The sequence below is a fragment of the Emys orbicularis genome, chromosome 8, assembly GCF_028017835.1.
Source record: "Emys orbicularis isolate rEmyOrb1 chromosome 8, rEmyOrb1.hap1, whole genome shotgun sequence".
In the NCBI taxonomy this organism is placed as follows: Eukaryota; Metazoa; Chordata; order Testudines; family Emydidae; genus Emys; species Emys orbicularis.
The window spans coordinates 113,603,504-113,747,682 of NC_088690.1; the positions used below are offsets into that span (position 1 = coordinate 113,603,504).

General features: G+C 45.4%; 3 protein-coding genes across 3 annotated transcripts; 1 reads left to right on the top strand and 2 right to left on the bottom strand.

The window, feature by feature from the left end:
• Positions 1–5,159: 5,159 nt before the first annotated feature.
• On the bottom strand, positions 5,160–33,692 carry BRD8 (bromodomain containing 8). Its single transcript, XM_065409307.1, has 22 exons — positions 33,595–33,692; positions 33,317–33,413; positions 29,815–29,884; positions 29,183–29,232; positions 27,645–27,767; positions 27,408–27,488; positions 26,637–26,701; positions 25,739–25,875; positions 25,171–25,386; positions 23,221–23,365; positions 21,824–22,033; positions 21,061–21,341; positions 19,228–19,680; positions 18,765–18,858; positions 18,523–18,560; positions 17,936–18,150; positions 17,451–17,543; positions 17,088–17,156; positions 9,441–9,618; positions 8,951–9,055; positions 8,009–8,053; positions 5,160–5,580 (listed from the first exon to the last, which is right to left on the bottom strand). Exons 1-22 carry the CDS (start codon positions 33,611–33,613, stop codon positions 5,521–5,523), a joined length of 2,844 nt encoding a protein of 947 aa, XP_065265379.1. The 5' UTR covers positions 33,614–33,692; the 3' UTR covers positions 5,160–5,520.
• Positions 33,693–34,772: 1,080 nt separating this feature from the next.
• Positions 34,773–46,068, top strand: KIF20A (kinesin family member 20A). The gene is made up of 18 exons (XM_065409826.1): positions 34,773–34,934; positions 36,980–37,069; positions 37,269–37,388; positions 37,676–37,814; positions 37,899–38,086; positions 38,167–38,311; positions 39,098–39,298; positions 39,677–39,788; positions 39,925–39,996; positions 40,639–40,782; positions 40,870–41,035; positions 41,338–41,502; positions 42,337–42,476; positions 42,604–42,706; positions 43,746–43,947; positions 44,471–44,562; positions 44,895–45,032; positions 45,748–46,068. The coding sequence occupies exons 1-18, from the start codon at positions 34,773–34,775 to the stop codon at positions 46,066–46,068; spliced, it is 2,700 nt and encodes an 899-aa protein (XP_065265898.1).
• A 5,438-nt stretch (positions 46,069–51,506) lies between these two features.
• Positions 51,507–72,646, bottom strand: CDC23 (cell division cycle 23). The gene is made up of 16 exons (XM_065409310.1): positions 72,499–72,646; positions 72,140–72,212; positions 68,325–68,462; positions 68,015–68,057; positions 66,926–67,031; positions 62,577–62,709; positions 56,836–57,013; positions 56,647–56,744; positions 56,287–56,368; positions 55,557–55,710; positions 54,885–55,004; positions 54,511–54,586; positions 53,983–54,044; positions 53,452–53,530; positions 53,235–53,354; positions 51,507–52,309 (listed from the first exon to the last, which is right to left on the bottom strand). Exons 1-16 carry the CDS (start codon positions 72,633–72,635, stop codon positions 52,139–52,141), a joined length of 1,770 nt encoding a protein of 589 aa, XP_065265382.1. The 5' UTR covers positions 72,636–72,646; the 3' UTR covers positions 51,507–52,138.
• Positions 72,647–144,179: the final 71,533 nt, after the last annotated feature.

Below are 144,179 nucleotides of genomic sequence, written 5' to 3' on the forward strand. Positions count from 1 at the left end.
AGTGTACTTTTCCCATTTCATACACAGAGCAGGCTACATGTAGAAAAAGCAGAAGTGTCAATAAATATTTCTGTTCTTTATTTGGAAAGAAGCCAGATTATACTAATATTAGACAAGGATATTGAAATAAGTTCCAGTCCACTAGTAATTAAGGAGGATGTTAAACAATTATCTACAAGAAATAAACAGTGTTAAAACAGGTCTGGGTGACTTGCACCCTCAAGGAGTTGGCTTAGATCTCTGGTCTATTACTGTTAATTTTCAATAAATATTGGCATAGAGGGAAGTTCGAGGAGACTGGAAGATAGCTACTGTTGTACCACTATTCAAAAAGGACAAGTAGGATGATGCAGGTACCTATAGGACAGTTTGCCCAATATCAATCGCAGCTAAAATAATTGGGAAAAAATATATTCATAACGAATACCAGTAGTTCTATAGAAAAAAGGTCCTGTCACACCAAATTCCATTCTTTGAGGAGATTACAATTTCCACTGATAAAGGAGCTAACTGTGTCAATGTAATAACCTTAGACTTTTGTAAGGCATTTAAATTAGGTCTTTGACTTAGGCAGAGTAATTATTCTTTTCTGGCGTCACTCTTATTCTGGAATACCTCATCCACACAAGGAGTTATAACAGTATAATTATTTCACTACACGTACGCCAGTCAATTTCCCCCATGTAGACAAGTCCTTAGTACTGTACAAAACTGATTAAAAATTAGCTCTATTGCATATCAATAGAACCCATGGTAAAAGGAGTAAGAACTGGCTAATAAAAAATAAAAAAACCTCATTAATAATGGGGGATTTCAATTGTACCCACATTGACTAGGTACATGTCATCTCAAGACAGGATGCAGAGATAAAGTTTCTTGACAACTTAAATGACTGTTTCTTGGAGCAGCCAGCCCTGGAACCCACAAGAGGAGAGGCAATTCTTGATTTAGTCCTAGGTGGAGTACAGGTTCTGGTCCAAGAGGTGAATATAGCTGGACTGCTTGATAATAGTGAGCATAATATAATGAAATTTAACATCCCTGTGTCGGGGAAAACACCACATCAGCCCAACATGGTAGCATTTAATTTCAGAAAGGGGAGCTACACAAAAATGAGGAAGTTAGTTAAACAGAAATTAAAAGGTACAGCACCAAAAGTGAAACAACAGCAAGCTGCATGGAAACTTTTTAAAGACACCATAATAGAAGCTCAATTTAAATGTATACCCCAAATTAAAAAAACATAGTAAGAGGACCAAAAAATTGCCACTGTGGCTAAACAAAGTAAAAGAAGCAGTGAGAGGCAAAAAGGTATCCTTTAGAAAGTGGAAGTTAAAGTCTAGTGAGGAAAATAGAAAAGAGCATAAACTCTGGCAAAATGCAGTGTAAAAAATAGAAGTAGGAAGGTCAAAAAAGAATTTGAAGAACAACTAACGAAAAAAAAAATTGCTACTACTTTTTGAATCTAAGTACCTCAAAAGCAGAAAGCCTGCTAAACAACCAGTGGGGCCACTGGATGATTGAGATGCTAAAGGAGCTCTCAAGGATAAGGCAGTTGCGGAGAAACGAAATTAATTATTTGCATCAGACTTCATGGCTGAGGATGTGATGGAGATTCCCAAAACAGCCATTCTTTTTAGGTGACAAATCTGAGGAACTGTCCCAGATTGAGGAGTCATTAGAGAAGGTTTTGGAACAAACTGATAAACTAAACAGTAATAAGTCACCAGGACCAGATGGTATCACCCAAGAGTTCTGAAGGAACTCAAATGTGAAATTGCAAACTAATTGTAGTTTGTAACCTACCATTTAAATCAGCTTCTGTACCAAATGACTGGAGAAGAGCTAATGCGACGCCAATTTTTAAAAAGGGCTCCAGAGGTGATCCCGGCAATTACAGGACAGTAAGCCTGACTTCAGTACCGGGCAAACTGGTTGAAACTCTAGTAAAGAACAAAATTGTCAGACACATAGATGAACATAATTTGTTGGGGAAGAGTCAACATGTTTTTTTAAAGGGAAATCATGCCTCACCAATCTACTAGAATTCTTTTAGTGGGTCAACAAGCATGTGGACAAGGGGGATCCAGTGGATATAGTACACTTAGATTTTCAGAAAGCCTTTCACAAGGTCCCTCACCAAATGTTCTTACGCAAAGTAAGCTGTCATGGTAACTGGTTAAAAGATAGGAAACAAAGGGTAGGTATAAATGGTCAGTTTTCAGAATGGAGAGGGGTAAATAATGATGCCCCCCAGGGGTCTGTTCTGGGACCAGTCCTAGTCAACATATTCATAAATGATCTGGAAAAGGGGTAAACAGTGAGGTGGCAAAATTTGCAGATGATACAAAACTACTCAAGATAGTTACGTCCCAGGCAGACTGTGAAGAGCTACAGAAGGATCTCACAAAACTGGGTGACGGGGAAACAAAATGGCAGATGAAATTCACTGTTGATAAAAGCAAAGTAATGCACATTGGAACGCATAATCCCAACTCTACATATAAAATGATGGGGTTTAAATTGGCTGTAACCACTCAAGACAGAGATCGTGGAGTCACTGTGGGTAGTTCTCTGAAAACATCCACTTAATGTGCAGTGGCAGTCAAAAAAGCAAACAATGTTGGGAATCATTAAGAAAGGCATAGATAATAATACAGAAAATATCATACTGCCTCTATATAAATCCATGGTATGCCCACATCTTGAATACTGCATACAGATGTGGTCGCCCCAGCTCAAAAAAAAGATATTGGAAAAGCTTCAGACAAGGGCAACAAAAATTATTAGGGGTATAGAATGGCTGCCATATGAGGAGAGATTAATAAGACTGGGACTTTTCACCTTGGAAAAGAGATGATTAAGGGTGGATATGATAGAGGTCTATAAAATGATTGGTGTGGAGAAAGTAAATAAGTGTTATTTACTCCATCTCATAACACAAGAACTAGGGGTCACCAAATGAAATAGGCAGCAGGTTTAAAACAAAAGGAAGTATTTCTTCACACAATGCACAGTCAACCTGTGGAACTCCTTGCCAGAGGATATTGTGAAGGCCAAGACTATAACAGAGTGCAAAAAAGAACTAGATAAGTTCATGAAGGATAGGTCCATCAATGGCTATTAGCCAGGATGGGCAGGGATGGTGTCGCTCACCTGTTTGCCAGAAGCTGGGAATGGGCAACAGGGGATGGATCACTTGATGATTACCTGTTCTGTTAATTCCCTCTGGGGCACGTGGCACTGCCACTGTCAGGAGACAGGATACTGGGCTAGAGGGACCTTTGGTTTGACCCAGTATGGCCATTCTTATGTTCTAATAGAGCTCAAGAAGTAGTCGTCAATAGGGAATCATCGACTGGAGGTGTTTCTAGTGGGGTTCCACAGGGATTGGTACTAAGTCTGATGCTATTCAACATTTCATCAGTGATCTGGAAGCAAATATAAAAATCACAATTTTGTAGATGACGACAAAGATTGGCAGAGCAATAAACAATAATGACAGGGTAGTGAAACAGAGCTATCCAGATACCTCAGTAAGCTGGACCTATTCAAACAAAATGCATTTTAATACAGTCAAGTACAATGTCATACATCTGTGAACAGGGAATACAGGCCATACCTATAAAATTGGGAACCACGCTGGAAGGTAGTCACTCTGCAAAGGACAAGCAACTGAACATGAGCTTCCACTGCACTGCTGTGGCAAAAAGGGCTAATGTGATCCCTGATGTATCAACAGGGGAGTAGTAGTTGAGAGATCTTGCCTCCGTGTATGGCTTTGGCACCCATACTGGAACACTGTGCCAATTCTGGTGCCCATCGCTGCAAAAAGGATGTTGAAAAAATGTAGAGGATGCACAGGAGAGCTACGAAAGTTATTTCAGGACTGGAAAAATGCCTGAGCTCTTTGCGTCTCACTGTAAATCTGTCTAGTTTATCAAAAAGATTGAGAGGTGACAATTACAGTCTATAAAGTACCTTCAAAGGGAGAAAATAAATTAGAGAGTCTTTTAGAATCATGTAACAGAGATGGGCATAAAAAGAACCAGTAGTTGGAAACCGAAGCAAGACAAATTCAGATGAGACAAATTTTAACAGTGAGGTTGATTAATGATTAGAACAAACTACCAACAGCAGTTGTAGATCTGCCCTCTCTTCATGCCTTCAAATTAAGCTTGGATGCCTTTCTGGAAGTTATGCTTTAGTGAAACAAATTATTTGATTCAATATAGGGGTAACCAGTGAAATATAGGTGGCCAGACTAGATGATCTAGTGGCCTCTTCTGGCTTTAAATTCTTGACACTCTGGGCTGGTCTACACTACCAGGGCCGGGGGAGAGGAGGAGGAGGAGGGAGGGGAAAATCAATCTAAGTTATGCAACTTCAGCTATGTGAATAACGTAGCTGAAGTCGACATACTTAGATCTACTTACCATGGGGTGTGTTCACAGGAGACGCTCTCCCGTTGAGTCCCCTTGCGCTTCTCGTTCAGGTGGATTACCAGAGTTGATACTAGAATGATCGGCGGTCGATTTATCGTGTCTACCTATACTAGACATAATAATCAACCCCTACTGGATTGATCGCTGCCCATCGATCCAGCCAGTAGTGTAGACAAGCCCTCTGGCTCCTGCATCCCTGGGTGAGGACTAATTACAGTGCAGGCTACAGGGTGGGTAAGTGTGTAAAGTAGCCCATTCCCCTGCCTACTGCAAACTGAGGAAAGAGCAAGTACAGTCAAAAGAAAACCTGCAGAAGTTACGGCCTATGGGGGTCACATGAGGAATGTACATTTACAATGCCTAAGTCTCAAATTAGACTTTAAATGCTGAGGTTCTGACAATTTCTTGCAGATTAAAGAGCCTCTGGTCCTCTTCATAAGAGCAAGGTCATATCCTGATGCACTTGTCCAAATTTCCTCTCCTCCCTTCCCCACTATGGTGCAACATTTCACGCATTAGATGCTGTTCTCCAATCCAGAGATGGCCACATTTCAGCCGCTGGTGCTATATGCAAATAACTGGAAAGTACTTCAGGGTCCATGAATACGAGAAGTGCTGTGCACGTGATTCTAAATCAGTTTGATTTCCTTCAGCAGAGGTCAGTGATGCACACAGACATGAGTCAATACAAATACATTACACACACACAAACCCTGGATTCTCATCCATACTTTATTATACACATTTACACTTCACTAATAAAAATCTGTACACTTCACATTACAGTATGTCCTAGCCACCAGCTAGCTAGCTAACACTGGGACACAGACGTGGCCGGAGACTGCTGCCCTAGAACAGGCAGTGGGGGCTGCTCTTCCTTTCCAGAGAAGTTTCTTCAGCTTACACTTATCAGAGAGGACATTGTTTTCCATGTAGATGAGCCAGGACAGTGGAACAGGCCTCAGCAAGAATCCTGCCTGCATTCAGCTCTTCCCCTGTTCTGTGAGATGGGCAAGCATGGTGCTCCCGCCTTGGCTCAGGATGCCAGGTAGTGTCTTGCCTCCTGCCTACATCCTCATTTCTTCATCTTCATGTCGGCCTCAATGGCACAGCGACGCCCTCTGGTTCCCCCATCCTAATCAAGATGCAAACAAAAGGAAAAAGGTCCAGTATTAGCAAGGATGGAAAAAGCTTCCTTCCCTACTCAAGGAACTGGGAAACTTCACAGATGGAAGACACAGCTCTCTCTGCTTACTGAAAGCTAGGGGAGGGAAAGTCCACTGCTGTCTGCTGTAAGATAGGCAGGGGAGACTTCCCTGAAGACCTTCCTACAAGAGTCAATGTGGGTCTAAATATATGAAGTCCCACTGGGGATTCAGAATCCCTATGCCTCTATGGTCTACTGACAGCAGGAAGAGACAAGTTCGGCTGCTTCTCACCTGGAGAGGGGCTTTTGGGGGCCAATACACAGTGCTGCTTTTTATTATGTGAAACATTCCAGATCTGTTCAAGTGGGAAGAGGGGACTGTGGGCTAACATACCTGACCAGCTGCTCATCCCTACAGGAAGTGTTCCTCCAGCTGGGTGACCCTGGCTCTAGCTCCCTAGCTTCTCCGCACAGCTACTCTCCATGAATGCAGGGCAACTGTAGGGCTTCTTCTCATCGGATCCCTCTCTCTCTGGCTGACATGCTGCCTCTGCTGAAATGCTTCTCTATCTAACAGATGTGTGAGAAAACAAACCCTCAAAACTTTTGTACCCAGCTCAAGGGCTTGAGCTCCCAAGAAAGGAAGTGCTTTTCCAGGCTCTCCCAGATAACCAGAGTGGCACAGCAGAGGTGCCTACAGAGGACTGTGGTTGCTTCCTGATCCATGCAACAAACAGAAATATCAGACCAGATCCCCCCCGTCCTGTAGGCTGCTCACAGTGCACACTGTCCTGGACGGGAGGAGGGGGGCTCCTATATGTGCATGAACAGGTGTGAAGTGTATAAGAATCTGCAATGCTGCATTTGACCCATTGTAATAATTGGGGTCTAGCAGGCCCATCCCAATGGGGAGCTCAACTGGGGAAGAGTGCATAAACTTTATTAAATGTTCCAGTCACCCATAAAAAATGTGTATAGGAAAAGATACGAAAGTCTAAACAAAAAGGCCTACTGTATTAACATCATGTTTGGTAAACAAGAGTTTGGGACTAGAAATCAATGGACCAAAACCGATGTGTGGGAAATTAGGCCTAAGTGGTGTAAAAGACCACCGGGGACCAGCTATTCCGCCCATCACTCCCTCTTGGGTCCTTAAAAAAAGACCAACAATGGGGAGAATCAAGCTGGCTGGCTGCCACCACCACCGTCTCCTGGAACCCTGGGATCCACTGTTACACCTGTGTCATCTTGATCCTGAGGGGTGTTCTGTCAGACCTGGCCAGGGAGAACAACCCAGATGACACTGACCTCCACCAGCTCCAGCTAAATCCTAAACCCCACCTGCTATGGGTGACTTTGGTTCCTTTTGTCAATTCTCCTCAGGTGTCCTTATCCTTCCCCACCTCATTTCTTCTCTTTCCTGTCCATTTCCTTTGGTCTTCTGTTTAACAGACTGGCTTCGCTGGCCGAGAGTGCATGTTTTGTAACACTGCGATCAAAGATAGCTAAAAGCAATGCCCTAAACAGCCCAGAGGTACAAGTTTGCCAGGTTTTGGAATGGGTGATAAGACCACGTGCAGGGCCTGTGTTTCTCTAGCACTAAGGCTGCAAGTCAGTCAGCACCAGAAGCTGCATTTCCAGAGAGGTTGGTTCACATAACGATCTCAGAGCTATTCTAACCAGTGTCTCCTCCATGCACCCCAGCATCTCAGAGTATTTGACCCTCTTCTGAGTCTGTGTCTGTGGTTCTAAAGGAAGCAGGATCAGACTTTAACAATAACTCCAGCCCATCTCAACTAATTTTCTCTTCCCCCCCCCAAAAGGACAGTTATTACCATTCTTTAATACCATATAAAAGACTGGCAGTTTTCCTTAAACTCTCTACTGCTAAAGGGAAAGGGAATTGGGGATATTGTTAAACTGACATCCCTACCTAATACTTTACATGTTTTTCCTTCTTTATTGCATCTTTAATAAAATGTTAAAAAGATTTTTAATGAACTAAGGTGGCCACGGTCTCTGTTACACCCCAAGCCTTGTTTAACTGTTTAATGTCATATTATTACAGGGTCTCTAACACCTTTGACTCTCTAGGCCCATGTATTCCACAGAAATCAGCACAACAGATCTGTCTTCCCATTTATGTGGGGAGAAACTAGGACAAAAATTATGGGAGAAAAGGGAAGGAGATGACAGTGCTGCAACCCCACAAACCAGAAGGAAAGGCAAAAGCACCTCCCAACCCTGAGGACAATGGGATTGAGAAGTCTCTTATTTGATGACCCTAGATGTACATCCACTAGTTTAACACATTGCTACAATGCCACAGATTCTGTGACAGTGCCACAATCCCCCAGACAAGGAGCAGCAGTACCTTCCAATTCACAGTTACCTACCGCAGTCACTCAATACTTACAAAGAGAGAGAGAAGGAAGGCAGGAGAGCCCATGGGGACGCTGTCCTGTCAAAAGGCCAAAGAGATTTACTGATCAGATTGTACAGATATGAACATGAACACACTCTTCAGAAACCATACAACCTGCATACTCATAAAGGCAGAGAAGCAGGCAACCCCAAGTTCCCCTCCCGCAAGGTATATCACACAAATAACTAGGGGAAAAGGAAGGACCAGCAAGTGAGGATTCTGTGACAGCAAGAACGCTAGGACAGGAGTTTCCCTTCACTCCACCATGTCGTTTCCAATCAAGGTCTGCTGTGTCCCAACACCACTTCGGTGCTCTGTGCACTCAGCCTCTGTTTCCCACAGCAGCTTTGTAGCTCCCAGATGACAGGATACATCAGTTGCTACCATTTGAGATGATTTAATCAAGACTGGATGCCTAGCTAAGATACACATTACTTCAGCCACAAGTTAAGCTTGATGCAAGAATCACTGGGTGAGGTTCTCTGGCCTGCATCACACACGAGATCAGACTAGATCACAGTCTCTTCTGGCCCTAAAATCTGCAAACCAGACCATCCAAGGGAGGGACACTGGAGCGATTCTCCACCCCAATCTCCCTGCCAGGCAGGGACTCCTCCAAACAACCCCCTGCTTCTTTAAGGTTCTGATTATTACTTTAATACATACAAAGGACAGAACTATCACAACTGCTGGGGTGATTCACAAAAGTTGTGTCTGTGGTAACCTACAGCTGCCATTTCTAAACTCTAACTGAAGGTCACATTTCCAGAGAGGTTTGTTCACATAAGGATCTCAGAGCTAGTCTAACCCCAAGTGCATTCATGCACCCAGTGTCTGTGATTAGGTGACCCTCTTCTGCAGCTCTGTAGGATCCTCCTGAAGGAATCACTCTCTCACACAAAAGCATGAGCCCCAGCCTCCTTTTCCCCTCACCTTCTCTGAAGCATCTTGTTTCCGAGTGGAATCTCGCCCACGCAGGCTCTTTGCACTGATCCCGGACTCTGATGTCTGCATGATCAGCTGTGTGGCCAGAAATTGCTGCATGAAACCACACATTCAGTTATTACGGCATCAAGTGAAACAAGCTCAGTTAGTGGCATTACTCCCACAAACCATAAGGTTGAGAATGACCAGTTTGGAGGTGGCTTGAATTTCTAGTTTGCTTCTCAGCATAAGCTCCCCCGCTTGCCCTAAAGAGCCACAAATAATTCTGAGGGAGAGTAAAAAAGCCACACAAACTCATCACATTAACTTTGATTCCTATCAGCTGGGACTTGCCAACCCAGTGGGAAATTCTAGATGGCACAAAAAAGCAGCAGGCACACAGAGCCGAGTAGCCTCTTCCTACAGATCTGCTCAGTACCTCCCATACCAACCAGTGCATGAGTTCTGTCCAACACTGCGCCTCAGCTCAAGCCTTTACCTGGATCTGCTCCAAGACATCTCGCTGCATCTCCACAGCCATGTGGTATACGTCATGGTCAGAGCTGTTGTACATGACTGCATTCTGGAACATCAGCATGATGTCACGCTGGAACTCAGCTGTGGTTCGGATCAGCCCATTCTCAATATTTTTCTTAATGGTAGATAAATCCATTGGCCTGTGAATGAAATGCAGTTAGAAGCAGCAGTAAGAGAAACTAACATTGTTTATCCTCTACAACTCTTCTCTTCCAGACAAGCTTGGTCTAGATAATTAGTCCTGCCACGAGTGCAGGGAACTGGAATAGGTGACCTCTCAAGGTCCCTTCCAGTTTTATGATTCTATGTCAGGAATCCAATCACTCCAGCTAACCTGTCTAGCACCATCATGGTCAAACAGGCCTTCTCTGATGTCAATGGTTCTAGACGCAAGACAGGAAATGAGATGAGATGCCATCTTCTGAATGGGTTTGAACAGAGCATTAATCCATAGCAACTCTGGAGCTGAACTGTGGGGTGTTCAACAGAGGTGTTTGCTTCTGGCATTAATGAAAGGGGAGGAGGGGAGCTAATGCAGAGCCCACATATGGTGTAGGAGACACTGCTTGAGCTGGCAGGTGGTTCTAGTAATATATTTGAAGAGACAGTTGCCTGGCAGTATGTGGATGACAGCAGATCAACTCTTTAAAGGAGCTAGGTTTCCTGCGAAGAGAGTTCAGTCTGCCCCTCCACTGACTATTGGGTTCATTCAGATTAAGTCATATCACTGGATAGGAAGTGGGAGTGTGCCAATAAAATCTGCAGATGACAGTGTTAGGAAATTTTGCCAATATGGAGGACTGGAATATCATATCATACAAGAAGATTCAGATGACCTTGAAAACTGGAGCACTACAAATGGAATGAAATTTAATAGTGCAAAGTCAGGCACTTAGGGACTAACAACAAGAATTTTTGCTATAAGCTGGTAATTTATCAGTTTGAAGCAACATAGGAGGAAAGAGTCCTGGGTGTGTGGGTTGATCATAGGATGACCACGAGCCACCAATGTGATGCGGCCGTGAAAAAGGTTAATGCAAATCCAGGCGGATGCTTCAGATGAATTATTTCTAATAGAGACTGGGAAGCATTACCACTGTACAAGGCACTGGTAAGACTACCCCGGAATACTGTGTGAAATTCTGGTGTCCCATTTTTAAGAAAGATGAACTCCCGACTGGAATAGGTGAAGAGAAGAGCTACTAGGATGATCAGAGGAATGGAGAACTTGCCTTACAAGAGGAAACTTAAGGAGCTTGGCTTGTTAAGTCTAACAAAACAAAGGCTGAGAGGAGATGTCATTGCCATCCATAAATATATCACAGGGATAAACATGGGAGGAGAAGGGCCAGTGTTGGCACGAGAACTAATGGATATAAACCGGCTATCAACAAGATTAGGCTTGAAATTGGAGGAAGGTTTCTAACCATCAGAGAAGTGAAATTCTGGAACAGCCTTTCAAGAAGAACAGTGGCCACAAAAAACCTAACTTGTTTCAAGACTGAGCTTGATAAGTTTATGGAGGGGATTGTGGCACTATGGTCCATATTCTTCAGAGAGATATGCTTATGATATGAATACGGCATAACTAAGATGTGTTTTATGCAAGATAGGTCATGTGCTGGAGGAACCAACTAGGGGCAGAGCTCTTCTTGACCTGCTGCTTACAAACCGGGAAGAATTAGTAGGGGAAGCAAAAGTGGATGGGAACCTGGGAGGCAGTGACCATGAGATGGTCGAGTTCAGGATCCTGACACAAGGAAGAAAGGAGAGCAGCAGAATACAGACCCTGGACTTCAGAAAAGCAGACTTTGACTCCCTCAGGGAACTGATGGGCAGGATCCCCTGGGAGAATAACATGAGGGGGAAAGGAGTCCAGGAGAGTTGGCTGCATTTTAAAAAACAACAAGGAGTGTGGTGGCACCTTAAAGACTAACAGATTTATTTGGGCATAAGCTTTCGTGGGTAAAAACCTCACTTCTTCGGATGCATAGAGTGAAAATTACAGATGCAGGCATTATATACTGACACATGGAGAGCAGGAAGTTACTTCGCAAGTGGAGAACCAGTGTTGACAGGGCCAATTCAATCAGGGTGGATGTAGTCCACTCCCAATAATAGATGAGGAGGTGTCAATTCCAGGAGAGGAAAAGCTGCTTCTGTAATGAGCCAGCCACTCCCAGTCCCTATTCAAGCCCAGATTAATGGTGTTAAATCTGCAAATGAATTTTAGTTCTGCTGTTTCTCTTTGAAGTCTGTTTCTGAAGTTTTTTTGTTCAATGATAGTGACTTTTAAATCTGTAATAGAATGACCAGGGAGACTGAAGTGTTCACTTACTGGCTTTTGTATGTTACCATTCCTGATGTCCGATTTGTGTCCATTTATTCTTTTGCGGAGGGACCGTCCGGTTTGGCCAATGTACATGGCAGAGGGGCATTGCTGGCACATGATGGCATATATAACATTAGTAGATGTGCAGGTGAATGAGCCCTTGATGGCGTGGCTGATGTGGTTGGGTCCTCTGATGGTGTCGCCAGAGTAGATATGGGGACAGAGTAGGCAACGAGGTTTGCTACAGGGATTGGTTCCTGGGTTGGTGTTTCTGTGGTGTGGTGTGTAGTTGCTGGTGAGTATTTGCTTCAGGTTGGGGGGTTGTCTGTAAGCGAGGACTGGCCTGCCTCCCAAGGTCTGTGAGAGTGAGGGATCATTTTCCAGGATAGGTTGTAGAATCCTAATTGAGGTTGCAGGAACAAACCATCCCGATGTGTAGAAAGAATAGTAAATATGGGAGGCGACCAGCTTGGCTTAACAGTGAAATCCTTGCCGATTTTAAACACAAACAAGAAGCTTACAAGAAGTGGAAGACTGGACAAATGACAGGGAGGAGTATAAAAATACTGCTCAGGCATGCAGGAGTGAAATCAGGAAGGCCAAATCACACTTGGGAGTTGCAGCTAGCAAGGGATGTTAAAGAGTAACAAGAAGGGTTTCTTCAGGTATGTTAGCAACAAGAAGGAAGTCAAGGAAAGTGTGGGCCCCTTACTGAATGAGGGAGGCAACCTAGTGACAGAGGATGTGGAAAAAGCTAATGTACTCAATGCTTTTTTTGCCTCTGTCTTCACGAACAAGGTCAGCTTCCAGACTGCTGCACTGGGCAGCACAGCATGGGGAGGAGGTGACCAGTCCTCTGTGGAGAAAGAAGTGGTTCAGGACTATTTAGAAAAGCTGGATGAGCACAAGTCCATGGGGCTGGATGCGCTGCATCCGAGGGTGCTAAAGGAGTTGGCGGATGTGACTGCAGAGCCATTGGCCATTATCTTTGAAAACTCATGGCGATCCGGGGAGGTCCAGGATGACTGGAAAAAGGCTAACGTAGTGCCCATCTTTAAAAAAGGGAAGGAGGAGGATCTGGGGAACTACAGGCCAGTCAGCCTCACTTCAGTCCCTGGAAAAATCATGGAGCAGGTCCTCAAGGAATCAATTCTGAAGCACTTAGAGGAGAGGAAAGTGAACAGGAACAGTCAGCATGGATTCACCAAGGGCAAGTCATGCCTGACTAACCTAATTGCCTTCTAGGACGAGATAATTGGCTCTGTGGATGAGGGGAAAGCAGTGAATGTGTTATTCCTTGACTTTAGCAAAGCTTTTGATACGGTCTCCTTTAACTTGCTGGCAAGAATACTGTGGAAGTATTGGCTGGATGAATGGACTATAAGGTGGATAGAAAGCTGGCTAGATCGTCGGGCTCAACGGGTAGTGATCAATGGCTCCATGTCTAGTTGGCAGATGGTATCAAGCGGAGTCCCCCAAGGGTCGGTCCTGGGGCCGGTTTTGTTCAATATCTTCATTAATGATCTGGAGGATGGCGTGGACTGCACCCTCAGCAAGTTTTCAGATGACACTAAACTGGGAGGAGTGGTAGATACGCTGGAGGGTAGGGATAGCATACAGAGGGACCTAGACAAATTAGAGGATTGGGCCAAAAGAAATCTGATGAGGTTCAACAAGGACAAGTGCAGAGTCCTGCACTTAGGACGGAAGAATCCCATGCACTGCTACAGACTAGGGACCGAATGGCTAGGCAGCAGCAGTTCTGCAGAAAAGGACCTAGGGGTTACAGTGGACGAGAAGCTGGATATGAGTCGACAGCATACCCTTGTTGCCAAGAATCATAGAATCATAGACTATCAGGGTTGGAAGGGACCTCAGGAGGTCATCTAGTCCAACCCCCTGCTCAAAGCAGGACCAATCCCCAACTAAATCATCCCAGCCAGGGCTTTGTCAAGCCTAACCTTAAAAACCTCTATGGAAGGAGATTCCACCACAGCCCTAGGTAACCCATTCCAGTGCTTCACCACCCTCCTAGTGAAAAAGTTTTTCCTAATATCCAACCTAAACCTCCCCCACTGCAACTTGAGACCATTACTCCTTGTTCTGTCATCTGGTACCACTGAGAACAGTCTAGATCCATCCTCTTTGGAACCCCCTTTCAGGTAGTTGAAAGCAGCTATCAAATCCCCCCTCGTTCTTCTCTTCAGCAGACTAAACAATCCCAGTTCCCTCAGCCTCTCCTCATAAGTCATGTGCTCCAGATCCCTAATCATTTTTGTTGCCCTCCGCTGGAGTCTTTCCAATTTTTCCACATTCTTCTTGCAGTGTGGGGCCCAAAACTGGACACAGTACTCCAGATGAGGCCTCACCAATGTTGAATAGAGGGGAATGATCACGTCCCTCGATCTGCTGGGTAGTATTGCTATTGATTACCACTGGGTGCAAACATTCAAATTTTGAAACTGTCTGATGAAAAATAGGGCTACTTTTTTTTCTAAACATTACTGAATATTATTATTACTGCTGTGTAACCACCAATGTGGTGAAAGGAACATGCCAGACATATTAAACTGGTTAAGCTTCTGGGAAATGACTTATTAAGGCTAATGGCATTTTGGGCTGTATAAGAAGGGGCATTGCCAGCATATCGAGGGACGCGATCATTCCCCTCTATTCGACATTGGTGAGGCCTCATCTGGAGTACTGTGTCCAGTTTTGGGCCCCACACTACAAGAAGGATGTGGAAAAATTGGAAAGAGTCCAGCAGAGGGCAACAAAAATGATTAGGGGGCTGGAGCACATGACTTATGAGGAGAGGCTGAGGGAACTGGGATTGTTTAGTCTGCAGAAGAGAAGAATGAGGGGGGGATTTGATAGCTGCTTTCAACTACCTGCAAGGGGGTTCCAAAGAGGATGGATCTAGACTGTTCTTAGTGGTAGCAGATGACAGAACAAAGAGTAATGGTCTCAAGTTGCAGTGTGGGAGGTCTAGGTTGGATAGTAGGAAAAACTGTCACTAGGAGGGTGGTGAAGCACTGGAATGGGTTACCTAGGGAGGTGGTGGAATCTCCTTCCTTAGAGATTTTTAAGGTCAGGCTTGACAAAGCCCTGGCTGGGATGATTTAGTTGGGGATTGGTCCTGCTTTGAGCAGGGGGTTGGACTAGAGGTCCCGTCCAACCCTGATATTCTATGATTCTATGTGAGGTATCATTGGAAAGATTATGATGTACTGAATAAGATTATCCTATTACATGCATGTATCATTTTTGTATCTGAAGTTAGAAATATTAACTATGTATCAATTACAAAAGTGTTTGCACCTGGGGAACGCCCACCAGACAGAATGCAATCAGTCTGGCTGGTTAGTCAATGGGCCATTAGGGAGGACAATAGGACTTTGAAGATGCTAATCTCCCACCTTCCTGAGAAGCTTCTTGGGATGCTGCTTTAACACTGCAGGGTCATGTGATCATGTCATCTGATACTGGACGCCATCTTGGCCTGCTAGTATTTTTCCCACAAAAGGGGTAGATACCAAACTGGGGAACAACGGATTCCTGCCATATGTAAATCCTATTTAAGGCAGGGATGTGAGTTAATCAAGGCTCCTTCTTCACTGAATCCCCACTTAGGATGACTGTTGAGAAGATCTAAGAAACAACGACTGGGGGGGAGGGAGAGGAGAGGGAGCTGAGCCCGGGCCGGGAAAAAGGTGTCTGGCCTGTGAACCCTAAGACAACATTTAGGGTGAAAAATTACTACTTGTAACCAGTTTGTTTAGTGTATTGAGCTTTGTTTGCGTGTTTGTTTGCTCAGTAATCTGCCTTGATCAGTTTGCTATCCCTTATAATCACTTAAAAAATAATCTATCCTTTGTAGTTAATAAACTTGTTTTTGTTTTCTTTAAACCAGTTTGTGCAATTCATAATGGGTGGGTGGGGGGGAAGCTGTGCATATCTTCCTCCACATTGAGGGAGGAGGCGATTTTCAGGAGCTTGTGCTGTACAGATTTCCATGCAGCACAAGACAATACGATTTTGAGTTTACACTCCAGAGGGGGAGTGCACTTGAGTGCTGGGCAATTCCCACACACAGCTGACTTCAGTGGCTGTCTTTCTGCAGCTGAGCGTGTCCCTACCAGTGTGTGTGCTGGAGAAGGGTGAGGGAGCCCAGGCTGCTGGAACAGGTAGGCTCAGTGGTATCGCTGTATATCAGGTGGCGGTGGGGGGGGAGAGAAAAACCCGTCACGGGAATGGTATGATGAGGTTGCCTAGAATGGCATATGGCTCATCCACAACTCCTAACTGCAAGTATCTCTAGTGGCTGGAGACAACATACTAGAGGGGGAGGGCTCTGAATTACTACAAATAATTCTTTCCTAGGTGTCTGGCTGGTGGGTCTTGCCACATGCTCAGGGTCTAACTGATGGCCATATTTGGGGTAGGAAGGAATTTTTCCCCAGGTCAGATTAGCCGAGACCCTGAGCAGTTGTCACCGTCCTCTGCAGGGTTGGGCATGGGTCACTTGCAGGTTTGAACTAGAGTAAATGGTGGATTCTCTGTAACTTGGAGTCTTTAAATCAAGACTTGAGGACTCAAATAGCTCAGCCAGAATTTATGGGCCCATTACAGGAGTGGGTAGATGAGCTTCTGTGGCCTCCGATGTGCAGGTGACACTAGATGATGAAGATAGATTCATAGATTTTAAACCAGAAGGGACTAAGGCCTGGTCTACACTGGGTGGGGGGAAGAAATCGATCTAAGTTACGCAACTTCAGCTACATGAATAATGTAGCTGAAGTCGACATACTTAGATAGACTTACCGTGGTGTCTTCACCGCAGTGAGTCGACTGCTGCCGCTCCCCCGTCGACTCCGCCTGCGCCTCTCGCGGCGGTGGAGTACAGGAGTCGACGGGAGAGCACTTGGGGACCGATTTATCGTGTCTAGACTAGACGCGATAAATTGACCCCTGCTGGATCGATCGCTGCCCACCGATTCAGCAGGTAGTGTAGACATACCCTAAGTTGGGACAGGAGGGCAGTAGCCATTTACTGTACCACTGACACACTGTTCTGAACACCCCATCCAGTCTGAGAACATAGACACTTCTGTAAATGAAGATGTACCTGTCCTGGGGAAGCCTTTTTCTCACTGACTGACAATGGAAATGAGCTTCTTTTCCCACCTTGCAATCTGACTGTGTGCTGAGGCTGAGTATTCCCCTGCCAGAGACTCCAGTACAGAAACATCAGACAGAATCTGATGGCCCACTTACCTCTGCACGATACTGTGGTAGCCTGGTGCTATATCATCGGTCACAGGCTGTAGGAAGACATTGGCATATCTGCAGAGAAAAGGAGGCAACTGTGAGCAGTCAGTCTCCTCACTGGTAACAGAGTGAACACCTGGTCAGAGGCCGGAGCATGCTCTGCACAGACAGAACCACTAAGCACTTGTTTCACACACACATGCACTTCTGGTCAACCACCACCAGACAGATGTGGGGAGTGGAGAGTCCCTCACCCAAGCACTAGTAGAGACCAGCCTGGGGCACAGGAGAACAGATAATTCCCCTCTTCAGCTTGTTGAGCACAAGCCACCTCTTCCTGCCAGTCCACATGGGATCAAGTTCACTTACCTGTGATTAGCTGCTGCTCTCCAAACTAGCATAATAGCTTTTTTCCAGATCTTCTGGGCTTGAATTGCTTCCTGGTCCTCACTGCAAACAGAGCTAAGGAGATAAGGATGCCTGTCAGAGTGGGATGCACTGAAGCCCCTAGCCAAATGCACAGGGTCAGTGCCCAGTGTAAGACTTCCTTCAACAAGCTCCAATGCTGCCTTGCAACAGCCGCCTAAGTTCAGTCAGCCCTGGATCTACCCACATTGCTCTGTGCAAGCCAAAGGAAAGGAAGCCGCACCTGTCTCCTGGGAGCTGGCTCGATGGAGTTGTCTACACAATGCTCCTGGGAGTAAGGAGACCACAGACGCCAGACAGCTCAGCAGCCAATCTCCACCACAGGCCCATTCAGCCAGCAACACATAGAAATGAGATATCCCATACTCTTTCCCCAGCATGGACTGAGATTTGGATTGTGGGTGGCTGAAGGTTTCACTGATACTCACAACTGCGAGGAGGCAGGGCTGCTGGGGATGGAATCAGCTAGAGTGTGAGACTGCAAAGGTGCATTATGGATACTGAAGCCATCATCACTCTCACTCACGGGGGGCTCATTATCCATTTCCGATAGGTACCCCTCACCCTGGTCTTCCTCCTTGGGTTCCTCCAGACTGGCAGCCTCACTGGCACCATCCTCATCATCATCTTCACCCTGAGCATCCTGAGATATAGGATCAAAGTCCATCAATTTACCTAATCAAAATGCAGCTATCAGTAACAATGCCTGCATCACAGCCTCCAAAAATGACTGTTTCAGTAAGCAGAGTGGAGCCCTTTATCACAGCTGCTAGCCAGTTCTAGGGGCATTTGAACAAACACTTAAATCCCTGCCACAAAGCATTACAAGGGCCTGGAGTGAGTTCCTCTAAGCTATAGATATCAGATGCAGATACATACTGGCGCCCCCTCCTACTCAGCACAAGGGTGGGCCACCGGCTTTCCTAGCCACTGTGTGGGAGCGGAGAAGCAGCAGCAACATAATGGCATCAAACTCATTTTAACCACTGGACTCAAGAAGTTCAAGGCCAATTACCTTCCCAAAGACAGCGCGGGTCTCTTCCTTCATTGACTCTGGGAGGAAAAGACAAAGAGCAAAATTTTCATTCCTAGGAGCAGTTTTTAGAACATCCCCTCTTGCACCAATACCCTCCCCTTCCAAATGAATTATTCCCTATTTCTGCATAGATTATCTTCACCCCCATGCTGAACCAGACCACTAAAGTCCATTCAGCTAGTAAGCTGCAGGTAAAAGATATCCTAGCCCGGTTAAGTTACCTGACAGCTCAAATTTGTGCTGAACATCAGCCTGTGAGGAGTCGTCACTTGCATTTAGGACATTTGGAGGGGATGAATCATCATCAGGTGGCGTCTGGAGGGAACAGAAATGCACAAATTTAAGTGTTTGTGTCAGCTTCCTTCAGAGCATGATGTATAGGTGAGTATCTCACTACCCCAAACCCAATCCCAGACAGTAGGTTTTCACAACAGCAATTCTGCACACGGACTGGCAGCAGACCGAGCAAAGAACTATCTATTATATGTTGAGGGCTTCAAAGATCTAGCACAGCAATAGTCATAACCCACAAGGAAAGAGTCACTGCTCTGCTCCAAGTGTACTCACTGAAGAGATATCTCCAAACCCAGGGGTCCATCCCTTCTCTGAACTGTTTTTCCTTGCCTGCCAACTGTTACCTGCTTTCAACCACACCAGTCCAAGACAGCCTCCCCACCTACATACCTCTATCTTCACCGTACTGTGTGTTGCTGCTTCTCCCTTGGCTGATTCTGTCTCCGTTTCAGAGTTCTCTCTCATGATAGCAGCCGCTTTCTGCTGCTCCTCCGTCTCTCGACTCCTGAGCTCAGGTGTTTCTGCTATTTGCACAGCTCCTGCCGTGGCTTCCCCAGAGTCCAATTCATTCTGCTCCAGCTCTGCAGATTCTGTCTTTATTTCTGACCCCAGCTCCCCAATGCTCATTAGGTCTTGGATTTCCTTTGCCTCTGGTTCATCACAGTCTCGCCTCTCCTGCTTCACAGTCACTGCCACATGGGGGATCTGTGCCTGTTTCTCATGGTCCTGCTGAATCGGATGCTCCCATGGGCCAGTCAAGGCCTGAGGGTCATCAGTCTCTTCACAGAAAGACAAAGCAGCTTCAACTGCTGCTACATCCAGGACTTCAGGATGGTCATCTACCTTTACCAAAGCAAAGACATAGCAGCACAAGCAAAGGTCAGCAAGGAGAGCAGAGCCCCTGCACTGGTTCAGCCAGAGAGCCCTTCCCACCCCAAATACATCTCTACCCAACAGGCCAGGGCCAGTGTCCCAGCACTGAGAAAGCTGCAATGGCTGCACCAGTTTAATTCCTAAACAATAAACCAACATGCATGAGCGGCGGGTACCATAGGCAGGGGTAGGCTGTGCCTCCCCAAACAGCCTAACGTGGCCCCCCCCACGCTCTGCCCGGAGGCCAAGGCCCCTTCCTGCGGTTCCCAATGCTCTGCCCTGGCTGGCCCAGGCTGGCTGGCCTGCCTCCCGCAGGGACTCAGGATGGCTGGGGCCGCGCCTGGCCCAGCGCTCCGGGGCTGGGGCCTTGCCCCTGGCCGCCCAGCGCTGGGGGCCACGTGGGGGTGCTCTTGGCTCCTGCAGGGGAAGGGGGGCAGAAGGGGAGGGGCTAGCCTCCCCCAATGGCTGGGTCACCAGCCGCCCATGCTAACATGGCTTCCCAAAGCCATATGAGCTGGCTGTTAAACGGGGGTAATTAAGGAGCTGGGAAGAGCCATTATGGAGATTTCAGAGTAGCAGCCGTGTTAGTCTGTATCCGCAAAAAGAACAGGAGTACTTGTGGCACCTTAGAGACTAACAAATTTATTTGAGCATAAGCTTTCGTGGGCTACAGCCCACTTCTTCGGATGCACAGAATGGAACATATATTGAGGAGATATATATACACATACAGAGAGCATGAAAAGGTGGGAGTTGTCTTACCAATTCTCCATTATGGAGAAGACATTAAACAGGTCCTTACACCCATGGAGGGGCCATATATATTCTGTCTTCAGATGGGTCGTTCCCACTTTGGACCAAGTGCATCACAGATTGCTAGCAAGGATTAAAGGTTCCCTACTAACCACTCAGTACCGGGTTCCTCGGTCTTGTCAAGTACTGAATGATATGGAGAAATAGGACTCACCTGTCTGTACTTGTGGCGTAGGAGACTCCTTGGCAGAGCTTGGGGCCTTCATGATCAGAAAAATGGGGCTTCTGGAATACACAGTGCTAGTAGCACTCATCTATTTGCCTGTCTGGGATCTGTCCCCCATTCAATGTTGGTGCCAACTGAAACCCAAGGGTTTCCTCTGAGTGGACCACCACACAGCTGTTGCCAGCGTACTAGGGGATTGCCAGGGGACTGGAACGTAATAACTTGGACAGAGAGGGAGAAAATAGGCAGGTGAAGATTGTCGAATGAGCAAGAAATACTTCCTAATCCTGCATCCGTGTAACAACTGAGATAAATACATCCAGGCCCTGGAGAGAAATGCAGTTGGCTTCCCAGCCTGCTTTGACATTTACCTTGTCCTCAATGATGGCTATAATATCTCCAACAGTTTCAAAGTCCAGCTCTTCCCCAGTATAGGAGACTGCAATGTCCATCTTCTCAGCCAGATCCAGATCTTCTTTCCCATCCATGCTGTGATCTTTGGAAGGCCCAGCAGCACTGCCAGTACCAGTACCCAGACACTCTTTCTTGATGGAATCAATGATCATGGAGATTTCACTGCTGTCCATAGACACCGTCACTGTGTGGGGATCAGACACTGCCTCCATGGAAACACAAGTGTCTGACTGGCTCACTGGATAAGGATAAGAGTGACAACTCAGAGACCAATCAGGTGAAAGCCTACCAGCATCAGTGACCATTAAGGTGGAAAAGATCATCAGCCTCTCTCACATAGCCCAAACCCACCCACAGCAGTTTGGCCAAAAAGGATAAAGAGACACACAGGGCAATTTGCTTCCTACCCAATAAGGGATGCAAACCAGAAACCTAGCTCTTGCATCATGATCCAGCACACTATGCCAGCAGCCAGCCCACCCAGCATATTCCCTTGTAAACCCCATCCGTCACCCCATCCAGCACCTCTCCTCAGGAACCCCAGCTCCGCCACCCATCTAGGAGTCAGCTTTACATGCCCATGCTCCCTCACCCCCTTCTGGGAACCAGCTTCTGAGGTGAAGTAGAAGCCCCAGCTCACATCTTCCTATCTGTAGAGCCTGAGGGAAGCGCTGCTTTCAAGCACTAAGCCACCCATGAGTGCGTAGTTCAGGAACGCACCTGTCACTACGCTCTCTGGAGTTGCAGCGGGTGGCACAACGGATGGTGCTGACAGCGTGGGCATCATGACAATGGTTGCCTGGGACACAGACTCTACAGGGGGTGGCAGGAGTTTAGCTGGAGGTTCGCTGGCAACAGCGGAGAAGGAAGCAAGAGGTGTGGTGAACTGTGCAGGACCAGCTTCTAGAAGCCGAGAAAGAGTAGGAGCACCTAACAGAGAGTACAAGAGGGAAAAAGCACATGAGCAAGAAGCAACAGCCATTGAGCTCTCCAATGCAATCACCAGACTCTTGACTGGCTGACTGCTCCCTCCTGAGGCCAAGGTACTGTAAATGACCTATGAACTGAGAGAGCCATGCTGGTAGCCTCTGTCAGAAATCCACGGCTCTCTAAGGTATACAGTCTGAGCCAGAACCATGCAGAGACTATGGGAACACCATGTGTTTAGTGTAAAGACTGTAGAGGCTACACCACACATGCAAAAGATGTTAAGGGCCCTCTTTAAAAAACTTGCTGCAAACAGAGAACCACACAATGTGAACTAGGAAGAATGCAGTTCCTAGTGATCAGAGCAGGGGAAGAATAAAAGAGGGAGATTCTCTTTGCAGGGTATCCCTGACGGCTGCCTCCTTGTTCAAGGGCTGCTATGCATCTTAAGTCCTACTTCCAACACGGATTTACTGAACCACTTCAGCTCCGATAGCAGGATTCAGAAGATCAGACATTCAGAAAGCAGAATGAGAACATTCACATTGGATAGGATAAAACATGTATAAAAGGCACAAACGCTCCTGCTTCAGAAAGCAGGAGCCCTCTGCCAGTTACTGGTTTGCAAGAGGAAAGCTTCCCATGGGCAGGTTGCTCTGTAACTGTTCACTGCAGATATTTTTGCACCTTTTTGATCTACCTGCTCACCCAGCCCTCACAGCACCATAATATCCAAGTGCCTCACAATAATTAGTGTTTTTTTCCCCCATCACAATACCTTGGAACTGAGGCAAAGGGCAGATTAAATGACTTGCCCAAGTTTACAAGAAGTCCGTAGCTGAACCAGGTACTGATCCAGGTTTCCTATCTACTAGACCATCCTCCCTATCCTGGAGCTTCTGGTGTTGGCCATTGTTCGAGACAAGAGACCAGACTATACGGACAATGATCTGATCCACCCTGGCAATTCCTATCATCCCATGTTTTTGCAGCTTCTTTCTCTGCCAGGATTAGTCTCATTTTAAAGAAAGCAAAGAAGTGTCAATGGATCTCTTAATGGAATGTGATGAGCAAACAGCCTGGGTGTCTTTGGTCCCATTCTGAAAAGGGCTTATTATAGAACAGTCTATGAAACTATATTTTGCAGACAAAAGCCTCAGATGGCCCAGAAGAGAGTCTGCGTGGGTTACCTGAAGCAGCAGGTGATGCAGGGACAGCAGCAGATGCCAACTGCATTTCCCCACCATGCAGCACTGGAAGGACCCCTCCTACCTCCAGGAGGACTCCTGAGCTATTCATGTGACCAGAAGCCACTGCCATCTCGCTTTCACCAACCTGCCAAAGGAGGACACAGATGAAGCTCCTGGGCTGGAGACATGTTCACATCACTGATTCTCCCCTAGATATGCACCCAGTTAATATATCCATCAATCTGTGAATCAGAGCCTCTTCTACACATTTCAACCCAGTCCAGCCCCTGACTGAGGTGCATCATGCTTTCACACAAACATGGCTGGTTCAACTATTTGATTACAATCATCTGAAACCGATGCCATGTGGCTGTTGCCTGGGAAGTCAGACCGAGTGCATGATTTGCTCTGCTCTAGTCCCTCTACCCAAGGATCCCAAACTGCTTTACAAGTGTCAGTGTATTTAGTCTCACAACCCCTTAAGTGGCAGGGAAATAGCCTCTCTTTGCATGTGGGGAAACTGAGGCACTGAGAGGGGAAGTAACTTGCTCGAGGTTACACGATGAGCCAATGACAGAGCTGAGAATAAATGCCAAATGGCATTGTTAACGCAAGAAACCTCCTGTAATACTTAAACTGCCACACGCCTAACTCTGTTTTCCCCATACCTTAAGTTGGCATACTGCTGGTTGAGAACTCCAGAGAACAGCACGGAATAGTTACCCAAGCCAACTGCATTTCTGCAAGTGGAGAGGGCTGGCAGTGAGGCAGCAGCAACACCTGCCTCTCTGATAGAGAAAGGGGTAAGACAACCTCAAAGCCTCTCACTTCTTTGTAAGCCCAACTTCTCCCGACCTGTCAGAAGTCCTCAGTCTCACTGGCCCCCATCTCCATGAGGGACAGTTTTTAGAAGTTTCCCATATTAACACCTATTTTGCTCCACCAGGGTTAACATTAGGAACCACAGCGCAGACAGGCTGATGGCTGCTGACTCCATTTTCAGAACAGATCTAAGAGACAAGTTACTGAGGAGTGTCAACAACTGGTTGTCCCTCTAAACACTAGGGCTCCCAACATCACTAACACCAGTAAGGTTGAACTGGTGTTGGCAACAGTGGTGATTTTAACAACTATTTAGGCTATGGACATGAGCCATTGAGGGATAAGTCCAGGACAGAACAAACCAGTCTGAATCCTAGTCTCTCAGTTTTTAATTGCATAAAGGGCATTTATTTGACCTCCCTACTTATAAGTTAACCTGATTTTGTTGAAAATTAAAATTCAACTTTGGGCTGAGATGCGGACAAGCAATATCACCCCAAAGGGAAACAGATACAAGGCTGTAAAAATCAAACCTCCAAGTAGACTAACTAGGGGTTCTGCTCTGATCTCCGTTCTGAGTGCAGTGTCACTCAATGGCACAGTCTGCTACTCCAACTCTTCAGGTCCCAAAGGGGATAGTTAACTTTCAGAGGCTTGTCTTCACTATCAGGGTAAGTTGGCCTAAGTTACGCTACTCCAGCTACGTGAATAATGTAGCTGAAGTCGAAGTAGCTTAGGTCGACTTATTGCAGTGTCTACACTGCGCTGCATCACTTATCTCTGAGAGGTGGAGTACCCGGGTTGACCAGAGCGCGCTCTGCCATCGATTTAGTGGGTCTTCACTAGACCCACTAAAATCGACAACCGCTGCATTGATTGCAACTGCTGGTAGTGAAGACAAGCCCAGAGTTACCTAATCTCTTCAGTCCTGAATTCACAGTACCACAAGGAAAGAGTTCCACCTTTGTGGCTCACAGGGCTTAATTACAGCTTTAGAATTTTCCCTGTGCTGGAATCTTGCAAGATCTGGATGGTTTTTGAAGCCCTTTACAGCTCCCCTATTCAATACGAGAGTCTGAAGCATAAATTCATCAGTATGCTTGTATATGCGAGCAGAGCGCTCCATACCAGCCTGGGGCTTGTGGGGAGGAGGCTGCCCTTCTTCAGTAGCTCCGAGAGCAGAGGGGAAGGAGGCGGAGTTGCTTTCTGTCCTAGCATCTTTTTCTGGGGTGACTCATCAGTGACTGGGGTTATGGGGGCATCCAGGGGAGCTGAGCCTGGAGGGGTGTCAGGGATCCCAATGAAGGAGGCAACTGGGGTGCTGGGCAATGTCCCTGGAGTTACCTGAGAAAGAGAAAAACCACACTGTTCAAAGCCACACCTTCACCATACTGACTAGACCCACTTATTTCTTCCCCCAAGGCCACTGACCCAGCACACCCCAGGGACCTGCTCCATTCATTCACTGCACCCGCTCCAGGCATGTGCCTTTACCTTTTCACTCCCTGCCTTTGCCCCAGATACCTGCTCCACTACCTCATCACAGAAACTGAAGGGAATTTGTATCCTGGATGTACACAGGCCATACTACAGCACTAAGATAGGGAAAGCACCAGCAAGGCAAGGGGCCCTCCCGAGATGCACAGAGCCCCCCAGTCCCTGCTCCTTTCTCTCTTACCATTGGAAGCATCCTTACCCCTGGGCTGGTCTCCTCCACAGCTTGCTGAGACAAGTCCCCCAGAGCATAGTCCCTTCCAGGGGAGGTTGAACCTGCAGGAGAGCGGACCATCACACCGGTCAACCTCCGAGGGGGGTTCTTAACTGCCTGACGAGCTGGAAGAGAATGGAAAGGAAGTGAGACCCCCAAAGTTCCAGCTGGGAAACTTCTTTGGAATCAGTTCTGCTTCTGGCCTAGCAGACACCACCAAATTAACCACTTCAGTTACAGTGACTGCCACAGAATCATCTAATTCAACTCCTGCACCACGGCAAGGCTGACCATCCCTAATGAATGGCTGATGGATCCCTGCTTTGAACCTGTCCAGTGGCAGGGTCTGCACAAGCTCCCCTAGCACTGGTTCCATGGCTGAACTGTCTCGAAAGCTACTAAGTTGTTCTGAAAATTTTACCCACCTTTCCGCTGCTGCACCTTCAGGCATGAATGCAAGTTTTATCTTCCAGGACTACTGAGAGTCTCTTATTCCGAGTATTTCTAATATTCCTTATCAGGCCATTCTCCTGCTTTCCCTCAGGGGCCTTTCCCGCAAAGGAGTGCGTCCAGGTCTCCCCCTTGCCTAATGGGGCATTTTTACTCTATGGGTTCCTCTTTGAACTCTCCTAGTTTTGCCTTTTTACAAGACGGTGTTGAAAATTGTGTGCAACCCTCTCCTCCTAACCCTGAGCCAAAGAGAGCAGAGTACCCAGGTCCTTCCTACCTGGGTCTCTGCAGGTTCCTTCCTTTCTCAGGGCTCCAGCCTTAAATTCAGCCCAGATTTTTTTTATTTTTATTTTAAATAAGCAAGAGCTTGTGTGTGTGGGTGTCTGTGTGGGTGGAGAGGGGTGGTGGTGGGGAAGCAAACATAGTCCCATCTTACCCTGATAAGCAGCATCTGTAGCCTTCCTCTTCATCTCTGCCTCCTCCTCTTCCATTTTTTTCTTCCTGAACAAAAGTAAACAGAGTACTTGGTGGCACTTTGGGGGGAGGGATAGCTCAGTGGTTTGAGCATTGGCCTGCTAAACCCAGGGTTGTGAGTTCAATCCTTGAGGGGGCCACTTAGGGATCTGGGGCAAAATCAGTACTTGGTCCTGCTAGTGAAGGCAGGGGGCTGGACTCGATGACCTTTCAAGGTCCCTTCCAGTTCTAGGAGATGGGATATCTCCATTAATTATTTATTATTACAATGCCCCTGGAACCCAAAAACCACTTGGTGCCTCCCCCAGGGCCATCAGGTCACAGACACCTGACCCATAGCCTTCATATGTCAATGAGACATCCCTGCTAGCTAAGGCCCAATTGCCCTGAGCAAATGGGTAGTCAGGTTCCAGTCAGGGAATGAGACATTCCAGGGAATCTCACTCTCAGCTCTACACCCAAGATGATGCCAACAGGACACTGCAAGCCTGCACCAGGCTCCTAATGCCAATGCTGGAGAGCGCCAAGAGACACTTCATAATGGATGGCGCTCCCATTCCAACTGTAACCCTTAAAAGCCAGAGCATCTGTCCAGCTTAGCTGTTCCTCCCAAGCCTGGGAGTGCAATGATTGAGAGTGACACAGCGAGAAGGGGGAATATCCCCAAGCCCAAGGGCTCTGAGAAGTACAATCTCAGGGGGAATTGGAACAGGGAAATAATAAGATAACCCACACCACAATGTCATTGCACAGCTCCTCCAGTCTGCTATCCATGTGTCCAGCCTGGATCAGCTCTGCATCCTTCTTCAGCTGCCTGCAAACAGACAGCACCAACTCAGCTCCACACCAAGCCTGCAACATACATCCTTTCGTTTCCTCTACTTTCCCCTGCTGCACTCTCTCTCGCTTAGGGCAGCTTTGCTGACCACAGCCTTCAGTCAGACCAGAGCCTGACCCCTCTAATATGTACCTATACTTCTCCTGTGTCTCCTTGATCACTTTCTTCAACTCCTCAACTCGTTCTGCTGTCAGTTTGCGCACAATGACATCTTCCACAGTTTCCACAACCTCCCCTTTCTCACCACGTTTTCTCCTACAGAACAAGGACAGGAAAATGATATAATCACCAACCACAGGAACACCCCATCCTCCTATAAACACCATCTGCTGCCCACACAGCCCCACCAGTCCAGCCATGCCCCAACAGCTTCTTCCTTACCAACTAACCTAGTCCCCAGCTCACCTCTTCCCCTTCTTTTCCCAGAGAAAATACTGGAACTCACACTGCTCAAACACCCTCCTTCTGACCTAGCCATGTCTCCTGTCTCTGACAGTGGCCAGCACCAAATGCTTCAGAAGGTGCAGAAAACCCCATCACGGGGCAAGTTTCTTCCTATCTTCAAACAAAAAGTGGATGACCCATACCCCGAAGCAGGAGGGTTTGCCTTCCTGTCAAATTTTTACCCTAGCTAGTATAACTTCAGATAAGATTCTTCCGATCCACAAATGCTCAATCCTCCTCTTGAATTCTACTCTTTGCTTCAGTAACCTGTGCAGTGAGTTCCACATGCTAATTATGCATAGCATGAAAAAAAACCTACTACTATGAAATGTTTTTGCTCTAATTTCATTGGGTGTCAAGGGCCAGCATAAGCACCCTAGCTCAGAACTTGGGCCTATGACAAGCACAGACAAACATTTCAGCCTGAACTGTTGCAGTGTTAGTATAGAGGGAAAGAACAGGAGGCTCAGTTGCTCCTCCCTGCACAATCCCAAAATGCTATGGGTATATAAAGAGCAGCATATAATGAGGAGTGGAAAAAGCTTGAACTTGCTGGATAACATGCACTGACTTTTATACTCCCAGATTCCTCTCTTATTCTGAGCTGTAGTTTTATGCATAAAGCTTTTGGATTACAAGGTGCAATGCATGTGATCAAGGCTTTTTTGTATTAAAAAAAACTATTTTGGTGCAACACCAGTGCCATATATTTTATGAAATACATCCTTGTTTAATATTACTATTGAATATTGCTGTCTTACTGGAGTGACATTATGTTACATCATCTTTCTAACTGTGGACCGCAATTACCATAAAATACTACTTTGGGGAGCTCTGCTGGGAATTGTGGGCAAGATAATTCAGGAGCCCCACAATGCACTATATTATAAAGGTTGCAGGGAGTGATGTATAGGAATGAACGGAACCATTTCAGGAATAAATGTTACAGTAACCAGTTACAGAAACTTTTAGATCTGAAAGGGTCTAGTCCTCTAAAGTAGGAAACTGGATGAACAGAAAGAGCATTCTAGGTGAACATTCCTATGCTTACTTCCCAGCTGCTCCTCCCTTGGCAGCAGTCACCCTCCCTGCCCAGATATCACATCCAGATTTCCCTGTCCCTGCCTGCTCTTCCTTTAAGAGTTCTGGCAAATGCACTGCCAGATAAACTGTTGAGCCCTCCAAGAGCTGTTGCAGAAACCACATGCCTCATCCTTTGCACTCACTTGGGGGTCTCTGTGGTCTCCAGAAGCTCCGAATACTGAGATGCACAGTGCTAGGGAAAAAACAGAGGGAGTTAGAGCACACACAGAACAGTCATCACATGCAACTCTATCAGCAAAGCTCATGTGGGCACTGGGCTCCACTCTTCAAAGATCTATCACCTATTGAGTGTTCTCTCAGAGGTATGGATGGGGACACAACTGCACGCATTGGAGTCACATTTATAACTGCAAGTGAGTTCAATGTACCACGGTTTAATCCCACTCCACTCTCTGCTGTCCATACTGATCTGTCAGAGAAAAGAAAAGCAGATTCCCCAGCCTAATAACATATGCGTCTAAGAAGGGAAATACTACAGTTATGAGCAGCAGCTGCAGGATGTTCTCAGAGTTGGTGCAGCCAAGAATATCTCAAGGTAGTGGGTTGGCTAGAATTGTACCAAGACCAGTTCTTCATAGGACATAATTGGGACTAGAAAAATTACAATATTAAAAAAGTGACTCCCCTTCTCCTCCAGATAACGCCTCCTCCCCTGATATCTCAAGTTACTGACCTTCAAGCAGCCATACCCCCCAGAAGCCTGTCTTGGCAAGAGTTGTAGCCCCTTTCCAAAACTCAAAAGCCAACATCTTACCTTCTGAGAGAACCAGTCAGGTGGGCGGCCTGGCTCTGCAAAGGGTTTGATAGCTCTGCTGACTGATACCCTGCAAGAAAGAGCAGGTAAATGACTGGAAACTTGCCTTCCTGTCCTCACCAACACATGGGGGAAGGGTGCTAGCCTGTCTCACTGCTCGCTTGGACATAGAACTTTCCTAGCTACTTAAGAGCATAAGCTCTTTGGGAAAGGTACTGTGTTTGTACAAGACCTAGCAATCGCTAACACAAACAAGTTTGTTTATATTTACAGGAGATAATGCTGCCCCCTTCTTATTTAGACATGGACACATGTCCCCTGGAATGGTGGTTCAAGCATGAAGGGACATATGAATCTTTAGCACATCTGGCACGTAAATATCTTGCAACGCCAGTTACAACAGTGCCATGAGAACACCTGTTCTCATTTTCAGGTGACACTGTAAACAAGAAGTGGACAGCATTATCTCCTACAAATGTAAACAAACTTGTTTGTCTGAGCGATTGGCTGAACAAGAAGTAGGACTGAGTGGACTTGCAGGCTTAAAATTTTACATTTTTTTATTTCTGAATGCAGGTTTTTTTGTACATGAACTTACAAATGTAGAATTAATTTCCATTATAAAGAGATTGCACTACAGTACTTGTATTGGGTGAATTGAAAAATACTATTTCTTTTATTTTTTATAGTGCAAATACTTGTGATGAAAAATAAATAGAAAGTGAACACTGTACACTTTGTATTGTGTGGTAATTGAAATCAATATATTTGACAATAAAATAAACATCCAAAAATATTTAAGTAAATGGTATTCTATTATTGTTTAATAATGAGGTTAATCACATGGTTAATTTTTTTAATCTCTTGACAGCCCTAGTTATAAGTCTTGAAAGAAACAGTTAAGTGATCCAGCCAATTGCCATTATGGATAGTCGTTCAATTCCCAACACCACTCTACTCTGCTTTCACTCCTTCCCAGACATAGCCCAGCTGCTCAGTCACTGCTGGTCCTTATGCCTGTAGCGAAGATTTCCAGGAGACACTCTCGGTGCTTGCTCACAGCAGGAGATATGGCTAGAGCAGGTTGTTTTTATGACAGGTTTCAGAGTAGCAGCCGTGTTAGTCTGTATCCGCAAAAGGAACAGGAGTACTTGTGGCACCTTAGAGACTAACAAATTTATTAGAGCATAAGCTTTCGTGGGCTACAGCCCACTTCTTCGGATGCATATAGACTGGAACATATATTGAGGAGATATATATACACACATACAGAGAGCATCAACAGGTGGGAGTTGTCTGACCAACTCTGAGAGGCCAATTAAGTAAGTGGGGGGGGGGGGGGGAACTTTTGAAGTGATAATCAAGATAGCCCACTACAGACAGTTTGATAAGAAGTGTGAGAATACTTACAAGGGGAGATAGATTCAATGTTTGTAATGGCTCAGCCATTCCCAGTCCTTATTCAATCCTAAATTGACTGTATCTAGTTTGCATATCAATTCCAGCTCAGCAGTCACTCGTTGGAGTCTGTTTTTGAAGTTTTTCTGTTGTAAGATAGCCACCCGCAGGTCTGTCATTGAATGACCAGACAGGTTAAAGTGTTCTCCCACTGGTTTTTGAGTATTATGATTCCTGATGTCAGATTTGTGTCCATTAATTCTTTTGTGTAGAGACTGTCCGGTTTGGCCAATGTACATGGCAGAGGGGCATTGCTGGCACATGATGGCATATATCACATTGGTAGATGTGCAGGTGAACGAGCCCCTGATGGTATGGCTGATGTGATTAGGTCCTATGATGCTGTCACTTGAATAGATATGTGGACAGAGTTGGCATCGGGCTTTGTTACAAGGTTAGGTTCCTGGGTCAAGTATCAGGGGGTAGCCGTCTTAGTCTGTATCTACAAAAACAACAAGGAGTCTGGTGGCACCTTAAAGACTAACAGATTTATTTGGGCATAAGCTTTCTTGGGTAAAAACCTCACTTCTTCAGATGTGGGTCAGTGTTTTTGTTCAGTGATGTGTGGTTGCTGGTGAGTATTTGCTTTAGGTTGGGGGGGGGTTGTCTGTAAGCGAGGACAGGCCTGTCTCCCAAGATCTGTGAGAGTGAGGGATCATCTTTCAGGATAGGTTGTAGATCTTTGATGATGCGCTGGAGAGGTTTTAGTTGGGGGCTGAAGGTGACAGCTAGTGGTGTTCTGTTATTTTCTTTGTTGGGCCTGTCTTGTAGGAGGTGACTTCTGGGTACTTGTCTGGCTCTGTCAATCTGTTTTTTCACTTCAGCAGGTGGGTATTGTAGTTTTAAGAATGCTTGATAGAGATCTTGTAGGTGCTTGTCTCTGTCTGAGGGATTGGAGCAAATGCGGTTATATCTTAGAGCTTGGCTGTAGACAATGGATCGTGTGGTGTGTCCTGGATGGAAGCTGGAGGCATGTAGGTAAGTGTAGCGGTCAGTAGGTTTCCGTTATAGGGTGGTATTTATTTGACCATCGCTTATTAGCACAGTAGTGTCCAGGAAATGGACCGCTTGTGTGGATTGATCTAGGCTGAGGTTGATGGTGGGATGGAAATTATTGAAATCATGGTGGAATTCCTCAAGGGCTTCTTTTCCATGGGTCCAGATGATGAAGTGTCATCAATGTAGCGCAAGTAGAGTAGGGGCGTTAGGGGATGAGAGCTAAGGAAGCGTTGTTCTAAGTCAGCCATAAAAATGTTGGCATACTGTGGGGCCATGCAGGTAACCACAGCAGTGCTGCTGACTTGAAGGTATATATTGTCCCCAAATGTGAAATAGTTGTCATAATACTCAAAAACCAGTGGGAGAACACTTTAACCTGTCTGGTCATTCAATGACAGACCTGCGGGTGGCTATCTTACAACAGAAAAACTTCAAAAACAGACTCCAACGAGAGACTGCTGAGCTGGAATTGATATGCAAACTAGATACAGTCAATTTAGGATTGAATAAGGACTGGGAATGGCTGAGCCATTACAAACATTGAATCTATCTCCCCTTGTAAGTATTCTCACACTTCTTATCAAACTGTCTGTAGTGGGCTATCTTGATTATCACTTCAAAAGTTTTCCCCCCGCCCCCACTTACTTAATTGGCCTCTCAGAGTTGGTCAGACAACTCCCACCTGTTCATGCTCTCTGTATGTGTGTATATATATCTCCTCAATATATGTTCCAGTCTATATGCATCCAAAGAAGTGGGCTGTAGCCCACGAAAGCTTATGCTCTAATAAATTTGTTAGTCTCTAAGGTGCCACAACTACTCCTGTTCTTTTTATGAACAGCAATAGCTCAAGTGACCCGTTGGGCCCTCCTAACGGAGCACTGGACCATGTAAATTGGTGCTTTGGTCAGCGTAAACTCTACCAACCCTGCCGCGGGTCGGGTTCCGGAGCGAGCGAGGCTACGGCACGGCCAGTGCCCGGCGTGTGGGAGCAGCACCCGCACCCGCGAGGCGGCTTTTAGCTGTTTAGTGACTCGCCACTTACCAGTTCTGGTCCCCACTCCGCATGACGGAGGAGGCGAGGCAGAGCTTCTCTCGGATGGACCATGGCTCCGTGGGGCCGGCGCCCAGCAGCTTGTGCTCTGCCAGGCAGAGAGGAAAGGCTCAGGATCCAGAGGGACAGTGGGGTGCCCCCCAGAGGGACTCCCCTCCCTCCTCCAGAGCCCCCGCCCCATTCCACCCGGACCCAGGCCCCGCCTGCGGAGAAGCCCCCCCCCGACCCCCTCCTGGCAGGCGGCACCTCCCCGCGCGCCCCTCACTCACTCCCTGTCCCGGCCGCCATTTTCCCCGCTAGACCCACAACGAGAAGGGGCCTGGGCGTGGAGCCAAGCGCAAAGCTCGCCGGGAAACACTCGCCCACCGGCCTCCAGGCCCCCGTGGGTGTCTGGGAAATAAACGCGCTCACCTAGCCCCGCCCCCAGCCTCGCTCTGACTCCCTCAGCCCCGTCCCAGTCTGTGATTGGAGGTAGGGCTGCTCGCGCTCTGATTGGTTAAGCGGGCAGACCGCGAGGTTTGAACAAGCAGCAGGACAGAGTCACCACCGAATCTAAAGTGAGTGAGGGGCGCGCGCGGGGGTGTCAGGGTCTGGGCCGGAGGGAGCAGGGAACTGGAGGGAACGTGTGTGTGTGGGGGGAGGAGGGGAGTGTCGGGCTGGGCCGGTGTGGGCGGGGGGCTGGAGGGAGCGTGGGGGGGGGGGGTCAGGGGCTGGCGTGCGGCCGGAGGTGGCGGAGGGGGGGCTGGAGGGAGCCTGTGTGTGGGGGGGTTAGGGGCTGGAGGGAGCCTGGGGGGGTCAGGGGCTGGGCCGGAGGTGGCGGGGGGGGGCTGGAGGGAGCGGGGGGGGGTTAGGGGCTGGGCCGGAGGTGGCGGGGGGCTGGAGGAAGCGGGGGGGGGGTTAGGGGCTGGTCCGGAGGTGGCGGGGGGGGGCTGGAGGGAGCGGGGGGGAGGTTAGGGGCTGGGCCGGAGGTGGCGATGGGGGGGCTGGAGGGAGCGTGTGTGTGGGGGGTGTCAGGGCCTGGGCCGGAGGTGGCGGAGGGGGGGCTGGAGGGAGCGTGGGGGGGGTTAGGGGCTGGGCCGGAGGTGGCGGGGGGGGGTTAGGGGCTGGGCCGGAGGTGGCGATGGGGGGGCTGGAGGGAGCGTGTGTGGGGGGGGGGTGTCAGGGCCTGGGCCGGAGGTGGCGGGGGGGGGGGGGCTGGAGGGAGCGTGGGGGGGGTTAGGGGCTGGGCCGGAGGTGGCGATGGGGGGGGGCTGGAGGGAGCGTGTGTGGGGGGGGGGTGTCAGGGGCTGGAGGGAGCGTGGGGGGGGTGGTCAGCGGCTGGGGGGGGGGCTGGGCCGGTGTGGGCGGGTCAGAGTCTTGGGGTGGGGCCTGGGCGGGAGGGTCAGGGAATTGAAGTGAAGCTGATCTTATCTGTGCCCCTTCCTGGTAGGAGCCACCTGTGGGGACCATGGCCCAGGGACTCCTCTCCCCACAGGGGCTGTTCTCTGATGAGGAAGTCACAGCCTCGCCCCTGCTCGAATCCACAGCGGCGGAGTTTGGGTCCGGCCTGCGCAAAGATTTGCTATCTGATTTCTCTGCTATTTCCCCAAGCCTGGGGGGATCCCAGCAGGTGAGTGGGTTGTAGAAAGGTGGAGTGTTGTTAAGGCTGCTAAACTATTACAACTACTTAATGCTTTTGTTTTTGGAGCTTTGATGTTCTCACCACTAGCAGCGAGCATAGCCTGCTAATTTAGCAGACCTCCATGGCTCTTGTAGAGAGAGACCACAAGCGCAGTTCTGTGATAAAGGCACTTTTCCAGGTTTATTGCCCTTAGTGCACAGTTCTAATGACTTGCACAAGTACATTAACACAAGTGCCCCGTGGCACAGGGTGACTTAGTTAGCAGTGGGAATTTTTTGCTTCTCCCTTGGCCACACAAAGAATTAAGGCAAGCTACCCTGACATTTATAGACTGAGACAAACAACTTATGTACCACCTTGCGTGCTTTATGATGTTTATTATCTCCCCTTGTTCCTGATAGTTTTTAAAAAACTTTCTTATATATTGTTTTGTCAAACCATCTTTTTAGTACTAGATTAGGATGTACATGTACTAGCTTTTTGAAATTTACATAAATATTTAGTGCCTAGTACTTCTTAAAAATGTCTGTTTTAGCAACACTAGCAGCAACTTTGCCAAGTTTATGTATTGGGCAGTAAACTTGTAAGCAATTGCTTTAACACTGCTTGAATGGCCTAACTTTGGTTTACAGCCTTTGGTTCCGGCCTCAGCGGGCCTAGTGCTCTGGGCTCTCTTTCTCTAGTTCATGGGTCAGAGATCTGACCTACTGATGACTCACTTGTGGATGGGGCTACACATTGAGCTTTGGCTTGCTTTCTGCACCAACAGGTTAAAATACCAGCCCTACAGAGGGGGAACCAATCCAGGGGTCACAGCTGGAGTCGTAGTCCAGGAACCAAGCCAGGGGTTTTTAACCTTTATGCTGAAAGTGTTCCCAATTAATATTAAATGACTAAGATAAGGGTGTAATCAAACCCAACTCAGTTTTCAGGTTCAAGCCTCTCAGTTGGTTACCAAAAACTTATTTAATGGAGGACCACTAAGTGACACTTCGAATTATGCAGCCAAAGTTTGCTTAATTAATTTTTCTTTTTAACAAACAGGCATGCAATTACCACTTAAACTAATGATACTGTTCTACTCTCACTTAAAGATAGAATGGTGAACCAATGCGTGATCAGTCCACTAACAGTGAAGTACAGCCTTATAAACCTGGAACCTAACAGTACCATTTTGATAACTGGGGCTCCTTGCAATTTAGCAAGGCTACTCCTTTTATACTGTAATACTAATTAACATTAAACTGCTCTTTACCATAATTCTATTTCTATTATCTTATTGGTTTTTTTTTTATTACACATTATTTAAATTAACATCTGCACCAATGTCCTTCCCATACTATCAATTAGATAGCATTTTAATAAATTCATAATTCTCAAAAACCTTATAACCAAAACATAACCCTGGGTCATACACTTGCTAACTTTTATTTTCCCATAACAGTTTGTCTCCCAATTTACCTCTAGCTTTCTCACAGTAGCAACTTCAGTTTCTCATACTCCTCTACACTTATGCCAAAAACCTAACTTCTACTTATTTCTTCATCTAAACCATCCTACAGGCCAGAGCCAGAATAAGAGTCCAGGGATCAAACAAGAGTCAGATCTGATACACCCACCAGTCAGGAAGTCATTCAGTTGCTCAGTCAACTTCCTGTGCCTCCTTCTGGCTTAAATAGTATGGTCTGGCCACAGGGGCCATCATTGTCCCCAATCAGGATCCATGTGGGTGGTGCCTCTGGTGGGGTGAGAGTTGTGCTAGTCCCTCACTTCCAGTACTGCTGGATGAGCTGCCAAGTGGCTGCCTGGGAACCCAGTGGATATGCCTGAGCAAGCTGATTTTTTTGAGCTTCTGGAGCACTTGAGGCTGATGCTGGAGCAGGTACCAGTAAAGTGCCCAGAAGCTTCTGAGGCCTGGGACCTATGAGCTACCTGTGCTACATGCTGTGGTTCCCATTGGTGCACTGAATTTGACAGAACTTTCTGGTACGTCCACTGTGGTTGATGTATCTAATCTGTGTGGGGTTCTGCAGGCTGCATCTGAGGACAATAATGGGAAAGTGAAGGTGTATCTGAGAGTTCGGCCCCTGAAGCCATCTGAGCTGGAGAAACAGGAAGATCAGGTGAGAGCCTGGGGCCAAGCAGGAGCTGCATGTGGCAAATACATGAATCCATTTCTCCAACCTACCGGGAACAGGGTGGTGGTTCTGCAAGTGGAGGATTCCATAACCTCATGCTGTGTCTGTGTGGTGGAGTCACGGATTGGGGGGAGATTTCTCTTCTGAGCCACTGTGATGATGGAGTTTTATTTGTACCCCTCAGGGCTGCGTCTGTATTGAGAATTCAGAGACACTCCTTCTGAGAGCGCCCCAGGAATCTTTCACCATGCGGAGCACTGCACGGGGGGTAGGCCAGGCAGTGCATAAATTCACCTTCACCCAGGTAGGTGCTCAGGCCCAGATCATGCAACCCGCCTTGGAGGGGTTTGTTTCTCTTTCTTTAAAGAACCATGTAACTATAAATGTACTGGATCAAGCATAACTGGCAGCCTGTGCTCAGAAAAGGCTGGGACTGGAATAGCTGACAGGGCTGTGTGTCAGTCTTGAAGGGTATTGGCAAAGAGGAAGGGAGGGAAGGGCAGCCCTGGAATAGCAGTGGGTGCTGCAGCCAAGGGAGGGAAGCCACTATGTGGTGTCATTCTTGCTCCCCTGTGGCATTTGTGGTTGCAGATCTTTGGGGCGGAGGTGGGGCAGAAGGCATTCTTTGATGAAACGATGGGCGAAGTGCTGAAGGATGTACTCCATGGGCAGAACTGGCTGGTTTACACCTATGGCATCACCAACTCTGGGAAGACACACACCATCCAGGGTAAGAGGAGCCCTTGCTATGCAGTGACGGGTTGATGATATCTGCCTGTATGTGTGCTCAGCTTGCTGCTGCTCTCTTCTCCAGGGAGCAGCAAAGATGGTGGGATCCTGCCTCGCTCCCTAGCTGTCATCTTTAATAGTGTAGCGGATCGGCTCTACCAGGCTATGGATCTGAAGCCCTCGCTTTCCAGTGAGGTGACCTGGCTGGACAGCAAACAGGTGCATCAGGAGGAGACCAAGAAGCTGGCCCTGCTGTGCGGGGGGCTGCGGGAGGTGAGCATCCCGTCTGGGTCTCAGGGCAGGTACGAGAGCATCCTGGTTGTGTCTGACTCACACTGTCCATGGTTTTCCAGGAGGAAGTGCTGACTCCACTGAAGAGGAGCCACAGTGCCGAGTCCCAGCTCCAGGCTGCCACGAGTGTCAGTTTTGACAGTGGGGTTGGTGGCCTCTCTTCTACCAGCCAGTTTGCCAACCAGTCGAGCAGCAGCCAGCTGGAAGGTATGTCTAGCGCCCTGCTGTCCTGTGCCACCCATTCCTGGATTGGGGAGGAGTGGATTTTGCACCCTTGTTATTGGATAGTTGCACTGTGGGAGGGGCAGTACGAATTCTGCATTCTCTGGGGCTCCCTGTTTCTTTGGGGGGAAGCTCTGTGTTTGGGGAATTTTGGGCTGTGAATGCCTCTCTTCTCTGTTCTGTACGTTGCCCACCTGTGTCATCCTGGGGCAACAATCAACATGAAAGAAATAGACACGCCCCTCTCACAAGGGGGTACCCACCTGAGCAGCTGAGTGTTCCACCACACCCGGCTGGCCAATGGCTTGGGCTCTGTCAGGCTACCAAGGAAGCAGGCTCTAGAGCTGAGGGGCCCCACTGAAAGCATTTGTCCCCTAGACTGGGAAACCTAGGGACAGTCAGCTGATCTCATCTGATAGACTTGAACACAAGGAGAGTAGGGAGTCTTAGGTAGCCAGGACCAAAGCCATAGAGGGATCCAGTATAGAAGGTTGTGTGCTCCCCCGTTTCTCCAGATCAGAGACAGGCATGTAGGAAGTTCTTGACAAGAGAAAGATGCGAGAGCTAAGTGGATACCTAGCATATCCTGGCTTGAAGTCCATGTTGAGGGTGGGGAGTCCCAGGCAGGGCATATGGAGTGCATTTGGGGCTGGGGTAAAGAGTTTGTTGGGCGAGGGGGTGTCTGCAGCCTCTCCCAGTCCCAAGCTATTCAGCTGGGATATGCCGGGCCCTGCTGCAATCACTACCATCCTTTTTACCTCTCCCTCCCAGAGCTGGGTCCTCGCTGGGCTGACCCAGACCGCATCTCGCTCCTCACCCCGGGGGATGTGCAGGTCTCCATCTGGGTCTCCTTCTTTGAGATTTACAATGAGCAGATCTATGACTTGCTGGAGATGCCTTTGCCTGGCCAGAACCGCAAAAGGCAGACGCTGCGGCTGTGTGAAGACCAGACTGGCAGCCCCTATGTGAAAGGTAGATCTACCCAGTCTCGCCCTGGGTTGGGCTCTGGGGACATCTAGGGAAGGGTCCTGCCAGCTCAAGTTTGGACTGAAGGAGCTATAGCCTGAGGGGGTGACAAAGCAGTAACTTGGGTGTGGAGGGTGTGATGTATGTGGAGAGGGGCACTAATGGGGAAGGGAGCGTGCTCTGTGGTATCTTATACCCAGTCAGCTGCTCCTCTCGGTTGGGCTGTCGAGTTAATGTTTCGTCCCCTCAATGGAGAATGTTGGAGCTCGGACTGGCTCCTGGTAATGGAGCCTGGGCTGAGGTAAGGAGTCCCTCCCTGGGAGGGCAACCCTGCTCTCTGTCACTGTCCCACTTGCCTGGCGTGACCTGTGTCTGCTCTTTCAGATCTGAACTGGATCAATGTCCAAGATGCTGATGAGGCCTGGAAGCTCCTGAAACTGGGTCGGAAAAACCAGAGCTTTGCCTGCACCCACTTGAATGAGAACTCCAGCCGCAGGTCTGCGACAGGGAAGAGGATTGGTCTGGTGTGGTGGTGGTCTTATTCTGAGGCTGGGAGCTATGGGACTGGGGTGTTTTCCAGGAGCATTTGATGCATGTTCCTTTCAAACTTCTTTTGTCCTTGCTCCCTGCAGTCACAGCATCTTCTCCATTCGTATTCTGCACTTACAGGGAAGCAGCAGTGAGATGCTCCCCAAAATCAGCGAGTGAGTCCTGCACTTCTTTGTATGGGGCACGGAGGTTGGGGGCTCCTGGGCTCCTGTAGGCTCAGAGTTCTCACATCTTTGCTGCTGTTAAGGATATCTGGGGTCTTCTGAAGGTCACTCGGTGGGGTTACTGGGAAGGAGCTCTTGTTCCCATTGCGCAGCTTGAGGTTGACAATGCGGGGTGGGGGGGACACAGGGGAACTGCTATGAGAGGTGTTGGAAAGCACCATCTGAGTCACCGGGACCCCACTGAATTGGTGTGAATATGGGTGTCTTGCTCCCATCTCAGGGGTGTGGGGTTCCCTGTGGTTGAGCTGCTGTTAATGGATTTGCCTACCAGCGATGTAATTAACTACAAATGTGATTGGTTCTGTGCTTGGAAAGCAGCTGCCAGCTGGGGATCAGGGATTTCTGGCTGTCTTGGCCCCGCATCCTGATTTTGGTGGCAGTGTTGACTGGCCCAGTTTAATAGCCTCTAGGTTTGTGATGACAGCTGCCCAAGCAGCTTCTGCACCTACTCAAGGAAATTGGAAGACGGGCTTTTAAGGGGAGGGTTAGCTTAGAGCAGGGAATGTTTGGAGTGTGGGGTTGGGGCAGGGCCAATGGGACCAGATCACAGATATCTCCCTGGGCTTCCCTCAGGTTGTCCCTGTGTGACCTCGCTGGCTCAGAGCGCTGCAAGAACCAGAAAAGCGGGGACCGCATGAAGGAGGCAAATAACATCAACACCTCCCTGCACACACTCGGCCGCTGCATCGCTGCCCTCCGCCAGAACCAGCAGTCCAAGTGAGTGTGCACAGGAGACCGGGGGAAGAAGGGGATTCCCCAGGTGCTTGACTGTTGGGCTTAGCAGGTTCTCCTCTCTCCCTGCAGGCTGAAGCAGAGTGTTGTTCCCTTCCGGGACAGCAAGCTGACCCGTGTGTTTCAAGGCTTCTTCACGGGGCGTGGGCGTTCCTGCATGATCGTCAACATTAACCAGTGCGCATCCACATATGACGAGACCCTGCATGTGGCCAAGTTCTCGGCCATAGCCAGCCAGGTCAGTGCCTAGGGGCCACGGTGCCCAGTAGTGCAGAAGTCGCTCTGGATCTTCCAAGAGCCTGCATCTCAGGACTCCCTAGGGTTAGGGTTAAGGTCCTATGGGAACAGGTTGCTTCCTTTCACCTTTGGGGGCGTGGGGAAGGAAGCAGTGTACCTGGTGGAGTACACTGCCTCTAGAGCATTCCTAGACCCTGCTAACCTGAAGAACAAGACAATGGCTGGGGAAAACAGTCGCCTACAGGCCACTCTGGTCCACAGTCCTTGTGAGGTCATAACTGTGGACTTTTGTTTTCTCTTCAGCTTGTTCAAGCTCCTCCCACAAAGCTGGCACTGCCGTCTATGCAATCATTAATCAAGGAACACAGCAGGCGAGACAGTAGGAGTTTAGGGGCAGGCTCAAAGCAAGAAGTGGAGCCTGATGAAGAGAGTGAGGACGATGCAGAAGTGTCCATGTATGATAGGGAGGTGGGTGATGGTTTATCTCCTACCCTGTGAAGCCACCCTGACCTGCAGGGATGAGTCTGTCTAAGCCTGTGGGAGCAGGGAGGTGGGACTGGGGCTCAGGCACTGTAAATTGGGAACGGGAACTTTAATATACCTATCTCATAGAGCTGGAAGGGACCTTGAAAGGTCATTGAGTCCAGTCCCCTGCCTTCACAGCAGGGCCAAGTACCATCCCTGACAGATTTTATTTGCCCCAGATCCCTAAATGGCCCCCTCAAGGATTGAACTCACAACCCTGGGTTTAGCAGGCCAATGCTCAAACCACTGAGCTATCCCTCCCCCCAGCTCAACATGGTTGCTAGCACAACTATTGAATCAGTGAATACGGGGAGGGTCAGAGAACCATTCGTACTAAGCCTCAGGCTCTCTCAATGCACAAAGGACACTTGCATCTGTGTCTCAAATCAGCTTGGACATGACACTGTCCCATAAGTGGAGTATCTGCTGAAGGGGAAAGGGCAACAGCTGACAGCGAAGGGCTACTGGAACTTGTGGAGTTGGCTTCATTTAAAAATCTGACCATTGGGAAAAGGGTACTAAGCAGCAGATCCACTGACTCCAAGTGACGTGAAATTGGGAGGAATTGCAAATCCTAGTGAGGACAAATAATGCACAGTAAGAATGATACTCGGCCCTTCACAAAGCGGGGAGTGAACAGTAATTCAGTGGCAGAACCGAGATCAAGGGCCAGCCCAGTGAAACCTCTACTGTGCCAGGGAAACCTTTTCTATGCTTGGATTCCCTGATGCACAAGCATAAGTAGAAGGCTCACGTTGTTTTGTGCCCTCCTTGCAGGACCTTCCGCGAGCAGTGGAGGTCCTGTGGGATCTGCTGGTGCAGGAGCGGCAGGACAGGCTGCACCTGGAAATGCGCCTCCGTGAGGAGCTCTGCAATGAGATGCTAGAGCAGCTGCAACAGAAGGAGCAGTGGTGCAGGTACTGTCATACTGCAAGGGAAATGGGAACTCCTCCCTGCTAATCACCCCTCAACTCTGAGCCTCCCCTATACATCTCTGATCTGGTACACATGGCATCAATGTCACATTGTGCCTTCTCTCTGCAGCCAACACTTGGACACGCAGAAGGAGCTACTGGAGGAACTATATGAGGATAAGCTGAACAATCTGAAGGAGTCAATGACTGATTATTACCAGGAGAGGATTCAGGTATGTGTGTGTATGTGGGGGGAAATGGACCCACTGTAGAGAAGGGGCATGAGGAAACCAGGCTTGGGAGCAGAGCCAGAGACGTGAGAAGAGCTTGTCTGAGCCCAGGAATCTTCTGCTGTGACTCTCACACTAGCAAGGCTTTCCAGCCTCCCATTTGGTGCTTTTATGTGACCGCTCCAATTGTATCTTCTGCTCCTCCCTAAAGGCCTTGGGCTCTGGCTAGAGCCCTCTAGTCCCCAGTTCCAACTTCTTGGCTGCTGGTTTATGTAGCACAGCGTCAAGGTCTGCTTGGGCCTAATTTTTGGGCCCAAACTGGACCGAAACTTAAGCAAGTTGAGTTATCACTGGACCTGACCCTGAACTGGAGTTGCATTCACCACTATCTCCTGCCCTGGAGTCAGCATGCTAGGAGCTGCTGTGCGTGCTCTGTGAAGTGAGAGGCGCTGAGACTCCTTGGTACACTCGCTCCATAGCACACGCAGTGCAGCAAGGGGGTGGCGGCGGGCAGGAGCAGAGCACACAGCTGTCACTGACCCACACTTGAGAGGGTCTAGTTGTTTACCCACCTGAACCAGACTCGACACTTGTCGTCAGGTCCCATTTGGTTGCAGGGCTCTAGCACAGCCACTGCTGGGCAAGGGCTAACAGGCGGCCAGTTGATGAAAAACAGCATCTTTGCTTCCTGTGTTGAGTATGTTGCAAACACACCCTCCATTCTTAGTGTAAATTCTGGAGAAAATAGTAAAATTGACAGATTGTTGAGGAGTGGTAGATTTTCCCCCCCACCTATTCTTATTGGCGGCGATGGTGGGTAGCTACAGAACTGTTTGGCTTCATTCCATGGAGCAGGCAGGTGTTTGGGGATATGCTGCAGACCCCTCTCGAAGGTGCAGACCTTTAAAATGCCCAGCTGGGAGTGTTGATTACAATGTAGTGAACTACAGCCCACATGCCACTTAGGCTTCCTGGTGGGAAAGTTTGGCACTCTTCCCAGCAAAGGGGCTTGGCTCTGAGCAACTCTGCCCTTCCTCCGCAGGAGCGCGATGAAAAGATTGAAGAGCTGGAGTCTGCTCTGCAGGAGGCAAAGCTGCAGTCCGAGGCCCTGGAGAGGAAGCAGCAGGAGCAGCCCCTGCGCAGATCAAAACGAGTGGTAGCTTCATCCACTCTGCAGCAGGAGCTGCTGGAAGTTAAAGCCACGCTGGAGCAGTGTCAATCAGAGCTGACCACTACTACTGCAGGTGTGGCATGGGTGGCTCTGAATTGGGCCTGGGCTCTCCTCAGAGCTCGGATTAGAAATGTGCTCAGGGCAGTGGGACTGGGAGTCTTGAGACCAGAGTTCTAGTCCCAGCTCTACCATGTGACCAGCCACTTCACTTCTCTGTGCTGCTACTTCTCCACCACCCTTTATTGATTTAGATAAAGTTGGTGTTTGGGGCAGAGACTCTCCCTATATGTACATATAGTGCCTAGCATATTTGGGGCCTCTAGACACTGCAAATAAGAGGAGGGGGGAGGGGGTAGAGTTAAGAGAAGAAATTTCCCTCACCCAACTAAAAGGAGAAGCCATGAGTATGAGGAGTCTCAAATGGAGCAGTTCTAGATCTGAACTGCCTGACCTGTGCACTTCTAAAGTTTTGGTTCAGTGTACCTGTGGCTGCTTTCAGTTGTTTCACAGGGCCCTGGATTATACACAACCTAGATCTCTGTGCTGGGATATGTGCATGAGATGTTTTTTTCCACTCTGCTCCTGGTTGTTTTCAGAGTTGCACAGGTACCAGAAGCTGCTGGAGCCACCTCCTTCTGCCAGACCCCTCACTGTGGATGTGGACAGGAAGCTGGAGGATGGACAAAAGGTAACTGCACCCCTGTGAGGATATAGGAATTCCTTTGGAGGGCTCTTACCAGTTCACAATGAGCACTGTGTATTTCACTATCACCTGTTTAGTTTCAGCCACATCCTTATAGAAGCCAGTGTTCTGCTGGTAACATTCTCCTCTGGAGTGTGGGATGTATTGCCTCCCCAATTGTTCAGGGAGCTGCTGTACTAACCCCTGCTCCAGTGGGATCTTTGAGGGGTGAGATGTAGGTCAGGGCTGCTGTGGTATGGCTTTGCCTCGAGGACTGGGTGTTTGTGTCCTGCCTTGCTAAGTCTCTTGCTTGGACTGAATTTCCCACCCTCCTGCAGAATGTGAAGCTGCTGCGGTCAGAGCTGCAAAGACTTGGAGAGTCCCTCCAGTCTGCAGAGAGAGCATGTTGTCACACCACAAGTGCAGGAAAACTTCGAGAAGCCCTCTGCACCTGTGATGACATCCTGGCTAGACAGGTAATGTGACAATTGCTCTTTGTGGGGACTGCATGGGATTCAGCCTAGGCACTTGAATGTCACCAAAAACGTGGCTGCTTAAATCTACGGAAATATACGTTTATTGGGGGCAGGATGGAGAATAGAAAGGAATTCCATGTCCATTTTCCCCTTCTTTTCTCAGTTGCTGGAGGGCAGATCAGGATCAAGAAAGCCATCAGTTAGTACTGTCCCTTATTAACCGGTTGCTCTACTAACTTATTTTTTTCATGGGATCTGTGTTTGAGCTGCTACATACACAATCTGCTGGAAAAAAACTTTGTTCCCTAACCATACAATTTCCCCCTTGCACCTCTATCTGGGCCTCAGCACAGTAATGGATAGCAACTGTTCCTAGTCCTTTTTATTTACTGGAGGCCCTGGCAATAGCTAGCTATGGTAGAGGTCAACCTGAGGGCAGGGAGGGAAAGTCAGAGGGCAATTTAACTACAGCAGAATGTTGGCAGTGGGGTGGATTCAGCTTTCCCCAGCTGCACTGCCCTCTTGGTCCAACCCAGAGATTGTCAGCGTGCCAAACTAACTGCTGCATCAGGGCCAGCAGGAGCTGCTTGGCACTATATACTCCTCTATAACTGTGAGTGGACTGTTCAACTTCTGGGTGCTTAACAGGGAGTTCCCATCAACTGTGATGGGACCATTGGTGTAGGAGTAAACATTGCTGGCTTCCCCCTCTCAGGACCAAACATTGGCGGAGTTGCAAAACAACATGATGTTGGTGAAGCTAGATCTACGGAAGAAGGCAACCTGTATTGCTGAACAGTACCATACTGTGCAGAAGCTCCAGGCCCCTTCAACATCTACTTTAAAGAAACGCTTCTGTGCGAATAGGGAAAACCTGCAGCCAAGTCAGCCTCCTGGCAAGAAACCCTTCCTGCATGGCTTTCTGTCCCGCTCACCCGCACATCCTCGTATGGCAGAGAGCAGCCCCTATAGCCGCATCCTGCGTGGCCGGCGATCACCAGCACTCAAGGCCCTGCCCTCTAGTAAAAAATATTAAGTGGGTGAGTTGACCCACCAGCGAGGAGTTACTGTCCCTGTCTGTGTGTATAAACTACCCTATTTAGTAATTCTTCACGGGCTTGTGCAAACACTGCATGTGACTCCCAAAGATGGCTTCAGGTAGTCAGGCCAGCTGCTACTCCAGTCTATATGGAACAGGGCCTCAGATCCAACCTGTAACATTATCTTGCCTCTCAACTTGTGTATTCTGTAACATAGGCTATGCATGACAATAAATATACAAACTTATTGTGTTTTACTTGTGCAAAAATCTGCCTGCACTAAACCCAACCCTAGGATCCTCCAGGAACATCACCTGTTTTAGCCTTTCTACAGCCATGTCAGCCTAATGTACCTAAAGTAGATTTGAGCTGCTGCTGTCACCCTGTAGAGACAGGGCCAGGACATAAACCCTTCATCTATATCTACACTGGCATGAGGTGTCTATGCCACCTGACTGGCTGAGAGTTTAGGGGCTAGTTAATTGCAGTGTGGATTTTCAAACTTGGGGACTCTCCCACCTACAGGATCCTAGAACCTAGGCTTAAACAGCCCCTTAGCCAGAGCCACCTGTGGGCTTTTAAGTGCAGCATAGATATACCCTATCAGTCTTACATGTGTAATTGAAATACCTTGCTTCACATCCAATGAGTACTTAGTTCTCAGATGCATTACCAGTTCTTTATTTTCACTTGGAATAAACGTGGGCCCTCCTTTAAGTATTTTTGATGATGCCAGACTGGGCTCTAACCCTCATGAATAGCTTTAGGCTCTCAAAATGAAATAATGACTAACACAGATGTCCCCAATCTGCCTATAGGGCAACTCCGTATGAGTCAGGAGGAGATTCCAGGAAGAATCTGAGGGGAGCGAGGAAAAGATCAGGACCTCACAGAGATCATTTCCCCCCCCTGCACTATTTCTAGCTGTATCTGCTCTGGTCCTACCCCCTGGGGTATTCAGCCTTACTGCAGGAAGCCAGCTTCATCGACTGTAGCCAGGCTTAGGTCTCCCTCACCCATGAGGGAGGGATTCACCCTCAGTCAATGCAGCTGCTCCAACTACTAGAGAGAAAAAAAAATCAGATTACCAGGGACCATTGTGATCGTGTAGTCTGACCTGCATAACACAGCCCATAAAACTTCCCCAAATAATTCCCAGAGCATCTTTTAGAAAAAGGCAAACTGGAATATTTTATAAGAGAGTATCCAGTCCCCAGCTACAGTATCCTCATCTTCTCTTGATGAAGCAGCAAATGCACCTGTCTGTCACTGCAACTGCATAAGGTTTTCCAGGACTTGAAGTACATGGTGGAAATCTTAAACATTCCCCTGAAAGCTCTTCAAGAAGAACTCCACAAGCTCTTAAACATATTGCAATTACTAACCAGCAGGGAGATTAGGCATCCCAACAAACAATGGTCTACTGGAACCCACCAAATCCCTCTGCTATAGGCCTGCTTTCATCTCAACTACTTCTAATACAGCAGACAGAAGGTAAAGTCCCCATAAAGGGATTTGAACAGTTATTCTCATCCTGCAGCTGGCTCTCTTGTACAAGGAGTACATGAGAGAACAAAACAGCAAAGTCACCCCAAGGGGAAAAATGCCCAAGAACTGGATCTTTTCAGCAAGCAATCACATCCTACTCTACATATTGAGACATTGTCTAATTTTGTTGATCAGTTACCTAAGGAGCTGAAACAGCTTAAGGCCAGCTGATTGCTCAAACATCTCTGCAGGCTGCACTGGTCACATGAGACAGCAGGGCATACCAGGGCTACTGCAATGGGAAGGAGGAGGCTGTCATGGCTTCAGTCCTTTGGCTTGCTTACAGAAGTACAATCAAGGGGTAGGCAAACTTTTTTGCCCAAGGGCCACATCTGGGTGGCGAAATTGTAAGCAGGGCCATGAATGTAAGGCTGGGGCAGGGGGTTTGGGTGCAGGAGGGAGTGCAGGGTGCAGGAAGGGGCTCAAGGCAGGGAATTGGGGTGCAGCAGGGGTTGCAAGAGTGCAGGAAGGGGCTCAGGGCAGGAGGTTGGGGGCGGGCTTCGGCCTGGTGCTGCTTACCTCGAGCAGCTCCGGGGTGGCAGTGGCGTGCAGCAGGGCTAAGGCAAGATACCTGTCTGCCCTGACCCTGCGCCGCTCCCAGAAGTGGCCAACCTGTGAAGCAGTGGCTCCTGGGGGTGGCGTTGGGCAGGTGGCCCCACCACATGCTGCCCTTGCCTACGGGCACCACTCCTGAAGCTCCTATTGGCCGTGGTTCCCTGTTCCCAGCCAATGGGAGCTGCGGGGGGGACGAGGGAAGGGGAAGTGCCTGCCTGCCTCCCTCTCCCCCCCCCACCCCGGAGCCACAGGGACATGGTTCCCGCCGTTTCCAGGAGTGGTATGGGGCCAGGCCGGGAGCCTGCCTTAGCCCCACTGTGCCACGGGGCTGGCAATCCCGCGGGCCAGATTGAAAGCCCTGACAGGCCGGATCCAGCCCGCGGGCCATAGTTTTCCCTCCCCTGCATTAGAAGGAAAACCTCTTTAGCAGTGGGACAGAAAGCCCTCCATACTTAGACAGAGTTTTGCCTTTTGCCTGCTTTATACCTCCTACAGTTTTCACTGGATACCGCTAAGGCAAAAGTCTCCGACAACTGGGCACATGGGCGCGCATATACCTAGAATGGAATCAACATGAGGAAGCACTTGAAGAAGAATCTTTATATGTGGCAGCATCCAGAGCGAGATGGTGTTCACCACATGATGCTATTCGGCTGATGTTCAGAACATTCTACTCCAGAGCAGGAAACCCTCAACCAGAAGGACTGGCAGAACTACATGAAACGTGTTTGCTATCTGGCATTTCAGCACCAGCTTTCTCCCTTGACAGCAACACATTAATCACTATTGCACTAGTTGGTAGTCCTGAAGCAACTGGGAATTTCCATTAGCTTTAATAAGAGTCCATTAAGCAGCAATATTAGGCAAGTCACCCTCCTACCCAGGGCCACACTGCATTTTTCCCTCCCTACAATGACAAAATTCCTGACTCTCACATGTTTTCCTCCCAGTTTGAGAGGCCCTGTGGTCCTTTCTGGGATCTTAGTACCAAGAGAAGGGTCCTCGCTTCTGAGCTTACTCCCTTTACTATGTGTCAACGCAAACTCTTAGGCCTGGATGCACAAAAGAAGGTAGGTGCCTAAGCACCAGTTTTAGGTTCCATGGTGATGCACTGCCATTGCATCAGTTAGGAGGTTAGGGGAGATTCAGGCCCTTATGCCAGATCCCCCTGATATGGTGTTTCAAAAGGACAGAGTTACTCTTCGACCTCATCCAAAGTTCCTGTTGAAGGTTATTTCAGAGTTCCAGTTAGCCAGCCCACTCACCACCTGTTTGATTTCCTAAACCTCACTCTATCCCAGGTGAAGTGAAGTTTCACACATTTGATACAGTGAAAGCATTCTGTCTAGACAGAAGATCATTCATAACATGCCCAGGGCAACCTATACCATCATTCTATGTTGTCACAGGTTATCCAAAAAGAGTGTCTGGTTCATAAGAACACGTTATGACTTAGCTACGACAGGCACCCCAACCATTTTAGAACACATTCCTCTAGGGCAGGGGTGGGCAAACTTTTTGGCCTGAGGGCCACAGCAGGGAATAGAAATTGTATGGTGGGCCATGAATGCTCACAAAATTGGGGTTGGGTGCAGGCTCTGGGGTGGGGCTGGAGATGAGGAGTTTGGGGTGTAGGAGGGTGCTCTGTGCTGGGACTGAGGGGTTTGCAGGGCAGGAGGGGGATCAGGGCTGGGGCAGGAAGGGGTGCAGGATCCGGCTGGGGGTGCAGGCTTTAGGGTGGGGCTGGGGGATGAGAGGTTTGGGGTGCAGGAGGGTGCTCCGGGCTGGGATCGAGGGGTATGGAGAGCAGGAGGGGGATCAGGGCTGGGGCAGGGAGTTGGGGCATGGGGAGAGGCTCAGGGGGTGCAGGTTCTGAGCGGCGCTTACCTCAAGCGGCTCCCGGAAGCAGAGCCATGTCCCTTCTCCAGCTCCTACGCGGCGGCTCTGCACGCTGCCCCATCTGCAGGCACCGCCCCTGCAGCTCCCATTGGAGTGCGTAGGAGCCGGAGGGGGACCATGCCACGGCTTCCGAGAGCCATGTTTTACATCCCCCGCCCCAGCCAGAGCAGGACTGAGCTGCTGGTGTGGCTCCCGACCCTGCGCCCCAGCTGCTTGGGGAATACTTCCCTAACTGACATATACACAGCAGCAATGTGGAGATGAGCTACATATTTACCAATGACTGTTCCTTCCTACAGGCCTACAGCTTGGATGCTCATTTTAGAAGGGCTATCCTGCAATCTCTATTCAAGTAGGACTCCGAGTCCTCAGACCCACCCCTAAGAACAGACACCTGCTTGTTAGTCACCAAGTGAGGAATCTGTGTGGATAATCACTCAAAGAAGAACAATTCCTTACCCTACAGTAACTGTGGTTCATGATGTGTTGTCCACTCAGCTTCTAGAGCCTACCCTCCTTCCCCACTATTTCAAAGTCCTATTCCTATGAGATTCCATAATGATGAAGGAACTGAGACAGTTGGAGTAGTTCCACCCTTAATGCCCTTAGATTGGAAGGGCACAAGCTCACCCAGAGAGCAGCCCCAATAGACACTGCTAGCCAAAAAAAACTGTTCTCATGAGCATGGGGCACACATGCACCAAGAGTGGGATCTGCATGGACAATCTCCAGAAGAACCACAGTTACTGTAGGGCAACTGTTCTTTACAGCTCCAGACCGCAAAAACAGGTTTGTTTCTGTTCCAACAATCTTCCCCAGGCTCTGTCCAACAGAATGCCAAGATAAGATGTAAGTGAAGATACTCTACCCTTCTCAAACCTTTATCTTCTGGAATGTGCATAGAAATTCCAACCATTCAGACCAACCAAGCACCTGTAGAAATAGCTCCATAGACTCAGTTTAGAGAATGAAACTGAATAGCAATTGAGTGACTTGGCTGAAGTCAGACTGCAGGTCAATGGTCAAATTGACACTGTTCCAGGCCCATCTAACCACCACTTTTGTCCCAGGCAGTTGAAGTCTAAACAAGTTGCTGCACTAGTTTGAAGGACTAACTGCCACACAGCACATTGAACAGGGCTTCTCAAATCGGAGCGAGGTAGCTACTAGCCACCTTTCCCCCCAGGAAAGGTGGCTAGTAGCTACCCTAACCCTTTCCCCCCACAATGAACTTATGGAAAATTTATCAGAGGGGTAGTCGTGTTAGTCTGAATCTGTAAAAAGCAACAGAGGGTCCTGTGGCAAAGGTGCCACAGGACCCTCTGTTGCTTTTTATGGAAAATTGGATCTTTTCTATATTTAGTTCAATTGTGTTTGTTATAATGGGAAGGAAATTTGTGCCAAGACAATACCCAGGGACAGTAACATGCCTACCAACATTTAATGATGTAATTCCCACTAGCTGGTTTGCCACTCACCAGCAAAGCCAAGACATCTATCTGAGCCACAGACCTAACAGCAACCAGTTACTGGGTGAGGCCACTTAAGACTGACACCACCTCTCAATCCCCAAATGCGGTTTCCTTTCACGGCAGCAGTGAAGATGAAACGTCCCTCTTACTGTGCTTGCTTGGGTGCAGCTGCAGAAAAAAGTCCACAGAGAAGCCAGCAGGGGACAATTCTTGCAGTAGGCAGCAGCAGTTCCACTGAGGCCCTTGAAAGGAGTTCAGCGTTAACAGAGCAGAGACAACACTTTCAAACATGTTTCAACTCAGGCAGACAAAACCCCCTCATCTAGGGAGCAGTTGCTTCTCACACACTTGGAGCGCGGCCGTGAGAAGCATAGTGGTTTCTGACATCTCAGCAGAGGCACTTCACATTAGTTCCACAATGATCTTTGCCTGCATTGACAACAGCTAGCTTCAGCTATGGGTTCTCAGGATGTCTACCTCCAACGGAAGGCAGTACCAGACCGAAGCTTCGCGGGAATGAGGTGGTTGTTTCTGGAGGATGGGTTCAAGTCCCCACTTGCCCTAGGCTGGCCCAGAGAAGTACCAGCACAATTCATGGTGTAACTGAAGACAGGTTGAGTGGGGATACTCTCCGTGTGGGAGTGTTGTTGGACGACAGAGATGCAGGGAGGAAGAAGGGAGCAGACATCTCTGTGGAGGAGGTTTCCCCTTGGTTGCGTAGTTGTAAAATCTGTCTCAGCAGGGCCTTCCCTTCTTCTCTTGTCTGAAAAGAGTCAGAATAACTGCATTAGTAGGTCAATTCCATACTTCATGTAGGTTGGGGCAAAGAAGCTTCAGAGTCAAATTCAGCAGCAATGTGAACAATCCATGCAATAACACTAGTTTGGCTTTCACTGGGGTTGCAAGACACAATATCACATAGTAAAGGATGTTAGTTTTCCAGCTATTAACAGCAAGGTTTAAGGTAAAACAGACCCTCTTTAATATCCTCTTCCCAGCCCTTTGGCGTGTAGGTTACTTGCTTTGCACACCTGATTATCTTACATGTCTATACTGCCACCTCACCATAACATCTAGGCACCTTCCACAAAATAGACTGGCAATAGCAAAGACTTTAAGAGACTCAGGCTCTGGTCTTCTCTTTTCAAATTCTAGACAGCTTTGCTTGAGAGAGGGGGCAAGTTTTAGGCTGATGTCGTCCACAACATCCCCTCCTGGGCTGACATGGAAATCCAGAGTGCCCAACTATGGCCTGAGAGAATCTCAGATTCCACACACGCCAGGATACCAAGTACTTCTGTATTCTTTGCACTGTCAATGGGAAAGATCACAGATAACAAGAAACATGGGGGATTCCAGGAGCACATTGTACAGTAAGTCCATTAGTTCCTGCAGAAAGATGGTGGGGTTTTCTGCTAGAGATCTGCAGACCACTACAAGTCCTAAGTTATTTTTGTACTATTGAATGCCAAACCAGTGCAACCCTTAGCCCCAGAACTTCAACTAGTTACTAAGCAACAGCAGGAAATAGGTGAGCAGCAGCACTGGGGGTCTTCTCACATAGATGAGGATCGTCCACTCCAGGTGGATGCAGCCCATGCTCCTTCAACAGAAGGACTGCTCTGACTCCCAGAAGAAACAGAGATCAAGGTAAGAATCCCCCTAAGAAAGGGAGATTGGCTACTCACATCATTGAATGCACAGCATTTCTGAGCACAGGCAGAGGCTTCATCCCAGAGTTTACACTTGAAGTAATATTGGGCTAGGTAGCGGAAGGCAGTGCTCACCTCCAGGTGCTCCACTATCTCCTACAGCACAGTAAAGAAACAGCAAGAGCTGATTTGGAAGATAGTTCTACATCATTCTCCCTCACTTCTCCCTCCAGTCCCCATACCATTGACTCACCCCACAGGAATAGATATCCTGGATGTATTTGATGTAGCACTGAGCAGCCTGTTCTGATTCATTCAGCTGTTCATGCAGCCTGGGAAAGGAGAGAAATTGGGTCAAAAACATAGCATGGAAGAGACCCAAAAGCAAGAATTTCTGTCTGTCCTGGACAGGCCTTTAGAAAGGGCCTCTCCCAAACACGAGCAAGTTCTGGACCGTGCTTTACTAGCTGCAGCCAGGCCCAGGCCCCTAGAAGCAGACAGACAACACCCCATGCCTGAGGGACAGCGTAACAGACCACCCACCAGGATAGCAACTAGTTACTAACATTGCCTGCCTGCGTTACTATGGGTTTCTATGTTCCTTAGCTGACATCACATGCAAACAGAGGCTCTTTTTCAGAGCTGAGGCAGGACATTAGGATAGGAGTTGCAGTTTCCATAGACCTAGGGATACCACTAATAGCACATCTAAATAATACCTAGCCCTTCAGATCTCAAAGTGCTTTTCACAGAACACTGAGAATAAATGCTGAGCCATACTCACTTGGCTAGTTTCACCAATGCCATTTTCTCCACATCTCCCACAGCATAAGCTCTCCAATAACACTGCCAAGGAGGGAAAAAGTCACACAAGCACCTCAGCAAAATGTCTTCTCTAGCATGCAATGGTTTCACGCCAGTCACATACAGACCCAGTCACTGCAATGCCCTCAAGCAGAGATGCATGGAGAGAGCTGGTTTTCTGGAAGGCCGCAGCAGACAAATTCACCAACTGCTCAGGGCAGATGGTTAGTGCAGAACTTCCCCTGAAGTCACAATTATAACAGGAACCTGCTAAGATTAGGCCCAGACTGCACACAGCTCCCCACTCCCACCCTGGGATCAAGGTCACGACTGAAGAGGACAGAACAGCCATTCTGAGCACTATCCCGCATCCATTACTTTTTAGGTATGCAGAGGAAGACAGCTCAGGAGGACCAGAAGTACTAACGAGACTTGTGCCTCTGCCTGCTTCCCTGGCAGCCACCTGGATGCCCAGCCTGCCCCACAGCACATCTGAGCCCTCACTTACCTTTTTGGCTTCCACCAGCTGATTGAGTTTCTCATAACACTCTCCCAGAGCAACCAGCATACGGGAATCATTGGGTCTGTGAGAAACAACAGCCAGTCAAGCTACCTCAGAACATGGTATTGTCTCAAGCTAACTGAAGGATGGACCCTACCACTGAAATCCAGCCCTACATACACTACCTAACCACACTCTTCTATACCCTGCTGATACATGGATAACCTTTATTGATGCCTCTAAAGAGACTGAATAGAATCTCTACAGAATGTAATCTCTTCAACGAGACTGCATACACTAAGTCATTGATACCTCCTGCAACTCAGCTTATAGTGTTCACTCTGAACTGCCAACAGTTATGGCTACGTTCCCAGCTTTACCTGAGCTGGTGGGCCCGTCGGTAGTAATACAGACAGTAAAATGGCATCTTGAGGATCTCATAGGTTTGTCCCAGTCCATACCAGGCTCTGTAGTCCCTCTTGTTCACCTCTATTGCATGTCTGCCAAAGAAAAGAGAAAGTGGTGTAAGTGTTCGGAAACAGGCAGGATCCAAAGTCAGTCAGAGTTCACGGGGTTACGAATCATAGAATATTAGGGTTGGAAGAGACCTCATGAGGTAATCTAGTCCAATCCCCTGCTCAAAGCAGGACCAACACCAACTAAATCATACCAGCCAAGGCTTTGTCAAGCCAGGCCATAAAAACCTCTAAGGAAGGCGATTCCACCACCTCCCTAGGTAACCCATTCCAGTGCTTCACCAGCCTCTTAGTGAAACTGTTTCCTAATATCCAACCTAGACCTCCCCCACTGCAACTTGAGACCATTGCTCCTTGTTCTGTCATCTGCCACCACTGAGAACAGCCTAGCTCCATCCTCTATGGAACCGCCCCCGCCCCCCCCCAGAGGGGTTGGAATATGCTGGAATATGGACCAACAAAAGAGAGCTCCTAACAAGGCCACACAAGATACTCCTCCCCTTCCGCCCAAACCTGTCACTACTTCATGCACTCCCAGAGGCCATTCTCTGCCTTGCATAGCTCCTCCACACACACCTATAAGCCTGGATAGCTGCAGATGTGTTCTTCATTTCCATGTACTCATGTCCCATGAGGGTCCAGGCTCCAAGATACCGAGGATTCAGTTTCAAGGCTCTCTGGAAATAGAGTGCTGCTTTTTCATGCTGAGAGCGTAGACTATAGTAATTCCCTAGAGGATGGTCAGAGGAATAAAGTGAACAGGAAAAAGAAGCAGGAGATTAGGAAACAGATACAAGCTGCGGCATCTATTTTTTTCCCATATAAATTAGAGAAGGGAGAAACCTATTAAGTCAGATCCAGTTCACTGCATAACTCCAAGCCCCAGTCTGACCTCAGTTTGGTCTCCAGTGCTCTTGTCCAATCCATTTCATTTGTGCAAACCAATGAAACTCCCACCCCTTACCTTGGAAAACTATCCCACAAACTAATAAATTCCACTTATTTATTTGGGTACTAAGTGCCCAGAACCAAACGACAGTATTCCAGTATCTCAAAGCTGCATAGAGAACCCACCACCAATCCACCCTACCAAAGGCCTGCATCATCACCTCTGTGCACTGCCAACACTGCATTGACTTCTTTTGCTGCTATATCATTTCATCCGCTGTTTTACCATGAGTGAGAGCTGCTTCAGCCAGCCTAGCCTCAACAGACCTGCTAACAATTCCTGTGGAGAGGGATCAGTAAGCTGCCTTCCCACTCCCTGTAGCCTGGGTGATAAACTAGTAGAAGAGCTGCCTCTCACCTATCACACAGCAGGTCTCCACACGATACTTGTCAATCTCACACAGATTGTGAGCCAGGTAGCTCAGCTCAGGCTTCATGCTCTGGTAGAAAAGAAGAGAGAGATTGTTGGGGGGACAAGTGTGACACCACTTCAGAGGGAAGAGGGGTAGGGAGATCAGAAATGCACACCAAGGATACCAGTCCACGGGGAGAAAAGGGAAAGAAGACAGCTGCAAGTTTATGGCCAGAGAGACTCGTTAGCATTCATATGATTGGATAGACTTAACTCAGGTATTCTGCTAAGAAGCTATAAAATGCTTGCTGTGTGAGCTGGTGTAATTTATTGCAGAGGAGTGTGGGTGAAAGAAAGGGTGCTCACCCGGACATACAGCAGGTTGGAGAAGGTGTCCATGTTTTCTATCCTGTATGGGTCTTGTTTCCTTAGTTCATTGAAGATAGAGAGAGCTTTGTCTATATCTACAGACAGAGGAAGGCAAACATCAGTGAGTGCTACTGATTGATGCAGAGTTTGTAGCAGGAGGCACCCCCCTTAGCTGAGTTCACTGACCTCGGATATTGTGGTAGGCAACTGCGATCTGGGAAATGATGTAGGTGCTCTTGGAGAATCCTGCATCAATGAGACTCTGGTACTTCTGCAGAGCCTCTTCTATCAGCTGCAGCTCTGTGTAAATGTGCGCCAGGAAAAACTCCTTCATCCAGGTATCTGGCAAGGACAGGCACTTCAGCTGTAATAGACCAATAACCAAACAAAAAACACACTAAGAGGACAATCCACATCACCTCAATGCCTCCTGCAGAAAAGGGAAAACATCAGCTCTCTCTTCACCTAGTGGCTGGATCTTTAGAGGACAAAGGGCGACACTTCCCTCCTCCCCCAACAAAGCCTTCTCCTTAGACAAAAAGAACAGGAGTACTTGTGACTAACAAATTTATTTGAGCATAAGCTAACTCCACCCAGTGGTGCAAAGACCAAGAAACAAAAGTGTGAACTAAAGGATTCTATCAACTTAATATCAGACATTCTATAGAAGGAATTCAATCCTGACCACAGATTAGTAGATTTTTTTTAAGGCCAGAAGGGACTCTTAGATCATCTAGTCCAACGTCCTATATAAAAAACAAGCCATAAAATGTCATCCAGTTATTCCTGCACTGAGCCCAATAACTTATTTGGCTAAAATATATCTTCCAGAAAGACATCCAGCATTGATCCGAAGATTTCAAGAGATGGAGAATCCACAGCTTCCTTGGTAGTTTGTTCCTATTGTTAAATCATCCTCACTGCTAAAAACGTATACCTTATTTCTAATTTGAATTTATCTAACTTCCACTGATTGTTTCTTGTTTTGAACCTCTCCACTAGATTAAAAAGCCTTTTAGCACCCGGCATTCTCTCCCCAGTAAGATATTTGTACACGATAATCAAGTCACCACTTGATCTTTTTGATAAACTAACCAGATTGAGCTCTTTAAGTCTCTCGCTCTTAGGCATTTTCTCCAACCCTCATGTCATTTTTGTGGCTCCTCTCTGGACCTCTCAATTTTTTCAATACTCTTTTTAAAATATGGCCACTACAAAAAACAAAAACATACACAGTATTCCCAGATCAGTCTCAGCAATGCCATATACAGAGGTAAAATCATCTCACTACTCCCTTGTTTACACAGCCAAGTATCACATTAGCCCTTTTTGCCATACCATTGTCCTGGGAGCTGATGTTCAGTTACTGGTCCATGTGATGGGGTGTACCAACCCCGCCCTGGGCTAATGGGGATGGACCAATCACTGTGGGGCCAGGAGGCCGCACCCTGCTGCGCATGCTCGAGGTGGAAGAGCCAGATAAAAGGAGGCAGCCCAGCTCAGTCAGGGCTGGCTGCAGAGGAGGAAGGATGTGTACTGCAGGTTTCTCCAGAGGGTCCGGTGACTCTCCAAGCAGCGGAGCCCATGGACCTGGACTATGCTATGGGCTACTCACCGACTGCGGAGACTGACAAGGACGCCAAACTGCCGCCAGCCAAGGAGATGCCTGGGATGCAAATTGTGGTAGGAAGTGACCCAGGGGCTGTAGTGGAAGCAGATGCCTAAACCCTCAGCGGGGAAGTCCCTGGCTTTATAGGGCCTTGGGTCAGAACCCGGTGGAGAGGGAGGGGCCGGGTTCCCCATCACACCCCACAGATCACTAGGTGTGGCTGCTGTTTGCTCTCGGTCCCAGCCCGGGAACTCAGGGACCATAGACTGTTTGTTCTGACCCACCCAGGGGCTATAGACTGATTGCTGTTCTGCCCTGCCCCAGAGGCTGATTCCCCAATTGCTACTGTCTGCCCCATCCAGGAAGCTTACAGGCTATAGACTAGTTGTTTGCTCTGCCCCACCTGGGGGCTATAGACAGATTGCTGTTCTGTCTTACCCAGATGACCAGAACCCCAATTATTACTACCTGCCCCAGCCAGGAGGCTTGGGGACCATAGACTATTTGTTTGCCCAGCCCTGCCTGGGGGCTACAGGCTGACCATTGTTCCATCCTACCCAGACGGCCAGAACTCCAACTGTTGTTGTCACACGTGCTGGAGAATGCGGGATCAGTCAGGTCCTGTTAAGAAGACTAATACGAAGAGAGCTGAGTGAGAAAACCCCACAGCCACTATGGATACCAACAAGATATTGAAATGGATGCTGGAAAGCCAGCAGCAGCAGGCTACCCAGCAACAACAAGCCCAGTTGCTACACCAAATGGCCGCCCAAGAACAACAGATGGCCCAGCACCAAGAGCAACAGCAGCAGTGGATTAGGGAGCTGGCAGCACAGCACCAATCTCAGCAAGGGCAGCTAGTTCAGCAGATGGAGGCGCTCCTGTAACTGAGGGGACCATCCGGACCTGCCGGGGTGAGCCAGGGTTTGGAGAGCACTCTGACTGGGTTACCAGTGAGGCTGGCCAAGATGGGGCTCGGATACGACCTGGAGGCCTTCTTGGTCACATTTGAGCGGGTCGCCACTGCAGCCCGTTGGCCTCCAGAGCACTGGGCTACCCTAGTGGCTCCATAGTTAACTGGACCTGCACAGACTGCCTATCGGAGCCTAGACCCTACGGAAGCTCTCGATTATGCCAAAGTAAAGACCGTCATCTTAGACCACACAGGAGTGAGCCCTGAAATGTTCAGTCAGTGATTTAGATGGGAGAGGTATCCCCCTGGAGCATGACCCCAGGCAGTGGCTCAGCGGCTCCGGGATTATTGCTGGAGGTGGTTGGAATCTGAGAAGTGGATTGGGCCTCAAGTGGTTCGGGGAGGTTATACAAGAATGGGGGCACCGGCTGCCAGTGGAAACAAACCCAAGATCACGAGCGAGGAGGCTCCTGAACCAAAGAGAAGAGGAAGGACGAGAGGAGGAACTCCCTGATCCTTTACAAGGTCCTGGACCATGTCCCATGGGAGGAGAGACGCTGGAGGAGGTGGAGCGTGAATGGCTGATGATTGACAGGGACTTCCTGAGGGAGCAAAGGGAGGACCCCACCCTGAGTCATGCTTGGGAGCAAGTGCCCAATGCGGAGGAGGAAAGGGGCATCAACCTACAAACACCCCAAGAACTCCAGTTCGAGGTTCACAATGAATGCCTACACCAGATGGCCAAAGATCGCCAAACCCAGGAAGGATCCAACAAGAAGTTCCAAAGTGACTTGCTGCGGCTGGCTCACTCAGTGCCCTGGGCCAGACACCTCAGGCAGGAGAAGACTACACCGAGTGGCCCTTAGTTTTTTCTGGCCAGGCATCCATAAGGAAGTAAACAACTTCTGTGCCTCCTGTCCAGAATGCCAACGTGCTAGCACCAAAGGGATATGCAAGGCGCCCCGAACCCCCTTCCAGTGGTAGGAGTACCATTTGAAAGGATAGGTATGGACCTGGTGGGACCCTTAGAGAAAAGCAGCTTGGGGTTCCGCTACATACTGGTGGTGGTAGACTATGCATCTCGATGTCCTGAGGCTGTCCCCTTACGTCCAACAACCGCAACCGCCATAGCAAAAGAACTTGGAAATGTTTGGCCAGGTCGGGATACCAAAAGAGACAGTGACCAACCGGGGAGCCAACTTTTCGTCCCGACTAATGGAGGAGCTGTGCAAACTACTAAACATCCAGGTCCTGAAGACTTCTGTCTACCACTCCCAAATGGATGGCCTCATTGAGAGGTTTAACAGGACCCTGAAATCAATGCTCTGCAAGTTTGTTGAGGATGACCCGAGACATTGGGATGAACTGATACCCGCCTTGCTGTTTGCAGTGCAAGAGGTACCCCAAGCATCTACGGAGTTCTTCCCGTTTGAAATGTTGTATGGTAGGCAACCCAGGGGGATCTTGGACCTCCTCCAACAGACCTGGGAGGAACAAGAGTCTCAGGTTATGGGGTCAGTTCCATATTTATTGGAACTGTGGGAGCGCCTTAGGAAGCTCGGAGGATTTGCTCATGAAAATTTAATGAAAACGCAACGGACCCAGAAGCAGAGATACAATCAGGGAACCTGTCTCTGGACCTTCGAACCCAGTGATTGCATCCTGTTACTCCACTCATCCCCGGCCCAACAACAGGGTCCCCCGTCACAGTCCACTATGACACTTAAAACCTTTTTAGAGTCAGGCGTCCAGGATACAGTCCCCTATTCTGTAGGAATGACCTGCATTCATTGTTGCTAGATATGACCTTATATTTGACTTTATTAAAATGCATTTTGTTTGAATGGGTCCAGCTTACCAAGAGATCCAGATTGCTCTACAAACAAGACTGCCCTTTCCTTATTTACCATTCCATCAATCCGTGTCATCTGCAGATTTTATATTTATTTCCAGATTACTGATGAAAACATTGAATAGTATCAAGCCTCATACCAATCCCTGTGAAACCGCATCAGAAACACCTCTATTTGATGAAGACTCCCCTTTGACAGCTACATTTTGAGATCTGTCAGTTAGCCAGTTCTTAATCCAGTTGAGATGGGCTTTACTGAAATTGTACAGTGCTCTTTTTTTAACATCAGAATGTGATCTAATATCAGACACCTTATAGAATTCTAAGTATAGTGCCACCTTTTCGTTCTGTTTGTAGAGCACGTAGCACAATGGGGTTCTGGTCCATGGCTAGGGCTCTGAGCAGTGCTTAATTTGTGCCAGGGCTGAGCCCCGGCAGTTCATAGCCCTGGCACCTCTGGGCTTGCCACATCAGTTATGAAGTAAATCATTTCTTGAGCCCCGGAACCTGTTTCATTACAAATTAAGCACGGGCTCCAAGGCACTACAGCAATACAAACAGTGAACAATAAGTTACATCTATGCCGTTACCTTCATCAACCAAATTTATTATCACTTCAAAAAAATGAAATCAGGTTTGTTTGACAAGACATTTTCCATAATACTATGTTGATTAGTTTAATTACTGAATCAGATTTTCCATTATTTTGTCAGACCAACTGGCCTATTAGTATCCAAGTCAACAGGCAGATACTTTTTGAATATTGGCACAACATTAGCACTCTTCCAGGCTTCAGGAACTTCCCCACTATGCCAAGATTTATCAAAAATTAACATTAACAGGCCAGAGATCACCTCAGACAATTTTTGTAGGACTCCTGAGTCTAAGTTATCCAGGCCTGCTGATTTAAAAATATTCACCCCTGGCAGATGCTGTTTAGTATCATCCTTAGTCATTAATGCATTGGAAAGTACGGTAGTTCATCCTCATTCAATATGAAATAATTCTGCTTCTTTCCAACGGAACAGAAAACGTACTGAGCACTTCTGCCTTTTCACTAACAATTTTACCATTGCCATCTAGTAATGGGCCCAGGTGTTAGGATTTATTTCATTCCTGATATACTTTAAAAAACTTCTTGATGTTCTTGCTCTTGACAGCCAGAGATTTTGCCTTGAAGTTATTAGCTTCCCTTATCAACTTTCTATACTTCAATAACTTCTAATTCATATTGACTGCTGTCTGCCTTTCGATTTGTTATTATCTTTTGTTTCTAAGTGCTGCCTTCACTTACATAGGGGGTTGGACTCAGATGGAAAAGTCAGAGATAAGAAAAATCGGTTACCAGATCCTGCCCGCAGTAAAGCATCCCAGACTACATGGCAGTAAATAGGTGCAGCATAGCAGCGGTTTCAACAAGATAAACAATGTAAAGATTCCCTTGCCTATCTGATGAGCTTCTGAACTAAGAATAAAACAAAGGGTAATGCCAATCCCAGGACATTATTCCATCAACCGTTGTCTTGTACCACAAAATTAACACTAAGTTTTACCATCTCTTTATCTGTGATCAGATTACAGAGCTCCAGCCAGGCTCCCCAGTGCAAAGGCAAAACATGGGCAGCTTCAACAAACACATCAATGGCCTCTTTCACCAGGTCCAGCTTCCGCAGCACAACGCCATACCTGAGTAGAGAAAGATACCAGTATAACTCTTTGCATCACCCACCTCTACTAGCTGTACCCATCTAGTCATAACCTCAAACAAGTGACAGGGCTACAAGAAGGGAAAAATCAAATTCCCCAGTGACAAATTCCCTATTATGGTGCAGCAACAGCACTAGAGTTCAGTTTAACAGGAGCCTTACAACTTTATTCTGTAAAAATCAAATTGAAATAGCAAAAACCAAGCCACAGAATATAAACTTTGAGCCCTATTTGAATTTTTCAGAGTGGTTTGAAAAATGGTACAGAGAGAAGCATTAAAAAGTCACCCTTCTAGCAATTTTTCATCAGTCTCACTTTTCTTTGTCCCCCATTTTGCAAAATACCTATTTTATGCCGGGACCTGTCTTTTGGCCACATGGTTGCTTCTCCCATGTTGATTCCTTTAATACCAGTTATACATAGGTAATGTTTGTCTATAGAAACGTTCATAAAATTTTAGCAGATAGCTGTGAAATAAGAGGCCAGGAGTTCAAATCCCACACCTAACTGGTTGAATTCTCATGCAATTAACTAACCTTGTTATTGACTAAGGCCATAAACCCCAACCTAAAACCCAGGGAAGAGTTTCTGAACACACCCCATTTTTTAACATAAGTTAGAAGAGAGCTTATGCAAGGTCATTGCAGGCCCACAACTCAGGTCTCTTAACAAGATTAACCCCAATTTTATCCACTGCACCACAGAGCATTTCAGTGTAACTTAACCAGTTTTGGTTATCCTGTCTTTAACCACTGTAAACCACACTCCTGTACCAGAGCCAGGGATATAATCTAGAATTCCTGAACATCAGTGTTTTACAGCTGACTAATAAGTGCTTAAGTAACCCACAGAGAAAGTTTGCATCAAGCCCTCCTCCAATGACTGGTTTAAAAGGGGCCTGCACTTCAGCAAGTAGTAAGAGACTAAGCCATGGATCTAAAGGTCAAGGGGGTTCAAATCCTGCTGCAGTTCTGTGGGGATAGGGGCAACAGTATGGTTGCATCTAATTCAAACAGTAAGAACATAAGAATGGTCATACTGGGTCAGACCAAAGGTCCATCTAGCCCAGTATCCTGTCTACCGACAGTGGCCAATGCCAGGTGTCCCAGGGGGAATGAACAGAACGGGTAATCATCAAGTGATCCATTCCCTGTCACCCATTCCCAGCTTCTGGCAAACAGAAGTTAGGGACACCATCCCTACCAATCTTGGCTAATAGCCATTGATGGACCTATCCTCCATGAACTTATCTAGTTATTTTTTTGAACCCTGTTATGGTCTTGGCCTTCACAATATCCTCTGGCAAGGAGTTCCACAGGTTGACTGTGCGTTGTGTGAAGAAATACTTCCTTTTATTTGTTTTAAACCTGCTGCCTATTAATTTCATTTGGTGACCCCTAGTTCTTGTGTTATGAGAAGTAGTAAACAACACTTCCTTATCTACTTTCTCTACACCAGTCATGATTTTATAGACCTCAATCATATCTCCCCTTAGCCGTCTCTTTTCCAAGCTGAAAAGTCCCAGTCTTATTAATCTCTCCTCATACAGACGCCGTTCCATAACCCTAATAATTTTTGCTGCTATTGTCTGAAGCTTTTCCAATTCCAGTATATATTTTTTTGAGATGGGACAACCACATCTGCATGCAGTATTCAAGATGTGGGCATACCATGGATTTATATAGAGGCAACATGATATTTTCTGTCCTATTATCTATCTCTTTCTTAAATATTCCCAGCATTCTGTTTGCTTTTTTGACTACCGCTGCACATTGAGTGCATGTTTTCAGAGAACTATCCACGTTGACTCCAAGATCTCTTTCTTGAGTGGTAACAGCTAATTTATACCCCATCATTTTATATGTATAGTTGGGATTATGTTTTCCAAAGTGCATTACTTTGCATTTATCAACATTAAATTTCATCTGCCATTTTGTTGCCCAGTCCCCCAGTTTTGAGAGATCCTTTTGTAGCTTTTCACAGTCTGCCTGGGTCTTAACTATCTTTAGTAATTTTGTATCATCTGCAAATTTTGTGACCTCACTGTTTAACCCTTTTTCCAAATCATTTATAAATATGTTGAATAGGACTGGTCCCAGAACAGACCCCTGGGGGACACCACTATTTACCTCTCTCCATTCTGAAAACTGACCATTTATACCTACCCTTTATTTCCTATCTTTTAACTAGTTACCAGTCCATGAGAGCACCTTCCCTCTTATCCCGTATGTATCTAAGTACACTATATGCTTGTCGACCCCCTCAAAGAATTCTAGTAGATTGCTGAGACATGATTTCCCTTTACTAAAACCATGTTGACTCTTTCTCAACAAATTATGTTCATCTATATGTCTGACAATTCTGTTCTTTACTATCGTTTCAACCAGTTTGCCCGGTACTGAAATCAGGCTTACAGGCCTGTAATTGCTGGGATCACCTCTGGAGCCCTTTTTAAAAATTGGCGTCACATTAGCTATCTTCCAGTCATTTGGTACAGAAGCTGATTTAAATGGTAAATTACAAACTACAGTTAGTAGTTCTGCAATTTCACATTTGAGTTCCTTCAGAACTCTTGGTGAATACCATCTGGTCCTGGTGACTTATTACTGTTTAGTTTATCAATTTGTTCCATACCCTTCTCTAATGACTCCTCAATCTGGGACAGTTCCTCACATTTGTCACCTAAAAAGAATGGCTCAGGTTTGGGAATCTCCCTCACATCCTCAGCCATGAAGACCAATGCAAAGAATTCATTTAGTTTCTCCACAATGGCCTTATCATCCTTGAGTGCTCCTTTAGCATCTTTGTCATCCAATAGTCCCACTGGTTGTTTAGCAGGCTTCTCTATATCCTAGGGGATTCTCTATATCCTAGTAAAGAGGAGAGGATTGAAGTTGATTAAGCACAGGTAGGAACTGAAGAGAAAAACTCAAATGTAATTGAATGGGATTCTTTTTCATCACATGAAGGCAGATAACTAAAACATGACAAATTTTATAAGTGCTCATATACAAATGCTAGAAGTCTAAAATACTAAGATGAGTGAATTTGAATGCCTGGTATTAAATAAGGATATTGAGATCATAAACTTGGTGGAATGAGGACAGTCAATGGGACACGGTAATACCGGGGTACAAAATAGGCAGGAATGACAGTAGGTTGTGCTGGTGGGAGAATGGCACTATATGTGGAAGAGAGCATAGAGACAAATATACTAAAAATCTTAAATGAATCTAACGGTACCATAGAACCTCTATGGATAGAAATTCCATGCTTGAATAATAGGAGTATAGCAGTAGAAATATACTACCAACCACCTGACCAGGATGGTCACGGTGACTGTGAAATGCTCAGGGAGATTAGTGATGCTACAAAAACAAACCCAATAATAATGGGGGATTTCAACTATCCCCATATTAATTGGTACCTTTCACCTCAAGACAGGATACAGAGAAAGTTTCTAGACGTCAATAATTACTACTTTTTGGAACACCTAGTCCTGGAACCCACAAGGGTAGAGGCAGTTCTTGATTTAGTCCTAAGTGGGGCACAGGATCTGGTCCAAGAGGTAAATATAGCTAAACTGCTCAGTAATCATGACCATAATATAATTAAATTTAAGATCCTTAGGGGAGGAAAATACCAATAAAGCCCACCACAGTAACATTTAACTTCAGAAAGGGGAGCTACACAAAAGTGAGAAAGCTAGTTAATGGAAATTAAATGGAACAGTCACAAATGTGAAATGCCTGCAAGCTGCCTGGAAAAAAAACAAACACACACACACACCACCCCCTAGGAAATTATCAGACAAAAAAAAACTAAATTCAGTGGCATTTACTATTGCAGCAGGACATACTATTGACCCCAAACCTTAAGAGTGTGGAAATAAGTTAAGGGGAAAGACTTATCAATATGAAGATGGAAAGGAATACACAGTGCTGTCAATAACACATCCACACACATAGTAAGACATTCCCTTCCATCTCCAAATTAGTCTTTCCCTTTAATGTGGATAGGGCATGTCCTGCTGCAGTCTTACCAGTCACTAAACAGGATGTTTGCTAATTCTCCAAAAAGATACTATTTCTCCCTTAGGAAAATGGCAGAGGAAGAACAGAGTGCTCCAGAGGTTACTGCATCCCCATCCCACCTCCCCAGGCAAGGGTTCATATGAAAACTCCCAGACACTTACAGATAAAGGCCAAAACCATCCAGCTCCTGTGCTTTGTGTTTCTTGCTAAGCTCCACCCTTAGCTCTCTTAGTGCTTCATTCTTCACCTGTCCTTTCTCCAAGGGACCTGCAAAAAGAAGCACACAACTGGCTTTCAGTGATTGCCTGGCTTGTGGCTTCACCAGTTTAGAGAGTCAGATTTTTGAAGACCAGAAAAGTACCATTGCAATCACCTAGTCTAATCTCATGCATAACAGGCCACAGAATTTCACCTAGTAATTCCTGTATCAAGTCCATAACTTCTGGTGGAACTGAAGCATCTTTTAGAAAGACATGCAGTCTTGATTTAAAGACATCCAAGTAATAGAGAATCCACCACATCCTTGCGTCTGACGAAGTGGGTATTCACCCACAAAAGCTTATGCTCCAATACACCTGTTAGTCTTAAAGGTGCCACAGGACTCTCTCTTGCTTTTTACACATCCTTTAGTAGTTTGTTCCTATGGTTAATCACCTTCACTGTTAAAAATAATGGTATATACTAATCAAGTCACTTCTCAATGTTTTTGGTAAACTAAACACATTTTAAAATGTTGACACCAGTATTGAACATAGTATTCCAGTACTGATCTGACCAGTACTGTATACAGGAGGTAAAAGTCATCTCCCTACTCCCGTTTATACATCCAAGGATCACATTAGCTCTTTTTGCTACAGTATCACAGTTGCTTGTTTATTATGACCTCTAATCCTTTTCAGTCACAGGTGTGTAGACCTGATAGCTTCTAAGGCCAGATCTCCTGTACAGCACAGGCCATAGAACTTCCCCAAAATAATTCCTAGACCATATCTTTTAGAAAGACACCCAATCCACCCCCCTTCCTTTAAGTGTGACCTACATTTTTTAGGAATGGGTCAGCCATTGAGAATCTGTGGCAAATGCCTTTAGGAATATACGACCATGCATAGGCCCAGCAGACAGAGCTACACTGCCCAACCACAGTCTCTCAGGCCGCAAAGCCATTATGGTTTGCATAAAGAGATGATGTTGGCAGTTCTGTTTTCATTAGCTTGGGTTCTCTATTCCCGCTGAGAAAAGCGGATCCTTACCCAGACTATCCACTGTTTCATCATCTTTCTTCTTTTCTCCTGACTGTAAAAAAAGAAAAAGAAAAAAAAACTAGTTTTACAATACATTATTCCACAGGTTGCAGTATAATTCTGTTAACAGCACCTGAGTCTAGCTCCCAACAGCACCAACAAAAAATTCTGTTAGGTTTAGCAAGGAAACAAGGGATTAACCTGGCTTTCTAGATTGTTGCTGGGAAGAGAATAAGTGGAAGACTATAACCCGCAAGGCTCTGTGGGAGACAGAAGGGGCAAATTCAGTATTAAAGGATGGCTTTCCTCGTTGTCTTACCAGGTATCTGGAGTACATGTACAAGAAGTAGGCCTTCTGGCTCTTGCATCCCCGCAGAAAGTATGCAGCCCTGTCATACTCCTTCAGATCGAAATAAGACTTAGCTAATGTGTAAGCATCCAAATCACGAGCATCCTCCTAAAGAGGAGAGAGTTCATGAAATCAACAGTTTTGAGTTCCTTGGAAGTCTTCTCATGGTGACAAATGGTTAGGAAGGAAAAAAGAAAAATACTGCTCTGGAAGCTCAGATTTAATATTCTCTGCCACACCAAATAAAAATTGAATACTTTCAGACATTGTCCCCCACTCTTCATTTCATCCCAACCACCCAGTCCTTTTATGTAAAGAAGATTTAAATCTTAGTTTGAAACAATGTATGAAAACAGTGAAATTCCAGAAAATAAAATATTAAGTGATCAACCACTAGAATAGATGAGTTAGCTGAATGCCGAGCAGAAATGAATGCAGAGTATACATTTAGGTGGGGGAAGGGAGAGACAGGGGAACGCAAGTAATTTAACTGAAAATTTAAACTTAAAGCCAGAGAACTCTAAAATCTCCTTCATTATACTGCCTCCATACAGCCTCACTGTAAGACTTATATTTAGCCATGCTTTATAATGCATCAATTACAAACTAAATTGGTGTAGTCAGAAACCAGATTATCTTTTGCAGAAGCACATCTTTAATCATTGCCCAATTATTGCCTCACTCTCCCTACAAAATGGTGGAGGCCTGTACACAATTTGTTTCTTGCAGAATGGTCTTGAGCTACTGAAAATGCTGGTTAGTAACATTAGTCTACAAGTTTCACATTAGGAATTTGTTCTTCTTGGATTACACTGATTTGGGCTTTTAAAAGAGTGGGAAAAGTTGTGAATAATATTAATAACCATGATTTCCAAGTTCAGTCTGCATGTGATTTACTATGTCATTTTATAAATCAGTGGTATGCCCTCACTTGGAAAACTGCTCAGTTCTGAACACTCCATATAAAAAAAAAGATACAAAAGAAACAGAAGGGCTCTAGAGACAAGCCAGGAAAGTTATCAGAGACCAGAAGGCTTCCATGTCAGAAATTAAGATTAGAACAGCTCAGAGAAGAGATATGACAGGGATATGTAGGATTAGGAAGAAACTTGCTCTGTAGTCAGGTATTCCACAGCTGTCCGTTACAGAGATTATAGCTTCCTTTGAAGCATCTGGTATTGATCCCTGTAAAAAACAGGATACTGTACTAGATGCATCCCTGATTGGTTACAGCAATTACTACATTCTTGTTTTTATGATTTTAACTTTGCTGCCTTAATGCTGTGTTAACAGTTTTTTTATTTTTGCATTTGGACGACCTTGAAAACTGAAGTAATATATATGAGATGAAATTTAATAGTGCAAAATCATGCACTTAGGGACTAACAACAAGAATTTTTGCTGTAAACTGGGGACTTATCAGTTGGAAGCGACAGAGGAGCAGAGAGACTTGGGTGTATTGGTGGATCACAGGATAACTATGAGTCAACGTGATGCGGTCGTGAAAACGGCTAATACAATCTTAGAATGCATCAGGTGAGGTATTTCCAGTAGAGACAGGGAAGTGTTAGTACCATTATACAAGGCACTGGTGAGATCTCATCTGGAATACTGTGTGCAATTCTGGTCTCCCACATTTAAGAAAGATGAATTCAAACTGGAACAGGTACAGCAAAGGGCTACTAGGATGATCAGAGGAATAGAAAACCTATTTTATGAGAGGAGACTCAAGAGAGCTTGGCTTGATTAGCCTAACCAAAAGAAGGCTGAGGGGAGATATGATTGCTGTCTGTAAATACATGAGGGATAAATACTAGGGAGGGAGACAAGTTACATTAAGCATCAATGTTGACAGAAGAACAAATGGATATAAACTGGCTACCAACAAGTTTAGGCTTGAAATTAGATGAAGTTAACTATCAGAGGAGTGAAATTCTGAAACAGCCTTCCAAGGAGAGCAGTGGGGCAAAAAAAAAAAAAAAAAACTGACTTCAAGACTGAGCTTGATAAGTTTGTGGAGGGGATGGTATAGTGAGACTACCTATAATGGCATGTAACCGATCTGCGACTAATAGCAGCAAATATCTTCAACGGACAGTAATGGGACACTAGATGGGGAGGGCTCTCTGTTACTACTAGAGAATTCTTTCCCAGCTGTTGGGTCTTGCCAAAATGCTCAGGGTCCAATTGACTGCCATATTTAGAGATGGGAAGGAATTTCCCCCCAGGCCAGATTGGCAGATACCCTGGGGGGTTTTCACCTTCCTCTGCAGCATGGGGCATGGGTCACTCAGAGGTTTGAATTAGAGTAAATGGTGGATTCTCTGTAACTTTACGTGTTTAAGTCAACCAGAGGTTATTGGTCTATTACAAAAGTGGGTGGGCGAGGCTCTATGGCCTGCAACATGCAGGAGGTCAGACTAGATGATCATGATGGTCCCGTCTGGCCTTGAAGTCTATGTATCTACTGTTAGATGTATGGCTTAATATATTGTTACAAAAGAAAGACATAAAATTCTGGGAAATCACGCTATGGTTCCCAGAACAACTTTCAGCCACTGTGCATATACATATTAAAGCAGTGGTCCTCAACCTTTATTGCACCATGACTCCCTTCTGACAACAAAAATGATCTCAGGCTTCAGCTTCGGCCCCGGCGGTGGGGCTTGGGCTTCAGTCCTGGGTCCCAGCAAGTCTAACGCCAACCCACAGTTTGAGCACCACTGTACTAAAGCATACTCTTAAGGCAACAGTATACATTGAAATTAAGTACACATACATGGAGGCCAAGTTATGGTTGTTATGGGACTCAAGTTTGAAATTTCTGATTTTTGTGGAATGCACTTCTATAATGTTGTTTTAATACAGATTTTTGCAGTTTCCCTATTTAAAAATAACTAAGAAAAAAGCACAAACAATTGCATATTAGATTAAATCTCCCACATGTATCTGGATACTGTCCTTAGTGTGACTTTAGATCATCAAGGATATCAACTAACAATGCTAGTTTCAACCATTTATATTTTATTTTACAGCCCTAGCAAAGTATATTCCTCAGTAAGGACTAGGAAAAGGTTCAGGTTGAACTTGACGTTGAAGAGTTTTTGGGTAGCCAAATACAAATAAAAACACCTGAAATGTTCTTAAAGTGAAAGACTCCATCATCTTTCATATATACTTACAGATGAGTAAAGAGTTGAAGAGAAAGCTAACAACTTTCCAATAGAAATTCACCTTTGGGCAGAGAACAAACTTCTCCAAATTTGAGCTCAAAGAGTAATTGTTTTGGGAAGTTTAACACCCATCTGAGAACGGGCTCTCAATGCAAAGCCCTCTACACTACAGGGAGCGGTCCTCAATTAGTTATAACATTATTCTATTCCGCAGCACAGATAAGACCTCAATTGTATTCCCTAGACCAACACTTTTAAACTTGTGTCCGGAGTTTTATTGTAGTCCAGAACATAGTTGAGGTACTATCTATGCTACAAACTTGGATGGGATTGCGACCAGCTCAAGGAACAACAGTGTGATAAGATGGTCCCCTGCTTTGGTCGTAATACAGCAAGGGAAACACCACAGCAGTCCTAATGCACCCGTAATAAAAATGGAGTTGCCTCTGTCAAATGGAGCATAGCAGGATGCACTGCTAGGCCTGAGGTCTCCTCGCACAGGACCATTCACATATTAAAGGCAAAACATTTTGGGTGTAAGGGGAGGTCACCCAAGAGAGACAGCCCCTTCTGCTCATTGTTGGCTGGTGTCATTGTCTTTGCCATCCATACCTCTGTAAGCACAGGAGCAGCAGGCAGCTCGCTCAGGGGCAGAGGATCCAGGGCAAATGCCAGCTCAGAGGCCCTGAAACCAAGAGACCTCAAACACATTAGCACCCCACAGACCACACCGCGCACACATCCCCAGCCCTCACGCAGGCACCAGGCCCCACCTCAGCTGGGATAGTGCCCCCCACCCCAGAAGCAGCTGCAACGCTCAGCAAGGACCCAGGCACCTGGCACGCCCAAGAACCGGGGGGGAGGTATTGGCAGCAGGGCAGACGCACACCAACACCATCCCCATTGCGCCCCGCGGCTCCCCTCACCCTTTCCCGCCGTGCCGCGGGCCCCGCTCCCCGGGCCCCCCTCACCATTTCCCGCTGTGCTGCAGGCCCCGCTCGCGGCTCCGCTCCGCCACACTCAGAAGCTGCTTCTTGATCTCGCGCAAGTCAGAGAAATCGCAGCTTCGCAAACCGGGCACAACCGCAGTAGCCGCCATCTTGCCCATACCCTCTCCGACCAATCACAGCCCGACAGCCACAACGCGCTTAGCGGCACTAACAACTATTATTCCTATTGGGCAGCAGCCCGCGTATCTCATCCAATCAAAGCGGGAGACACAGATTCCTGACTGCTGATTGGCTGAGAAATGGAATGGATTGTGCGAGAGATCTGAAGGGGATAATTTGCCGCCCTTGGGCGCCTCCCTCCCTCGCTGGGGAGTCGGAGTTATGGCTGGACTAGGGCTTGTCTGGCGAGTCATTGCCCCCCCCCTTTCCCTCTACAGCGTGACCCTGCCCCTCTCAGAGGCCCCCCCGGTGAAGCCACGCCCTTCCTGCGGGGTGACCCTGCACCTTTCATTGCTTCCTCCACAGGGTGACCCTGCACCCCTCAGAGCCCCCCCCCGTGACCCCACGCCCTTCCTACGTGGGGGACCCTGCACCTTTCATTGCTTCCCCCACAGGGTGACCCTGCACCCCTCAGAGCCCTCCCCCGTGACCCCACAGCCTTCCTACAGGGGGGACCCTGCACCTTTCATTGCTTCCCCCACAGGGTGACCCTGCACCCCTCAGAGCCCCCCCCCTGTGACCCCACGGCCTTCCTACAGGGGGGACCCTGCACCTTTCATTGCTTCCCCCACAGGGTGACCCTGCACCCCTCAGAGCCTCCCCACAGCGTGACCCTGGACATCCCCCACAGGGGTGACCTTGCACCCCTGAGTGCCTGCCCACAGTGTGACCCCCTGCCCTTCCTGTGGGGGGACCCTGCAGCTTTCATTGCTCCCCCACAGGGTGATCCTGGAACCCTCTGCATCCCTCAGTGTCCCTTTCACAGGGTGACCCTGCATCCATCAGTTCCCTCCCTCAGAGGGTGACTGTGAACCCCCAGGTGCCTCCCTCACAAGATGACTCCTGTATCCCCACAACTCCTATGGAACAGCCCACCCAGGGATCTGTATGGGGGCTTGAGGAACCCAGCACAGGGCCCCTCTCCAAGCATTTTTCTCCTGCTGTCTCTGACTGCTCCATCTGTCCTGTGTGTTCATATCTGTCTCTTTGCCATCCTCCCTTCCCTGATTACCTCTGTTTCTCACCTGTCCTCTCATGCTACCTGCCAAATCATTCACCCCTCCGTCTGCCTGGCCCACTCAGTCATTCCGTCCACCCCTCTGCCATCCTGTGCCCCTCAGTCACTGAGTTCCCCTGGTGCTTTGCTGTTGATGGTTGCTTGTGTCATCTCATGCTACGGTCATCATCTCACCACCAGGCTTAGCACTGAGATGATCTTTTCAGGGTAAGCTTTAGTCCTAATTTTTCGTATTTAACTTGTCTCAGTGTTGTAATGGTAGGGTACAGATGTGCAAAAGAACACGAAAATACTTAAAACCGATAAATATTTTTTTTACACAACACATAAGTGCTGGGACTCACTCCCACAAGATATCATTGGGGCAAGGATGTTAGTAGTCCTCAAAACAACATTTTATGGATAATGAGAACATCTACAGTTACATTAGACTAGTGAATATAAGAGATGTAAATCCTCATTTTTCAGGGCATAAACAATCATTAGCTGGCTGCAGTCAGGAAGAAACTTCCCCTCTGGGCAGGTTATTCCAAAATTGTCTGCGGCAGGGTTTCTTGCACTTTTGTCTTCTCTATCTCCCCTTCCTCCATCACCTCTATTTCTCCCCCTTTCTCTCACCCTACCTACCAAATCACTTCTCTCTCCTTTTGCCAGGCCTGCTTGGTCACTCTATGCACCCCTTTGCCATCCTGCTCCCCTCAGTCACTCATGTCCCCTGGAGACAGGATACTAGACTGAATGGACCACTGTTTTGCTTTAGTATGGTAACTCCTGCATTCCTCGTTTGCCCTGCTGGTATCCTTGGAAACTAGTAGTAGTTATGGAAGCACTGATAGCAGTCAGGACCAACACCTGCAACTCTGGCCTTGTCTACTCAGGAAAATTGCACCCTTTCAACTTATGTCAGTTTTTAAAGCAGTTTAGTTAAACTGTAGAAACCACCTGCATGAACACTTTTCTGTTGGTTTAAGGGTTACTTATTTCAATTTATCTTAAATCTATTCCAAAATTAAGTTAAACCAAAATAAGGCACGCTTAAACTGAGATAAGTGTCCACATGGTGATTTGCACCAATTTAACTATAATAATTTGAAATTGCTCCTTAAATTTAACAGATGCAACTTTCTTGTGTAGACATCTTGTGTATAATCTTACTTTCCCCATATTATTCAACATATATATAAAGCCATTGGGAGAGCTGGTGAGACATGGGCTGAAGTGCCAGCATTATGAGAATGCAAACAATGCCCAACTCTACATTTCCTATACACAAAACACAAATAGCATTCTATCCCAGTGTTCTCAATGCCTAGTTAATATTAGCAATTGGCTAAAGATGCATCTGGGCACAACAGAGGTGATGTTGCTAAGGAGAGAGCAACTGCTTTGAAGAACATGCCTCTATAGCATTCCCCGCTATCAAAGGCAGAGTAAGTAGGTTCACAGCCTAGGGAAATTTTTGGATTCCTCAGTACTTCTGGATGCCTAAATAACCATGATGACAAAAAAGCATCCACTTCCATTGTGACTGGTCTGCTTATTGTACCTAAACCTGTTGGACACAAACCTATCTTCAACAAACCAGCTTTTGCCACCTTCAGGCTTAATTATTGCAGTTTGTTATAGCAATAATACAGCCACAGTCTGAAAAAGCTCCAAATAATACAAACTACAGTAGTTTCTCTGTTTAGCAATATGCATTGCTGTGAATGCAGCACCCTGGTGCTCCGTTCTCTGGACTGGCTCCATAATGAATACAGAGTCAGAATCAAGATGCCTGCCTCCTAGGATTCAAAGCCCTCTGTTGAATTGGCCCTAGCTACCTGAAATCTCTTCTCCTTCCATGAGCATGATCTCCCCTGGCAGCTATGTTCCACTGGAACAATTAAACTGTTGAATATAGAGGGAGACTTCTGAGTTTTGGAGACAGAACTTTAATGAAAACTGGATCTAAACTATGGAACTCATTCCTGTAAGGAATAAGAATGACCATAGAGCTTACTATGTTCAGAAATAAATACAAAACTAATTTTGAACCCTAAATTCATACACATAGACATGAGAGAGGTTGTCTCTTTTTTAAGGTACTTGATAGGCATTTCAATACTATGGTGATTGGGAGAGGCAGATGTATATAAATACAGAAAAGCAGGTCAAACGGACTTTCCTGTTAAAATTAGTTTGGATAAAAGGAGAACAGAATTATTTTTGTACGTTCTTGATTATGATGTAATACCCAGCACTTATGTAGTACCTGACAAACGTTAATAAATTAATTCTTGCCCTTCTGTGAGATCTGTAAAAGGAAGATATTTACCTATGAGGAAACCAAGGCACAGAGATTAAACTTAACTGAGGGCACAGAACAAGTCACTGGGAGAGCTGGGATTAGAATTTGGGAGCTCTTGTTGCCCTGCTGTGAATACAGACCAGTAGAACATGCGGAGTCTCAACTCTGTTGTAGGAGGACCAGTAGCAACTGCCATAGTTTAGGATGAAATGCAGCCTCCATTATACTGCCCTTGGCCATTCATAGCATTCCCAGACAAATTTATTTTGGGTTGAAGTTTTCCACGTTTGGTCTTAGCTTAGATACACTCCATAGACTTCATTGGTGTTACACTAGAGTAGGGGTCTCAAAGACGTGGCCCACGGGCTGCATGCGGCCCGCAGAGTTATTTCCTGCGGCCCGCCATAGGCGCCAACTCCATCGGCAGCCAAGCTCCCCTCACCCCCCCCCCCCCAAGCGTGCCACGTCCCCGCTCCTCCGCCTACCTTCCAGTGCTTCCCGCCGCCAAGCAGCTGTTTGCTGGTGCTTAGGACTTTCCAGGAGGGAGGGGGGAGGAGCGGGGATGTGGCACGCTCAGGGGAGGAGGTGGAGAAGAGGCCGGGCTGGGGCAGGGATTTGGGGAAGTGGTTGGAATAGGGGCAGGGAGGGGGTGGAGTTGGAAGAGGCGGGGCAGGGGTGGGGCCTCATGGACTAGACAAGCAGTCTGAAGTATGAAGTTCAGAATGTATGATTCTTTGCTGTGAGTAGTTGGGAAGAATGTTTGTTAAAAGTGGCAACGTATTTTGTATGAATAGTTACTTTTAAAAGTTCCTGCCATTACAGCTGTGTTGATAGACTGTTAGTGTAGATCATCATCAGTGTTACTGACCACATAAGGAATAGTTACAGGTGTTTATATTTTATTAAAACCCCTCTTCGCATTACAGTTTTAAAAAAGTTAATACATTGAGTTTTAATAGCGTCCTATATTACTCTTCGTTTTTTTCATTTTTGACTATACTTTTGTATCGTTGTATGAAAATGTTTCAGTGATGCGGCGCTCAGGCCAATGTACTGTCAGTCCTCATGTGGCCCTCGTGGTGATTTGAGTTTGAGATCCCTGCACTAGAGGTTAATTTGGCCTAGCATGTTTTTTACGTTGGTTATACCATTACAGAAATGTGAGCTGTGTAAAGCAGATGTTTCTAAACCATTCTAACAAGCCTTCCACTGCACCAGCATCTTGTTAGCACTTTCTCTAAGAAGGGTAGTCAGTATGTTAATGTGCACAGGCTGGCCTAGCTTCATAGAACAGCAGCTTTGCTTATTCTCTAAAGAGACGTGATAAAAAAGAGTATTATGGAAATACTTTTTCCTGTTTGGCTGCAGTGTCGCATCCTAATGTGGTTGCTGCCATCTCTTTTCATGACCATGAAGGCTCCATGTTATCTGTATCAGGGGAAGCATCGGTTCCTTGACTCTGCTCACGTATCCTTTCTATCATAAGGAAAGTGACTTCAGTCAGAGGTCACAGAACATGAATTGGTGATAAAAGGAGAATAATTGATTAGCATGATGTCACCATACTTTATTCATAATTATCATAATGGGGGAATTTTTCTGTGATCCTTTGTAAAGCTGCTATTGCTGAATGTCATCTGTTTCTTATTGCTGTGAATCCAAATTAACTTCTATGACCGCCACCACCAGTTATTCAATTGTCTGTTGATGAGAACTGTACAGAGATATCGCAGTTGTAATTGTACAGTGATTCAGGCCCATGTCATGTGGAGCTGATTGTAAAAGACAAGACAACCCTCATTTCAGCAGATTGACAGAAATGGATAGTTAATTTGTCTTTAAAATGGAAAATTATGAGGTATTTTTAGTCTCTCTTGTTCTTTCAAATAGACCAAACAAATCAGTCTGGTGGATGATGGGGTCTGTTTTAATACTACATTTTTGTTTCTATTTCAGATTAGTTCCCATGTCTGATTGCTGTTAAAGATTTAACAGAACTTGCAACATAAATATTTGTATTGCTTTCCAGACTCTTTCAGCCTATACATTGGAAATGTAAATGGAATCTTAAGTGCTCGTGGACTGGCACATATAACTCTAGTACAGAGTACCAAAAGATCTGTCTCAGTCCCCCCACAGAGTTTTTTTAATAATATATTTATTTGGGAATGTGAAGTTTAAGAAGTTGGTGTTATATTTTGTTCTGTAGGTAATTAATGTTGTTGTCATTCTGCTTTCTGCTGTCTCTTCACAGTGCATTCCAAAGTTATGGACCACGTGCTAGGGCAGCTCCCATGCTCAGAAGTTTGAAATTATCCAACTTGAGAGTTATAGTTCTAGAATAGATGGCTTACAAATGGCTGATTTGAAGGAGCATGAATTTTGACTAGTATGGCATGTATAGATGAATTTAATAGAAAAAACTTTTTTTCAGTTGACAACCAGATAGATCAATTATGTCAGCAATTCTCCTCAGGCAGAGTCCATTGCCTGCATCATTAGGTTTGGTTCCAGTTATTGAGCAGAAGGTGGTGCTCTGGTCTTTTATTTGGAGCTGCAGTAAGAGGGTGAAAGGGTACTGATTGCTAAGAGTTCAGTAATTCAATTTCTCAAGACTGGCTTCATAATGAGAAATCATAATTCATTCTGTCACTCCATTGTGTAATAGATGCATCTTTTAAGTGACACCCAGGGCTGGCTTTTAAAGCGGGAGGCTAATTAAATACTCTGCATGAAGATGATAACATCTCAGAGAGCTGCAGATTAACTTAGCTGACACTAACTGAGGGACTGTTGGAAAAGCAGAAGTTTCGTTCATCACATCATTGCACAATTGCATGGTTTAGACTAATAATCTAGTCTCCCTTAGAAAATCTGGTAACAAAAATCTACTGGAGATCAATGGGAAAATGAAGGCTAATGTGTCTGTTAGAGAAATATATTGCTAAGAACACAGTAATTGTCATGTTACAAGGGTTCATTTTTAAGGTTAAAGTCTTCAAACCCACAGCGTTAGCTAAAAGAAATGCAACTGAGTGAGCTTTATAAGTGGTAAAGAGCATTTTGCAGACATGGGGAGCATCATACAGTTATAAACATGATTCCTAGCCTTCTTAGAGAATTGGAAAATTGTGTTTTTACTGCAGCTAATAATTCACATTTATCTACATTAGGATTGTTTTGTAGTTAGGTGGCTTACATTGTAAAGGGTTTTCTAACCTGTACAGAAAAACTACAGTGAATGCTATTTCTTGCTTCATCATACCAGATTTCTCAGTGTGAAATTACACATAATTTTTTGCCTGATAGTTTGCATTCCCTGTTTGGTACAGTCATGTGACGGTTATCGGTACTTATAATACAGTGTCTGCCAGGATACGATTCAGATTAGATCTTGGAAACCACATGACCCTAAAATGTAAGGGAAACCATTTGTATTTGATTTACACCCTGACTGAGGAGCAAACCCTCATAGATCAAGGATGGTAGCTACAATTTACTGTCTCTTGTGAGCCAGAGCTGAAACAGGTCATTTGGGAATCTATGTCAGCACTTTGAAAATTGCTATTTTATGGAGGGTTATTTGTTTTTAAAGGGGTGAGATTTTTCAGGTTTTTGAATCCATGGGGACAGGTCTTTCCTTTCCCACTGCCACCACTCTAATCTGCCCCCATGTGGTGGGGCTGCTTTTTTTCCCAAGAGGAGGCTGTGGGATATGTAGCTATATATACATAGTACATTTGTACTAGCCCTTCCCCAAGTTGGGAGATGTTAGAGTTGGGAGTTGTGCTGGTTTTACCAGGGTAGTCCTGATTTTTTCATATGATGTCCTGGAATCTTCCTTTGGGATGTGTGAAATATCCTGGTTTGTAATTTCATCAAACTACAAAATGTTTTAACCAATATAAAATATTGTGTTCACTCCCATATCACCCTCATGACAGAGTGTTTTTTGCACCACCCATTGTTCAAGGCCGAAGCAGGTCATAGCTTGTCAGGCTTAAGCACAGTGGGGTTCCGCCATTCATTGCGTGATTCCTACTTTTGACGTCTCCGACTCAAGGAATATTTCCAACACACCACTGAACAGCACACTAACCCACAGAAACCTTCCTACCAAAACTTCAAAAAGAAGGATTGTGTGTGGACTCCTCCTGAAGGATGAAACAACAGACTGGACTTCTACATAGAGTGCTTCCGCCGAAGTGCACGGGCTGAAATTGTGGAAAAGCAGCATCACTTGCCCCATAACCTCAGCCGTGCAGAACACAACACCATCCACAGCCTCAGGAACTACTCTGACATCATAATCAAAAATGCTGACAAAGGAGGTGCTGTCGTCATCATAAATAGGTCGGAATAGGAAAGAGGCTGCCAGGCAGCTCTCTAAACACCACATTCTACAGGCCATTACCCTCTGATTCCACTGAGGGTTACCGAAAGAAACTACACCATCTGTTCAAGCAACTCCCTGAAAAAGCACAGGAACAAATCTGCACAGACACACCCCTAGAACTCCGACCAGGGGTATTCTATCTGCTACCCAAGATCCATAAACCTGGAAATCCTGTACGCCCCATCATCTCAGACATTGGCACCCTGACAGCAGGATTGTCTGGCTATGTAGACTCTCCTCAAGCTCTACGCCTCCAGCACTCCCAGCTATCTTTGAGACACCACTGACTTCCTGAGGAAACTACAATCCATTGGTGATCTTCCAGAAAACACCATCCTGGCCACTATGGATGTAGAAGCTCTCTACACCAACATTCCACACAAAGATGGACTACAAGCCGTCAGGAACAGTATCCCTGATATTGTCATGGCAAACCTGGTGGCTGAACTTTGTGACTTTGTCCTCACCCACAACTATTTCACATTTGGGGACAATGTATACCTTCAAGTCAGCGGCACTGCTATGGGTACCCGCATGGCCCCACAGTATGCCAACATTTTTATGGCTGACTTAGGGGACGAGAGCTGAGGAAGCGTTGTTCTAACGCCCCTACTCTATTTGTGCTACATTGATGACATCTTCATCATGGGAAAGAAGCCCTTGAGGAATTCCACCAGGATTTCAACGTTTTCCATCCCACCATCAACCTCAGCCTGGACCTGTCCACACAAGAGATCCACTTCCTGGACACTCCAGTGCTAATAAGCGATGGTCACATAAACACCACCCTATACCGGAAACCTACTGACCGCTATACTTACCTACATGCCTCCAGCTTTCATCCAGACCACATCACACGATCCATTGTCTACAGCCAAACGCTAACATACAACTGCATTTGCTCCAATCCCTCAGACAGAGACAAACACCTACAGGATCTCTATCAAGCGTTCTTAAAACTACAATACCCACCTGCTGAAGTGAAGAAACAGATTGACAGAGCCGGAAGAGTACCCAGAAGTCACCTACTACAGGATAGGCCCAACAAAGAAAGTAACAGAACGCCACTAGCCATCTCCTTCAGCCCCCAACTAAAACCTCTCCAGCGCATCATCAAGGATCTACAACCTATCCAGAAGGACGATCCCTCACACTCACAGACCTCAGGAGACAGGCCAGTCCTTGCTTACAGACAGCCCCCCAACCTGAAACAAATACTCATAAGCAACCACACACCACACAACAAAAACATTAACCCAGGAACCTATCCTTGCAACAAAGCCCGTTGCCAACTCTGTCCACATAGCTATTCAAGGGACACCATCATAGGACCCAATCACATCAGCCACACCATCAGGGGCTTGTTCATCTGCACATCGACCAATGTGATATATGGCATCATGTGCCAGCAATGCCCCTCTGCCATGTACATTGGCCAAACCGGACAGTCTCTACGCAAAAGAATAAATGGACACAAATCAGACGTCAAGAATTATAACATTCAAAAACCAGTCAGAGAACATTTCAACCTCCCTGGACACTCAATTACAGACCTAAAAGTGGTAATTCTTCAACAACAAAACTTCAAAAACAGACTCCAACGAGAAACTGCAGAACTGGAATTAATTTGCAAACTGGACACCATCAAATTAGGCCTGAATAAAGACTGGGAGTGGATGGGTCATTACACAAACTAAAAAACTATTTCCCCATGCTAATTTTTCCCCCTACTGTTACTCACACCTTCTTGTCAACTGTTTGAAATGGGTCATCCTGATTACCACTACAAAAGTGATCTTCCCTCCTGCTGATAATAGCCCACTTTAATTGATTTGTCTCAGAGTTGGTAAGGCAACCCCCATCTTTTCATGTTCTCTGTATATGTATATATCTTCCTACTGTATTTTCCACTCCATGCAATAATAATAATAATAATAATTAATAATGCATCTGATGAAGTGGGGTTTAGCCCTCCAAAGCTTATGCTCAAATAAATTTGTTAGTCTCTAAGGTGCCACAATTACTCCTTGTTCTCTTCTACCCTGTGGTCCAACATGGCATGCAGCTGTTTCACATTGTGTCCCACATCTTTCAGCGGTGGCTTAAAATTCTCTCACACCTTTTTTTCTGGCTCAGTCTCTATTTAGTGAAATATCAAGTGCATCTGTCCTGGCACAGAAAAGGACTGTGCAAGCTTTCGGATCAGACATTCTTGTTCTTTCCGCAGGTCCTCTCCCACTGGCACTTGGTTAGAGGTTGGGGGATGTGGTGGCCTGTGGCCCTAGTTCCTGGGAAAAACAGTTTTACCAGGAGCCCTTCTCAATCCTTCTGTGCCTTTAGCAAATTGACAAAGAATCATAGAAATGTAGAACTGGAAGGGACCTTGTTAGGTCATCTAGTCCAATCCCCTGCACTGAGGCAGGACTAAATATTATCTAGACAAGCGGTTCTCAAACTGTGGGTCAGGACCCCAAAGTGGGTTGCGACCCTCTTCTAATGGGGTTGCCAGGGCTGGCATTAGACTTGCTGGGCCCAGTGCTGAAGCCTGAGCCCCACCTCTCAGGGCCAAAGCCGAAGCGTGAGGGCCTCAGTCCTGGGTGGTGGGGCTCAGGTTACAGGCCCCCAGCTTGGGGCTGAAGCACTTGGACTTCTGGCCCTCCTCCCGCCTGGAACGGTGGGGCTCGGGTTTTGGCCCCCTCCTGAATGGGGTGGTGGGGCTCTGATGGGCTCAGGCTTCGGTCTCCCCTCCTGGGGTCATGTAGTAATTTTTGTAGTCAGAAAGGGGTCGCGGTGCAATGACATTTGAGAACCCCTGATCTAGACCATCTGTGACACGGTGCACCTACCCCACACCAGCCCCAAAAGGGTTAACTGTGCTTTGCAGGTTGAGGAAGCCCCACCACTCCGACTCTGCTGCACATGGTCAGCCGGCAGGCAGAGTATAAAAGGAAGCAGCCCAACTCAGTCTGGGCAGCCTGCTGAAAGGGGAGGACACAGACTACATGCTCTCTCCAGGAAGCTGCTACAGGCTCTGACTACAGGGCCATGGCACGCAGAGTTCCAGATGGACTCCAGGCTGCCTGACAAGCCCAGAGAAGGGACTGCGCTGGCAGGAGCTATGCCACTTGAGGACTCCAGAGACCCGGGGGAATCATGGAGCCTCGCCGAGGGAGAAAAGGTAGCAAGCAGCCCAGAGGACTTAGACTTTTCTCTGGTGAGTGAACCAGTCAGCATGTTTCAGGAGGATCCCCGCTGACTTGGTGGTGAGCACCCCCACCACTGCCAAGGACCTGGGCTGGGATTCGGAGGAGCAGGGAGGGCCTGAGTCCCCCTACCCTGCGTGCCACACATCTCTGAGTGACGCCCCACTTCCCCAATCGACCACACAATCTTTACTGACTCCAGCCATTAGGCCATACAACCCAAGTAGAAGGGCTGCTTTATGGACTCTGGCCACGTTTTATAGTCAGGGTCATGAACACAGGACCTAACTGGCTGCTATACAGTTTTTTCTCTTCTTATCACCATACTTGACCTGGCACATGGGATGGAGTGTACCTACCCCACAACACCATCCCTGACATGTCTTTGTCTAACCTGTTCTTAAAGACCTCTAATGATGAATATTTAACTACCCTTACAGTTAGGAATTTTTCCTAATGTCTAACCTACATCTTCCTTGCTGTAATTTAAGCCCATTACAGCTTGTCCTGTCCTCAGTGGTTAAGGAGAACAAGTTATCACACTCCTCTTCACAAGAACCATTTATGTACTTGAAGACTTATGTCCCCCCTCACACTTCTCTTCTCCAGACTAAATAAACCCTTCCCCCCCCCCCAATCTTTCCTCTTAGGTCATGTTTTCTAGACTTTTAATCATTTTTGTTGATTTCCTCTGGACTTTATCCAATTTGTCCACATCTTTCCTAAAGTGTGGTGCCCAGAACTGGACACAGTACTCCAATTGAGGCCTTGTCAGTGCTGAGTAGAATGGAATAATTATTTCTTGTGTCTTACTTACAGCACTTCGGCGGATACATCCTAGAATGATGTTCATGTTTTTTGCAATAATATTACATTGTTGACTCATTTAGTTTGTGATTTTGCTTCTTAGGCAATCATTTCCTATTTTGTATTTGTGCAATTGATTATTCCTTTCGAAGTACAGTACTTTGCATTTGTCCCTATTGAATTTCATCCTGTTTAATTCAGACCATTTCTTCAGTTTGTCAAGATCATTTTGAATTGTAATCCTGTCCTCCAAAGTGCTTGCAACCCTATCTGCAAACTTTATAAGTGTACTCTGTGCCCTTATCCTAATCATTTATGAAGATATTGAATAGAACCAGACGTAGGACAGATCCTGGCAGGACCCCACTCAATATGCCTTTCCAGCTTGATTGTGAACCATTGATAACTACTCTGAGTATGGTTTTCCAGCCAGTTGTGCACCCACCTTTTTGTAGGTTCGTCTAGACTATATTCTCTAGTTTGTTTATGAGGTCATGTGATACAGTATCAAAAGCCTAAATAAAGTCGAGATACCACATCTACCGTTTCCCCCCCTCCACAAGGCTTGCTACCCTATCAAAGAAGGATATTAGTTTGGTTTGACATGATTTGTTCTTGACAAATCCATGTTGACTTTTACTTATTATTAAAGCCCTACAAGAATTGCAGGATGATTGTCAAAAAATTGCAGCTGAATTGCGGACAAGCCATGGAAGATTGTGGAAAAGTAATAATGGACCTTACTATTGGTGGTAATAAATTCCATTATTACTTTCCCGTGATTTTCTGTTGTCGGCCATCTGGGGCTGCGAGCAGGGGCTCCTGCTGTTACTGAGGAATCATCACTGAATGAGAGGTTTCTAATGGGGTCCTGCAGGGATTGGCATTAAGCCTGACAATATTCCACTGTTTCATCAATTATCTGGAAGTAAATATAAAATTGCTGAGGATAAAATTTTGGATGACACAGATTGACAGAGTGGTGAATAATGATGAGGATAGGGATGTAATAGCGATCTGGATCACTTTGTAAGCCGGACCCAGTCAAATAAAATATGTTTTATTACAGCCAAATGCAGAGTTATGTATCTAGGAACAAGTGCACAACGGGGGACTGTACCCTGGAAAGCAATGCTTCTGAAAAGGTTTTGGGGTCATAATCCACCAGCAACTGTACATGAGCTCCCAGTGTAATGTTGTGGAGAAAAAGAGTTCATGTGATCCTGGGATGTATAAACAGGGGAGTAATGAGCAGGAGTAACAAAAGTGATTTTACTTCTGTATATGGCTTTGGTGAGACTGATACTGGAATAGTATCAGGGGGTAGCCGTGTTAGTCTGTATCTACAAAAACAACAAGGAGTCTGGTGGCACCTTAAAGACTAACAGATTTATTTGCATCCGAAGAAGTGAGGTTTTTACCCACGAAAGCTTATGCCCAAATAAATCTGTTAGTCTTTAAGGTGCCACCAGACTCCTTGTTGGTTTTGTTGATACTGGAATACTGCATCTGGTCCTGGTGTCCATATTTTAAAAAAGAATATGGAAACACTGGAGATAGTGTAAAAAAGAACCACAAAATTATTTGAGGGCTGGAAAAAATGCCTCACAGTGAGACACTTCGAGCTCAAGCTGTACAGCTTATCAAAAAAATTAAGATGTGACTTGATTACAGTGTCTAAGTACCTTCATGGGCAGAATATACTGGCTATGAAATAGTTATTTAATGTATAACCAGGAGCTGGAAGCTGAAACTAGACAAATTCAGATTTGAAATAAGACATACATTTTTAACAATGAGGATGATTAATCACTGGAACAAACTACAAAGAAAAGTGATGGATTCTCTCCATCTCTGATTTCTTCACAGGAAGACTGGATACCTTTCTGAAAGATATGCTTTAGCCAAAATACATAATGCTTAGTCAAGCAAGCACAAGTTATTAGTCTCAATACAGGGGTACTTGGGTGAAATTTAATCGACTGTGATATACAGGAGGTTAGACTAGATGATCTAATGGTCCCTTCTGCGCTTAAAATCTACGAATAAATCCCAACAAGGCTTTGACATTAACAGGTGAATGGGGTGGGGGAATACTTCAAATCTTAAGAAAATTAAAATATTAGGATTATTTGCCTTAGGAGACAAATAAGAAGGTGCATGATTAAGGTATACAAAATTATGAGTGGCATATAGAAAGTGGATCGGGCACTGCTAATCACCCTCTCTTATGATACACAAGAATTGTGTATGTTGGGGATGTTCAAGTAAACTGAAGGGGAGAAAATTTTAAACTGATCAACAGAAATACCTTTTCACACAAGGCATAATTAGCCAGTGGAGCTCATTTCCTCAAGATATAGTTGAGGCCAAGAGCTTAGCAGGATTCCAAAAGAACTGGGCATTTCTATGGATGACAGGGATATGCAGAGTTGCTATAGAAAGATTAAGAAAATAGTTTTGGGTGGGATCTAAATCATCATGTTTCAGAGCACAAACCAAGCGCTAACTAATGAGGGTTTAGGGTTAGAAAGAAATGTTTCCTCTGGGCAGGTCATCCCATAACTGCCTATTGCAGGATTTATTTCACCTTCCTTGTGGCAGCTGGTCCTGGCTATTCTCAGAGGCAGGATACTGGACTAGATGGACCACTGACCAGTATGGCAATTCTTGTGTTCCAGAAAGTCCTTTACATCATGATATCTGCACACTATTTTCTCACCTGTAATTTGTTTCCCTCCTGCTTGTGGCCCAGTCCTCACTGAGCAATGAAAGTTGAGAATCTGAGTGTCTGGTGTTAATGTGGAGCTTCCAAATAGTGAGGTAAACAGTGAGAATCCTTCAGCTCAAATGTAATTAAGGCTCAGAGAGTTTATTTGTGATTGAAAGGGGTGGGGACATAATGGTGAAGAATGTAAACTCCAGACAGGGAGAGGAATTTAAGGTGAGTAGTAGCATGAAATTGAACAAAAGTTTAAAATTAAGGAGAATAGAAGAAAACAAGTCCTACTGGTGAGGTGCATTAGCTTGCGTAATAATCTCTCTATGGGAATAGTGGAAATCCTGTCATATGGGACACTTTAAACTAGACTGGAGAAGAGACTGTAGGGAACAATCCCACATTCACCTCAGGCTGAATGGAGCAGCTGATTTAGTATGGCATTTCCAGCTCCAATTTGTGATTCATTCTCCCTTCTCCATCTGCCCCCTCCTGCACCCCCACCACACACATGCACACTTGTTAATTGTTACCTTGTAAATCATGGGCTCTGCATAACAAAACAGAGGTTCTTTCACTTGCTATTGGCTGTTGCCTGGAAGATGTCCCATGTGACTGAAGGGCACAGTCAGCAGTGGCTCTCCATCTAAAATATCTAATATCTAGAGAGCCTGTTAACATGAGTAATGGAGCACAGAGTTTGATTTTCCAATCATTGGATGCAGTGCTATCTAGTCTCCAGCCCTTAGGGGACAATCAATGATAGAATACACTTAAGGGAAAGCATAGAACAGCCCTGATTGAAAACAGACCGTTCCTTATTACAGAAATGGCAGGAGCAAACCATTAATTACAACAGTTTGTTTATTCTTGTCATCTTTTTCTTATACAAGGTAAAAGGTGCTGGGCTGACAGCCCTGGGGACCAAGTCCTCCATCTGCAGAACTGCACCATGGGTAGCAGCAAAGCAAGCTTTCCTACCCCACCAATATGTGTCTGCCATGTTTTAGAGTGTTCACTTGTATGTGTGAGCAGAGAAGTCAGGCCTAGGATACACTACAAAGTTTTGTTGACAGAAGTTGCCTTTTGTTGCCACAGGTTTGCACACTTCCATACACAAATTTAATTCCAGCCTGTCACCAAAAAACACCATCTCTCTGAACAACACAAGTCCACCAATGGAGAATTGTTGGCTGAGGGATGCCAGTGTGGAGGCCACTGCATTACCTGTATCAGTGAAAACAGTCCTCCAGCAATAGCCCACAGCGTGCCTCTTCCCACTCATCACAGTTCTGACCTTTCCTGCCCAGAGGTCAATTACCAGAAGCCCAGCCCTCCATACAACACCCAGCACGTTTTAGAAATGCCTCTTTTCCTATTAGCCCACCTTTGTGAGCACACAGGTATAGCTCAGCATGAAGAAAGAGCTCCAGCTAAACTTCATGCCGCTGCCTGGACTAGGAAAGAAGTCCTGGATCTTCTCAGCCTGACAGGAGAAGAGGCTGTGCAAGCCCAGCTACAGGGCAACCACAGGAATAAGGAAGTCTGTGTGAACATTGCAATGGGGATTCAAGTCCAGGGCTATGAAAGGGACAAGAAGCAATGCAAGGCAAAGGATCTTCAGTAGGCATACATGAAGGTTAGGGAGGACAACAAACAATAACAAATTGGGGGATGGATAGCTCAGTGGGTTGAGCATTGGCCTGCTAAACCCAGGGTTGTGAGTTCAATCCTTGAGGGGGCCACTTAGAGATCGGGGGCAAAAATCAGTATTTGGTCCTGCTAGTGAAGGCAGGGGGCTGGACTCAATGACCTTTTGGGGTCCCTTCCAGTTCTATGAGATAGGTATATCTCCATATATTAAAAAAAAGCTGGGGCCACCCTTAGCCCCCAGAGCTGCTGCTTCTACAGTGAGCTCCATGTCTTACTTGGTGGGGACCTGACCGCCACCCTCAATATGATGGTGAGAATTTCAGCAGCAGTCAGTGAGGACAAGCTGACAGAGGGAATGGGATGTGGAGTGGGAAGCAAAGAGCCAGGACCTCTTCGAAACAGCTGGATCTGACCCAGATGAGCCAAGAGAATGAGCCCAGTGAGGAAGGGGGCTTAGATAGGCATATTGATGGATGAATCTTTAAAAGCATTTTTTCCCCCTTTGTGTTGCCTGCCCTTGCCTCCATCCCACTTCTCCCCTCCTTCAAAATGGCACCTGTTTGCATAGTCAAAGAACTAAGGAATTTACTTTTGAAGCAGCTGGTTGATTTTTAAAACATGTACTGGCAATAAAAGAAGAGACTATTGCCGTCATTTAGTGGCCAACATGTTCTGGCATGCAGATAGAATTTCAGCTAGCATACAATCCTAGCAAGTTAGAAAATCAGTTCATTACAAGCAAACAGAAAGATACACTGATACCCGACCATAAAAATAAAGCACTTTAGTGGCTGTCTAGGCTACCTATTTTTAACAATTAACTTTTAAAGTAAACATGTAATGTAAACATTGCAAAAGACAGTGCTTCAATTTAAAGTCCAATTTCCCCAATCCAAAATAAATCACTCTTATGCTGTGATTGGATGGAAGTAGAAGAGTTATTCCTGGCTCAGGGGGTTTACTTTTCCTTGCCATGTGGTTTTAGGAAAGAAGGATTAGCCCCACTACCTGGTGGAAGCATGTGTTGATTTGTGCACAAATGCCCCTTTTGTCTTCTGGAACAATCTCAACAACTATTTCCTGGAGATAACTAAGGATTGCAGCTTTGTTTCTCCCACCCACCTGAGAGGAGACTTTCCCTCTGTAATGATCTCCATTAGCACTAATCACTGCAAAAGGCCTGGCAGCATACAGGCCAGGATGGCCTCAAGCCTTGTGGAGCAGATGCCTTCTCTGGGCCTTTGTCACTCTCATGAACACTATATCACCCATAATTAGCACTGCCTGTAACAATTTTAGCAATATTTACTGCAATGTTCCTACATTCATACTCTGGAATATGCAGTAGGCTACTCCTCCCCTTAGAACCACAGGTTTATAATAGAATCCCCATGTTACTTACAATGTCAGCACGTGTAGAATGCTTCTGAATCAAGCTGTCCCAAAGGTACACTGACTCTCTGCATATTTTTATACTTTTCTTTATGTATTAAGGTATCAGTAGAAGAGATTTTGGAACAAATTGATAAATTAAACAGTAATAAGTTACCAGGACTAAATGGTATTCATCCAAGAGTTCTGAAGAAACTCAAATGTGAAATTGCAGAACTACTAATTGTCAGATGTAACCTATTGCCTCTGTACCAGATGACTGGAGGATAGCTAATGTAACACTGATTTAAAAAAAATAATCCAGAGGCAATCCAGGCAGTTATAGGGCAGTGAGCCTGGCACAGGCAAATTGGTAGAAAGTATAGTGAAGAACAGAATTATCAGATGCATGGATGAACACAATATGTTGGGGGAAGAGTTAACATGATTTCCCTTTACAAAAGCCAAATCATGACTCACCAATCTATTAGAATTCTTTGAGGGTGTCAACAAGCATGTGCACTAGTGTACTTGGACTTTCAGAAGGCCTTTGGCAAGATCCCACAACATAAGCTCTTAAGCAAAATAAGCAGTCATGGGATCAGAGGGAAGGCCCTCTCATGGATCAGTAACTGGTTAAAAGATAGAAAACAAAAGATAGGAAGAAATAGTTTTCACAACAGAAAGAGGTAAATAGCGGGTCCCCAAGTATCTGTACTAGGACCAGAGCTGTTTAACATACTCATAAATTATCTGGTAAAGAGTTTAACAGTGAGGTGGCAAAGTTTGCAGATGATACAAAATTATTCAAGATAGTTAAATCCAAAGCTGACTTTGAAGAGTTACAAAGGGTTTTCTGACAAAACTGGGTGACTGGGCAACAAACTGGCAGATGAAATTCAGCATTGATAAGTGGAAAGTAATGCACATTGGAAAAAATAATCCCAACTATACGTACAAGATTATGGGGTCTAAATTAGCTGTTACCACTCAAGAAAGAAATCTTGGAGTCCTGGTGGGTAGTTAGTTCTCTGAAAATGTCTGCTCAATGTGCAGCAGCAGTCTAAAAAGCTAACAATGTTAGGAACCATTAGGAAAGGGTTAGATAATAAGATAGAAAATATCCTAATGATACTATATAAATCCATGGTTTGCCCACACTTTGAATACTGTGTGCAGTTCTGGTCACCCCATTTAAAAAAAATATGTATTTGAATTGCAAAAGATACAGAGAAGGGCAACAAAAATGATTAGGGGTATGGAACAGCTTCCATATGATGAGAGATTAAAGAGACTGGGACTGTTCTGCTTAGAAAAGAGACAACTAAGGGGGGATATGATAGAAATCTATAAAATCGTGGATGGTGTGGAGAAAAATGAATAAGGAAGTGTTATTTACCCCTTCACATAACACAAGAACCAGGGATCACCCAATTAAATTAATAGGCAGCAGGTTTAAAACTAACATAAGGAAGTACTTCACACAGTACCTAGTCAACCTGTAGAACTTGTTGCCAGGGGATGTTGTGAAGGCCAAAGGTTTAACGGGGTTTAAAAAAAAAGAATGAGATATATTTTTGGAGATTAAGTCCATCAGTGGCTCTTAGCCAAGATGGGCAGGAATGCAACCCCATGCTCTGGGTATCCCTAAACTTCTGACTGCCACAACCTGGGACTGGATGACAGAGGACGGCTCACTCAATAATTGTATTGTTCTGTTCGTTCCTTCTGAAGCATCTGGCACCAGCCACTGTTGGAAGATAGGATGCCTGGCTAGATGGACCGTTAGCCTCTGATAGAGGCCTCTCTACAGGATGGGGGAGCAGGCAGATACCAGACTGTAACCAAGTCAGCACCTGCCTCTCGCAAGCGCCCCATTTCTCTCTGGCCAATATACCTGCAATCACAGTCTTTTTTCAGGGCAGCACCCACCTCTCATGGGCAGTCCCCTTTGGTTGGTTGGTGTGAGTATGCTTTTGGTTTTAGTTCTTCTATTGGGGTGATTCTCTCTGTGGGTCTTCAGCAACTCCGGGCAAGCCTTCCGGGGTATACAGTCCAAGTCCTTATCTAGGCCTTGGTATGGGGCCGTAGCTCTAAGGCTTCTCCCAGAGGCACTGCCTTGTTCCACCACCCATCTGGGGCCTATCATGGTACCTACAGCTGGTGGCGTTTCAGCAGGCCTCCCGGGGCTCAGTCTTCAACCAGACCAGCAGGGCCCATCTTGGTACCCTCACCTGGTCTGGCCAGGTCCTGGGCTCAGTCCCCTGGGCTCAGCCTACCCACACTGACCTTTTCATGGTCCTGCTGCTGCTACTCTATCCAGCCAGCCAGGCACCTGGTCTTTGGCAGCCTTCCCTGGGCTCAGTTCTGTCTGCAGTGAGCTGTCCATGGTACTGCTGCTCTTTCAGTCAGCCAGTCAGTCCTCACTCCTCAAGCTCCACCCAGCAACTAAACTTCTCTGCTCTGCTGCTTGTCTTATATAGGGTCTTTCTGGCCCCGGTTTGGTCACTCCATCAGCCCCTCTGATTGGCTGCTCTTCTGCAGCCTCTCTAGGCTGCCTGGAGGACTTCTCGCTGCTCTATTCTGGAGCAGGGTGATGCAGGGCCACAAGGCCTCCAGCAGGGGGCCTCTGGACCTAGTCCACCCTGCCACATGGACACAGTGTTGGTATATAACACTCTAACTACTTTTATTGATTACAATATAAATCCCACTCACTCCACATTCACACCCCAAACATACTACACCAGAGTTCGAAGATTAGAATGAAGTCCCGATGGCCAATCGAGGTTTGGTCTAATCATAAGGCATGGGGAGCCGGCACTGCACACCTCTTCAAAATCAGGGCTCTGGATCGATCTCTGACTCCAAATTTCAGATATGTCAGGCAATTATTTATGAACCAGTCCGTCGCGTCATCAGCTCTTTGTCTCTGTTTGCTAGGCCTTTCACCCATAACTTCAGGAAAACCATTCCGGGCAGGCTGCCATAATCCCAGATATTCCATTTCACCCAATTTTTATCCACAGCTGTAACGGATACATTGTCATGACAACACCAAGGATGTTATTCCCTTATCTGCTAATTCTTCATATTTCCCATGGACACAACAACGTTGTTTTGCAAGAACAGTTCTTGACCACTCATGACCTTAATTCCTCGCTTCAGTTGCCAACATGCAACTCAAGTACAGTAACTCCTCGCTTAACATTGTAGTTATGTTCTTGAAAAATACGACTTTAAGCAAAACGATGTTAAGCGAATCCAATTTCCTCATAAGAATTAATGTAAATGGGGGGGTTAGGTTCCAGGGAATTTTTTTTTGCAAGACAAAAGACATCATATACATATACAGTATACGTTTTAAACAATTTTAAACAAACCGTTTAATACTGTACTCAGCAATGATGATTGTGAAGCTTGGTTGAGGTGGTGGAGTCAGAGGGTGGAAGAGGATGGATAGTCCAGCTGCTCCTCTTGCTGTTCTTTCCAAAGTGCCAGGTGGGGGGTGCTCAATCCCCGGCTCTGCCGCAGGCCCACCCCCACTCCACCCCTTCCCCCAAGACCCCACCCCTGCCCCACCTCTTCCCGCCCCTGCTGCACCCCACCCCGCCTCTTCCTGCCCCTGCTCCACCCCCTCCCCTGAGCATGCTGCATCCTCGCTCCTCTCCCTGAGCCTCCTGAATGCCACAAAACAGCTGATTGCTGCAGGTGGGAGGCATGGGGAGGCTGTGCACCTTCCGCCCGCAGCAATCAGCTGTTTTGGAGCATTCAGGAAGCTCTGGGGAAGGAGGGGGTAGGCTGCGCACCACGTTCTTGCTCCTTCCTCCTCCCCCCCTCCCCCCCGAGCCTCCTGAACACCGCAAAACACTGATTGCTGCAGGCGGGAGGTGCAGGGAGGGAGTGGGGAGCTGCTGATCCACGGGGCCGTGGCGCTGGGGGGGGGGAGTTGAGGGGAGCTGATGGGGGGTTGCTGGCCCACCGTGATTCCAAGCCCCCACGGCCAAACAACGTTATAAGCAAACATTGCGCAACTTTAAATTAGTATGTTCTCTAATAGATCAGCGACGTAACAATGAAACCACTTTAACCAGGACAACATTAAATGAGGAGTTACTGTACTCATGTCAAGCACACTGCATTCATACTAGGCCTCAATGGCCTATAACATATTACAACGCATACTACTATATATCCCGACAGGACCATTGGTCTGACACAGTATGGCCATTCTTATGTTCTTAAAAATTTCAGGAGTTTTGAGACTTATCTTTTCCTTTCTGCTACCACTGTAATTCAAATAATGGCTCTATCACTTTATCAGCCTCCTCGACCAGCATAGCCCTGGGACGACTGAAAGATTGGCCCTGATTAGGAAATTAAAGAAGTGGATAAGGGAGGATATGTTTTCAGAGCTTCTCCAGTCCTCAGAGGCTGCTGATTGAGAGAGCAGGGAATGGAAGGACTGCATGCTTGAAGAAAAGCAGAGAGACAGAGAAGAAAGGCAAAGAGACTAAGAGATGCATGAACAACAGAGCAGGAAGGATAGTCCAGTGATTAGGGTGCTGGCCTAGGCTGTGGGGAGACCTAGGTTCAATTCCATACTCTGCTATGAACTTCCTGTATGACCTTGGTCAAGTCACTTAGCTTCGGTGCCTCAGTTCCCCATCTGTAAAATAATGCCCTACCTCACAGGAATGTTGTGAGTATAAACATGTTAAAGATTGTGAAGCATTTTGAGATCTACTAGTGAATAGCACTATACAAGAAATAGTCATTATTATTACAAACAGGCACAATAAACTATAATGACTGTGTAAGCAACAAAAACAATTTTTGCAGAACATTTATGGAGCAAAATATCCAGAAACCTCCTACCAGCAACTTTTGCACTCGATGGACAACTTGATTAACACTGGCCCCGGCACTCAAGGCACAAACATGTCCTTCAGACTTATAACTACCACTCCACTGTAGTTGAAAATAAAGAGAACTACAACTGTGCATACACTGATCTGTGAATAGTGCAGGGTCAGACAGCAAACATCGAGCGCTTTCCTTCTTCAGTATATGTAATAAAGGTCCAAATTTTAATAAGTTTGTGTTTAAGGCTTTTTAAGGTTTTACAACTGTTGATTGTTGGCTGTTAATGAAATATATTTGCACTCTTGAACTAGCACTCAGTAAATGTTTTTGAAAATCATTGTTCACTTTATTGGGTGTTACCAAAAAGATATGTTGCAAACCAAACCTCTCCCCACAACCACCAAATTCTTAACAGTCATAACCCCATAATTAAGCCATCTACACAAAGTACACAAACACAGCACACAACAATGTTCTGTCATACTGTTAAAGTAACCTTTTAAGGCCTCTCTCAGCTGTACAGCTACTTGATTGGCTCTGGGTTAATGCCTTTGTGTCTGGCTGTTCAAAATCAGCAGACAAGCTTTCCCTTCCACTTATCCCCCTACCAGTTATGTTTCCCAGTGCTTTGCAAATACACCTCTACCTCGATATAACACAAATTCGGATATAATGCGGTAAAGCAGTGCTCCGGGGGGGGCGGGGCTGCTCACTCCAGTGGATCAAAGCAAGTTCAATATAACGCGGTTTCACCTATAACACGGTAAGATTTTTTGGCTCCCGAGGACAGTGTTATATCGAGGTAGAGGTGTATTATGTAATATACAACATGCAGCGATAACAACAGAATTATTTGTCTTGCAGAGATCCAGCCTAGTCATGAGGCATCAGCAGCATCCTTCAGTCTACTAAATGCATGGTCAACATCATCCTGCATCTGCTTGAATGATATTTAAATATCTCCTTGCTCCCATCCAGAGGTCCCCCAGTGTATGGTTTCATGAGCCAAGCAAGCAAAGAATAGGCCAAGTTCCCCAGAATCACTATTGGCATTTCAGTCCCACCAATGTGAATGTGCTGGTCTGGGGAAAATGTTCCTGTTTGCATCTTTTGGAAAAGTCCCAGTATTCCTAAAGATATGCACATCATGCACCTTCTCTGACCAGGCAACATTGTCAGTGAAACATTCGTGGTGATCCACCAACACTTGCATAACCATAAAAAAGCACCTCTTTTCTGTTTATGTACTCAGAAGTAATGTTGGGGGTGGGCAGATTTGGGATATACACCTCTACCCCGATATAACGAATTTGAATATAACGCGGTAAAGCAGTGCTCCAGGGGGCGGGGCTGCGCACTCCGGCGGATCAAAGCAAGTTCGATATAACGCGGTTTCACCTATAACGCGGTAAGATTTTTTGGCTCCCGAGGACAGCGTTATATCGGGTTAGAGGTGTATATGCCATCTATTGCCCCATCACAGTTCAGGAATCTCATTGCTTCAAATCCCTGTATTTCCTGCACATGCCCCAGACCCACAATCTTGTGTACAAGGAGATATTTTGTGGCCTTGCACACCTGGATGACAAGCACCCCCACTGTGGATTTTCCAACACTGAACTGATTGCCCACTGACCACTGGCAGTTACAAGCTTCCAGAGCATGATCGCCACCTGTTTCTCCACTATCAAAGCAGCTCTCATTGTGGTGTCTCTATATAGGATGGCTGGGGCAAACTTGGCATTCCACATCCAAAAGTTCTGTGCTCACACTTGATCTTCCTAGATTTGCATCATAACGCAATCCCACCAGTTAGTACTTGTCTCTTGGGCCCATAAATGTGGAGCTGATCATCTAATGTGTACAGCACTCTGAATTTTATGCACTGTCTGCAGCATTCACTTCTCCTCAGTGTGTCCTATCTCATCTTCATCACAGCACCACTGGCCACTGTTGTAGTGGTTATTGTAATGGTAGTCCAGGGATCGGCAGTTTGCTGCTCCAGGCCAGTGGGGGCTGCGGGAAGTGGCGCGGGCCGAGGGATGTGCTGGTCACCGCTTCCCGCCGCCCCCATTGGCCTGGAACGGCAAACCACGGCCAGTGGGAGCCGCGATCGGCCGAACCTGCGGACGCGGCAGGTAAACAAACCGGCCCGGCCTGCCAGGGTGCTTACCCTGGCGGGCTGCATGCCAAACATTGCTGATCCCTGTGGTAGTCATTGATGTTCTGCAAATATAGAATTGTGACTCCCGTCTCTAAAACAGACATGAGAACTCTGCTTTTCTGTGCTTAATTCACGCTTCTGATGGCAAGATGACAGGGAAAATAAAAAGTGGCATGACCAACTGGTAATTTTTAAGAATAACCCAAAAACTATGGAATGGAAGAAACATGGGATGGAGGAAAGGCAAGTAGGAACTTGACCTTGAACTCCCATCATTCCCTGAGCCCAGTGTTTATATCCCACAAAGCACTGCAAAAATGTCTCAGAAGGCATTGCACTGGAGAGTGATGCAGAAGACTCTAGGTTCCCTATCCACAATGCACTGCGTCTTCCGCCAACAAAACCTCTGGTGTTGAGGATGCACAGCACTGGCAAAAGCAGCCAAGGGTGCACATGCTCCGGCAACATAGCAAAGTCAGTGTCTGTAAGCTGACAAAACTTCCGTCAATCAAACTTTGTAGGGTAGACCTGGCCTAAGTTCCTGTGGCCTATTCAGCACCTTGATCTCTCTACTTAAGCTACTAGTGAGGTAGCCAATTAATGCTAATAGTGATCCTGGGTTTTGTAATGAGGGTACCTGTGCAGTAGGAATTGAGAGGCAGCCAAACTTATCTCACATGGGGGGCACTGAATGGCAATCAGGTTGGAACAAATTGTAGCTGAATTTGACTTTGTGACCTAGAAATGAAAAGCTCTGTTTCCCCCATTCTCAGTTCCCTTAGCTATGTTGTCTTCCTGCATTTTCCATTTGTAAAGGTCTGTGCACAAACCTGGACAGTACATTGTACTCGTCTCCCTCTCACACAGAGCTTTTAAATCTTCAAAGGCTGGTATTTTTCAGACTGAATACTAGGATGTATAAATGTCTGCAGCATCTCAAGTGTTAAATTCAGTCGCAGCTGTCTTCAGACATTATTATCATTTAACTTTATTATCATTGAAGTTTGTAGCTTGACTGAAAGTAATGAGTTTTCTTTGCGTGGATAGAAGTGTTCAAGACTCTGTACTCAGCTCAGACAATGCATCTAATTCTGCCTTCTCATCATTGTTCTAGAACAGAGACTCCAGGTTTAGATAACCAGAAAGCATTCCAGCACATACGGAGATAGGAGAGAAGGCAGAACAGTTGTTTTAGAAATGTATACAGAAGAGGAAAGGGGAACATGTGAAGGCTAAATCCTGTGTTAAGAAGATGCTGATTAAAAAATTTATTTTACTTGCAATAGAAACAATGACAACCTCATCAAGGGGCTCATGAGTTCATCACTGTCCTGATTCACTGCAGCTTAGGTGGCTCTTCCTCTGTCTCTATCTTGGATCCTGTTCGTTTCTACTATTCCACTTTCAGCACTTAACCACAGGCAGCCAGTGGCCCTTCTATGACTTCAGCATTACAGCATTATGACTTCATGGGAGGCTTTTTACATGTCATCAATATTATAAATCTTCTCTGTTTGATTCCAAACTGCTCCCTGGTGAGGTGAGTGATATAGTTAATGTACTGAGACAGTAGTGACATAAGAGCTGCCTCTGGGGACCCATGAGTCATGCAATACAAGGGCACTTACCATATCTAAATTATTCCATTTAAATATCTGAGGTGAGTGAACTAGTCAGGAAAGAGACTTTGTTACTATCATCACCATTTATAGTGAGTGCTCAGTCTAAGAAACAGACAGATTAGCTTCCTGAGGACAGCCTCGGTGGGCTCTATTTGCTCAGCATTTTGCCCACCAAAAACCATAGAATTATAGAAATGGAGGTCTGGAAGGGACCTTAAGAGGCCATCTAGTCCAGTACCTTGTGCTGAGACAGGACCAAGTAAACCTAGACCATCCCTGGCAGGTATTTGTCCAACCTGTTCTTAAAAACTTCAGATGACGGGGATTCCACAACCTGCCTTGGAATCTTTTCCAGAGCTTAACTACCCTTGTAGTTAGAAAGTTTTTCCTAATATCTAACCTAAATCTCCCTTGCTGCGGATTAAGCTATTACTTCTTGTTCTACCTTGTGTGAACATGGAGAACAGTTGCTCACCATCCTCTTTGTATCAGCCCTCTCAGGTCCACCCTCAGTCTTCTTTTCTGAAGACTAAACATCACTGTTAAAACAGTCCAATATAGTGGTCTCACATTGCTGGATCTTAGTGGTACTGTCATGCCCTGTGCTTGTCCCTCTATGCCCAGGCTGCCTAGAATGTTGGTGCAGCTGGACAGTCTTGGTCTTTGTCTAAGGGAATTAAACTAACTTTCATCAGCTGGGAAGGCTGGGCTGGGTAATAGACATTAGAGAGGCAAAAGCTCTGTTGGATCATACCTAGAACACCCCTTTACACTTCTGGAAGCCAATGCAGAAAAAATTAGGCTGAAGCCAACATATGGGGTATTTACCTGATCACTGTAAGTAGCTACCATGAGGTTTGGCAGCTGGTGTAATGGCATAGCACTCTCCATACAGGTGTGTCTTACTTGCAGCAGGAGTTACTGATGTGTCGTGACATCACAGGAACTAAACATGGAGATCGAGTAGCGCCCTTGAAGCTGCTAACATTGTGACTGTGCCTCAGAGGCTGGCTACTGGGCAAGTCCACACAGATTTCTAAAGTAGCAAGAATTTTCTTAAATTCCTTTGAAGGTCACTATTAGTATTTGGAGTGTCCAGACCCTGTGCAATTATATTTCTCCCCTTCACCCCCAGTGATTTAAATTATCATCTGGGACAGCTGGAGGATATCACTTTGTGTGACTGGCAGGACATTAAGCAGGTTTTATGGCAGACTTGTGTATCATTATGAGCACTAATTTTGTGGTTTGATTTTCAAAACTACAGTGGGAGCTGGGGTTGCTCAGCACCTCTGAAAATCATACCACTATTGGAAAAATGGGAATGATGTTTTGTTACAAGAACTTCCAAAGGGACTTTTTAATGGCAAAAGAGGACAACTTGACCTGTTCAAAATAAAAAGCAGTATATCTCTAGTATTCTTCTAATAATCAGCTATATTGGTGTATATTCTCTGTGCAGTTCAGCAGGAATAAAATAAACACTGTAAATTAGTGCTATTCGTTAGAACTGTAGGAAAAAAGAAAATAGAAACCGGCTGTGAGTTCCCCTCTTGAGCAAGAGAACCTGTTGTGTTGGGCCTCTCCACAGCAGTGCTTCTCTGGAGAGAATGGAGAAAGGAACACAAGGTAGAACTGTTTATATCAGAAAAAACAGAAACAAGATAAAGGTTCAGGGCTATTAAGGGGCTATCCATGGTTCCTGTAATGCTGAAGTCATTAGCGTTCTGGTTTCCCTCTGTCTAGGTTGATTGAGAAGCCTGCTGATCTTCATGGCCAGCAGTGTAATGAGCCATACACATCTTGTTTGATTACATTCACCTCCTTTGAGGCTTTCTGGCCTGATATAGTGCATTTTGTTTTGAGGACAATCTAGATTACAACTGGTTATAGTCTGAGAAGGGAAGCTAGTTTGTAATCTGTCTATTTCAGAGGACATGTACTGGCAACATTGGTATTTGACAGGTTTCAGAGTAGCAGCCGTGTTAGTATTTGACTGTCCTTAAACATTTGCTATCAGTACCCCCTGGAAATCTATCATTTCACTGGGCAAAATGATTCCTGTGAGAACTACTCTGGAATAAAATAAACTTCTTGACCTTCTGGAATCTGATAAGAGCACAAACCTTTAAATCTGGTGAGCGAAGCAAGGGCCAGATGCCTTTATTATTTATTTTATTTTTAGTTTACTGAGTGTTGCACCAAACCTAGAGAACAGTTTGTCCCCTAAGGATCTTACAATGTAAATTACACACACCAGCAGTTCATACATACAACGTACTGGGGACCAGATGATGCCTTAAACTCAAAACAGGACAAAGACTCTGATTTAGTACTAAATTTTACTTGATTGTGTTGATGCTGCTTTAGATGGACCATTGGTCTGACCCAGTATGGCCATTTATGTTCTTAAAAGATTTAGATCCTATGTCTGCGGTATTGCACTGTTACTGGGTCACTTACAGACTCTAATTTAAGATTCCTAGACTCCTCTCTTGTTTCTGGAAGGGACAATATTTTATCCAGCCAAATTGAGGATACCATGCAAACATCTTCTGGGTCCCAGAGGAAGCAAGGGAACAGTTGGCAGTTTCACCATGACAGAAGAGCTACGTCTTTCTGTCCCTGATAGTAAAAATCAGAGCTGGCATAGGAGTCAAATACCACTTGCGTGATTATCTGAGTTTTCTTCTCCATGTGATTAATATTTTGTTCATCCTAACAAAAGTTAAATTGATTAAGAAAAAAGGAGTAAAAGGGAATTTCCTGAGGGTGAATACTCCTGTGTTCTGTTCATATGAGAAGGAAATTTCTGCTGAAAGCTATAGCTGAACTTCTTTTCTCCTAATCCCTCTCCACTGCATCCCTTCGCCATCTCCATTGCTAGCTCTACTGAGTTCTCTCTGTATGCATTGCTGACTGATAACAATGTGCAGATTTCCTCGGAAAGAAAATCTACTTTGAGACAAATGCAGACAAGGCTGGTAATTTCAGTGTGATTCAGAATGAAAAAGAAATAAAGCATATCTATCTCACATGAGAATTAAAAAGGTTCTGTTAGAATATTCCCACAATTAACTAAATAGTAGGCAGGAATTCATGCAAATTGATGCAGCTTAAAATCCTCCTTGGACCAGTTTAACAGAGCCTTCTAAATCTGCAACACTTAAACTTGGTCTACACTAACAACTTATGTCTGTATAACTAGGTCACTCAGGGGTGTGGAAAAGGGGAGGGCTTCTCCTACCGACATAGCTACTGCCTCTCGGGGAGCTCCCCCTCTGCCATAGGTAACATCTTCACTAAGCGCTACAGTGGAGCAGCTGCACCGCTGCAGCACGAAGTGTAGACAGGCTTTTACTAGCGCTTTTGAACCAAAAGGAACAAAAGAGGTTGAAGTAGCTAAACAGAAAAGAACATGTATGCCCTGCAGCAGTGTTTCCCAAACTTGGGACGCCGCTTGTTCAGGGAAAGCCCCTGGCGGGCCAGGCCGGTTTATTTACCTGCTGCGTCCGCAGGTTCGGCCGATTGCGGCTCCCACTGGCCGCAGTTCGCTGTAAGCATGTATTTGGGTAAGATCTGGAATATTCATTAACCTGAGAGGTAATGTTTCCGATCCTTTGGGATTGGTAGAACCTTTTTTATACAATTCATAAGATTTTCAGTAACCCTCATCATTTTTGACTTGGGTACCTGGATAGAGGCCTGAGGCTGGGTTACTTTAAGGGAACTGTGTTGTTGACTTCTGAGTAAGCAGTGAGATATAATAGAAGCTGTTTTGTGCTGGCTTGATAAATCTAAGTATTACAATATCCACCAGCTTTGGGGATTGCGTGCCTCATTCTTTGCAGTTTATCCTAATTGAGTGACCTCAGCTGGCTCCCCTGGGATTCCAGTCTCAGCATGCTACTACCTAACTTAACAAGCTAACTTCCACCAGCATTCACACAGGTAAGAACACACCCAACTGCAGTTACATGCAGGCTCTCTGACCAGCCACTGCATGAACCAACAGTGAAGAGGCTACATCAAGATAATCCGCAGCTCCTCAGACATGCACCTCCTCACTAGAGTATAAACCCCAAATTATACGGTACAGCGTAAGCTCATAGAGTTCACCCTCCCTGAATGTGGAGAGGAAATGCAACAGCCACTTGAGCTAAGATTCCCAAGTACTTCACTCCAAACTTACTGGTTTAGATTAAAACATAAAATAAGTTTATTAAGTACAAAAAGATAGATTTTAAGTGATTATAAGTGATAGCAAACAGATCAAAACAGATTACTTAGCAAATAAACAAAAATGCAAACTAAGATTAACATACTAAATAGATTGGATATGAATTAGCAGTCTCTCACCCTGTCTGATGATACAAGCAGGCTTGCAGATTGTCAGGGCACAAGCTGCACTTGCTTTGCAGCTTGGGATCCCCAGTTTCCATACACAGGCTAGAAATCCCTTCAGCCTGGGTCCAGCACTTCCCCCCGTTCAGTCTTTGTTCCTCAGGTGTTTCCAGGAGTCCTCCTGTGTGGGAAGCAAAGAACAACTGATGATGTCACTCCCTGCCTTATATAGCCTTAGCATATGGCGGGAACCCTTTGTCCCAAACTCAGTTTGTGGAAAAACACTGGTATCGAAGATGCCCAAAATAGTCATATATTTAGGGGTATATTTTCCACTTTTTGGCCTTGTCTATGCTAGCAATGTTTTCCCAATGTAGACAAGGTCTTTGTAGGGTGTAACAGTTTGTCACATGGATGATCCTGTGGCTAAGGCACTGGACTGAGACTTAGAAGATCTGCGTTCAGTTCCTGCCTCTGCTGTATGCTCCCTGTGTGGCCTAGGATGAATTGCTTAGTTTCTCTCTGCCTTTGTTCCCCATCTGTCAAATGAGAATAGCAGTGCTTCCCTGCATCATAGGGCTGTACTGAGGATGAATTCAGTAAGGTTTGTGAGCAGCTCAGATGCTGTGGTGATGGAGATCATAGATGTACTCAGATTCATAAGGATGTTCTTTTGGCATATGACAGCGTAATGTGATGACTTGTCAGACCTGAAAAGTGCTGTTGGAACCTACAAAAGTCCTGCAAGCTGTGCAGGTGTGACTTTGGGCCACTGTGTTATAATCATGAGATTCCAAGAAATTTCTGGAGGGATAGCAATCCTAGTGACTGTGGATTTAGATTCTTTTACTTTAATTAATTGACTGTTATTAATCCAGACAAAATTAAGTCCCTGGCCATCTTCTCAAGCACCCTCCCACTTTAGATAACAACCAGTTCAGTATTAACCTATTCAGATGGGCTATCGAGCACACAGCAAATGTAAAATATGTGGGAACCGTCATAGACGGTGCTGAAGAATGTTTGAACACTCATATAGCTGCAGTCATACTGCCACATTCCAGCCCTTCAGCAGCCTCTGTGGAGACATCGGGACATAAGCTTACAATAAAGCTGTGGTTCTACAGAAGCATGGTTATACCAACTCTTGTATGGTAGTGAAATGCGGGCACTGAGGAAGGCTGAAGAGCACTGGATTGATGTTTTTGATCGTGTCATCTTCATCAACTGCTTCATATTAAGTGTCAGGGCAAGATCAGCAATGAGTATATTTGTAGTCAAACCCGCCAATGACTTCTATCAGCACTTGTTCACTGTGAGTAGCCTTCCTGGTATGGACATATAGGATGGAAGACGAACAAATTACAAAGCACATTTTCCAAGGAAAGTTTTGGTAGTGTGATAAGATCATCAATGACAGACACAGACTGAACATCTAGCCCGTCCATCTTAAGGACCTATCTAGAGATTGCTCTAAGTGATGCTCTAGCTGCAAGGAAGTTACATCCCTTTGGGATTTGCCATGATGATGATGATGATAAATTGGCTATGTTGGAATTCCTATTTTTACTGGCCACATTGACTCAGATAAGAAATAAAATTATGTACATTTATTCTGTCATGTAGCAGTTAATCAATAAATAAGGTTTCTGCTGTCAGGACATCTGCAGTAAATGTAAAACTTATTTCCTGGATGAAACTGTATAGAATAAGTATTAGAGAGACAAGGTGGTTGAGGTAATATCTTTTATTGGAACAACTTCAGTTGGTGAGAGAGACACGCTTTCAAGCTTAGACAGAGCTGCTTATTTGTTCCACCTTGTATTTAGCAGTGACACTCTGAGTTAGTGTCCCAGACCCGAAGAAGAACTCTCTGTAAACTCAAAAACTTGTCTCACTCACCCATAGAAGTTGGTCCAATAAAAGATATTACCTCAACTACCTTATCTCTAATATCCTGGGACCAACATGGCTACAACACCACTTCATACAATAGGATAAAGTATTAGACAGTCTGAGGAAGATGAAGTTATAAATGTTACAAAATCATATACTGCACATTACCTACTGTCATTACAGTGACCATAGACATTGCTCTCTGGATCAGACCTGAGGACCATCTAGTCCAGAATCCTGTCTCTGGTGATGTCTGCCACACTACCTGGTATGGGACACAGCTAAGCGTGCCAATTTTAGATCAGACTGCCAGAATACATGGCATAAACTCCAAACTGGTGGTGTATTCTATCATGAGACTTCACCAAGCCAGTAACAAATGTGTGCTTCCAAAATACTATATTAGTTATTATGAAGCCACAGACAGTCTCCTTCAGGCCCTCTAGCCCCTCATGCACCACCCAGACAAACCAGATTTCTGTGATAAATTATTATTAAAATCAGAAATCACATATATTAGGTTCTTCCAGTTGGAATGAACCAGACTTCCACCCAAGGTCAGAATATACTTCAGATCTTACCCCAAAACCATGCTGGTAACCAGTCCTTTAGTAGAGGGAAAACTAAAGGTTTATTAATATAAAAAAAAGGAAGAGATTTATTAAATGATTAAAGTGAATCATATACATTACAGTTGATTTCAGAGTTTGTAGATAGAATAATTGCACTGATGTTAAATCTGCCAGTTTGTAACAAGTCTCTCTAGCTCATCCTAACTATCGGGTCCTCAGTCCATTGTTTAAAGCTCTCCTTTTGTTAGAAATCATAGTTCAGAGATGTAGAGCAGGAAAGTGGCAAGAAGGTGATGTCAGTCTCCAATTTATACCCTCAGGCCATGGGCATGGAAAGTTACTGTCTCAAACATGGAGTCAGGGATCACATCTATTACATCTGGTCTTGATGTAAATCTGTCTTGTGGGTGTTACCCAGGAACACAATATGTTTAAGATACAAACACGCAGCAAAAATTCATAACTTCATATACAGTCATAAGATACAACAGATCATAACTTTTCCAATGATACCTGGCAAGGCATCCTTTGTATACGATTTATCACAATTGTGCACCAGTGGCGATGCACCAGTGGTTATACTTCAGTGCAAAATAAACACGATCATCTTTCTTTTTATACAGTGTCATAATGGCCATCACCATATGCTTCAAAAGAAAGTGCAAAAAACCTCACAGTAGCAGTTATGGGTTAACCTGCCTATCACCAGGCCATGCTTCTCCTTGGCTCCAAAGCATGCACCGCCACGCCCAGTCTTTTATAAGGAGGTTTATTGTCTTATAGAGGTTAGAAAACAAACAGAAAAACAGTCTTTTAACTCCTCCCTTAGCCTCAGGCTTCAGGGCCACCCCTTCCAGGGGTCTCTGGCACTTCTGCTCCTAGCAGCTTCCCAATTTCAGTCAGCTCTGCTCCCTTTTTGGAGCAGCAGCCCCAGCCTAGGGTGACCAGATAGCAAGTGTGAAAAATCGGGACAGGTGGTGGGGGGGTAATAGGAGCCTATTTAAAAAAAAGACCCCAAAATCAGGACTGTCCCTATAAAATCAGGACATCTGGTCACCCTACCCCAGCCATTTCCCTGAGCTCCAGCCCCTTGTTTCAGGGACCCACCACAGGTGCTAGCTCCACTTCAGTGTGGCTTCCCCTCCACAGGGCACCGTCTCTCTCCGTTCCTCTCCCCCACTTGTCCCCTAGCAGCCCTTTATAGGCCCAAGTGTAGCCCCGCTCTCTGGATGGGGCTAACCTGCTCTGATCCAGGGGAGCTGGGCTTAGTCTATCTTCAGGGGCCAGTTACCCTGCGACACTGCCCCAGGGAAGTTTCCTCCTAATCCTCAATAGTTAGAGATTTGTTTAAGTCCTGAAGCATGAGGTTTATATCCCTTAAAGCCCCAGTGCAGAGCTGTGGTGTGTCAAATACACATCCACTGAATATATATGTAGCTGAAATTATTTCTAAAAATTAGTGCATTAATAATTTAATGTTTGATCCTGAGTGATTCCCGTTCATCTTTCTAGAAGTCCCAAGGGCTTGAGGCTCCGTTGAATCATACATGCAAATAAACATGCCAATGTTTTTCCTTCTCTTTTTTAAAAAAGCAAGAAAAGACAATGTAAAAAGTTATTTTAATGCAACATTATGGACGAAACTTTAAACTCCCCAAAATTGGAAATGTCCTACTTTTCGTAGAAATAAATAATTTTACTTTCTCAATCACTATGTGCCAGAATAACTAAATAAGCACTGAAGGGGTGAAAAGGCACAACAAAAATATAGACACTCCCTGGTAATAACAATCTGGATGCTGGAATGTAATAATATAACAGAATATACAGAATAACCATCATGGAACATGGCTTACTGATAATACCTCATCATATTTTATTAGAAATTGTCATTGCCCTGCAACTTGTGACACACTTTATGCTTCTTAGATACAATAGTTACTATTGCCTTTGGATATCTCATAGCAAGATATGTAACAAGACTCTGCATCCAAATCAGTCCTTTCTGCCTGAGAATCATGTGCCAAAATTAAATCCAAAGATTTTATTTTTGCCTGTTTACATAAATAATTTGAGATCCTTCCTATTTCAATTTAGGTGATTTTGATGTTCTGTACCCCATTAACGTCTTGGCTGTTCTAAGGTCCAAAAGGGCTGTGCCGATACTTACTTAATCTAAATAATTCAATTCTAGAGACATATCCAATTAATAACTGTAGCAAATATAAGGTCCCAAATAGCAAAGCTCCCAAGAGTCTGAGCTCTCTGTGAGTGGCAGGTACATTAACTAGAGATGATTGGACTGAATCCAGTCAGTTTATAAATGGAACAGTCAGCACTAGCAGCATGTCACAAGTATGTAAACACAAGATTTATCCAAGGAACATTTAATTAAACTGGAAGGTAATGCAAAATACAATGTGTAGCTCTTCTATTTCAGAAAGCACAATATGAGTTTGTATGAATTATTGCAGGGAAAAACAATAGCTTAATGTTTCTCAAGTATACAGCATTAAAGGGCATATAACATTGGTTTAAAGCAGGCTAAACTCTGGTTGCATTGGAAGAATAGATTTTTGAGTTAATTTTATGCTAATTTATGTGGTTTATGTTCCAGTATGGTGTGACTAGTAAAAGCAGCAAGTTTTGGGTGAGCCATATGGAATGTGTAGGTTTGTTTATGTTTTTTGTTTGTTTTTATTTATCAATTTATTTTAACGAATGCATTTGGTTTTGTAATGTTTCCCAACAGCAGAGCCATGTGTAGGGACTAGTTCCTTCCCTTGCTGCATGCCACAATCTTGTATATGACAGCATAGGCACTGAGAAGCATGGCACTATCTTGATGTTGTAGCTGGTAATGCCACAGTGCAGATGTAATAAGGTTATCCTTACCTGCCAAGTTGTAACTAGGGACCCACAACTATAGTTTGTCACATACTTTCCCCAGATGGAGAGTGCTCAAAGGTGTTGCTGGATGGGTGGATAGAGGCTTGTGCTTCTGTGTGCTTGGACTGCAGGACTACTCTGTACTTGATATTCAAGAGGAATTGTATGTGGAGAAGCTGATCTTTGCCTTGCATTTTCCAAGGGCATAATTTTTAAAGATGGGAGCAGCTAGGGGTTAATTGAGTAATATCTTCCAGTTTACACAGTAATAAAATGCTTCTATGTGCTGAGTAAATGTCAGTTTATTCCTGAACCAGGCTGTAATTTTTTTTGCAGTTTAATTATTTTTTTCTGTGATAATGCTGTGCAGCAAGCATTGGTGAGCACTAGGGTTGGGAATCTTCTGCTTATTTAAAGAGATTTGTTCTCTAAATTGCGTTAATTATTTTGTAATTTTGAAAAGGAAAGAAAATATTCTGATTTCTAGAGATTATTTTTAATATTTTTCTTCCTCAGATACCTAAGATGACCCTTCATATCTTCTTTTCTACCTTCTCTGATCTTATGATGGACTTACCTTTCTCGCCATCTCCTCTGCTCTGAGTTTTTACCATTAGGAGGTCTGTTTCTTTTAATTTTCAATACTTTCTCTAAACCCTTCATCCTATTTCCCCAGGCCCATCCTTGCAGTAGTGAAACCAGAGCTAGGGTTGAATCAGAATTTTCTGTTTTACAAAGTGTGCACCTCAATGTCTGACCTTTTTTTGAACCCTTTTTTGTAAACATGACTTAGGAGACTTGAGCCAAATTCCAGTCACTAATTACTATGTGTGTGTAATGATCTTCAGTGTAAATTTGTATGTTACTGGTGTTTTAGGAAATTTGGGGAAACTGGAACACAGGAAAAGCCTGATTGTTTTCCTCACAGTGCTCATGTGCTGCCTGAGCAGTAACATCGTGACATCAGATGTAATCACCCACTCATCACTCATTCCATCCTGTTCATTTGAATATCTGGGGAGAGTCCCTGTTGCTGATTGTCCTGGTAACGGCTGCTTTTGATAACTGATTTACCTCAGACTATACTAACATTATGAAAAAGAAGGGTCACAGAAGGAGCTGTAATAAAAGCAGGCTGTGTTGATAAGCTCCTCCTGTGCTCTTTTGGGTTTGTACTGTGGTAAATTACACTGTTTCTTTTCAAAGGCTATTTTTTTGTTATTTTCCTGAAAAAGGATTACATGAACATAAGAAACAATTGTACAGACCTTTTCCTTGTATATTGTTTATATGGTTACAGATTGGCAGCTATGGCTTTATGAGTATTTAAAAAAAATGTGGGAAATTATAGATAAGGGGCCCTACTCAGTTTTCTGTTACCCAGTTAAAATATATGTATAGGGCATTTAGAAGTTCAACTAAAACTGAAGTTGCATTTACAGGTGCCGATTTTTCAAACTGCTGGGGGTGCTTGACCCCTTCCCCCAAGGCCCCACCCCCACCCCGCCTCTTCCCACCCCTGCTCCACACCCCCCAAGCATGCCACGTCCTTGCTCTTCCCCCCTCCCACCCAGCCTCCCTGCATGCCACGAAACAGCTGATTGTGGCAGGCAGGAGGCGCGGGGAGGGAGGGGGAGGCCCTGGTCCACAGGGCCCGCCGACAGGCGGGAGGAGCTGGGGGTGAGGGGGAGCTGATAGGGGGGCTACCGGTGGGTGCTTAGCACCCACCATTTTTTTCCCATGGGTGCTCCAGCCCCAGAGCACCCATGGAGTCGGCGCCTATGGTTGCATTAAACATGTTTTATTTTGCTACAGTTTAATTTAATTACTTTCAATATATTGGTCAATGTCACACTAGCTGGTAAAATATGGAGCTTCCCAAAGATAACAATGGCAATACAATATACACAGAAGACAACAAATGTGTAAGTGCTTTATTATTTAAATAACACATATATAAAAGATTTTCTTTCTTTTTAAAAAATAGGGAAATTCACAAACAAAAAAATTCATTTAATGTTAGTTAAGATTGCTCTCATAAATAAACTAAACCATAAAAAATTATAAAATACAAAGTTAAGGATTAAAAATTAATGAAAAGTTGCAAAGTCAAACACTCTCAAGTTATGATATACCAGAATGAATGTTGCCCATTCAACTTTAATTCAGCCCCCTTGGGTGTGTGCATTACGAGTATAATGTCAGTTATGCCTTCCTGATCAGGTGACTGACCTGGGGAAGTCTCTATAGTGCAGTTTTACATTGATATATATGATGGAAAATGTTTTAGATAAAGCTGTATGTTGTCAGAACCCCTGTGCTGCCTCACATAATATTGCAGTGTCAGATATCAAACCAGTTATGGATGTTATCAATTGGGGCATTTTCCACTTATTGACCTGCTAATTTCAAGCAGGTTCTACAGTCTGATTTGTGTTCCTTTCAGAGGAGGCTAAATCTAAGGTAAAAGGTTTGCAATCTAGCATGACTTGCAGATTCTGGGTTCAGACAAAGCCCAGGACTGGACTTGTAGGGGGCACTGCCCGTCAGACCTGAGGTGCAGGGGCACAGCTGGGGATTTGGGGAGGGGGGAAGCAAGTCAGAAGAGGGCACATGACATCTGTACCCAAGCACACTCCTCAGTCACTCAGGCTTGTGGCTCTGTGGGAACAAGACTATTAATATAATCAGAAAGGAAGCAAGGTTTGTAACTGAAGTTAATGTGTTTTTTTTTTCAGATTCTGGGCTGCCAGTCCCATTTGGGAGAGATTCTGCCTAAATCTGACATCTTATTTAGCATTGATAATGCTAGAGAGAGTCCAATTAAAGTATTTCAAGAAGACATCCCAATTCAAGTCTACAGCGATAGCCCGTTAATGTGTATTGAGTTTTAGCTACATACAGCCCCGGGTGCTTGCTGGAAAGCATAGGAGTTTGCTGTCCAAGGCTCTTAATCTTTTTTGTATTGATTTGGCCACTAATGATATAACCTTTTCCTCTAATTAACTGACATCTGCATTAGGCTGAACAAGAGCCCCTTGCTGGAGGCTTCCCACTTGTTTCCCTCAATTTCAGTGTTGTGAAATGTTTCCTACATTTTGGTTGGTGTTTCTGTTCAAACCAGCTTGCTCCTTAGGCGGAGGATCTTGTTAGGGATGTACTTTTATTTTTTTCAAAATGAGTTTATCTCCCTGTCACTTACATCCTCTTTTCATGCCCAGGACAGGTACAGAATGGGGGCTCGTATTCCTGGCTAGGCTGCCTTGTGCTTCATGCCTGACCTGATTGGACCTCTTTGTGGTCATTCTCCATGGACCATTTGGTCCTTGGACTCTCTGCTGAGACTGCCAAGAAGGGGATCAATCAGTGCTGGCAGGGCAGCGTCTCTTATGATATGAACATCTGTCCATTAGAATCAGGTTGAGATTCCTTTCACATACCACAGGCAACCAGGCAGGCATGGAAACAATTTTCAGTCGGCACCAATCTCGGTCGGGCTAGAAGGGGATAACTTAGAGGTAAAAGTCTCTATTTATTACTGAGCCCTGAGCCCTCCAGTCCCCAGATTTTAATTATTATTTGATTCTTTTATTTTTAAGAATTGGAAATTGGCAAAACTATTATCTGCAATTAAAAGCAGACGTTTCCAGTGCATTGAAAGACCTTTTTTCGAGCCATCAGGAATTTGCAGTACTGGGATATTCTGTCTGCTCACTGTTGCTAATGTGTCAATTCATACCTGCTTGTATTGGGAAAAATATTACCCAGTTATGAATGACAAGGACTGGGAGTCAGGATTCCTGGGTTCTGTTCCCAGCTCTGGGTGGTTGTTACTGAACAGTATGCATTCCAAGGAGTTAAGGTCCCCATTAACTAATATGCCCCCCCTGTGAATTCTTGCTTTACATATTCTAAACTCACTTGCTGCTCAGGTTTGCACAAGTAAAGCAAGAAAACAAAATTACAGAGTCTCCCCGGTCTTCCTCATCTTCCTTCCTCTCTTTCCCTGATTCTCCTCTTCACATTGGTGATTTTACTTTCAAGTTCTCTTGTCTTTTGCCTTTGTTTATTCTGCAATCCTTTGACCTGCTGCGGTGGAGATATGACCTCACTATTTGGTATTAGCAACACAGGCTCTATTATTTCTTTACTTTAGATCATTGACAACCTGTTGCTTTTGGGAAGGCACAGACTTTAATCCAGAAAGGACTAAAACGTAAATGTTTGAACATGAGCAGCTTTGCAAGGGAGTTCTCCAGGTGAAGGAGGAGTGATTACATGACCCTTGGGGTAAGTTTGTTGTTCGTGGTGTGCTTGCTGCTTGACTGAAATATACTGTGTGATCTGTTTGTTTGGTGGACCATGTGCTGAGCCTAGCAGCCTGCTAGGCAAGGCTGAAAGCTTCTTAACGAAGCTTTGATCCCTAAGCCCTTTAGCACCCATCAACCCTTAACCAGGAGGTGGGACTACTCAGGAAGACCAGGGCTTTAAAATCCCACTCCTAAGCGACCAGAGGAGCTAGTGAACAAGGGAGTTTTGCGAGGGAGTTTAGAGAGGGAGTCTGAGGGGGGCACTAGATATGCTTAACATTCTTTAAACTTCTTTAAACTTAAGGCCAAACTCGCCCCTGATCGAAACAAAGGAACGAACTGCAGGAATAAAAAGAGAATGCAGGCAGAAGTCAGCCACAGGGTGTATGCTATCTAGTTTATTGCACCCAATGCACATGATTACCTGACCTATGAGCAGGTGGCGTATGTGTGCATTCAGTGCAAGGAGCTTCTGGCCCTCAGAGACCGTGTACGGGCTTTGGAGACCACAGTGGCTGAACTGGAGGAGCCAAGGGAGACAGAAAGATACATAGATGAGACTTTCCGGGAATGGTCCCCCCCCGGTCTGACAGCCTCTGTGCTGTTGAGGAGGATGAAAGTCTCAAGGAAGGAGAACATCCAACTGGAGCAGAGGGAAACTGGAGGGTCCATAGTTGGGACCCTCCTTCCAGATGATGTTGTGGTATCCTCTCGCACTGAGGATACCTCTCTGGGGGAGGGAACTCCAGTAATTAGAAAGAGACAGGTAATAGTTATAGGGGAGTCGATCATTAGAAACATAGATAGCTGGGTTTGCAATGACCAGGAGAACCGCATGGTGACTTGCCTGCCTGGTGCGAAGGTTGCGGATCTCTCGAGACATCTAGATAGACTTATGTGTAGTGCTGGGGAGGAGCCAGTGGTTGTGGTACATGTAGGTACCAGTGAAAGAGGGAGGGATAGGAGAGAGGTCCTGGAGGCCAAATTTAGGCTGCTAGGTAAGAGATTGAAGTTCAGGACCTCCATGGTAGCATTCTCTGAAATGCTTCCAGTTCAAAGCGCAGGGCCAGTTAGACAGGCAGAACTGCAGGGTCTCAATGTGTGGATGAGACGATGGTGTAGGGAGGAGGGATTTAGATTTATTAGGAACGGGGGAAATTTTTGGAAAGGGGGAGCCTATACAGGAAGGATGGGCTCCACCTAAACCAAAATGGAACCACATTGCTGGCACTTAAAATTAAAAAGGTCATAGAGCAGTTTTTAAACTAAGGGTTGGGGGAAAGCCGAGAGATGTGGAGGAGCATGTGGTTTGGACAGAGACATCCCTTAGGGGAGGATCTATTAATGGAAATTCTCTATGTCCTAGTAAGGAGGAGAGGATGGAAGATGATAAAATACAGTAGAATCTGATGAGAAACAATCAAATGAAAAAGAGCTCCATTCAAGTACATCATGTAATGGCAGACAGCTCAAAAGTGACAAGTTTTTAAAGTGCTTATTTACAAATGCTAGAAGTCTAAATAATAAGATGGATGAACTAGAGTGCCACATATTAAATGAGGATATTGATATAAGAAGCATCACAGAAACTTGTTGGAATGAGGATAATCAATGGGACACAGTAATATCAGGGTACAAAATATATCGGAAGGACAGAACAGGTCGTGCTGGTGGGGGAGTGGAACTATATGTGAAAGAGAGCATAGAGTCAAATGAAGTAAAAATCTTAAGTGAACCAAACTGTTCCATAGAATCTCTATGGATAGTAATTCCTTGCTCGAATAATAAGAATATAGCAGTGGGGATATACTACCGACCACCTGACCAGGATGGTGATAGTGACTGTGAAATGTTCAGGGAGATTAGAGAGGCTATAAAAAAAACCCTCAATAATAATGGGGAATTTCAACTATCCCCATATTGACTGGGTACATGTCACCTCAGGACGGGATGCAGAGATAAAGTTTCTTGACACCTTAAATGACTGCTTCTTGGAGCAGCTAGTCCTGGAACCCACAAGAGGAGAGACAATTTTTGATTTGGTCCTAAGTAGAGCACAGGATCTGGTCCAAGAGGTGAGTATAGCTGGACTGCTTGGTAATAGTGACCATAATATAATTAAATTTAACATCCCTGTGTCAGGGAAAACACAACATCAGACCAACACAGTAGCATTTAATTTTAGAAAAGGGAACTACACAAAAATGAGGAGGTTAGTTAAACAGAAATTAAAAGATACAGAGCCAAAAGTGAAATCCCTACAAGCTGCATGGAAACTTTTTAAAGACACCATAATAGAGGCTCAACTTAAATGTATACCCCAAATTAAAAAAACATAGTAAGCGTACCAAAAAAGTGCCACTACGGCTAAACAAGAAGAAGTAAGTAAAAGAAGCTGTGAGAGGCAAAAAGGCATCCTTTAAAATGTGGAAAATAAATCCTAGTGAGGAAAATAGAAAGGAGCATAAACTCTAGCAAGTGACGCGTAAAAATATAATTAGGAAGGCCAAAAAAGAATCTGAAGAACAGCTAGCCAAAGACTCAAAAAGTAATAGCAAAAAAATGTTTAAGTTCATGAGAAGCAGGAAGCCTGCTAAACACCCAGTGGGGCCACTGGACGATCGAGATGCTAAAGGAACACTCCAAGACAATAAGGCCATTGCGGAGAAACTAAATTAATTCTCTGCATTGGTCTTTATGGCTGAGGATATGAGGGAGATTCCCAAACCTGAGCCATTCTTTTTAGGTCACAAATTTGAGGACCTGTCTCAGATTAAGATGTCATTAGACGAGGTTTTGGAACAAATTGATAAACTAAACAATAATAAGTCACCAGGACCAGATGGTATTCACCAAGAGTTCTGAAGGAACTCAAATGTGAAATTACAGAACTACTAACTGTAGTTTGTAATCTATTATGTAAATCAGCTTCTGTACTAAATAACTGGAGAATAGCTAATGTGACGTCAATTTTTTAAAAGGGCTCCAGAGGTGATCCCGGCAATTAGAGGCCAGTAAGTCTGACTTCAGTACCGGGCAAACTGGTTGAAACTATAGTAAAGAACAGAATTGTCAGACACAGAGATTAACATAATTTGTTGGGGAAGAGTCAACATGGTGTTTGTAAAGGGAAATCATGCCTCAGCAATCTACTAGAATTCTTTGAGCGGGTCAACAAGCATGTGGACAAGGGGGATCCAATGGATATAGTGTACTTAGATTTTCAGAAAGCCTTTGACAAGATCCCTCACCAAAGGCTCTTAAGCAAAGTAAGCTGTCATGGGATAAGAGGGAAGGTTCTCTCATGGATTGGTAACTGGTTAAAAGATAGGAAACAAAGGGTAGGAATAAATGGTCAGTTTTCAGAATGGAGAGAGGTAAATAGTGGTGTCCCCCGGGGGTCTGTACTGGGACCAGTCCTATTCAACATATTAATAAATGATCTGGAAAAGGGGGTAAACAGGTGGCAAAATTTGCAGACGATACAAAACTACTCAAGATAGTTAAGTCCCAGGCAGACTGTGAAGATCTCACAAAATCCTCACAAAATCTCACAAAATCTCACAAAATCCTGTGACTGGGCAACAAATTGGCAGATGAAATTCAATGTTGATAAATGCAAAGTAATGCACATTGGAAAACATAATCCCAATTCTACATATAAAACGATGGGATCTAAATTAGCTGTTTCACTCAAGAAAGAGATCTTGGAGTCATAGTGGATGGTTCTCTGAAAACATTCACTCAATGTACAGCGGCAGTCAAAAAAGTGAACAGAATGTTGGGAATCATTAAGAAAGGGATAGATAATAAGACAGAAAATATCATATTGCCTCTATATAAATTCATGGTATGCCCACATCTTGAATACTGCCTGCAGATGTGGTCGCCCCATCTCAAAAAAGATATATTGGAATTGGAAAAGCTTCAGACAAGGGCAATAAAAATGATTAGGGGTATGGAGCAGCTTCCATATGAGCAGAGATTAATAAGACTAGGACTTTTCAGCTTGGAAAAGAGACGACTAAGGGGGGATATGATAGAGGTCTATAAAATTATGACTGGTGTGGAGAAAGTAAATAAGGAAGTGTTATTTACTCCTTGTCATAACACAAGAACTAGGGGTCACCAAATGAAATTAATAGGCAGCAGGTTTAAAACAAACAAAAGGAAGTATTTCTTCAGACAACACAGTCAACCTGTGGAACTCTTTGCCAGAGGATGTTGTGAAGGCCAAGTCTATAACAGGGTTCAAAAAAGAACTAAATAAATTTATGGAGGATAGGACCATCAATGTCTATTAGCCAGGATGGGCAGGGATGGTGTCCCTAGCCTCTGTTTGCCAGAAACTGGGAATGGGCGACAGAGGATGGATCACTTGATGATTACCTGCTCTGTTCATTCCCTCTGGGGCACCTGGCATTGGCCACTGTCATAAGACAGGATACTGGGCTAGATGGAGCTTTGGTCTGACCCAGTATGGCCATTCTTATGCTCTTGAATGCCAAAAATTACTAGCATAGAAGTTAAAGATACAAAAGACCAATCCTTTCCCGGGCCAGTGCAGAACTGTTACAGCAATATACTCTCTGGGCTTTGTCCAGTCACATTTAAAATGTGCCAAGTGATGGAGCTTTGTCACTTCCTTTCTCAGATCCTTTAATGCACTTATAGAATTTACTATTAGCAATGTTTCCTGATATTCAAACTATATTGTCCTTTGCTTAATTTCATCCTATTACGCATAGTTATCCCCTTTGTATCACCCCATACAAGTCCTCTCCCTTTTTTATAGAAAGGTATGGCTTGGTGGTGAGAACACAGGCCTAAGAGGCAGGAATGCCTGAGCTCTTATCTCGCCTCTGAGACAGACTCATGCTGTGGCCTTAGGCAAGTCATTTAACCTTTCTGTTTCAGTGTCTAGCTGTAAAATGGGAACATTATTTGGAGGATTTGTGATACTACACGAAATTGTGAGGATTAGTTAATATTTATACAATTAAAATTCTCCCAAAAGAGATTAACCCTGTTATTATCTAATGAGAGGAAGGATAGTCTTATGGTTAATGCACTGAAGTGTGCCCTAGAGTAGGCTAGAGCAGTCTAGGGTCTGTTCCAACCTGTGCTAGTTGGCAACAATTCGTGAGAGACCATCAGCTATTTGAGAATTGGTGCCATGACTCTTATGTACTCGTATACTATTCTACGGGCATGGCTAGAATACCAATGTAGTCCCTCAATTCTCAGCTGGTGAATGGTACCTTGAGAAGCTTTGCCTGCTGGCATAGATTAGAACAGTCTTGTTCTCTATATCCGGGATGGGGCTAGGACTGAACAGGGCAGAGAATCAGGGAATCATAACCACCCCATTTCTCTTGCACTGGGCAGGTCTCACTAAAGAAGTCTCTAGTCTATGTGTTACGTTTGTAAAATACAAAGACTTGAAGTGCAATTTGCTTTTTAGTAAAAATTGTGACGTTGAAAGGACAATAACAATAGAATCATAGAAAAGTCGGCTGGCTGGGATCTTGAGAGGTCATCAGCCCCCTGCCCTGAGGCAGGACCAAGGAAACTGTGATGCAGCACCTGCCTCACACTGGCCTCTAAGGAGTTAATAGAGCCCTAGGGAAGCTGCGCAGGAGGCAGCCAATCAGGGCCAAGCAGGCCCATATAAAAAGGGAGCTGCAGGGCAGAGGAAGGCAGTTCTCTGCTGGGAGCCCAGGGAGGAAGGACTGTCTCTGGAGGGCTGAGAGAACTGCCAGCACACTGGACAGAGCATTGCTGCTAGCAGGGACTGGGGGAGCGAGAGACAGTTCCTGGCTGGCTACTGGGGTTTGCAGGCTGATTCCCTGAGGCAAGGGCAAAGAGGATGTTGGGGCCACGAGGAAGTGGCCAGAGAATTTGCTGCAGTAGCCACTAAGGAAAGTGGCTGAACAGCGGAATGCGGGTCTCCTGGCAGGGGGTAGCACAGTGGGTGGCATGGCCAGAGGGCTGTGTCGCTGAAGAGGACGCCACAGTCCTTGGAGAGACGTGCGTCCTAGAGCAGGAGTGACTGCGGTGAGGCACCACCCAAAGAGGACGCACTAACACACTGAGCTAATTCCCAAGACAGCCAGCAGGAGGCTCCCCAGTGGTGAGTGAACTCCGTTACAGAAACCTAGACCATCCCTAACAGGTGTTTTTCAATCTGTTCTTAAAAACTGCACGGGGTTGGGGCCTGGGCTTACCTCGGGCGGCTCCTGGTCAGTGGCGCAGTGGAGGTGCTAAGGCAGGCTTCTTGCCTGTCCTAGCACCACAGACTGCGCTGTGCCCTGGAAGCGGCCAGCAGAAGGTCCAGCCAGTGGGAATGCAGAGCTGGTGCTCGGGTTGGGGGCAGCACGCAGAGCCCCGGTCGGGTTCCCTGAGCACCTGCGCGGCACTTTAATAGGCTGCTGCGTGGCCGCCCAGCTTACAGGGAACTTAGCTCTTCACTTGTTCCCCATTTTGTAGCTGTGCATTTGATTTTTCCATCCTAAATTTAGTTCTTTGCACTTGTCTTTACTGAATTTAATCTTGTTGATTTGGGACTAGTTTTCTAAATTGTCAAAGTTGTTTTGAATTCTAATTCTGTCCTCCAAAGTGCTTGTAATCTCTCCCAGTTTGGTGTCATCTGCAAATTTTATGAGCATACTCTCCCCTCCATTATTCAAGTCATTAATGGAAATATTGAATAGTATTGGACCCAGGACAGACTCCTACAGGACCCCACTAGATACAAATCCTGGCTGTTCCTTGAATATGGTCTTTCAACCAGTTGTGCATCCACCTTATAGTAATTTCAACTAGACCACATCTTCCTAATTTGCTTATGAGAATGTCATGGATGACTGTCACAAGGCTTGCTAAAATCAAGATATATCACATCTACTGCTCCCCCCAATCACTAAGCCAGTAACCCTGTTAGAGAAAGAAATTTGGTTGATTTGGCATGATTTGTTCTTGACAAATCCATGCTGGCTACTTTATATAGCACTGTTATCTAGGTGCTTAGAAATTGATTGTTTAATAATTTGTTCCACTATCTTTCAAAGTGCTGTTAGAAGAAGTTAGGCTGACTGGTCCATAATTTCCCAGGTCCTCTTTGTTCCCCTTTTTGAAGATAGGTGCTATGTTTGCCTATCTCCAGTCGTCTGTGACCTCACCCATCCTCTGTGAGTTCTTTAAGATAATTTCTAATGGTTCTGAGATTGCTTCAGCTAGTTCCTAAAGTACGCTAGAATGAATTTCATCAAGCCCTTCTGACTTGCATCTATTTAACTTATCTAAATATTTTCTAACCTATTCTTTCTCTATTTTGGCTTGCGTTCTTTCACCCTTGTTGTTAATATTAATTGTTTAGTATCTGGTGACCATTAGCCTTTTTAGTGAAGACTGAAGCAAAATGGGCATTAAATACCTCAGCCTTCTTGTTGTCCTCAGTTGTTAGCTCTCCTTTCCACCTATGTAGAGTACCTACACTTTGCTTCGTCTTTCTCTTGCTCTTAATGTGTTAAAAGGAAATAAGACAAGGTTCTTTAATGCCCCTTGCTAGATGTACCTCATTTTGCGCCTCAGCCTTTCTGATTTTGTCCCTACATGCTTGTGCTATTCTTTTGTGCTCCTCCTCAGCTATTCGTCCGTGTTTCCACATTTTATAGGATTCCTTTTTGATTTTCAGGTAATTAAAGAGCTCCTGATAGAGCCAAATTGGCTTCTTGCTAGTCTTCCTGTCTTTTAGGATAGTTTGCAGTTGTGCCTTTAATATTGTCTCCTTGAGAAGCTGCCAGATCTCCTGAACTCCTTCATCTCTTACATTTTTTTCCCATGGGACTTTACCTGAGTTGTCTGAGTTTTTTAAAGTCGGCTTTTTTAAAAGTCCATTGTCCTCATTCTGCTGTTCTCACTCCTTCCTTTCCATAGACTCATTAAATCTATCATTTCATGATCACTTTCGCCCAAATTGCCTTCCACCTTCAGATTCACAGCCCAGTCCTTCCTGTTGGTCAGAATTAAGTCTAAAATGGCTATCTCCCTGGTTACTTCCTCCACTTTCTGAAACAAAGAGTGTCCCCAATAAATTCAACTAATTTTTTGGAAAATTTGTGTTTTGCCATATTATTTTTGCAACAGATGTCTGGATTTTTAGTCCACCGTTGCTACTAGCATTTGTGTTTTGGATATTTCTATTTGTTCTGTAAATGCCTCATGCACCTCCTCTTCCTGATTGGGTGGTCTACAGTAGACCCCTACCATGGCATCATCTCTATTTTTTCCCTTTTTATCTTTATCCAAAGACTTTCAACTGGCCTGCCTTTCACCTCCTTCTGGACCTTAGAACAAGTGTATATATTCTTGATAGCTGCGGATACTCTTTACAATGAAATCCCTGTTCATGCTCAGTGTTTGAGATCTGCCTGTGCTGGCTGACTGCTCTTTAGGTCATACTACTGATCAGCATTGTGATTAATGGTTTTATGTTTAAAATATTATGACAGCATAACTGGTAAAAGCAACATGACTAACTCATTCTGGTGAAATAATTTCTCTAGCTCCATCGTAATGGGCTTTGATAGCAAAGTCAGAGGCAGAAAGGAGGGGCTTGAAGTGTCTTATCTAATCCATCCTCTTACATCAAGCAATGAATATTGTTCCCAGAAATTGTTTCTAGCCTTTCTTATGCACCAAAAGAGGCTGTGCCAGAACTACCTCACTGTGGGCAAAATATCCCATTCTTTGATACCTGCTATCATTTTTTTCCTAATTGAAAAAAAGCCTAGAATAGAAAAACAGATGTATACTATCTGTACAGCACCTTCAGCTAATTCTCTGCTTTATTATGATGGGTGTGTACCCCCCACCCCGAAACAAGCAGTTCCATTGTGAGTATACAAAAGTTGGGAACAAATTCTGCTCTCAGTTTTCCTGTGCAAGCTCATTGACTTTAATGGAGGGCACGAGGGCACATGAGGCAAGAACCTATTTCCATTCCATACAGTGTACTGAAATTGCTCACAAAGATGCTGGTTATTGCCTTTGTTCCTGTATAGTGTCCTTGTATAGTGTCCTCACCCTTCACTCAAAGGTTTAGAGGGTTTTTTTGGTGGTGGTGTCTCTTCCATAGGAAGAGTGGAGGGTGTTGCTCCCACACACACATTCAGGAATTTTGGGAAATGAGAACTGGGGTAATTGTTTCTCCTGGGGAAAGTTTGAGTCAGGGTCAGGTTTGTTTGAACCTGTTTTGAACAAGACTTATTTCCAGTTTGTCCCTACCACTTATGACTTTTCAAATAGTGACCAAAATTTCTTCTTCTTCTTCTTCTTCTTCTTCTTCTTATTATTATTATTATTATTATTATTCACGTTTATACAATAGTGCCAAAATGTCAAACTAGAGTGGAGCCATATTGTGCTGACCACTGCGCAAACAACACAGTAGTAGAGGATCCATGTCCTGAGAGGTTACATCTAAATAGACAAGACAGACATGGCGTGGGGGAAGAGGTGTAACACACAAGCAAAATGAGCTGCTTTCAGCTACTGCTGTTCTTCTCTGTCCTGATTCTGAGCAGCTCCTCAGGTGATACATGGGGAGTAGGGAGAATAGAATTCAAAGACGTTTGTTTTAATGTATGGAGCTGCCCACCCCTAAATGCTCTGTTGGGAGACAGTTTTGTTTGAAATCTGGGGTGACTCTTCTGGGGCTAAAAGTATCCTTGAAATAGAGCTGCCAAGGGGGTGATGTTACTCTGGGAACCTTAGCAGAATCCATTACAGTAGAAATTAACATGATTCCAATGTAACTGTTTAATTTTAGACAAAGTAGTTAGCGATCTGTTCAGGTTGCAGCTCAGGAGACAGATAATATTTAGCACTCTGAATTTTCCTGAGGCCAACAGGCTTCCATTCTGAACAGCTCTGTCGGCTGGGCACTGGGTTTCTATACAGCTTCTCAGCAAGAGGGTTGGTTTGACTAATGCTACTTGGAACTGTCCATCTTTAGAGGTGACCCCAAAAGGATTATTTTTTTTTAAAATGCTTACTTCTTTTTTGCCCCTTTATGGATAAACGGGGTCTGAAATATGTGGTAGTTTTTTGTATGTTTTCTTTCCTGTTTATTTTTTAGCCTAGAAATATTAGAATGTCAACTCTGGTGCCCCTAGTTTTGCTGGACCACTGTATTGTGATCTCGTTCACCTTAACTGAAAGGGCCAGGGCACTGAATCTTTAACAAAAATATCCTTTCTCCAAATTGTTGAGGTAGACATTGGAGTTAAATGGGTCTTAACAAAAAATAGTTTTAAGCAGTCTGGCTAAAAACTCCCTCTACTTTCAGCTGCAGCAGCTTTCCATCTGTTGTCCTTTTTGATGCCATTATTTCACTAGCTTCAGTCATCATAGAGTCTTCCATTCTAGATAGGCCCTGGATTTCTGATGTAAACAAAGCAGAACAATCTTTTCACAAGCCTTGCAGACCTCTCTACATCATGAAGAAGCAAAACAGTTAACAGGTCCCACTATTTCCCTCCCCCCACCTTTTTGTATTAATGAAAATAATTACAACAGTCATAATAAAAAGGCACCTATACAAAGCTCTAGGCACCCCTGACAGATTTAAAGGGGTGAAACTGAGTCATCTTTTCTTCTATGCTTGCCACAGGATGGCAGAGCCTGAAATATAACTGAGTTCTTGAAGCCCAGGACCCTGCTCTACTTGCTGGTAAACACTTTTTTCCTTCATAGTGAAGCCTTCAGTGAGATTGTGCTTCTGTGTCAGTCTGTCTCCCTTGTGGCATGTGGCCAGCTGATGGCTGTGTAGATTTCCAGAGATTTTCTGTATCTGTTCACATTTGTAATGAAGGGAGGCAGCTCCCACACCAGGAGCCAAGTTCTCCATGTCCCTATTTCTCAGTGGGGGAGTAGTGTTACTGGCCAACCTAGGGAGGGGCAACATCTGCATGATTTCATCTCCTGAGACAAATCTCCTGTGTCACCCCTCTCACTGATGCATGCTACAGAGGGAAGCCCCCTGTCCCCTCCCCTCAGTGTGTGGCTCTGTGGACCCTCTCAGTTCAATTACTGTGTTCTGCACTCAGCATCTTTAATCCAAGCCAGGGTCACAGAGTCAGTTTTGCTCTTCCTGGAATGGTTCCAGTAACTGCTCTGAATCCCAAATGAGCAGCCTCTGGGGCTGATAGTTTTCCATCATGCAATGCCTTTTCTATCTACATGACATATAGAACAGGGGATGGTTAACAGGGATGTCAGACACCCTTCAAGGACTCCTGAGGGGCCCTATAAATCCAGAGCAGCAGCAGACTCCAATAACTTCATTACTTTTGGGCTGGGGCCATGACACATTCTGGAGTCTGAGTTCTCATTTCACTCCATAGAGTTGGCTCCGGAGAGCAGAGTGGAAGAAACATTGTCACTTTGCCAGGGCCAGGCCCCATGCTTAAAAGATGACAACTTCCTTCCTTAAAGTTTAAAAAACGAGGAGTCCTTGTGGCACCTTAGAGACTAACAAATTTATTTGGGCATAAGCTTTCGTGGGTTGTATTCCTGTAGTAACTGTGCTGAGAAAGGGGGTACAGAAGCAGTCAAGCTGGGAGAGTGACCTTTTGCAGTTAGGGTACCCTGCTGAAAAGGGAAGTGGGTCTCTGGCATTCAGGGCACTGTGAGCCCAGGGCACACTCATGAAATTCTGTCATGAGGCTCTGCACCTCTATATCCTAGTAAAGAAGATAGGAAAGAAGTTAGTAAAGTACAGGTAGGAGCTAGCGAGAAACAGTCAAATGAAAGAGTCCCATTTAAATATAACACTTGAAGGGAAGCAACTGAATATTGACAAAATGTAAAATTGCTTATATACAAATTCTAGAAATCCAAATATTAATGTGGGTGAATTACAGTATCTGGCATTAAATGAGAATATTGATATAATAGGCATTACAGACATTTGGTTGAATGACGATAATCAATGGGACACAGTAATACCACACTATAAATATATAGGATTGACACAGTGGGGTATGCTCTGAGGGAAGTGGCATTATATCTTAAAGAAAGCATAAAGTCAATTAAGGTAAAAATCTTACATTAAACAAATTGTACCATACAATCTCTATAGATAGAAATTCCAAGTTTGAGTAAGAGGTGTGTAGCAGTAGGAATATACTACTGGCCATCTGACCAGGATGATGACTGACTGTGAAATGTTAAGGGAGGTTAGAGAGGCTGCAAAAGCAGAAAGCGCAATAATAATGGGTGATTTCAACAATCCTCATACTGACTGGGTACATGTCACATCAGGGCATGATGCAGAGATAAAACTTCTAGACACCATACATTGCTGCTTCTTGGAGCAGCTAGTCCTGGAACCCACAAGGGGAGAGACAATACTTGATTTAGTCCAAAATGGAGCACAAGGGGGTGAATATAGCTGAACTGCTTGGTAACAGTGACTATAATGTAATCAAATTTAACATCCTTGAAGGGAAGATAATACTAAAAAAAAATCACCACAGTAACATTTAACTTTAAAAAAAGGGAACTACACAAGAATGAGGATGCTTGTTAGACAGAAAAAAGAGCTGTTCACAAGCATTAAATGCACATAAGCAGCATGAGGACTATTTAAAAATACCATAATCAAGGCTCAGACTAAATGTATCCCCAAATCAGAAAAGACAATAAGAGGACAAAAAGAATGTCCCATGGCTAAACAACAGAGTTATGGAGGCCATTAGAGGTAAAAAAGCATCCTTTAAAATGTGGAAGTCAGGTTAAGTATAATAGGGCAGGCCAAGAAAGAATTTGAGAAGCAACTTCCTAAAGACACAGAAACTAACAGTAAGAATTTTTTAAAGTACATCAGAAGCAGAATGCCTGCCCAACAGGCAGTGGGACCACAAGATGACCAAAGTGCTGAAGGAGCACTCAGGGAAGACAAGGCCATTGCAGAGAAGCTAAATAAATTATTTCCACGGTCTTCACCGCAGAGGATGTGGGGGAGATACCTACATCCAGGGCCAGATTAACCCATAGGCTAATAAGGCTACGTAGCCTTAGGCCCTCCTATTTTTAGGCCCTACTGGTCAGGCGGGGTGCAGCTGGGGCTGGGGTGGTGATGGGGAGAGCGAGCTTGCTCACGCAGCCCTGCTGAAGTGCTCCTGCCAGCAGGCAAGGCAAAGCAGCCCCTTGTGGCTTGGAAGGAACTCAGCCAGGAGCCAGCTGGCAGCCTGCTGCGTCTCCCCGTGCTGCAGGAACACGCTGCCAGGTATCTGGTTAACACTGGTGACTGGACACTAAAAATCCAGTGACCACGGGAACCCGTGCGCCGCCCCCCCCCCCGATTTCTCCGGAGCTCTGCTTAGCTGTCAGGGAGGGAAGAAGCTCCCTCTGTCCCTCTCCTCTGCTGAGGCTGGCAGGCAGCTCCAGGACGCTGCCTCCTGGGTCCTAGTGTCCATCACTGTCATCTTCTATGGATCCCAGTCCTTTAACTTTTACAGACCCTGCCAGCGCGGGGCCTCAGATGTATGATGCACTGTGTTCAATACTGTATTGAACTGTACTAAAAATCAAAGACATCCCAAAAAAGCTGGGATGCACAGGTGTGACCAGGATCCCAGGGGCGGCCAGCTGAGATCACTCAATTAAGATGAACTGCAAAGAATGGGGCAGATAATCCCCAACGTTGGTGGATATTTCAATACTTAGATTTACCAAGCCAGCACAAAACAGCTTCTTTATTACCTCACTGGTTGCCCAGAAACCAACAACACAGTTCCCTTAAAGCAGGGGTCTCAAACATGCGGCCCGCGGGGCTATTTCCTGCAGCCCGCCAAGCAGCCCGCCCCCAGCCTACCTCCAGGCCAGGGGTGGGCAAACTACAGCCGCGGGATTGCCCCCCTCGAGCCCCGCGCCGCTCCCTGAAGCGGCTGGCATCACGTTCCTGCGGCCGGAGGGAGTGGGGGGAGCAGAGGGCTCCCTGTGTTGCCCTGGTTTCCAGGCACTGCCTCCCCGCAGCTCCCATTGGTTGCACCCCTGCTGCACCCCAACCCCCTGCCCTGAGCCCCCTGCCTGAACCCCAACCCTCTGCCATACCCCGCACTCCCTCCTGCACCCCACACCCTGAGCCCCTGCCGCACCCTGCACCCTGACCCCCTGCTGCACCCCTCACCCCTCCTGCACCCCACACCCTAACTCCCTGCCCTGCCTTAAAGTAACCCAGCCTCAGGCCTACATCCAGGTACCCAAGTCAAATATGATGAAGATTTCTGAAAACCCTATTTCATCATATAAAAGCAAAGGTTCTACCAATCCCAAAGGATTGGACACATTACCTCCCAGGATAATGAATATTCCAGATCTTACCCAAATATACACTTACAGCCAATTCTTATTAACTAAACTAAAATTTATTAAAAAAGAAAAGAGAGTATGGTTAAAAGATCAATATACATACAGACATGAGTTCAATTCTTGAGGTTCAGATATATAGCAGAGATGGTGAGCTTTGTAGTTTCAAAGAGTTCTTTTAGAATTTAGTCCATAGGTTATAGTCCAATGTCCAATATCATATTCGGGTTTTTCCAGCTGAACTGGAACCTCAATCTTGCAACTCAAACTTCCCCTGATGAAGCTTAAGCAGATCTGAGATGACAAGATCAGGCCCCAAGCCATTTTTATACAGTGCTCTAGCATCCACCTGACCATGAAGTCCTGGATAAACAATAGGTTTTTGATGCAACCTTCTGCTTCCTTAACACCACCAGTAATTAGCTACACAAATTAACATAGGGCAATTTATTCATTAGGCAGTCTATCACAAACTTCAAAGAGACATATCGATAATGATATTATTTCACCCAAGAGTCATCTAAATGTTAATATTCCCTTTTGATCTCTGAATTAATAGTTATAGTGACAGACAGGAACTGTCTGTTTTCGTGGCTAGTATCTAAGATGCACACAATTAGTATCGCCTCTAATTCTCTAACAATACAGGTTTGCACTTCAAAGTTCTAGCCTATTTACCATGAATGGCCCTAATTACCATTCACATACCTTTCTAACATGACCTTAAAGGTTGGCTTTGGGTCATTCAGCCTGCAAGCTGTTTAATCCTTTCTGGCCACGTATTGTACTTTGTATAAGATTCGTTGCAATTATATAACAGTGGTAGCAATAATGATTTGCATGGTTATATTTTAATTAGACAACGTCACAACAGGCAATCAAGTTCTTTCCTTATGCTCAGCCTAGTTCCACAGGCCAACAAATCTTTGTACTTTTAAGGGGTTACGAAAGCACTGGAGGAAGCTCAACAAACAATGTTGTATGTTTCTCCCTCAAGGATTTTAAATCCACTTCTTAGCAGGCTATGATAGAAAGACTGATGTAATAGGCTAAAGGCAGGTTCTGTCCATTTGCTGGTTCTCTAGCAGTTCAATCCATCATAAAAGTACCTCACATTTGATTTCTTTTGAGTTTCATTCCAAAAACTTAAAGCTAAATAAACCTGAAGTTAGTCCTCATTTTTCTGTCCCAACTCAAACTAACTTCTTTCCCAAGTGGAAAATGTTGGGTAAGCCTGGAATGTGTGTGATTCGAGACGGGAATGAGAACACAGGCCAATTCCTGCTGACAGTTACACCTGTGTAGCCTTATTGACTTCAGGGAGAACAGATTTTTGCACATGAATAGATTTTGGTCCCTTCTGCTTTTTCACACCTGGTATAAGCAGAATCTCATTCACTTTCCTTCCCTAAACTCTGAGCACTTTAAGGGAAAAAAGTAAGCAAGGTCTGCTTGATTTACATATGCAAACAAAACAGGAAGCTCTCCCATCATTCTACACCAGCCCTAAACAAACACCAGACCTGATGTAACAAGGGTGTCACTACAGCAGCCTTGGTTGGACAGTTCTTTTGAAAGATCCTTCATGGTTTTTTAAGATGTTGATTTTCAATGAGGTCTTTTTGTTCAGGGAGGCAGAGAACACAACAGGGAATAGCTCTGTTTTGTCAACTCCTAGTCATTCAAAAGCTGAAAGGCTTTAGCTTAAGTTTGTTTAATGTTTGTACAGTGATTTTGAAGAGCTAACATAATGCAGAAGTGCTAAATATTATGACTGGGCAACCATCTAAAGCTCTGTGTCATTTTTAGCTGTTACCTTTTTCTTACAGAAAACTTAAAACAAACAAATGCAAACTATACGGGGCTGGTGCACACAGAACTTATGCTTAAAAAAACTCATGTCAGAGCTGCTGATCACACATTCTAGAATAGATAATAAATATATAATGGAGATATCCCATCTCCTAGAACTGGAAGGGACCTTGAAAGGTCATCGAGTCCAGCCCCCTGCCTTCACTAGCAGGACCAAGTACTGATTTTGTCCCAGATCCCTAAGTGGCCCCCTCAAGGATTGAACTCACAATCCTGGGTTTAGCAAGCCAATGCTCAAACCACTGAGCTATCCCTCTCCCCTAATACTTAGTCCTGCCATGAGTGCAGGGGACCAGACTAGATGACCTCGCAAGGTCCCTTCCAGTCCTATGATTCTATTCTATTATTCTAATTGTGGAAGGTCTTGGTGACAGAGTGGCCTGATATGGTGAATCACTGGAGATTAACTACACAAACTGGGTATCATACCACAAATAATATTTGGGTTCAGTGTGAAAACAGTAATTCATTGTCCTCAGCCAGTGCAACACTGGGAGGCAGCTTTCAGAGCAAGACAGCCTAAAATATAATGCCACCCAATGTAATTTCCCCACTACTACTTCCTCTACATCAGTGGATTTTACACCTGAGTGGTTTTCTTTTACATAATAAAAGCTGGCTGCCTCCCAGAGTGCAGTCAGTGAGATAGGGTGTGTGGTGTAGAGTCCATAGCTTGGGGAAAACACCTGCAGGGCTTGGCTTTGCACTGTGCCATGTAGAGAGCTGAGGGTAGAAGCACCAGGTTGAAAGTGGAGAGCAGGATGGGGAATGTTGCAATGTTCATCCTCCTACAGACGAGCACTCCACTACCTAGGAGGAAGGAGGCCTAAGAGAAGGACAGCGTAGCATCCCTCATGCTACCTCTTACTCAGAACTATGTTTGTTTGAAGAATTGAGTGTAGTGAGAGTCGCAGGGACGTGGTGCCGGCCGCTTCCGGGAGCAGCGTGGGGCCTGCGGCGCCACAGGGTGGCAATCCCGCGGGCCGGATCCAAAGCCCTGATGGTCCGGATCCAGCCCACGAGCCATAGTTTGCCCACCCCTGATGTAGATAAATGTTTGATGACTTCATAATTTTTTTTGCAATATGTAATTCATACTTAGGCTCTTCCTTCCCATTAGCCTTAGGTCCCTCATAACCTTAATCCATCCCTCCCTACATCAGAGCTATCCTTTTTGGGTGACAATTCTGAAACAGTGTCCCATACTGCTGTTCCTGTAGAAGATGATGTTTTAGAACAAATTGATAAATTACACAGTGATAAATCACCAGGACCAGATGGTATTCACCCAGGAGTTCTGAAAGAACTCAAATATGAAATTTCAGAACTACTAACTATGGTATGTAACCTATCACTGAAACAAAGCTCTGTACCAAATGACTGGAGGATAGCTAATGTAATGCCAAGCTTTCAAAAAGGCTCCAGAGATGATCCTGGCAATTACAGGCCAATGAGCCTAACTTCAGTACCAGGCAAATTGGTTGAAACTGTAGTTAAGAACAGAATTGTCAGACACATACATAAACATGATTTTTTTGGAGAAGAGTTAACAGAGCTTTTTTAAAGAGAAATCATGCCTCACTAATCTGTTAGAATTCTTTGAGGGTGTCACAAGATTGATCCAGTGGATATAGTGTACTTGGATTTTCGAAAATCTTTAACACGGTCCCTCACCAAAGGCTCTGAAGCAAAGTAAGCAGTCATAGGATAAGAGAAGTCTTTTCATGGATCAGTAACTGGTTAAAAGATAAGAAACAAAAGAGAGAAATAAATGGTCAGTTTTTCATCATGGAGAGAGGGAAACAGCGGGGACCTCTAAGGATCTGTACTGGGGCCTCTGCTGTTCATCGTATAATTTAATTATCTGGAAAAGGGTGTGAACGCTGAATTGGCAAAGTTTGCAGATGATACAAAATTATTCAAGATAGTTAAGTCCAAAGCTGACTGTGAAGAGTTACAAAGGAATCTCCCAAAACTGGGTGACTGGGCAACAAAATGGCAGATGAAATTCCACATTGATAAGTGCAAAGTAATGCATGTTGGAAAAAGTAATCCCAAGTGTACATATATAATGATGGGTTCTAAATTAGCTGTTACCGTTCAAGAAATATCTTGGAGTCATCGTGGATACTTCTCTGAAAACTTCAGGTCAGTGTGCAGCAGCAGTGAAAAAGGCTAACAAAATGTTGGAAACTCTTAGGAAAGGGATAGAAAATAAGAGAAAATATCATAATGTCAATTTCTAAATCCAAGGTGTCCCCATACCTTGAATACTTTGTCCAGTTCTGGTCGTCCCATCTCAAAAAGGATATAGTGGAACTGGAAAAGAAGGGCAACAAAGATGATCAGGGGTATGGAACGACTTCCAAATGAGGAGAGACTAAAACGATTAGGGCTGTTCAGCTTAGAAAAGAGACGACTGGCGGGATATGATAGAGGTCTATAAAATCATGAGTGGTGTGGAAAGTGAATCGAGAAGTGTAATTTACCCTTTACCACAATACAAAAAAACAGGGGTCATCCTGTGAAATTAATAGGCATCAGGTTTAATACAAACAAGAGGAAATATTTTTTCACACAATGCACAATTAACCTGAGGAACTCATTGCCATGGCATGTTTTGAAGGGCAAAAGTATAACTGGGTTCAGAAAAGAACTAGCCAAGATGATCAGGGACACAACCCAGGGCTTTGGGTGACCCCAAAACTCTGACTGCTAGGAGGGGAAGACAGAGTGGATCACTCCAACTGCCCTGTTCTGTACACTCCCCTGGAGCTCTGGAATTGGCCTCTATCAGAGACCGGATACTGGGCTAGATGGACCATTGATCTGACCCAATATGGCTGTTCTTATATTCTTATGCATCTGTCTTGATCTTCAGTTTCTTTATCTTTCAGTGAGCAGCACATCCCCTTCTGTGGTCTCCAGCCTCGTGAGGAACTGTCTCCTAGAGAGCCCCATAGAGTAAATGCCATCAATAATTGCTAAGACAGTGTGCACAGGGGCTGATTGATAGTCCTATCAATCATCTGGTCAAAGTGTCAGATTTTTATTGCGCTAATTAATTGTCTCCATCAGAGCTGAACACAACAATAGGACATTTCAGCTTTTGACCCCCTTCACACTGTCCTGATCCACTTTAATTGCAAAGGAAGCTTTTTCCTTTGGCTGAGATTGTGTTCTGCCTGCTGCCAGGATTGGGTTGCTCTGTTGTAGGATTTAATTCAAATAAGTGTCTTTCCTAGGCCATGGAGCTTTGCCAGGTATTCCCTGGGCATGTTTCTTATTTTCAGCCGCTTGGAGTTTTGAATTGAGAGATTGAAAACTGTACTGAAGCATCTAGCACTGTGTTGGTGTGGTGCAGATAATAAGATGCTGAAGACAATGTTGGATTTGTTCTTTCAACCTCTTGTAGCTTCTGAGCACTTTCCAACAGCGGTTTACTTCAGCGTCTAACATTAAACCTCCACCCAGTGCCCTTGATGCTTTCACAAAGGCTGATACAATTAAAATGCAATCAATAATTACAGCATAATGTACTGCTAACGTAACATGAAGGCATTCACATGACCCTTCAGTCTTATTATTCTAGTTCCATTTCATACAGACTAATAGCAGGTTACTAATGAGGACTGGTTGGAAGAAGGAAAACCTCATTCTCCAATATCAGTCGTGGTTGGAAGTGCCTGTCTTGCAGCTTCAGCTGAGATTTTCTGCATGGTTTGTGCTTTGGGTATCTGAAACTTCTAGATACAATACTTCTGTCTCTGATAAAGATCACTGTCTTGGCTGAGACCAGGGACTCTGCAAACAGAATAGGTGATAAAGATTCCCCAGTTCAAGAAGAGGAGTTATTCACTTGAAGTATCAGTGGAACAAGTCACTCTTCCCAATGCTTTACAAAAACCCATAATCTAATGAAAACAAGCCATCACTATTCAATACTTTTAGAGAAGGGGTTTCAGTTGAGAGGTTTTAGATTCTCCACATTATTAAATATGAACTTGTGTATATTTGAGGGAGGGAGCAGGTGGGAGTGAAAAGTCCCAAACTATGGTGGGGCTTCCACACGTTTCATAGGTGAATAGAGCTCAGAAAGCTTTCTCTAATAATCAGCTTACTCATTTTGTTTAACTTCATCCCATTAATTCCTAGTTACACTTCTTAGAATATATGAAATAATTCCTCTTGAAGCAGAGCAACCAGACTAGATGTAATTTTTGATCCATCACTCTTGGTTCCTTAAGATGCATGGGTGCACAATCAGTCCTGGAGTTATTAGTAACCCAAAGTCTGTATGCATGCTTCATTAGCAGTAATGACATATTCCATTAGGTCATGGCATGGCTCTCACATGATGCGGCCCTTTCCAGAAATGTGCAATGGGCAGCAAACAGCAAGGACTGATGGAAAAAGACATGACCAGAAAACAGAGGATTAGTAAATGGTCAGTTTTCATCATGGCGAAAGATTAACAGTGGGGTTCCCCAAGGAGGTTCCATCAAGGACTGGTGTTTAGTAGATTTATCAGTGAGCTGGAAAAGGGGGTGATTCATGAGTTGGCAAAGGTTGCACAAAATTATTTAGGTTAATTGAGACTGAGGAAGTGCAGAGTGACCTAATAAAGCTAGGTGAGTAGGCAATATGATTACAGATTAAATTCAGTGTTGCCAAATGTAAGGGATTGTATATTGGAAGGAATAATCTGAACTATTCATGTGCCTTACCAGGATCCAAATTAATGGTAACCTGTCAAGAAAATAACCAAGTATCACTTTGTTCAACTCAATGAAAACCTCAGTGTGCAGTGATGGTGGTGGGGCAATAAACAAGTTGTTAGGATGGATAAAATGGGATAGAAAATAATACTGAACATATTCTAATGCTTTTATACAAGTGGATGGGATGCCCTCACTTGGAATATTGTGTTCAGTTCTGGTCACCCCATCTATATCCTGTCTACGATACAAGCTACTGCCACTCGGCTTCTCCTCTATGGGAGTTCCTAACTTCTGGATTTTGCATATATATAAATTCTTAGTCGCTATAGCTTGCCAAGATGGGTGAAATATTGGCAGCAAGGTATGGTTTCCTTTTAGCACAACAGCTGTAATGTAATACAGTAATTTACATACGTATGTTAAGGGTCTTCATTTTGGAGATGGGTTTTCCATTAGGCAGCTCAGCTCACATTCAAAATGTTGCTGGTGGGAGGTTTCTATTTTACATGAGTTCAGTGAGTGACACAGGGCAGAATTTTCAGTGTCATCCTTGTCATATACTTCAGAATGGGACTTAGGCAATGAAAGCAGCTCGAACTCTGTTTTCAGCCGGTGGAGTCTGACCAGAAATGCCGAGGGTGCCTAAATCTGAATGTCAACAGTTGAGGGTGGGCCAGACTGTGGTCTGGACCTGGAACATTTAAGTTCTATTTTCTCAGTACCTACAAATGGAATGGGTCTCTAAAGCAGGCAGCTGAAGAAGCAGAAAGGTTCCAGTCATGGCTTTTAAATCAGTCTTGGTGGAAGCCTGTTCATCCTGGGGGCTAGCTGGGTTTTTGCATGACACCAGCTAGTTTAGTTCAGGTTTATCTGAAATAAGTAAATAATACTAATTTACTTGGCAGATTTCTACCCAGACTTCTCTTTCCTTTCCCCGCCATCCCATCAGGCCTCATTTGGCAGGTTGATGGGTAACAGGAGTGTCTTGCTGGCAAGAGCCAATCTGTGAGTTGTTGAAAGAGAAATCCAATTCCTAGCTTTTAGTGGGAACGTTTCAGTCCTGTAGATGGAGTGCAGACCTTGTGCTGTGAATACGTGACCAGGGTTTTATGCCTGACTCTGCCACTGATTCACTGTGTGACACATCACAACCTTTCTATCAGTCAGTGTCCCCTCTGTAAAATGGAAATATAAACCTGTCATTGTAACATGCTTTGAGATCCTTGGCAGAAAGATGCACGATCAGTGCAAAGTCTTCAGTGACAGCTCTCTGTTGTGCACTGAAAATATGTCCCTCGGTGTAATGTGTGAACAGCTCAGGGTTGGAAGTAGAGAGTGAGAAGAGACAGAGGCGCCCATGCTACATACAAGGTAACCCAGACTTCTTATATGTTACTGAACTGTAGGGTTTTCTCTGGGCTGGTTTGAGACTAATGACAGAAAAGCTTGGGACAGATGAGAGATCTGTCCAGCTGTCTCCAATAAAGCCTTTGCACAGCTGACAAATAGCCTCTGACTGGGAATAAACCCTTTCCAAAGATGCTCAGATCTAAAACCAAAGAGCATTAGGCTGGAAAAATTAGTTGTTAATCTCACATTTCTGCAAAGAAACAAAGCAATTCCTGCTTTATTGCCCTGACAACATAATGGAGCCCCAGGGGTCCCTGACACAATCAGCCTGAGAGCCGCTAGCACTTACCAGAATTGACTTCAGTTAATCAAATGATTCTGTTAAAAATCCCATGTTCTGTGTTGGTTGCTGGCTGCTGGTCTGGGTCACTGCAAAACAAACTTAGTTCACAATCATTTCGAATGGATGGTTAAAGGAATTCATACCCCAAAGTTAATTTCTGTGGCCTGAAAATGGGGCCTGTGGGCCTACATTGGGCAGGTGCTGGGATCAGTGATATCTGAGAGTAACATCAAATGAAAGAGAGAGAGATTTAGGTGCTGAATTCAGAACCTGGAGCTGGGGGAAAAAGTCAGATCATGGTGGGTCCCATAAGACCAAGAGGGTGGCAAACAAAATGACCCTCTCTCTAGTTCCCCCTGACTAAAATACTTCTTGAGGGAGTTGTAATGTGAATAAATAAGCACATGAGAAAGGCTCCCAGCACTAACAGATGCACAAAGGGTAGAGTCTTTCAGCATATGTCATGTCCTGGGTAGTGATTAGTCATGGGCTCTGACCCTAATATTGCAGATTTTTGGCACCAGCAGCATTTGTTCTGGGGCATCAGTTCTACCATTCTTCCTCAGCCACAGTAAAGTAAAAGCCCTTTCCTAATGGCTACTCCATTATGACTGGATTTAGAAATAGGCTGCAACAGTGAAATTGATAGAAGTGGGAAGACTTCTGAGATGACACAATGAGAGGGTCAGTCTAAACTACATGCCAGTAATTAATAGGATTAACTCCATGGACTCCAAGGACAAGTGTACTCTCCTTCCAGGAACTGCAGCAAGGTCAAGCAAATCTGTCTTTCTTGGGCACCTTATACCTTCACCTCAAACCTCCAACACACGGTCTGCACCCCTGCCAGCACAGTTCCCTCCACACTTTAAAATTAGCTCTCTCTGTTGCTGCCCTTCCTGGGGCCATTTGAAGAGCTCCCTTACCCTCCCCCTCTGGAGTGCAATGGGAGCTCCCAATAATTCAAGGATTCTGAAAACGGGTACTGCAAAGAATGACTGAAGAGATCATGGATCCTAAGGATTTGAGGTTGGGCTGCAGGCTTGAAGGCACACGACCAGCTTAGAGAGTTGAGTAGGCAACTTCCACTCCTTTCAAGAGAGTATGCTAATCTCTGAGATATGGATAGTCTGATATGGGCCCCCTCAGTCTCTCCTGTTGAAGCTGTTCCACTTTGGTTAACTACTTAAGATAGATAGAGCAAGGGTGCATGAATGTGGACACGAGAACAAATGGATATAAACTGGCCGTCGGGAAGTTTAGGCTTGAAATTAGACGAAGGTTTCTAACCATCAGAGGGGTGAAGTTCTGGAACAGCCTTCCGAGGGAAACAGTGGGGGCGAAAGACCTCTCTGGCTTTAAGATTAAGCTTGATAAGTTTATGGAGGGGATGGTTTGATGGGATAACGTGATTTTAGTCAATAGGTCAATAACGTGCCATCGCTGGTAATTAGTAACAATGGTCAATGATGGGATATTAAAAGTTACTACAGAGAACTTTTTTCCGGAGGGTCTGGCTGGAGAATCTTGCTCACATGCTCGGGGTTCAGCTGATCGCCATATTTGGGGTGGGGAAGGAATTTTCCTCCAGGGTAGATTGGCAGAGACCCTGGAGGTTTTTCGCCTTCCTCCGCAGCATGGGGCAGGGGTCGCTTGCTGGAGGATTCTCTGCGACTTGAAGTCTTTAAATCATGATTTGGGGACTTCAACAGCTGAGTCAAGGGAGAGAATTATTCCAAGAGTGGGTGGGTCAGCTTTTGTGGCCTGCATCATGCGGGAGGTCAGACTAGATGATCATAATGGTCCCTTCTGACCTTAAAGTCTATGAGTCTATGACTGTGTAAACTGGTGATTAAGGTACCAGGTAGGAGACCCAGCATCCAGTCTTCCTGCTCCAATGACTCTTTATTTATATACAGTAGAACAGCTTCTGCAGGAGAGATTGAGGCTCCCCCACATCAGAATATTCTCTAGCTCAGTAGAGCACACTGCTGAAATAGGATCTGAGCAGGGCTTTCCCACATTTCTCCCCATCAGGTGGAGGGGGAAAGTGAACCTGGATCTCCCACATCCCATGTGAGTGATCTCACTCCTGGGCTAAAAGCTACAACGTGAGTGATGGCACCACATCCCCCTCCAGTCAGATTTGAATGGGATCCCAGAGGCCGCCTTTGAGCACACCTACCAGACTAGATCCCATGGGTGAGATAGGCAGAAGAGTACCTATTTCCCACTTCATGGGTCACGCTGGGGTTAGGTGGGAGATTAGGTGTCCAGACACCTAGACTGAGGCAGCACTGTGCATGCCCAGAGACAGAAACTTTCACACCTAAGGAACTTTTACAGTGGAACTGTGGCTGTGGACTCCGATGGAGTGAGTTAAGGCGCCAGCAGGGTTAGGTGGCAGCTAAGCAGAGGTTTGTGGATTGCAGTGGTGCCTAAAGCTGGGACATAGGGGCCTAAATACCTTTGTGGATCTGGGCCCCTGTCCCTTTGCAAATGTTGCAATGCCTTGTACTTCCAATTGCAGTTCCACCCTAACCAATAGCCAAGGCTGAGCAATAGAGAAGGGCACAGTTAATACTGATAAGTGGCCTTACGGAAAATCTGCTTCCATTTTCCTTAGCTGTGGAAGGAGTGGAGGACTGGAGCATCCTTGAAATCTTTCTGGTTTACTTCTGCAAGTAGATGTGATTTATCTCATTCATTTTACAGTGTAGCATCCCAGATGGGTCTCACAGCAGAGAGATTACCTGGTGACTTGTACTGATGTTATTTTTACCGTAAGTCTTACCCTTTGCTTTGTCTTCAGGAAGGGTGATATACATAAAGACCGAACAAAAGAGAAGAGGGGAAGTGCATAGGTTCTACAGGGAGGGGCTGTATAGAAAACCCCTAGATAAATAGTCCCCTCTGCTCTGAGTGTGCCCCTAGTGCTTTCCAGGACTTGTGTGTTTATATTGATGAGATGTAGCTGATGTAATATTCACTTGAAGGTTAAATTACTACTAATTAACTTTAATTCAGTCAGCTAATCAATAGAACATCCCTCAGTTCTTCATCTACCCACAGAATTCACACAGCAAATCATTGGCTACACTCTGCTTTCAGATTCATTCCAAGGCAATTCCAAACCAAGACTCATGTTTTCTGTACATCCCAAGTTTCTGTTTTACTCCAGATGGAGGTGACTGGAATTTTGTTGCCTCCTTCCCATGCTTAGTAGTAATCCCTGCTACAAAATGCTTTCTAGAGCAGAGATTTTCAACTTTTTTCTTTCTGAGCCCCCCTCCCCAACATGCTATAAAAACTCCACGGCCCACCTGTGCCACAATAACCGGTTTTCTGCATATAAAAACTAGGGCTGGTGTTAGGGGGTAGCAAGCAGGGCAATTGCCTGGGGCCCCATGCCACAGGGCCCCCCACAAAGCTACATTGGTCAGGCTTCAGTCCCGGGTGGCAGGGCTCAGGCACCTGGGCTTCAGCCCCATGCAGTGAGGCTTTGGCTTTCTGGCCTGGGCCCCAGTGAGTCTAATGCTGGCCTGCTTGGAGGCCCCCTGAAATCTACTCGAGACCCCTTAGTAGGCCCCAGACCTCTGGTTGAGAGCCACTGTTCTAGGGGCTCCAGTCTACATCTCTTAGCTCTTCAAGTGTCCTGTGATCCTGGGCATGTGGTGAAACATCAAGCAGATCTCGGTGTTGTCTCTAAATGGATTTAACTACCCAAACCCTGTTTATTGAATAAAATTTGTGACCTGACTGGGAGGAAAAAAACAATGAGTCTCATGTCCTGCAAGAAACAAAGTGGTTTTTTTAAACCAATTGGAAAAAAGACAAAGCCAAAATCACACAAGGAATTATCTGTTGCACTGACTTTATGGATGACTTGTTCTTGAGCTATTTCTTCTGGCCATAGGTAAAGACCTAGTTATCGTCAGCATTTATCAGGTACACCATTTTAGTGTAACTGTTTTAAAGTAGGATAGAGCCCCTTTTTCATCTGATTCAGACAATAACTCATTGATTCCAAGAGGGCCTTTGTCCTGTAATTATTTAGTACACAATTTAATGTCATTAAACATCTTTGAGTGGACAGAATTGCTCTAAAAGCCTTAGCTCCAGAGCTCTAATATTAGTCTCTTGGCATCCATCCCTGTGTGTGAAAAGCAGTCAGTTTGTTTACCAGGAATTCAGACTCACATTACAGGGGGAATTAGCAGCAAGCTATTAGTCTGATTCATGCACTTAACAATTACTGATCATCTCCTCCTAGTCTGTGGGTAATGGAAGTGATCAGCTGCAAATGGAAAGGATGTGGGGCTATTTTCATGCAGGCATTGGGGACAAAGCACTGTACAGTGTGACCTCTGCTAACCCTGGGGTTTGCAAAAAACCCAAACAGCAAATCACTTCCTGGAGAAGAACTAAGTAACCTATAAGAAGAGCTTCCATTAGAGACAAAACTAAGCTCAGACTCAACAGAGTCTATCAATTGAACAAAAGTTCCACCCTTGAGTCCCAGAGGCAAAAGTAATTAGCTACTGATTATATTTACCACTCTGCTTCTGCATGGGAAGTAAGAGCAGGATAACACCTATTTGTTCCTCTGCAGAAATTTTGACTGTCCCTTGGGAGTCCAGCTGTGGGGTGACCACTTTGGCCCAGATTCTTAAATTTATTTAGGTTCCTAATTTCCATGGATTTCATTGGAAGTTTGGAGCCTAAATACCTTTGAGGAGCTGAGCCTCTGTTCCTAGAGCAGTCTTCAAAGGGCTGTTCTCAGAATACATAGATTCTGCAGGGATTACGCTGAAAGATCCCTTCCTTTCTAGCAGCTTTGTAGTTGCTTGTTGTTTTTAGGTTTTGCTAGTGAGGGGAGGCCCTTCATCTCTTTCCTGAATCTTAAAGCTGCAATGTTATCCCACCTGTCTCAAATTCTCTGACACTGTCAGCATGTTTCAAGTGTGGGGAGAGAACATAAAAATCGGGATTTATTGTCTGAACTGAAGTTTAGCTTCGGTTGCTTTTTCATATCCATATGATGCTGATCCTGGCTACTGTTTAAAGAGAAATTGCAGTCACGTATAGCTTGCGCTGATACTCCTGTGTGATCAAATGGATTGAGCACAGGTTTAATAATCTAGGGCTTCCAAATAGCAGGCCCATCTCTGGCACCAACTCACTGTATGGCTTATGTCTCTGTCTGTTTCCTCACCTTTAAAATTGGAATAACAACTTACCTAACTCACAGAGTGATTGTGAGGCGTACCGTATGTGAAGAGAGAGATAAACAGTATTTATAAGTAAATATTAAATTAAACCACATTAAGGGAATTTTTAAAAAGCTTTTAGAAATCTCCGGCACTGCTTCATCTCCATGACTGATGCTGGGGTGGCTATCGGTGACAGCTGCCATTGCCCTGAGACTTCCTGGCAGGAGCTCCTGTCTGATGCTGTTCTGTTCTTTAGGTTCCTTTACCTCGATCATCCCCATGGTACTTGAGTGGAGCAGGACATAGGAAATGAATGCAAAGGAAAGCAACAGCCTTTCAGAGTTGGAAGGTAAAATTTTCTTTACTATAGATATTTTGGGTTTATCTTACATTTTAAAAAATTAATAGAATTTACATTATAACATCTTAGAAAGCTTCCTCCTTTCTCTGCATTTGATGTAAATCCTGTGCTAGGACTGGCAGAATGGAGAGTTTCTATTAAATTGTTATTCTTGCAATTATATTTAAGACACATTATGGTATCTTTAATGATCTCTATTGCACTGCCCTTTTCATTTGAGCAGGAGTCAGAGTTGTGATAACTCCATATGTAGTCAAGAGATGGCGCCAGATTCTGATCAGTTACATCTGAGTAAATCTGGAATTATGCCAGTGACATCAGAGAACTAATCAGGAGTCAACCTCATGACTGTGTCACTGCAACTTCTACTAAAATAAGACACTTGAAAAGCTTATGGGACATTCTTATCTATCTTAAATGGTTAAACAGTAGCTGAATCAGGGTTAGTCGCTGAAAATTGGGTTAAGTAAGAAACATTTACTCTACAACTTTGAAAATAAATCTGATTTCCTCTTATGCAAATAGCTCTGTGTACATGTGGATGTGAATGTACAGGTGTGTCGAGAAGTAGGGTTGTGTGCACACATGCAGGTGAATAGATGTGAGAGGCAGGGGTGTGTATGAAGGTAAATACAAGGAGAGAGAAGATTGAAGCAAAAAACGCCAGTGGGATTTCTCTAAGTTTTCGATTAAAGCAGGATTTATTTAACTTTGAAGCACCTGCCCCAGTATGAGCCAAGCATTGGCCCTGGATGTCCAGGACATGAGTTTGCAGTCTCAATCCGTGAGCCAGCCATTGGAAATGGAAGGCTAGAGTCCCAGTGGCACACTGGATATAACAAACAAAATGACAACTCTGTTTATAGTGTTCGCTCTATAAGCTGCCCAGATCAAACAAAACACCTGCCTTTGTGAGAGCACTGTGCATCGGAGATAGCAGGGAAGTGGAATTGGGAAAGCATATAGGTCTAGATCCAAAAAGGGATTTAGGTACCTAGGTACCTAAATACCTTTGAGGGTCCAGTCCATAATGCTGAGGAGAGAGGGGGATGGCTACTATGGGGAGCACATCATGTAGGGGCTGGAAAAGAGGATACAGAGTACTCAGGGAACATTGCATAGGGGCTTGCTAGCCCCACATTCCTCTGAACTCCTGGCATCTGTTTTATGCATGCTGTGGGGCACTGGGACAGCAACCTCTTCTCCTCCCACCACCAATCTTTGGAGATGGCAACTCCTGCTATACTGTAATAAGGAAGTGTCCAGGGAACTGCCAGCCCCTGCATGTCAGTGTCTGACCAGTGCATGGCCAATTGGAGCCCAGGGAATCCTATAACATGGCCTTCCTCAGCTTGATAATGGAGGTGTAGGAAGCACATGGGGGTCCATGCTCCCTCTTGATCCAAGCAGCCAGGTGCCAGTGCATAGTGGGACATCTTGTCATCTGTAGATCAGCCCTCTCTGTTAATGATGGCAGTGGCTGTGACCTTCTCCAATGTATGGAAATTAGGTGCAGCCCCTCTGCTGGGCAGTGTGGTGTCCCTGCTTCTTGCAGCAGCAGGAAGAAAGTAATGCCTCAGTGAGTGGGCACAGAGAAGACTGGGATTCAAAGTGGAAATATTACCACTACTGAAGGACAGTTCAGAGGTGCAGTGGAGAGACATAATTTGTGCATCCAGACAGGGCCGCCCAGAGGGGGGACAAGTGGGGCAGTTTGCCCCTGGCCCCGCAGGGCCCCCCACGAGAATATAGTATTCTATAGTATTGCAACTTTTTTTTTATGGAAGGGGCTCCCAAAATTGTTTTGCCTCAGGCCCCCTGAATCCTTTGGGCGGCCCTGCATCCAGAGATGAGGGATGCTATGGTACTCCGGCATCTGGCAAGTGACACAACACAAGATTCCCTTCCTGAGGGACAGGAAGGAATGGAACACAGGGATCAGTAGAGAGGTCTGACAGCTGCACATCCATTCCAGGAGCATAACATTTGCCCAGCTTCATTGTTTCTTCCAACCACACACCACCTGTGTGCAGAGGAGCTGCTCCGAGTTGGTCTGCCAGCTCTCCTGAAAACATAAGCTTCTCTGATAAGGCAGCTCTTTCATACAATTGATTGTGGACTATTAACCTGCACTCAGAAATCAATATTCACTTGAACACCACATTTTTACAGGCCACTGCAGCGCAACAGAATAGCAGTTACACAACACACGTGTTTACACCCAGAATAAATAGGTCATAAAATGGAACCTGACAGAGAGGAGGGAGACTGTGGAGGGGGCAAAGGGTATGTGAAGGGACACTAGGTCACTGCAGCTGCGTGAGGTCTCTGCACTGCAAATCAGCACAGTATGTCCCTAGGGAGCTGTGGTGGGTACAGCTGAACAGCCTGCATGCTTTCTCCTAGAAGTCCTAGAAAAGCATGGCCTAGCCAGGCAGTGTCATGGAATGCTGGACAAGGTTTAATGGGACTGAGTGAAGAAATCGAGCTGAAATCCAAGGCTACATCTCTTGCTAGCACTAAGAGTGGAAGATATGGATGGCTGAAAGGGACAAGAGCAGAGGCCAGAGCCCAGCTTCTTGGCTTTGGCTTTGGGGCGGTTTTCTTTTACAGGCTTAAAATAATGGATTTGAAAAATGATCAAAAGGATCCTGAACAGAACCCAGAGCTGGTATTTACAGAGTTTATGGGTCAGTTTGCCCTGCTCTGCTCTCAGGATACCATAGAGGTAGGTCTCTGCCCCCTGGGGCACCAGTCTGGTGCTTTCTGCTCTAGAGGAAAAGCACCAATTGGCCAGGTGGAGGAGTGCTGCAGGTACCTGCAGGAGCCTCTCCTTCTCCTTCATTCAAAAGGCAAACGCTGTTTGGACAGAATTTTGACTAGCTTTGTCTTTACAAACAAACAAAATAGTGCCCTAAAGTCTCCCAGCGGGCTACTCTTCCTCTTGAGTGCTAGGAGTGGGGGGAGAAGATAGTGTTGGACAACCAGCCCCTGCAGTTCTAGCTGCAGAAGGAGCTGAGTGAAATGACTCACTCCTAGGAGAAGGATGCAGGCCTTCCTGTTCTGGGGTGAGACTGTTCAGTTCCTCTTCTCTGGAGGTCTTCAGTTCCCAAAGGGCGAGTTAGTA

Coding starts and splice junctions, on each gene's coding strand:
- BRD8 (XM_065409307.1), bottom strand. Junction 27,489..27,644: donor GAGACACAGGAGAAGTATAG/GTACATATTAGA, acceptor GTCTGTTTGCAG/GCAGCTGAAGAAGGATGCAG. Junction 19,681..21,060: donor TAGCCATCATTGAGGACAAG/GTAAATGTCAAA, acceptor GCTTTGGTAAAG/GTAGATGACCATCCTGAAGT.
- KIF20A (XM_065409826.1), top strand. CDS start 34,773: ATGGCCCAGGGACTCCTCTCCCCACAGGGGCTGTTCTCTGATGAGGAA. Junction 39,299..39,676: donor TGGCAGCCCCTATGTGAAAG/GTAGATCTACCC, acceptor CTGCTCTTTCAG/ATCTGAACTGGATCAATGTC. Junction 42,707..43,745: donor ATTACCAGGAGAGGATTCAG/GTATGTGTGTGT, acceptor CTTCCTCCGCAG/GAGCGCGATGAAAAGATTGA.
- CDC23 (XM_065409310.1), bottom strand. CDS start 72,635: ATGGGCAAGATGGCGGCTACTGCGGTTGTGCCCGGTTTGCGAAGCTGC. Junction 56,369..56,646: donor CCAACCTGCTGTATGTCCGG/GTGAGCACCCTT, acceptor CTTTTCTACCAG/AGCATGAAGCCTGAGCTGAG. Junction 52,310..53,234: donor AATGCTGTGCATTCAATGAT/GTGAGTAGCCAA, acceptor GACTCTTTTCAG/ACAAGAGAAGAAGGGAAGGC.